This window comes from Astyanax mexicanus, chromosome 18, assembly GCF_023375975.1.
Source record: "Astyanax mexicanus isolate ESR-SI-001 chromosome 18, AstMex3_surface, whole genome shotgun sequence".
NCBI classification, from domain to species: Eukaryota; Metazoa; Chordata; class Actinopteri; order Characiformes; family Acestrorhamphidae; genus Astyanax; species Astyanax mexicanus.
Window position 1 is genome coordinate 20,324,005 of NC_064425.1, and position 120,032 is coordinate 20,444,036.

General features: G+C 37.4%; 3 protein-coding genes across 12 annotated transcripts; all 3 read left to right on the plus strand.

The window, feature by feature from the left end:
* Positions 1 to 19,758: 19,758 nt before the first annotated feature.
* On the plus strand, positions 19,759 to 29,653 carry eif4h (eukaryotic translation initiation factor 4h). 5 transcript variants are annotated; one of them, XM_007236735.4, is made up of 8 exons: positions 19,759 to 19,893; positions 24,812 to 24,999; positions 25,104 to 25,168; positions 25,267 to 25,366; positions 25,942 to 26,013; positions 26,477 to 26,635; positions 27,216 to 27,331; positions 28,551 to 29,653. In XM_007236735.4, the coding sequence occupies exons 1-8, from the start codon at positions 19,829 to 19,831 to the stop codon at positions 28,554 to 28,556; spliced, it is 771 nt and encodes a 256-aa protein (XP_007236797.2). In that variant the 5' UTR covers positions 19,759 to 19,828; the 3' UTR covers positions 28,557 to 29,653. The 5 variants fall into 5 exon arrangements, with proteins under 5 accessions (XP_007236797.2, XP_007236798.2, XP_015457797.2 ...); XM_007236736.4 differs by having other exon boundaries at positions 25,267 to 25,357; XM_015602311.3 differs by lacking the exon at positions 25,942 to 26,013.
* A 3,530-nt stretch (positions 29,654 to 33,183) lies between these two features.
* rffl (ring finger and FYVE-like domain containing E3 ubiquitin protein ligase) lies at positions 33,184 to 50,895 on the plus strand. 5 transcript variants are annotated; one of them, XM_022675439.2, is made up of 9 exons: positions 33,185 to 33,464; positions 34,172 to 34,292; positions 39,423 to 39,468; positions 41,388 to 41,585; positions 41,978 to 42,385; positions 43,559 to 43,630; positions 48,221 to 48,431; positions 49,115 to 49,138; positions 50,684 to 50,895. In XM_022675439.2, exons 4-9 carry the CDS (start codon positions 41,400 to 41,402, stop codon positions 50,863 to 50,865), a joined length of 1,083 nt encoding a protein of 360 aa, XP_022531160.2. In that variant the 5' UTR covers positions 33,185 to 33,464; positions 34,172 to 34,292; positions 39,423 to 39,468; positions 41,388 to 41,399; the 3' UTR covers positions 50,866 to 50,895. The 5 variants fall into 5 exon arrangements, with proteins under 5 accessions (XP_007236807.2, XP_022531160.2, XP_007236802.2 ...); XM_007236740.4 differs by having other exon boundaries at positions 34,202 to 34,292; XM_007236743.4 differs by lacking the exon at positions 33,185 to 33,464 and adding an exon at positions 33,512 to 33,536 and having other exon boundaries at positions 34,202 to 34,292.
* Positions 50,896 to 62,270: 11,375 nt separating this feature from the next.
* Positions 62,271 to 118,193, plus strand: tfdp2 (transcription factor Dp-2). Of its 2 annotated transcripts, XM_007236747.4 has the most exons (14): positions 62,271 to 62,427; positions 81,492 to 81,574; positions 83,357 to 83,420; positions 93,720 to 93,808; positions 97,095 to 97,225; positions 98,446 to 98,493; positions 100,359 to 100,391; positions 108,815 to 108,974; positions 111,147 to 111,293; positions 112,452 to 112,520; positions 114,442 to 114,593; positions 114,928 to 115,094; positions 116,832 to 116,874; positions 117,097 to 118,193. In XM_007236747.4, the coding sequence occupies exons 2-14, from the start codon at positions 81,551 to 81,553 to the stop codon at positions 117,224 to 117,226; spliced, it is 1,257 nt and encodes a 418-aa protein (XP_007236809.3). In that variant the 5' UTR covers positions 62,271 to 62,427; positions 81,492 to 81,550; the 3' UTR covers positions 117,227 to 118,193. The 2 variants fall into 2 exon arrangements, with proteins under 2 accessions (XP_007236809.3, XP_007236810.3); XM_007236748.4 differs by lacking the exons at positions 62,271 to 62,427; positions 81,492 to 81,574; positions 83,357 to 83,420 and adding an exon at positions 87,681 to 87,804.
* Positions 118,194 to 120,032: the final 1,839 nt, after the last annotated feature.

A 120,032-nucleotide genomic window follows, 5' to 3' on the forward strand; every position in this document is an offset into this window, starting at 1 on the left:
AAATAACCATACTTTCCCACTGTCACTACAGCTCTGGAAAAAAAAATAAGAGACCACTTAAAAATGATGAGTTTCTTTTTTTTACCAAATTAAAAACCTTTGAAATATAATCAAGATGAAGATGGAGGATCACAAGCCATCAAACCAAGCTGAACTGCTTGAATTGTTGCACCAGGACTGGCATAAAGTTATCCAAAAGCAGTGTGTAAGACTGGTGGAGGAGAACATGCCAAGATGCATGAAAACCAAATATTGATTTGCATTATTTGAGGTCTAAGTTCTGCATCTTTTTGGTTATTTCAGCCATTTCTCATTTTCTGCAAAAAATGCTCTGAATTACAATATTTTATTTGGAATTTGGGGAAAATGCTGTACGTTGTTCATAGAATAAAACAACAATGCTCATTTTACTCAAACATATACCTATAAATAGCAAAATCAGAGAAACTGATTCAGGGACTGAATTTTTTCCAGAGCTGTATATTGATTTACTGCCAAAGCATTTGATTTATACTGCTGTTGTCAATAGCTGTGACCTCATCAACACCATAAGGTCAAGGTGGTGAATTTTACCTTAGTAGTGGTCTTTGACCCTGTTGTGTTCGCATTCCAGAAACTGGGCCTCATTCACTGATACTGTATCTTCCTAAGAATTTTCTTAAAATTCTAACAAAAGGTCTACATTAGGTTTATAATGTGTTATTTTTTACAGCTATGCTTGTATTATGATTAACTGAATTGTCCTCATAATTTAAATGTATCCCCAATATAAAAAAATGAAGAAATGTCAGGATGTGTTTAAAAAAAAAAGATTTTAGAAATTGCCATTGGCCATTGGCCACTGGAGCCCTGAGGGAGCACAATTGGCCTTGCTCTCTCTGGGTGGTTACAATAGATGGCGCTCTTTCCCCTCATCATTCCAAAGGGTGATGTTGATCAGCACAAGGCATCTGTGAGCCAATGTATAGGAACCGAGTCGCTGCGCTTTCCTCTGAGCACACTGTGATGCTACTCAGCAGAGTCCTAATGAGTTGGCTGGGTAATTGGCCATGTAAATTAGGGAGAAGAAATTTAAAATAAAATAAAACAATTGACAATATTCTCCTGTCATCTATTAGGGGTATTATGTGGTCTGTCAGGTCTACCATTTGCTATTTCTGACCTCTGCATTGTGTTTTTCTTTTTAAAAATGTAGCAGTAAATGTTGTGCCACTGACCGGTTCGTTTATTTCCCTGATTGATTTATTCTGTTTTCCCGGCCTCACGAGGCTCCGCTCTACTGGCACTGACATTTCTTTGGTCTTCATGTTGAAAGACAATGGTAACAGACTCCAGATGCAAATGCCACATCTAAATTCAATTCCAGACCTTTTGTTAGCTGTCTTGTAGATGAATTAATGATACAGTGACACATAGCTGGCCAAGAATCAACAGAGCAGCCAACTGTCTACTTTACTGAGGTCCCCTGAAATGGGCCTCAGGTTGTGTTTACAAATTGATGCAATCCCTGAATGTCCTCATATTAAATATGTCATCATGTACTTTAACTCCATAACTGCTGTTTGATTACAAATCCAATAGACTGGAGAACAGATACAGACTGCAAAACAACTGATGTGGCAAGAATACACTATTAATAAAAAAAAATGGAAAAACTTTTTACCAGTGCATCCAAGAAATGCCAGAGAAATATTATTATTTAATTATTATTTCTTTTTTTATCCATGTCAAATTCTATGATGCTTCTATGATGAAAAGCTTGGAAACATGAAAAAAATATTTCATGATTGTTACAAGTCAAAGAACCCTATTTTGTGAAAATGATATAACTTTGTAATGGTTGTGGAATAAGGCTTTAAAAATGAAAGGGGAAAATGGCGGGAAATGCAAACACAGGACATGCCACATGGCATGGCTCAAACGTTTTTTTGTGTGTGATCTTTTAAGATCTCTGTGCTTTCCTTTGTGAGCCTTTTGCTTTCTTTTGAGATATTTTATGTCTTCTCTCTTTTCTCATTTCTCTGTTACTCACTATTACCGGCCACCCCTCTACAAAGGTGCAACAGAGAACTGAGCTCTGACTGTTTATTTTTATTTTATTTTTTTTGTGTCTCAAAGCTGAATTTGGTCAGTGCTGATTACCATTGGGGGTTCTGGGACTCATCATATTAATGTTTGCATTGAGATGCAATGCAATGAGACGCAATTTTTAAACATTTAATTATGAATGGAACAACATAAAGGGCTTTGTAGAAATTACTTGCTTACATCATATTAAGTAATATGCAGGCGATTTGAGTTTAATACAAATATATTAATACTAAACTTTTTTGCTACTTTAGTGTCATACAGTACCTCAAGTAGAAAACTAAGTATATAAACTTTGGACAGCAAACATGTTGTGGATTATTAATTTAGGAAATTTAATTGGCAAATATGATTGTATCAAAAGGGTTTCTGTTTACTTACAGTAAGCTTAGATTTCCAATATTTTGTCTAAGAGTAAATTTTTAGTGAAGATTCTTCAGCACTAAGGCTGGGTGCAGCAGCATTAGCATTAGCCGCTAACCGCACAACTAGCAGTACATAAATGACACCTGATAGCGATAGTGTTTTGGTATCCTAGGGCGCTATTAGCTAGTGGTTTGTCCCACGTAGCTTGTTTTAACATGGTAAACACACAGACTACAGACCAATATACTACCCTCTGAACTGCGAATGATCTAGCGCTGTTTTTAGCGGCTAAAGCTAATGCTGCTGCACCCAGCCTTAGTGCTGGAGAAACTTCACTGAACACTCACCCTTATAACACTGAACTTCAGTGGAGTGGCTTTACTGCTCCTTAATATCAGACTGGTAGAATTTATACATGTGGCGCTCCAGATTATAAGGCTGTCGATTTTTGGGAAAATTAAAGGATTTTAAGTGTGCCTTATAGTCAAAATTGTTTTATATATACCAGTTATCCGTATATCCAGCATATAAACAGATAAACAAAAATGGGATAAAATGAAGAGTGCCAGCTAGAGATATAGAAAGGCCTGTGAGACAGAATGAACGAGGCAGTCTCCTGGAGAAAAATGGTGCCAGCACAAATGGTTGAATCTGTGCAGGACAATAATTTCATATGCCTCAATAGCATGGGTCATTAGTTCCTCTAGTTCTGCTGAGAGTAATGGTATATATTGGACAGTTAGCTTCTGTGCTATTTCAACAGAGGAAGGACAGTTTGAAACGGGCGCTTAGCTCCAGGAAATCCAACACAAGAAAGTGCTAACAAGATTTTGACGTCAGTTTGGTTCATTAAAACACAAATCTAAGGCAAAACCTTGCTAATACCTGACAGTTTCTGATTCAACATCAGAACCTGGAAATATAATTATTTGTGGTTTACTGCAAGACTTTCCAACACTACACCCCTGGACTTGTATATTGTAGAGCAAAAGGTATTGCAGGATGCAACAATTTCATTTATTTTTTTATCAAGTATTTGGTAATATATATATTATGTAGGTTACTGTACAACATAAATTTAATGGGATTAAAACTAGCTTCCTTAACAAATGCTAACCAAGCTAGCACACATTTTGCTGAGTGGTCGTTAATTTTTAATCTCAGTAAACACTAAGTTGAGGTTGTGTTTAAGAGGAGGTTAACCTTTCTAATACAGCTTTGGAAAAAAAATGAGAGACTGAAACACTACAGTTTCTGAATCAGTTTCTCTGATTTTGCTATTTATAGGTATATATTTGAGTAAAATGAACATTGTTTTTTAATTCTATAAACTACAGACAACATTTCTCCCAAGTTTCAAATTAAAATACTGTAATTTAGTGCATTTATTTGCACTAAATGCAAAGAAAACATGCAAAGAAAGGTTATATTCAGAAATCAATATTTGATGAAATAACCCTGTTTTAATCACAGTTTTCATGCATCTCGGCATGTTCTCCTCCACCACTCTTACACACTGCTTTTGGATAATTTTATGCCACTCAGGTCAACTTGGTTTGATGGCTTGTGCTCATCCAACTTCCTCTTGTTTATATTCCAGATGTTTTCAATTTGGTAAAATCAAAGAATCTCATAATTTTTAAGTGACCTCTTATTTTTCTCCAGATGTTAAATATTTGTTAAATTGTTTGATTTCCAGCCCACTATAAAAATCTATTAGAATATTATAGAATTAGTTACCGATTAAAACAGTACAAAGTAAAAATGAGTTTTAAATAGTGTATAAACACTATTTGCTGGTTTTGCATGGAAATGGACATATCAAATGGAACATGGATTAAATTGTTTTTGTTTTGTTGGGGAAATTATATTGGTTTCCACAATATATCTATCAGCCCTGCTAAAGGAAAACACTTGTGTGTGGTATATTATCTGCACACACAGGCCAGCTTCTTTCATAAATAATAGCACAATCATGCCAAAAAAAAAGCACAGAGGGAAACATCCATCGGCACAAACATGCGAAGCTGTTACTTGTAAAATGTATGACCACACAGGAGATAGGAAGGCGTAGGTAGAAAGTATCCTGACGCACAGAGCCTACACAAATGACAAAAAGAATGACAAAAAAGTAATTACAGTGACGGATGGCCAGAGTGTACAGAATGTCTGCTACATTTTTATCCCAAGTGCAGCTGACAACTACATGAGTCACATCTTAATGGGAGCTCTTATCCAATGACTTTATCATCCTGATATACCCTTCACGAAAGGTCTTCGAGAGAGGAACTTAACAAAAGGTCACGAAAAAGTTATCATGCCAAAGTTTGGTCTGACCACAAAGTTTGATGAGAGGCTGAGAGATATGTCATGTTATCATGCCAGTATCTCATGATAACCGCACTCCGAAAGCATCTCTGTATGTATCAGTCTGCCTTACTCTGCCACAAGTAATGAGCCAAACCTGACAATAAACAAATACCAACGACAAATACTGCAAAAGGCAATGCCAAAGACAAATACTCCCATAACAATGAAGGGTTGTCTCTACGATGTGCTCTCTACAGCTGTACCTACAAAGTGCCAGTTTGGATGGTCTACCCATATGTTTGATGCGTTACATAAATGTGCCTTAAAGGGGACATATTTTGCAAAACTCTCTTTTTGTGTTTTTTGTATTTCCAATTAGTTCTCTACTGCTCCTATAAACACTCCAAGATAAAAAAATAATAAAAAAAAAACATCCATTTGTTGTCTGTGAATCAGTTAACAGAGTTTGGTAACAAAAATCATATACATCAATGAGTTGTGGCCAGCAACAGCATAAACAATCTTATTTGCAAAAAAGTAACTAGTGGCCTTAAAGTGGCAGTGCATGGTATTTTGTTTCTAAACTGAAAGCAGAAGCATTCCTGTGCGGAGAAGGGACACCAGTGTGCTGGAATGAACATCCCTGCCCCACATCCCTGCTATTATATTCATTCTAAAAACTTGGGTGTGGGTTGTTTTTTTTTCGAGGGAGTTCATCTGGCCACGTCACGCGTCTTTATGTACTTACGTCACACGTACAGCATCTAAAAGAGGATCCGGCTCGGTTTTACTGAATACAAGGCTGGTGGAGCAATGGAGACTTCAGAAGGGGAAACTTAGACCTCAGTAGCTCATTTACCCATAGTAAAACCAAAGAAATGAATAAGTGAAGTAAGTCGGGCAAAAATTTAATTTCTACTTTGCAACCAGGCAATAATCTCAGAAAATGTGACGTGCCCTTCAACCTTCCTGCCAAAACTTTTTGTAAAGAAATGGTAGAGAAGTTTTTTTAGAATGATCAGGTGTTGTTTTTGTGCATGTGCAGACTGTGTAAAACACAGAAAGAAATCAGAGTAACTGTAAAGCAAAATCCAGAAAAAATATTTCCTAATAAAATTAGGCCTTAATTCAATTTAACAAATCAGAGTATGCACCAAGCTCAACTTAAACAATCAGATAGATGCAGAAATATAATTATGATCAGATTATTGAGTGCATGTAAATGCAATCGGAGAACTCACTTAGAATAGAATATCTCTTACTCCCAATAGAAATGGATAGTTATACGAAAATAAAAGTCCCAGAATCCCCAGCGATAATCAGCACAGACCAGACTCCCCAAAAACCCCAGTCAGACCTCAGTTCACTGTCGCACCTTTGTAGAGGGGTAACCGGTAACAGTGGGTAACAGAGCAAGAGAAAAACAGAAGAGAGCTCTTAAAAGAAAACCAAAAAAGAAAATATCTCAAGATATCCTAAACTTTTATATCTTTTTTTTTTACTGTAAATCTGTAGTTTCAGAGCTGTACACTCTCAAACATTATATGAAAGTCAAGCTTTAATCAATATTGGACCATAAACGCAGAGTGCCACAGACCAGCACACCAATATCCCATCGTATAGCAAGGCTTCTAGTGTATTACTACATTAGGGAGATCTGGTAGAGCTTAAGGATGTGATTAGAAAGCAGGACCATGAACCAGCATGAGAGGACTTAGTCTGCCATCTTCAGAACAGATTATTCAAATAGAGGAGGATCTATTCAAGGAGCCTTTTGAGAAAGTGAAGACTCAGCATATTGCATGAAGTGTGCAAAAGCTGAACTGTTCCAGGCAATAACATGATTGATGTCGCTCTCAACTTTCTCACTTACAGAGAGCACTACGAGTTTCATGATGCCTCTCATTCCCTGAAAGTCAAAAAATGAAGATTACCTTGGAAGCGGCAGAGCACTGCAGAGTTTAAAGTGATTATATGCTACAATTTCTTCTATTTTATCATTTTCTTTGAGGCCCGCTCTGCATGCTGGCTCGGTATTTTTGTACCAAGACATTTAGAATTCATGTTTATACACTTATTTATACGGTCAAAGATATGCACCAAGAAACTTAAAACTATATGTGTATATCTAATGATGATACAGCTCTGGAAAAAAGTAAGAGACCACTTTCTGAATCAGTTTCTCTGATTCTGATATTGTATATGTTTGTGTAAAAAGAGCATAATTGTTTTATTCTTTTTTTATAATTTTATTTCTAAAATGGCCAATTACCCAACCCACTTATTAGGACTCCCCCTATCACTAGTGATGCCCCAACACACCAGGAGGGCAAAGACTAACACATGCTTCCTCCGATACATGTGAAGTCAACCACCGCTTCTTTTCGAGCTGCTGTTAATGCAGCATTGCCAAGTAGCCAGCACTAAATATTGTTATTTAGAGCATTTATTTGCAGAAAATGAGACATGACTGAAATAACAAAAAAGATATAAAGAAAACAAGTTCATATTCATAAAGTTTTTAAGAGATCAGAATCCAATATTTGGTGGAATAACCCTGGATTTTAATTACAGTTTTCATGCATCTTGGCATGTTCTCCTCCACCAGTCTTACACACTGCTTTTGGACAACTTTATGCCACTCCTGCTGCAAACATTCAAGTAGTTCAGCTTGGTGTGGCTTGTGATCATCCTTCTTCCTCTTGATTATATTCCAAAATCAAAGAATATATCAAAACATATCATTTTTTTAGGTGGTCTCTTTTTTTTTCAGAGCTGTATATGTAACTGATATTGTAACAATGTTACAATACTATGAGGCTCTTATCACTACTAGGGGTGACTGACTGTTATATGCGATGGCTTCACAGATCTTCACACCAGCAGCTGGAGAAGGCAGGCCTTCATGCTTGTACCAGAGGATCATCAGATCCAATAGAGAACCTGGATTAACTGTTAAACACAATACAATTTCAGTCTCCAGTAATCCAGGCTTCTTATTGGTGACTCTACTGCAAACAAAGGCAATAGTTTCTGGTTTTCTGTCAACTGGGCAAAATGTCTTCATCATAGCAACACAGAAGCATGTTTTGCAGTCATTGATCTCTTACCAACATTGGCGCAGGAACCTGGGGGGATGTCAGAAATAGATAGAAAAGGTTACCGCAGAAAAAGCAGAAATTGTTTTAAAATAAACTTTTATTTTAAAAGCGTGCCGAAGTCTGCACCCCCGCCATTAAAAGCACCCCTTCTCAGAAGCACGTTTCTAATAAAAGTTAGCTAAAGCAGTTTTCTCCGCTTTTATCAAGAAGATGTGGGTGTGCCCTCCCGAGAGGTGGTGCTTTTCCTGGCGGGGGTGCAGATTTTGGCACAACACCGGCTTTACACACGAGGTCAGTAATGAGAGCAATGAATTGCAACAGTAACAAGGAGAGTTTGGGTTATCTAACTTTTAAATTAACTGCTGCCAAAAATCTCTATAAAATGTAAAGTTACATTCTTTTAAGAAAAGGACACCATCATAAGAAGAGTTTTCAGTAAAAAAAATAAAAATAAAAAACACAAAATAGTCCCTGAGAGCATTTGTATAGTAATGTGCATAAGCCTGCTCTTTTATTACTGTGCCTTTAACACTGATTAATGTTAATGATCTCCTTTGTGATTGGATGGTGTGTAGGGATTGAACCCTGCAGTCTGACCTCCACAACCTTACTGATTAAATCCCACTAAAAGCCTGTTACAGTGAAATGGGACGGCGGTGTTCACCGGCATGTTTGCACTAATAGGTGAGTGTGAATGACAAGGTGCCAAAAAGACATTTCTTTCAGCATTCATTACCTTCAAACTGTGACCTTACATAAAGCATTCACTCTACTTACCATTCATAAGAATGCATTTTCCCTCAAACACTACACACGTCAATTATCGCATGTGGATGAATAAATGAATAATAATAGGCTGTGGGATACCATCTCCCCACTCTTAACCAATGAAGGTGAATTTAAATTAAATGTCACATGTCTACTTATGCTATAAATAGAATGATATAATGCTAAGATTAATTGGAAATAACACTGACAGTGAAGTACAGTATTTTAATACCTTAAGTATATTTTTTAAAGTATACTTAACATGGAAAAGTACATACTAAAAACAAAATATGTACTTAAATACATACTAAATGTATTATTTTGGAACAACTTATGGCAAATTAAGTATATTTTAATTGGGTAACACTTTATAATAACTTTCATTAATATACCATTAACAAATGATTAATAACTGTTATTTTTCACATAAGAAAAATCCTCACGTTTGTAAATACTAATGAATGCATTGGCAACATGAAATGCAATTAATAAAAATTTGCCTGGTTTAAAATTCATATTTACTAGCGATTTATTAATGTTCAAATTCTGATAAGCTAATGATTTGCTAACATTTTTAATATGAATATCCATGCTGATAAATAAGTGTCATGTGTGAGCATTGTTTAATATTCAAATTCTGATGAACTACTGCTTTGTTCACATCTACTGATCATTAAAAATATATTAATGAAAGTTATTATAAAGTGTTACCTTTAATTGTAATTAAGCTATATTTAAACACAACATAAAAGCATTAAATTGTGCTTTTGAGTGCTTTTTCGTACAACGTCTGCAAATTTAGATAGATTTAAGTATGTGTTATTTAAACACCTTTTTTAATACACTTTAAAAAATATATTGTACTACTTTGTGTATTTATGCACATATTGTGTACGCCTTAATACTACTGGAAAAAAATACATTAAGTGCACTTTAAGCAGTATTTAATGCCACTATGTATATTCTCTATTAATCCTTGTGTGGTGTTCATATTTTTGTTACTCGTTTACTTTGTTACTTGTATTTAATTCAGCAAAATTAAGCAATTTTACATTAAAATGCTTTACACATGCTTGCTTCACCTAAATTGCAAGCAATATAAACAGCTTACATGGTTAATATTTGCCCTTTACCTTTCTTATGTTACATTTCTTTCAAAAAGTGCTACTCTGTTTTTCATTAGTTTTTTAATAAAATGTAAAAGAAAATGAATTTAACTCAAGATATGAGTAGAAAATTGGTTTAGTTTCAAATTTACAAATGAAGCAATGTTTATTAGCCCTTGGCCAAACATACTGTATGTAATATAAATGTGTAGGGGGGGGGGGGGGGGGGTGTACAGTGTGTGTTTATCGAAAATGTGTTTTGATATATGTTTTTCACAAAAAATGAGCCAATGCCAATGAGTTTGAGTTAAAATATTTTTTTAGTGTCATTTGATGAAAAATGAAAACGGGTCCCACAGACCCGAACACCACACAAGTGTTAACACAATGTGTAATTTAAAGCATACTGCTTAAAAATACATTTTATGGGAATACAGAGAAAATATATTTATTGTGTATTTTAAGTATTAAGTATATGAATTGAAAATGCACTTTTAGTATTCTTTACCTAATTTGAATATTCTTTTAATGCTCCTAAGTACACTTCCTGTTCACAAGGGATATCATGGTTTGCTTTACAGACACAAATGCAAATGAATGAATACTTGTAAATATGTAGGGTTATTGTTTTATTGTTTTTTGTGCAGGTAAATGAAGAATGTTTGGAGAAAATGGTCAAAATCTCTCAAATGTATAAGACTATTCATTTTATTTTTCATGATAACATGGATGGGGGCATCTTTGGCTTCTTTTGCACTGCAGGGCTGAACAGTTCTGAGCAGTGGGGGTAACGGTTCCAGTGGCTTTTCCACATGAGCACAGGCTGATGCTGAGCCTGCTTTTCTCAGCATGATTAGCTAACCATAGCTGGGACCACAGAATTGTTGGGTGGGAGAGCTTAATGCTATATCAGACATTAGAGATTTACTGGCTCCATATTAGCATCAACTCTGTGCAGCTCAACTGTAGTTCTGGGGTCTTTTTATTTAGTGAATAATCGGGAAACCTCTAGTTTGGCCCTGCAGCAGAAAAGAGGGCTTACTTACTTTGTGTCAGAACCTACAGTGTAACAGCAGAACATGTTGGTATAGATTACACCCACAGTGACAGTGAATAAACATACCAAATGAGTATGAGTGTCATATCTTGAATAAGTGAGTGCCATAATTACTCAACAACAGTTCATCCAAGAGACTCCAGAGGCAAGCACAGGGAAGAAGAACTTTTAATATAGACAAAGGGTCCTATTTTAGCAATCTATAGGTGATCTGTCAACTGCGCACTGTGCAGCTTGATTTAAGGCATGTCAGTGCATCTTTGCTGTCAAAATGACGGGAAAAGTGTTCCTTGCACGGCTCAAAATGCGCAAAAGCCATGTACTAATTCTTTTAATTAACCATCCTCACTTGCTGTTCCCTTTAAGAATCGCACGTAGAAGTATAAATTGGGCTTTAGACTATGCTGGAACTCTGCTGTGAGGATCTGATTGCATTCAGCCACAGCAGTATTAGTGAGGTCAAGTCCTGAAGTTGGACGATTAGTCCTGGATCACAAACATCTCCCTAACTCATCTTAAAGGTATCAATTGGATGAAGCACCATCAGGCCAGAGAAAGCAGCTCTACAGCTCCACAAGTCAGTGCTGGTGTGCTTTACTCTATTTCAGCTTAGCTTTGCATAGTAATCTTAGGCTCATGTGCAGATGTTTTTTTACTCAGGTAAAAACTCTCTTGTAGAAACGTGTTAAACACTGTCCTATTTAGCCACAACAAGGGTTTTAGTAATATGTAACCTCATCATCAGAATATAATGTAGTTTCAACCAGAAAAAAGCAACCAACAGAAATAAAACTTGGTGGGTAGAATTCTCAGACAGCAGGCGACTCCAATCCGGATCCGTTATACCTATGGCACATCCACATTACAGTCACGTCCGATTAGTGCATGTGGCCCGGATACAGTCCGAATCCGATTTGTGATAAGATTCCAATAATTTATCTTTAAATTGTTTATTCATAATATTAATAATTTTAGGAGATGCAGATCCAGGCCAGTGGGCATATGGATGCAGGCTGGAGGAAATACAGATCTGGGCCATTCTGGATATGAGTTGTACGCCTCTGGTCCGGAACTGATCCAGATGTGAAATGAGGCTCTGGATGTGGGCTGTATTTGGACCATATGAGTAAAGAAATCGCTGAGATCAGAACATTTGGATGTTTTGCGCCGGATGCGGACCAGATAATTTTTGCTATCTGTTTTTTTTTCATTCCAGACACTTTCACAACCCAACCAGTGGCCCTACCTTTTCTAAGTGCACACTCCAGTGCACCATTTCAACAGGACAATGTTCTTCCACATACAGCTGCTCTAGCATTACACACTACTTCTATAAATGCAGCTCAATAAATATAATTGCTTTGCAATGTGACACTTGCTTCTAGGTACAACTATTTTTGCTGCCATTTCTTTGATGATGAGTGTACTTGTATTTTGTATTGACTTACTGCTATATATTTAGACAACACTGATATGTACCCCTTATAATTACTTCTAACTACACTCAAATCTACAGATCAGGGTTTGGTAAATAGTGGTAATTTATACAGAGCTCTGATGGATATTGCACTCAAGCTTGAAAATGAAAATGAGCGCCATCTGCATAACATCTCCATCTCTGTCTCCATCTCAATTTATATCCCCCTTTCAGTGTGAGTTCAGTCCCACCTAGCCAATCACATACAATACCCAAGGTTATCGATGAAAAGACGTATTGGAGCGCGCTCCGAAACAACAGAACGGCCTCCTTCCCGAGACTCCTTTCATTGCTTTGTGCCATTAAAAATTCCCCTCATCAATCATGGAAATTCAAATGATGTGAAAGCCTCTCAGCGCTGTCCTGTGCCTGCTCCAGCAGAAATCAATCAGATAGCCTCAGTGCATGCTAATGAGGCGCCCTGGGCTTGAGAGGACTGATTCAGGCTGTTCTGGCATCCGCTGTCACAGAGGCTGCATGTGCCTAAAGCATGAAACACTATATTCTAGGCTTCGATAATCAAAAAGCTCTCATCTCGGTTTAGCACGCATCTTAAAAAAGGTTTGACTCATCCAATTTCAGCATATGTTCAGCAAAATCTTACTGGCAGAAAGCCAATCTTACAATAAGCTCTTCAGGTTGAGAACACTGCTGCCTCCTTTCGCTGTAATATAATTTAAACAGGATTTAATCTGTTAGACATGGGTGTTATGCAAGTGGAGGAGGAAACGTCAGCCCCATTGCCATATCACAATATCTTCCATTTGCTAAGACCTTATTACCCATAGGCCATGTTTAAATAAATGTTCAATTAAACAATGAAATATCAGGAGCAAGCTTTGCCTTGTTTACTTTAAGTAACAGTAGGGTATTCTTAAAGGAGAAATGGACTTGAGGTGTAGTAAAAAACATGATAACGAGTACAAACTTTTGTCGAATTGACCACCTCTGTTCACCCTCAGCATTCTAAAATACAGCACTTTTAGCTAATGCTCCTAACAGGCATAGCTAGTGATAGGGGTATAGTGTTGCCCATGGAGAGAAATTAGTATCCTACCTGTTCGTACCTGCTTGTTCGATGACATATTGGGATATAATTTCAAGATGCCAGCACCCAGAGAACTACCTGAAAGAACTGTGTGTATAAACTGGATATCTTTTTTAATAAACTAAAATCTCTGCACTTTTAAAGTTCTCAGTGCCTCGTTTTAAATGTCAGAGCTTTCGGAATTCTACCATTCAAGTGTGGAGCTACTTTAAGGTTGTTAATGGTGTCAAAAAAAAAAGCTATTTCTTGCAAAGGCCACTTAAATGGTAAACTTTTAGTGTGCAAAACAGAAGCCCTATGTTAAAATCATGTCCAGAAGCTACATTTGGCTCGATGGCTTATGGGATGGACTTCCTGAGATTTCACAGCTCTGTTTCTGCAGGCAGTAATCTCACCTGAAAATGTGCCTAGATAATAGGCCTGTCTCACAATATGGCAACCACTAATGAACGGAAAATCAAACTGTTTAAAATGCAGTCGTGCAAACATACAGCATATTTTTATGATACTTAAGTCCTGTCCGGAAGGAATTCGTTTCTCAGGGGGTCATGGGGAAATTTTCTCTTTTATTGGGGTCCTCTGTGTGACATCACACTTAATTAAATAGCTTTTTGTGTGCACTGCCACGCACCGTAATTACACAACAGCGAGTGGAAATGGAGGAGCTACTGAACGCAATGTCATGTGACCGAGAAAGCTAAAACTCACGGGCTCTTCTGTTTTTTCAATTGCAGTCCGGATGCAAGAGTCCCCCTGAGAAACTAGTCCCGTCCAGCATGGCTTGTGCAGACTTTTGATAAGTTTTTGGTTAAAAAGCTTGATTAAAATGATCATTCAAACTTTGAATGTTGAATTTCCATACTTTAACAGTGTCATGAGCACATGGCAAAAGTCATCGGACATGATACTAGTCCCTATATCCCATGACTTTTGGCGTGCCAGTGTTTTTCTGTATAGCATTGTCCAAAAATTCTTCTTTCTCCAATGTTATTTTTCTGTGGCTGGCTGCAGATAACCCTCCAGTTAACTCAAAAGCTGTGTTCAGTTAGAACTGGGTACAATTCCAGAGCTCCATAGTAGAAATAATGTGCGTTATTAAAGCTGAGGAAGAGATCAAAGGCACACCTTCCATAATACTGCAGCACAGGAAATGGTATCAAATTTGAATAAATATTCTTCTGGTGACAATGTGCTTCTTTCTATTCTGTCTGGGCTTTACAAGTGACATTTATCAGTAATGTGCTATCGCCCCCTGGTGGAAACTGCATTGTATGTTTCTGTGTCACTGAAATGTGCAGTCATGTATAAAACTTTAGCCACCAACACTGGTCAAATTATATTACTGAATTTACTGAATTTAAATGGAAATATACACAAATTCTACAGAGATCACATTTTAATGGACATTTTAATGCATAATTACTGGGTGTAAAAATAAAAAAGCAACAAATTCATGGTAAGCTCACTGTCCATTTTTGATTTAGAAACTGATCTGATATGTAGCTCTGGAAAAAAAGACACCCTTTAGAAATTATGAGTTTCTTTGATTTTACCAAATTGAAAACCTCTGGAATATAATCAAGAGGAAAATGGATGATCACAAGCCATCAAAGCAAGTTAAACTGCTTGAAATTTACACACAGGGTTTCTAGAAAGGTGCTATACTAGTGCAACTTCATTCATTCATTCATACAGGCCCCACATGGGTATGTTATCTAGGATAATTGCATTTTCATGTGTTGCAAATGCAAACCAGAAAATAAACGAACAAAACTCATAGGCTCCTCCCAGGATCCACCTACTCACACCACTTTTACATACCTGCAGGCTGTTTTGGGCCCATTAGCGCCCATATATAACCTTCTGTGTTGCAATGTCATGTTGTGAAGAGGTGTGTTTGCACAACTTCTGTACTGGATTCCTATTGTTCCTATTGTTTGTTGACACTTTTTGAAATTGCTGCCTGATTTGACTGTGATGTATTTGACTGATTTGACGGTTTGTATTTTAATTCCGAACTGCCTTGATTAGGTGTATATACAATAAAGACATGCTGTCTTTTTCCTCATATTTATCAGAAATATGCATTATTTTTTAATTGTAAATAATTTATAGGCACGTAATTTGGGATATTTCCATTATTTTATTCATTAAAACTATAAACTGCACCTTTAGAACCAGGTAAAATTCCAGAGCTCCAAAGAAGAAATAATGTGCGTTATTAAAGCTGAGGAAGAGATCAAAGGCACACCTTTCATAATACTTTCTCTAAGCCCACATATTTATCAGAAATATGCATTATTTTTTTTAATTGTACATAATTCATATGCACCTAATTTTGGGATATTTTATTATTTTATTCATTAAAACTATAAACTGCACCTTTAAATCATTCATTTTTATATATAACACAGACTCCTATAATAAACCCTACACTGCATATAATGAACATACAGTATAGTTGAGTGTGGATAGTTAAGTCTCAGACAGAGTAAAGGGGAGTAACAAATACCATAAGCAGTAACGAACAGTAATATGACAATATCTGCTGCTGTTGTCTTGGACAGGTATGAGTAAAGCCTCAGTAATGAATGTGCTTGTTTTTACCACCTGCTGCAGTGGCTTGGGGTGGCAGGAGTGCTGCAGGGCAGACTGTGATGCAGGTGGTCAGTTTGTTCTCCACACAAGTAGCATTGTCCTCTGCCTCCTTACAAAGTCTACATGAAAAAAAATACTGAATTTACTTCAACATGTCATTCATATTTTCACATGACAACATCACAACAGTATAAGAGTATTAAGGTAATTATATAGTTGTATACTTTATAATACTATACAGTACCCTGGTAGCAAATAATATGGAATAAATATTGAGTTTTGGTCACATCTTTTACTACTGATGGTGAAAAAACAACCTTTATATAAAATTCATTACATAATTCAGTACAAGCTATACACATAAAAAAAACTCTTAAAAATTATGAGTTTCTTTGATTTTACCAAATTGAAAACCTCTGGAATATAATGAAGATGAAAATGGATGATCACAAGCCATCAAACCAAGCCGAACTGCTTGAATTTTTGCACCAGGAGCGATCCAAAAGCAGTGTGTAAGGCTGGTGGAGGTGAACATGTATATTTTGTATATATTTAATGTAACTAAAGTTTAATACAAAAAACACATACTAAATAATGTTGAATCAACCTAAGATCAATGTGCATAAATTAATGTCAGAGATCTGACATTACTGAATTTCACTGAATTAACTAAATGAATACTTTTGCTGTCTGAGTACTATTTAAATACTTTAGTACTTTTTAAAGTGTCTTTAATTTAAAGACATGATTCTACTGAAAATGTAGTTATTTGTAAGTGGATGTGAACATGATTGGTGTAATAATGTTTCTGTATTGTTAGAATTAATCTAATGGCTGAGTTGTTCAGATAATCTAGCTATTTAGCTAGCGAGTCAATACAAACATAAAATTGTCTTCTTTAAACCCACTTCGAAGATATTCTTTATCCACTATGGATTTCTGCAATTTACAGAACCAACTAGAATCCAGGAACCAGAACATAGAGTTTAATTTTCAGATATTGCTTAATGTATTTTCCTGGCATAAAAATCAGGTACATAAACTGTTAGAAATTCAGATTTTTGACCAGATATTGATGTTCACAGACTATCGGTTATTTGTTAAAGGCCACAGTGGATGAAAAACTGTTGCTAAAAAGTGCCTCACCAGTAAACTAAATATGATACAGTGCTCTAAAAGGATTTTCTTAATGTGTGAAGAAGCCCTTTTAGTGGAGAAAAAGTGATGTGATGCCCTATAGGTGCTATTACAAGCTTTCTTTATAGTTGTGAAGACTATGCTTAGTCTAATAGAGTAATGTTGGAATGATGAGGAATATTTCATGCTGCTTCATAGCTTGTAGAGAGCTGGCAGGGCCCCATGTTGTGGGGTAGGTGCCCTTTTCATTTTTTTGACCCTGCCCTTCAAACAGTCTGAGTCTGCTGCTGATCCCTGGCTGTTTTGGCAAACTCACAGTCTCGTTTTTGCTGTGCCTCACTATCTATTGGCGGTACTTTATTTATTAGGAGCATACAGGCAATACAGTATGTGTGTATATGTGGAATTGTAACACCAGTGTCAGTAACAATTGCACCTTATATACATGATTAAATGCTATGGCTCACTATTTACACTCCAGTCCTGTCAGTGATTGGAGGGCACTGCTGAGCCTCCTTTCTTAAGTTACTCATCTCACACATCTAACACTGACAGAGCTAGTTCTGCACATACATCATGCTGTAAAGAAGCTCATTTCACTAAGCTCTCCTTATTTGTAATCAGAGCACAACAACTGCTGTATCATCTACATAAGTGATGGTGGAATTTAAATTATGCTGGACAGCAGTGTGTGTGTGTGTGTGTGTGTGTGTGTGTGTGTGTGTTGTGTGTGTGTGAGAGAGAGGGAGAGAGACACAGTAAGTAGGGTGAACAGCGGTGGGCTAAGGACACTGCCCTGCGGGGCTCCGGTGTTCAGAGTATGTGTAGAGGAAGTGGACTCATCTAGTTTGACAGTTTGGGGTCTGCCAGTCAAGAAGTCCAGACTGCAGGTGGGAATAGTGTTGTTTAGGCAGAGTGTACTTTAAGGACTTTCCAGGCTCTTAAACTATTCAACTACTCAATGTCCACAAGAGCAAAATACATATGCAGGCTGGTTCCAGTATTATTTTTTGTCACTGTCCATCTGTTCCTGCATTTCAGGCTTGCAACAAGTTACAAAAAAGTTTTACCAGTAATGCTGACATTGCTTCTCACAATGCAGACTTCCCAAGTCTCCCGGAAGTTGCGGGAGTATAATATCAGCATGATATGCGGCATATTAATATCGGCTCCGTGACACAGAATTTTTCCCTCCAATTGTGTGTGGGAAAGAGAGGGAGAGGGGGAGAAATGTGCTCCCCTTGTGTGCATATTCATGAAGCGCATGCAAAACAGAGAGGGTTCAAATTGGCCTGTTCACTGCAAAGAGTCTGTGAGTCAGCCAATCGGCTTTTAGTGTGGGTGAGCAGCGTTTTTTTGCCTCCTGGATAGGATGCGTTCGGAAGCATCATGGCCCCCATCAAAACTTATCTCACCTCTGAATTCTCTAAAGTATGTCTGGTAAAAGTAAAAAACAATGAAAGTCTTGCCCACTGTAGAGTTTGTAGTAGTGAATTAGTATTGCCCACGGATAATTTTCTCAGCAATGACTTTATTACTGCACTTCACCTGTCAGACGTCTTCCTGTAGTAGTTTTCTTCTGTTTCCAAAAGGCTTTTGAATGTGTAGTACTCACCTCTCTCTGGCTTTATCTGTAATTCCTCTAAAGAAAAGAATATATTTACTTTTAATAGTTAATAGTTCTCTGTGATTCTGTGTCTTTTTTTCTAGTTATTATGATGAAAGTATGGATGTGTTGTGTCTATGTGTGTAAATGCTGTAGTGGAGAGTGCAGTGAGTGCAGATTTACTGCTTTACTGCTAACTTTTTTTTCAGGTTAATTACTGGATTGGAGAAGCTTAAAACATAAACCTGGGGTGTTCTAAAACTTTTGACTGGTACTGTACACATAATAATGCACAAAATAAAAATAGCACAGGGGTGTTCAGCTTTACATTTAAAAATACATTACTTGTGACCATTGTTTACGTTTCTTTTTTTAATCTTATTTGACAGTAAAATCATTACAGTGCACAACTGTGTTATTTTAAATAAAGAGCAGCAAAAGACAGAAATCACAGTGAGATATTTTAACTGTTTTATACTGTGTTACAGTTATTACACTAAATTAAACTCAGCGTTAAATAATAAATATTAACTGTTCTGTAGATTTATGTATTTATATATTTTGGATACAATGTTTCAGAAAGGGGGAACAGCCCTGTTCCTACATGATCTGGTGTAATCTGCCCCATTTAATAAGGTTTATACACCCCTGCTGTATGTATTGGTCTAAACAGATAGATACAAGCTAGCTGTTAGGACTAATTTTCCAGGAGCCACATCCTACTGATAATGCTGTAGCACAGCGAGGAAGTGGAGGAAGAGTCTAAGCACTTTGAAAGCATGTGTGTAATAAATAACTCCAGTATAAAATGAATGTTGAAATGAGTATGAAATGTATCGTGGTGTTTAGAAGAGTATTATTATTATTTTATTATTATTTTATTATTTATTTGCTAGCCTGGTTTTGCATTGCTAACGCTTTCTCAGATAGGTTAGTTGCCCTTATAGCTCATTTTAACACCCTGAAAAAAATATTTTATAGCCGTTAATACTTCGCATGTGTAATCGTAAACATAAGCTCACTGTGTGTGTGTGTTTTCTGAGCCGGTTTGTTTGCAGTTTTGTCTCTGGTCTCTGTTCAGGCACTGCTGAGGCAGCTAAAGCAGCAGCAGTAATATTGAAGGTCCCTCGTTCAGACTCCGCTTTCTGTGGACGGAGAACGCGGCCATGGCGGATTACGATGCTTACGACGACCGAGACCGGGCTTACGGGAGCTTTGGTGGCGGCAGAGGGTAAGTAAACACTGAGGGGAATCTTGGTTTCTTTGTGAAAGAAAGCAGGGTTTTTTTGCACAGCGTGGTAGGCGCGGAAACGGGAGACAAGGCCCAGGCGACGGGAGCGGGCTGTGGAGGCTTCGCGGCCCGCTGGGATGAATGGGCTGGCGGGCGGCGGCACTGGGCGAGTCCGGGGACTCGCTGTGTATCCAGATGTGGCCGGGGAGCTGGGGTTGTGCGTTTAGCACCGCTTCTGTTTTATTAACCAGCAAACGAGGGTGAAAGCTGCATGTTTTGGGTCAGTTGTTGGGCAGTTTCTGTTTAGCTGGGCTGTTTGGCGCCAGGTTTAGTCACGATGGAAAAAAACACAACAGTCCACATGGGCTAAGCATAGCAGAGTCATCGTTTTCCTGCACGTCTGTTGTTTAGCTAGCTGGGTAAGTTAGCTCCATTTATGTATTCTAGCTAGCTACAATGTTTTCCCACAGCTTTGTTGACAGCAGAAGCAGCCCTATAGGCGTTTGTGATCTAACCGAATCATCTAGCTACGTGCTGGTGGCTAATTGTAGCCAGTTAGCACCCAGTCAGTCAGTCTGGAGCAGCAGGTCTGCAGTCTGAAGCAGGGTGCAGTGGGCCTGGCCCCGCATTACTCACCACGTCTTTCACGCAGACAACCAGCTAGCTTTCCAGCCCACCTAGCTCTTTTTTTAACTGCGCAATGAAGGCACTGGTGTGTGTATATAACGCTTCAGATTTAAAGCCAGTCATGTTTTTCATACTGCAGTACTACACTAAGACAGTGCTGTGGATCATAACCAGAAAGCAGCACATTTATCTACGTGACGGGCTTCTGAACACGTGATTGGCGCCCAGCGCACATCAAGGTTTGCAACGATTTTGAAACATAGTTGAACGAGATCTGAGAAGATGTGCATTCTTTCCTTCATTGGTTTGCAAAACAGTAAACACACATGATGTATGTATGTTTATATTACTTGCATATGAGAACATTTATGTTTTCAGGATCACCAATATAACGTGCTCATGGGAAGTCTTTTAAACAAGCCTGTTTCAATAATTGCGTTATTATAAAATATATTGTACAAATAGCAAGTTAATTTAAAAAACAAAGATATTATTATTTGAATATGTAAACCTCAGCCATCTCTTTCACCCTTTATGTTTACATTGTTAAAAGATCCAGTTTCATGAATAAATTGGTATTTCTAGTTTGTTTAAGAACAGTGTTTTTTCATGTATTAAGTTTTTGTTTTCAAATATTCTTAACTGAAAGATTGTTTTTACTGTTTATGGTTGTAATCAGTTAGGGGTGGGCAATATGGAACTAAACTAACCACTATTTCAGTATTATTGCAGTAAAAGTATTATTGGCTAACAATATTCTAAAATATAATTTTCTGCAATGTGGCACACTCCTAAATTAACATATGTCATTTATTGTAGTTATTTTGGTGACAACATATAAGATTTCTTGGAAATCGTTTCATGATCAGTTTGAAGTAAAAGATAAGAACAAGTGTTGCAAGGGAAGTAAATGCATGGTTAGCAGTGGAGGGTAATGAAATGAAGGGCAAATGTTATTCAACATAATTTTATTTTTTTTGAGGTTGGTGGTATGGCCAACAGACCCTAAAGTATCAAGGTACAACAATACAGTTCTTTGGGAGTGTTCCCTTAATGTAATAAATAATTTTCTGACCATTTAATATATCGAGGCAACATTTTAAATCTAAATTCTTTTTCTATCTTGATACATAATGAGCTCTTTATAAAATTGTATCAGGGTACTTGAAGACTCTTCAGTAATGCACATTATGTTGCATCATTAACTGTTTTTTTTGCAGTTTGGTGAGCACACACAATGGAGCAAACTCAATTTATTTTTATATAAATGCATTTTTCTTTAGTTATTCTGCCTATTTACCATTTGCTCTGTTTGTACGTAGTGAGGACATCCAGAGCAAGCACAGAAAAGCATATAGTGAACTAATTTATCATTGTAAATAATTCGTTGTCATATTGTCCAATGTGTAAGGGGATTGTGGAGGTGGTTGTGGTGTTCAACATACACATACACACGCACTGCATATGTACATTTTCCTGTAGGAAAGACCCAGGTGTCACTCTATCTGTTCATGTCAGGTACTTGGGTGTCTGCAGAGATTCATTTACTCTGACACCAGTGGAATGTCTTTGGTATGTTGGGCACCCTCAGCTTCTCCCTATGTCTTCGTTTGCCAACATATCACTGGTTGCACCAACCCTGTGACAGAAACCATTCAGACCTTTAGATATGACTGTAGATATCTGTGCACAGGCTGCTCCTTTTGTAAGATCTGGATGCAGTAAAGTTTTTAATCTTCAGCTTTCATCTTTCTCTTTTTTGAAATTGTTACAGCTCTGTATGACTGCATACCCCAGCAGAGTGCAGAACCTCAGTGTGCTGAGAGCGGTTTCTTTCAAATCTTAAGTACATGGAGGTGATTGCTCTCTTTGTAGGACACCAGAGACTGACTATAAGAAAGAAAAATCACTGCAGAACCCTCAAAGAGAACATCAAAATCAGGTTATTTGTGTATCTTAGCCATGCCTTGGCTATTTATTATTTTAAGTTATAATGGGTATAACTCTTTGGTGAGTTATACCCATTGCATTACAATGCTACATTTATTAGAAAGTTGATTTATTAGATGTTTTATTGATTATTGAAACAGCAACAATCCTCAGTAATATCATAGTAATAAGATTGTTTGTGTTTGTGCTTTAATTAAATGTAATCATATATCAAGGAGATATATTTATTTGGAGTGATGTTAATTGCAGAAAGAGAAAGATGTAATTATTAAGGGTTTTGTCCACATGACTGCATACACAGATATTCCAAATGTTGCGGGATAGAAGTATATAAATTTGTTAATTAAGTTTTACCTCCGGTGATGACTTGGAAACACTCACATCTGTATAAGTAATGAGGTGTTGTCTGTATACAAAAATACCCTTATAACTATTATTACAGATTGATGATCTTTAAAATAATGGTACTACTGTGTCCCAATATTTTGTGTATGTATACAAGTTTTATAAGACTCGCAGAAATCGCATCCATGTTCAAAAAAGGAGATCCCACACACATGTACCACAGGTCAGAGCAGTGTTCGCTTTCATGGGTAATGGCTGGTTACAGGTTCCTGTCCCAGGACTTGGCATGTCTTTTGTTGATTCATGTTTTCAACATGCTACAGATTTGCCTGTGAGAGAACGTTTGAATTAAATTTGAAATGCCATTTCACCCAGAAGAGGCTCTTTAAATGATAGCCATGACAAGGCAGTTTAAAAGGTACAGTAGCAGAAGCAGCATGTTTATTTCTGAAAGCTAAAGAGTTTAGAGATGGAAATGTAAAAATGAATTGTAGCAGTTTTTGAAATCTGAATCGTAAGTTGAGCATTAAAATGGGGAGTAGTGACTGTTTGAAAATGCAGGTGCAGTAAGAATCCCACCAATTTCAAATATGAGGTGCATGTTTGCACAAAAGTGAACTATGGGTTGTGAGTTTCAACCATAGTTTCTCTTTGGAGCTAATGGCCAACATAAGTAGTTTTTATCTTACCGTTTGTTAACCTGTCTAGTAGGCCTTTTGCTATGAACAATATTAGTAATTAAGACCATCGATACAATGATGATGGCATAATAATTGAATTACAACTTTTTTTAGAGCACTAGATTGTTAATTATTAAGGCATTTTAGACAGATCAACATACTATTAACTTAATATTGGATACAATAAGATCCTTGCTAAGAAACCAATAATGGGCAATAACAAGGGTCACCAACAATATTTAGGTCATGTGCATATGTTCTCTAATAAGATGATAATGGAATTATTATTATTATTATTATTAAAGATTTTTTTTCTTTTTGCACAAAATGAGAATGATGAAATTATGTTAATTGTTTACCTAGCTCACCTAAATGTTATGAGTGAAAGAATACCCATACACACAATGTTTATTCTCCTCATTTTGAGAAGCTTATTAAAATGGAGGATTTTTTTTTTTGCTGTTGACAGGCTAAGTTAAGGAGCTTTCAAGTGTCCGTATACATGGTATGTTCATTAAGTAGGAAGATCTTTAACAAACGTAAATGACTGTATTAACAAGCACTTTTCAAACATAAAGTCAAAGTTGAAATCTGTTAAGTAAGAATGTTAGGGGTTTGTGTTCATGTAATTGGTGCTCAGCTCAAATGCATGCATACCAGTATTCCTCTTTGTTGTTATAAATGCATGTCTGTATTTATTTTACCAACATTTGAGGAGAAGGTTTGACCTCTGCTGCTTGTATGTGTTTGTCCACAAGAGGGTGTTTTCTCTTTGCTGCATCCTTTAGTTCTGACATCAATAACGCAGCAAAACATGGAACTGAGCAGAGAGGGACAAAAGTCTGAGTGAAATGTATCATTAAGTAGAACCTATATTGATCTATGTATTTAACCTATAAATATTGATTTAGTTCATTAATGTGATGACTAAGTGTGCTTTAGTGCATTATTTTGGTCTGGGTATAAATCCTGTATTGTCAGTTACTGTTTCAAGGCTTCTTTAAATGTTTGTTAATGCTTTTTGAAGTGATGTTTTTTAATGGCCCTTGCTACCCTCTGTAACTATGAGCATGTTATCTTGCTCATATCTTGCATATTTATATTTATTTATATTTATTTAAACACAATTTTTTTAATGGTGGCTTGTTTATTACTTGTATAAGTACAAAGCTTGTATTACATGCATGTATTAATTTGTTTAGCAAATAGAATAGAATGATCTTTTTGAAGTGTGTTTTTTTTTTTTGTTTTGTTTTTTTTTTTTTTTTTTTTACATCCTGGAAATGCCTTTGATTTCTTTTGTCGTGGTTTTTAAGACCCCGAGGTGGAGGTGGCCCAGGTGGACCCCGCAAGCAGAAGGAACTGCCTACAGAACCCCCCTACACAGCCTATGTGGGAAACCTGCCCTTCAACACAGTACAAGGAGACATAGATGCCATTTTCAAAGACCTCAGTGTTAGGAGTGTGCGACTAGTAAGAGACAAAGAAACAGACAAATTCAAAGGTGAGTAACTGAAAGATGATTTAATGAATAGTTTAAAAATGTAAATCAAGAAATATGCATTGATTCTAAAGCCTAGTTTTTATTTTTTCCTGTCATTTCTTAAGGTTTTTGTTATGTAGAGTTTGACGATTTGGAATCTCTTAAAGAAGCTTTGACGTACGATGGTGCTGTGAGTAGCCTACGTTTCACAAATCTTTGCTTTCAGGATGTCCAGTATCACTGTAGTGAGTTTTAGAACGCTGTACAAGGTGTAGTTGTCTTCAACAGCTCCTTGGAGATCGATCTTTGAGGGTGGACATTGCAGAAGGCCGGAAGCAAGAGCGAGGTGGAGGGTTCGGCTTCCGAAAGGACGACAGAGGTACTGATTGTGGGTGAAATATACAAAATACTATCTATCAGTGAGCTTGATCTTTCATCCAATGACTACCTGCTCAAATCCAAGTGATTTAAAAAAACATGGTGATTTAAAAGTGACTGGTCATCATGTATTTGAGAGAAACAATTTTACACGTTCCTTCTTTTTCATATTTTCAGCTTTAACTTTTTTATGTTATATAAAAATAAATTAAGATTAATCAGTAATTGTTAAACACTAAACTAACTTGGATCTGAGCTAGTGGCTGCTTATTTCTGTATTCATTTTCTGCTCATTCTTCATTCTTCTCAACTCCGCTGTCCTTTTCCACTGCTCTCTCTTAATTTCTAAAATAAACTACAGCATGAGCTTTTTTGCTCTGTCTTTCTGGTTCATACTAACAGAGACTGTCCCTTCTAGGCTGCTTTGACTGTCAAGCTAGTTCTTCCTTTTAGCAGTGCAACTAACCAAGACATGGCAGGAGGTCTGGTCATTTTACCAGAACCAGTGAGTGGGTGGCTCTCTTCACCCCCACTCCCTGCCTTAGAATGAAGCTTGTTTTAAACAGAGCCCCCTGTCCATTTCAGGCCGCGGTGGCTCAAGAGGGGCCAGAGGAGGGGGACGCGAGTCTAGAGACGACTTCGACCACTCTGGAGGAGGTGCGATGAGCGGGAACAAAGTCAGAAAGGCATTTGTGCAGAAAAACCCACTTTTAGGGGTGATTTATAGTCCTAGCAAGTAGCTTTAGGTTGCACTCAGCACTTGTTGCTTATTCACACAGACATGAAGACCTTGGGCTATAAGTTCTGTTGTTGTAGTAACACTGTCACTTTTTCCCTTGACCTTCCCATAGTTTGGATTTTTGTCATTCATGACCTTACAGGAACTCCACATTTCATTGCCATCGTTCATATTGTTGAGTCTCTCTGTTGGGTTTGGGAATAAACACCTCATTGTGTACGAATACTGATCTGAGATGAGACTCCTTGAGGATTCATTTCCATGTCTTAGTTGTTATAAAGTTTACTCGGAAGATCAGATCAGTATTTTGGAACAGCCTGTAGTGATTAAGGAGAACCGCTTGTAGAGTTGCTAACATGCTTTTATTTATAAAAACTTCAGGCTATAGAGATGATGACTTCATGGGCGGGCGGAGTCGAGGTGGCGGCGGCGGTGGTGCCGGTGCCAGTCGTCCTGGTGACCGACGGATGGGTGGCGGAATGGGTCGCTTCAGGGATGGACCTCCACGCGGCCCGTCGGATTTCAGAGAACCCTCTGATGGTGTCATTTTTTTTTCTTATCTAACTTTTGCAACTTTTTATAAATGGGGCCCTATGATAACTGTTTGTTTGTTTTTTAGGTTTTTTTTTCTCTCATTATTTTTGGTTTCCTTTTTTCCATTCAGAGATGTAGGTGTTAATGCATCTTTCCTTAAAAGGAGAAAAAAATCTTACTTAGTCATACAAACATTATATGCCAATACAAGCAAAATGGTGCTGTAATTATTGCAATTAATTTGTTTGGTTAGTAAAATATAACTAAACATACATCTGTATGTTGGTATTTTCTCCAAAAACAGGGCTCCCATAGCTTTGACATGCACTGTGATGTGTGAAACACACACGGGACTGTGTTCAAAACTATAAAACGCATGTCACTGTGCAATGCCGAATGGTAATATTCCTTGCTAAGTGTATATTTAATTGCAATATTGGTTGATGCTGTAGCCCTGAATTAATTTATTTTTCTATATGTATATATATTATATTATATATTATATTAGTGGCTCCTTTGTTTGGTTTTAATCATTATCTGATCTTACAAGTTTTCTTTTTGTTTTTTGTATTTTTCCCCTTTTCAGAGGAAAGAGCGCAGAGACCAAGGCTACAGTTGAAGCCCCGCACAGTCTCCGAACCCCTAAACCAAGTGGCCAATCCAAACTCGGCCATCTTTGGGGGTGCCAAGCCCAGGGAGGAGGTAATATCCAAAGAAAAACACTAAGAGACTGCAGCCTCCCTCAGTGCGCTGAAACGGACAGAGGGAGGGAAGGGATGGGAGGGGAGAGGCAAAAAGAGGAGTGTGTGGGACTGGGACGACACAAAAACAAAAAAGAATGGAGAAAGAAAACCCGTATCATGCCAATGGGAATAAGATAAGGCTCTGTCATCATTCCTACTAGTTAGAGATGAGCGGAGTTGCTCCTTTGGAATTCAATTTGAGTGAACATATTTATTCAAGAGGGAAGGAAAAACATTTATAAAAATAAGATCACACCACCATGACACACTTGCACATACACACGCATAAACAAAACGAGCAGCTCGTGAATGCATGTCAAACTGATAAATCGTTTTTACGTCCACCTCTGCTTTCCTGTAAGTACTGTAGTGCCTGCTCTGTGATGTAGTGTTTGTCGGGGGAAGGCTCGTTTACAGTCTTTGTAACACAAAAAGGGTTTTATTAGAGCTGCACACTTAAATGGATTCCAAAGTATGTTTGAGTATACAAATACTACTCAAATTATGCCCTGTTAATGTGTGATGGAATTAATGCAGGTTTGGATATGGATTTAATTTTTGGCACAGCTTCTTTTCTTATGAGAGGTTATGTACATGTTACTCTGTGCTTGTTATTAAATCCATGTTCATTTTTGTGATTTGTGAGACAGGTTATAGTGTCCGTGAATATCTCCTTTCCATACCCCCAATCTTTTTAGTTTTTTAAGGTTACCCCCATGAGCAAAAGCATAGTTTTTATGTTGTCAGTGAAGTCACACAAACAGTATCAAATTCAGTGTGGTCGTTTCACCAGCCCTCATCTGGTTATGGGTGGTCTCTCCTTCTATATGGAAGCAGATAAAAATATTTGAATGCACACTGGGGTATACACACACGGTGCTTTCCTAGCCCCGAATGTGTGTGTTAGTGAATTGACACGGTAAAGCAGCAGTGGCAGAAGTGTACAGACAGCGTTCAGTTTTGGGGACGTGTGAATGTACCATGCACCATTTATAATTAGTAGAAATGACAGAGCTCATTTTATTAGTATATTGCAATCTCTTGTTCACATGGGACTGAGTTTATATTGTTTTTTGTTTTTTTGTTCATATGTAGAAAAAGTGTTACATTTGAGCCTCTGTGAAACAGGCCTGTGTCTAATCATCATATTCTTGTTTTTGTTTTCCCCGTTCTCTAAGAATTGAGATAGCAGTGTGGCTGCATTATTCTGGAAGGCTAGACTGGATCTACGGGCTTTGTCCACGAAAAATCTTTCAAAGACACCTCTCAAAGGCATGTGAGCAGAGAGTGAGAGGTGCTGAGTTCTTCCCCTTTTCAGTAACCCAAAACAAGGCCTCGTGTGATTGGTTAAAGAGAAGCTGGATTCGGGGCCTATGGAAAAGAGCACGGAATAGGCTTATTATCTACCCGTGTCTTGTCATCTATATGTGAACCTCCCACACCTAATCAAGACTCAAAAGGACAGTGGCTTCAGTTTGGTTCTGTTGCCTTTGGGTAAGGACCTAACCACATGTGTATTGTTTTTCTCTCCCTTTCCCAAGGCACTCTTTTTGTTAACCCCTTTTGAAATTCTAGACACACAGGAGTAATTGCAGACCTGCTGTGTCTTTTTATGCTTCATAAATTGATGCTCCATTATTGATATAACGTTTTGGGCTTTCAGCATCCACTGTCTTAAACATTAAATGGATAAATGGCAAGAGAATCTGAATGTTTGTTTCTGTTTCATATATATATAATTCTGGCAATCCTTTTTGAAAGATTTTTTTGACCAAGTCTGTTTAATCCAGGTAAGCGATGTTTTCTGCAATAGTGCAAGAAGAGTTTGTTTAGAGAAGTGTGTGATTTAAAAAAAAAAAGTGCTAGATATTGAACATGGATATCAGCTACAGTCTCAGTCAGGCAACTGTCAACTTCCACAGCGTGATAGCAGTGTATTTCATCAAAAACAAGTTAACTATTGATCACTCTTTAACACGGTCAGTAAAACTGCCTTGACATAGGAAGCTTTTTGAACAAACAAAAAAAAAAAAAAGAAGAAAAATCACCTGCACATTTCAGTTAAGGTGATGCCAGGCACTAGTCTTGTCTATTAGATCAAGTATAGATTTCTCTTTGGGTATCCATGTGTTGCAACATTTTTATTTTACATTTTACTGGACATGAAATGGAAGAAGTAGAGCCTTTTCTTACTGTACTATAGAACGATTGGCTGTTTTTATTCTTTTTTTTTTTTTTCATTTTCCTACACTGTTTATGGCAATAAAAATATCATCTTAAAGTGTTTCAAATTAATGTGTTTAAATGGGAGTATGAATTATTGAGTATACAAAGAATGATTTACAGAATACACCATTAAAATGCACATTGCAACTATACTGGAAAACTGTCTGGTATGGTTTAAAGCGGTCTAGAGTTACACTCAGTGTTTAATTATCCTGATTACCAATATCTGTAACCTTTTTTTACTATCTTGTTTGGAAGCTGATTGCTTACCTGAAGTGAAAACTTGCTGTTCTAATATTCTTGCGTGCACCTCTGGTACATTTGGTGTAAATTGAATTGAAAAGTTAAGACATTTTCTTTACAAAGTCAGATGCCTTAATTGAATTACATTTGATTTAGAAAACAAACCATAAGCACAGTGTTCTTCTATCCACAAAGGGCACACAGAATTCATTCAATGCACTGGAACTGCTCTGTTGCTTTAACATTATTGCAATGTGTCTTACTGTTACTATGAAGCATAAAGTAACTATTGTGTACAACATTTTTTTTACATGGCTTTTTCTATGTTTTGAGTAGCACTAAAGGGCCTCTCCAACTTCAGTCATTAATCGTATAACTAAGTGCGGAAAATTAAAAAAAATATTTACTCTGCGCAATGGAGTGCTTCTTCTGTTTAAGAACAAAATATAAATAACCTATTAGTTACACAATTTTAAATCACTGTAAGACTGCAATGGTACTCATTTGACAGTACAACCTGAGAGCAGTGTTCTGATAATTGGACTGCACAACTTTTTACTAACTGTTTATGATTATTTTTGGTGTCTACTGCAATTTTTTAAACAAACGATTAAGTTATGTTAGGTTTTAGATTTTAATAACTATAATTAGTATAGTGGCTGCTTGTAAGGTTGCAGGCTGCTGTTAAACTTTAGATATCTACAAGTGAATGTAGAATACAGAAATATGGAGTGTATGTGTGCTCAGAAGATTGTTTGTTTGAAGAGTATTTATGCATAAAATGTATAAAATACGCTAAGACAACGCTAAATCTACGTCAAGATCATAATTTATGAAAGTGAAACCTGATGTGACAAGGTGTTTACTGTGGTGAAGAAATATTTAATATGATAGAATGGAAACGACTGGCCACTAATGGAGGGGAGAGGTACTGCAGAATGCGCCTTATGCTCAATTTATTATTCTGACAAAAATAAATAAATAAAAATAAAAAACTCAGTCACCAATCGCTAAAATAAGCACCACGTGTTGGCTACTGTAAGCTTATTAAGAACGATGAATGTGCATTTTAATAGTTTTTATGCAGACATTTTAGTGACTTTCTATCATTTATAGTTCTCTTTCTTACCCTTTTTCAGTAAGTATGTTGATTTCTTTTTTGCGTCTAGTGCGTGATTTAAAAAAAAAATGTATATATATATATATATATATATATATATATATATATATATATATATATATATATATATGCAGCTTTTCTTTTCTTTTTTGCTTTTTTTTTGTCAAAGACAGTGAAAAGTTCGGCCTATATGGTATTAATTACCCTATACTACTATAATCGAACTTAGTAGAGTGAAGAAGAAATGGGTTTTCATACAGTTTTATTTATCCAAATTTTCATTTCAACCTTTTGCAAACAGATTTTCTGGAAAAATGAAAAGGTGAATTTTCTCTTGGTTTGCAGTAGCTTGACCAACTGCACTGGAAAAACAGCTGTAGTACGCCATGGCATCAATTTATCCAGGAATTAAATGTAAGGACTTATTTATATATATATATATATATATATATATATATATATATATATATATATATATATATATATATATATATATATATATATATATATATATAATCTAATTTAAAACACTATTTTATCAAGCTAATTTCATGGTTTAATCATGGTTTGTGAAGTAAAAAGGTTACTTTCAGTTATAAAAGTAACCATGTTTAACACAGGCTTCCAATGCAATGGACATACAAAAATGTTTTGTGTCGATTACAATCACTTGGAAATAATTCAGGTCCAAGCCCCGCCCACAACAGTGTCCTATTGGCAGATGCTTAATTTTGACGCGCTGCCATGTGCTCAGATTTGCTGGTGTTTACTGTCCATTAACACATCACTCCCACTGAACTCAGCGGTTCGCCACGGGTAACTTTGCTTTCCTAACGGTTTATTTATTATGTACATTTCAGTAATGTGGTGATTTAAGAAGACGTGCTCAAGTGTTGTTTGTTTTTCCTCAAAAAAAAAAAAAAAGCTTTTTAACGCAGATTTTATATAAGTTTAGAATTTTCCTCCCTGAGCTAATTGCTTTATCTCTACATTTCATTCTACATTTAACAATTTTAATCTCCGTTAAAAAAATCAACTCTACCCTGTTTTCATCAAATGCTAATTTTCACTGCAAAGGGAAAACGCGTGCATGGTAGGAAAAAAAGTGATCAAGCTTAAAATATAAAAAAAATCGTGTAGTTTTATTATGTTATTTATTTACATACAACCTTTTTCAGCTAAGAACAACATTAAGTAAACCTTACGTTTTCGGTTGCATTACATCTTTTATTGTTGATTATGGTAAAACAAACTTTAAACGTCCTTTATTCATCATTGTCTAACGATTAGTGTTGACACTAACATTAAAGGGAGCTTGAGATCATTTTCACACATGGATTGTTCACCAGAGTCCAGACCTTAACCTCATCGGGAATCTTTGGGATGTGCTGGAGAAGACTTTGTGCAGCAGTCAGACTCTCTCTACCCTTGAAAATGCAAGATCTTGGTGAAAAATGAATGCAACACTGAATGGAAATAAATCTTGACATTGCACAAGCTTAAACAAACAAAGCTAAAGGCGGTCCAACGAAATATTAGAGTGTGTGTTTTTGACCAGGCAGTGTATACAAATAGTACAAATGCTAATATAAGTTTTTGCTCTTTGTAATTATATACAGCTCAGGAAAAAAGAGACCACTTAAAAATGATGAGTTTCTTTGATTTTAGCAAATTGAAAACCTCTGAAATAAAATCAGGAGGAAAATGGATGATCATCAAAGCAAGCTAAACTGCTTGCATTTTTACGCCAGGAGTGGCATAAAGTTATCCAAAAGCAGTGTGTAAGACTGGTGGAGGAGAACATGCCAAGATGCATGAAAGCCAGGGTTATGCCACCAAATATTGATTTCTGAACTCATAAACTTGTTTTCTCATAAACAGCTAAATCAGACAAACTGATTCAGAAACTGAAGTGGTCTCCTAATTTATTCCAGAGCTGCATATATATGATATGTTAAATATCTTTATTATTAATCCAGACTCTCTGTGTCGCTCTTATTTGCACTGGTTTTTCATAGCGACCTTCTCAATATTTTTAGTTTATGTGTTCTTTAGTGCCTTTTTAATATAAATAAACATTAGGAATAATGTTGAGGATAATATGTCCAGAATATTCGGGAAATGCCGCTGTGTTCTCCTATAGCGGGCAGGGGGCGCTGTTTCGCAAGGTTTATTTCATGGCCTTTTGCGACGTGCGCGTTCCACGCATCGTGACGTTTACAAAACGTTCACGCGCACGCACAAACAATAACGGCTGGACCGTTGAACTTCGAAGTGGAAGTGGAAAGACTGGACGGAGAAGTTATATATTATTCAGTATCTGCTGCTAAAACCAGAAAACCTGGATATCTCAGCCCGTTCTGGGCTCAGGAACTCTCTACACTGGATTAGGACTTGTGTATTTTGTGTGTGACAGACTACTGACAACTTTTAAACGCTCAACAAGTTTGGAGAGACGGAGATAAACTACCTAAAGTAACTTAGCTGGAGTGAACGCGGAGAGGTGAGTGAAGACCCGGAGACAGGGCGACATGGCTTTAGACCCAGAAACTGGAGTCAGGGGTGGGAGTTGCGGGTAATAAACTGTTTACTGTTAGTTCTCTGCCAGTTCATGTATACTAGCCAACTTATCTCTGTCTCTCTCTTTGTCTCTATCTCTATCTCTCTCTCTCTTTCTGTGTCTCTCTCTTTCTGTGTATCTCTGTTTTTTTCTTCTGTCTGTCTCTTTTTGTGTCTCCCTGTCTTTCCTTCGGTCTCTCTCTGTCTTTCTTTGTGTGTGTCTCTTTCTCTTTTGTGGGAGTTCCTCATTGAACAGCTCGAGTTCAGTCTGTTAGCTACATTAGTTAATGGCTAACTATAAGCTAGTTAGTCAACCTAAGTTAAGTAGGTTAGCTGGCTGGATTAGTTAGTTAAGAATAGTTTTCGTTTTTACATTATTATTTAAAGGTTTAACGAGCAACTGTCGTGCTATTGCAGCCCTAGTTTTGTTTATATGCTCATTATTAGGTTACAAACAACATAATTCATGTTACTAAACATTTACCTTCCCTAGAAACTGAAGACGTGGTTTCATGGTGTCTCTAGTGGTTCTACTTAGCTGTGTAAGATGATATGTTGAATAGTATACGGTATCAAGTTTCATTATAAATGAGTGTAATTGTGTGTGTGTGTGTGTGTGTGTGTCATGGAATTTTTGATCACCTGTTGCAGTAAATGCACCCACCATTTCTCATGTCGCAGTGTTGCTTGCCCACCATGCTGCTGATATGCTTCATCTGAGCACTTTTCTAAAGAAGGATCATTACAAGACCATCACTGGATCCTAGTCAAGGTAAGGACACTAAAAAACTGCTCAGTTAGGCTGTTGATCATATTTTAGGCAATTTCTTCTTCTTGTTGTGTATTTACAGTACCAGTACAAATTGGACACACATCTTTTCATTCAATGCGTATTCTTTCTTTTATGTAAAGATTAAATTTACATAATAAATTTAACATTGACTATGTTAAAATTATGCAAGTACACATGTGGAATTATTTTGTTTAGAAAAAAAGCTTGAAGCAAACTATAGTATGTTTTATAACTTTAGATTCTTCTAAGTAGCCACATTTAGCATTAAGGACAGATCTGCACACTTTTAGTATTTTAATCTCAGTGTCTTTGTGAGGTACAGTCACCTGGAATATTTTTCTTAGAGTCTTGAAGGAGTTCCTGGAGGTGCTGAACAATAGTTGATGCTTTTCCTTCAAGCCGTGCTCCAGCTAATCCAAAATCACCATCTCAGTTAGGTTTAGGTCAGGGAAGTGTGGAGGCCAAACCCTTTTTTTGTTTACTACATAATTCCATGTGTCCCTTACTTGTTTCAGTATCTTTAATATTAATCTACAGTGTAGAAAATAAAGAAGTAAAGAGAAACTTTGAATGAGAAGGTTTTGACTGGTAATGTAGCTTTAGTTTACAATTGTTTGAGTTGGGTAATCTGTTGGTGTAAAGTTAAACAGGCTGTTTTTCCTCATGAGGAAAAACCTTTTTGCTGTTTGTTTCCCGTATTGAGCCAACATGCTTTTTTATAAACCTCCTACCAAGCTATTTTGCATGTTCAAACAACAAAAATCCAAGTATTGAATATTAGTAAAGGAGTAGTGCTTATTGTGATATTCTCTAATAAAAAATCCTTGCATATTGAAATCATTCTCATGCAGAGGTCATGCGTCTTTTTGGATTGCAACGTAAGTGAATCTTCATGATCAGTCACTCGGATCAGATATGAAACATTAAGTAACTATGCACATATGAGGCGTTTTGGAATTTTGGTTCTATGAACACATCCAGTATTCTGCATGTTTTAGCTGCAATATGATATATTATAGTTATTGTACTAATCATCTCTACGTTTTACTTCATGTCTCTAGATAAAACGACCTCAGAAACTTTGGAAGCCATATTCCTTGTCACTACAATACACTTGTGACTCATGGGCTACTCCCTTTTTAAAAATGTTTAGCAAACCAACAAAGTTCATCCCCTTTTTCGTATGTTTTAAAGTCTAATTGTGTTTTATGCAAAATTGTTGGAATTCAAACTGGGCTAAAAAATGAACAGTTTAAACCTGATATTAAAAGCCTAGGACTACTGGATAGTGTGTACAAGTAAGAATTGCAGAAGGATGTAAGTTTCAGATGTGAGCTGTTGTAATGGATGCTGGGTTTCAGTCAATAACATCCTGTTCTGCGAGCTGTCTTGCCAAAGCAGAGCCATTGTTAGTTTGGGCCTCTGCTGTGGGACTGTACAGAAACATTAACAATAGTGCATCATTTGTAGAGCTGGCATTGTGGGAGTGCCTTTGTTGCCTTGTTGAACTTTGTACAGCCTGCTACGTTTGCTGACACCAGCTAATGTGAGTGAGAGAGAGAAACACTGCAGATATCAACCTAATATTTGTTCAAGAATGTTTTTTCTTTGTAGTGAGCACATGTTGCTTCAGGTTACTTCTTGTAGTTATTTCTTTTTGGAAATTTTCTGCACTAACCGCAGTAGAAAAGGGTTTGAAATGGTTTCCATTTCCCTTTTGCTTCCATTCTGATTGCATCCTGTTGTGTAGAGTAGTTTATTGGCTGCTTCCTCATCATGCTATATGTCCAAAGGTTTATAGATATGTGCTTCAATTAATGTGTCTTATGAAATTAAAGCTGTGAATAGTGAGTTTATGCTGCCATTGCTTCAGTAATGGCTTCTATTTTTGGGAAGACTTTACACTGATTGTTGGGCAATTTTACTGTGAGGGTTTAGCTTCTTAAACCCTGGTCATTTTTACATGTGACTATTGTCTGGATTATATCCTGAGGCGGGTTTAGTGATGTGCATTGACGGCGACAGTCAAATGCGTCTCTATTTAATGCTCTGTGAGGAGTGGAATATGTAAATTTAGTTATCTGGCAGTTCCAACTGATGTTTTAGTTAAACTGGGAGAAGTATTTGCTGTTGAGTGTGTTTTGGAGAGATGGATGTGTTTATACTTCTATAGCATGTGACCGACATACGTCTCAGACCACTTCTTAAGTAGTGTGACTGAATTTGTATGTTTTAAATGTGTTTTAGGTTAATTTACACTTGCATTACTATGTAGTGGCTTTATCCAGATATAATCCTGATACTTAAACCACAAGCTGGACCAGTGTACGGGCTCTTAGTGAGATCAGATGAGCTGATATGTAATGATTAGTTCTTGACCACAATCACCCATTTTCTTAAACTCCTCTTAAAGATATTGGATTGAGCTCAGGAACTCAGCACACAGAATGCAGTTCAACTGCTTCACAGAACCATTGCTTGAGAGCTTTTCTGTTGGCACAGCTGCTATAGAGATTCTAAATACTTTTGCTTATGTGCCTTTTTATGATGAGATTATATTTGAGTGTGTCTTTAATGCTGGACTTAATTTATGCTATTGTATGCCTTTAAAAAGGGGCTAGATGGGACAGCAATTATTTATTATTATTGTACAACCCTTAATAACTTTGAGAAATAATTTATTTTTCCTTTTCACCCTAAATGATGCAACATCTGCTGTCTGTTGCACCATTTACCTAGCTACTTAGTCACGCTAGTAGCATATTGTTTATGCTTCTGAGGAAAATGGTCATAAAACATTTTAACTACACAATAAAGTATTGTAATATAGTGTTTATCATATTTTTTAGTCACTTGTACCTCAGTCTTGCCAGTGATTTATTATAGCCCTCCGTTTGAAGGGCCACCCTCAAAAATTCACTCTATCAACAAGTTGCGAAGCCCTACCCCTAGGCATGAGAAGACAGAAAAGTGAAATGAGACTGGACCTTCATTTTAAATATCATTTTTCTGTCTGAGACTATTTGTATTGTCCAAACAAAAACAGTTATTGTTGCAAGCCGACACTTCGGTCACTTATCCTACTGCTGTTCCCTCTCCCTCTTTGTAAGGTTTCGCTACATTGCCAGGTGAATCTGTCTCCATGGAAGCAGGTGTGTGTCTTTGTAAGTGACTTGGGTTACCACTGCTGGCTATTAATAGAGAACCATTGAGGGACAGGCTTGCCCTGCTCTCGTTCTGCTTCCTTGTTATTTGAAACCTCAGTTTGTTTTCGCATTGTCTTTAGTGTTTTGCCTAAACATGTGATCTGTGACCAAGCTGCAGACACATGGGCTTTCCATTGAGGATTTCTCAAGGAGAAAATGCTAACGTCACCTTGGCCTCACCATTGTTTGTAAGCTTACATAATCGGTGTTTACATTATCCACAATAGTGTGGATCTTTGTTGATGTTCTCGTATGTCGTAGTTCTTTTCACAGAAAGGCACAATAGGTTAATCTTTAGGTAACATTCACTTTTTATATTCAGAATGGGAAATAAAATGTGATCTCAGCAACCAGTGTGTTAGTTGGTTTAGTATTTCAAGAACTGTTAATCTCCTGGGATTTTCAGCACTTCAGTCTTTAGAGTTTTCTCATATTGTGCTCTAAAGTAAAACATCCATTCAGCAGCAGTTCTGCAGTCAGAATGTCTTGTTGATAAAAACTGGCTGGAGTTGACAATTTTTATGGGAACTCTGAGAGATTGATTTAGTCTGTAAAACTCTGGTGATCTGAAAAGCATCTAAGAATGTGCAGCACACCCAACCTTGAGGCAATTGGGCAACAAAGGTAGACGTCCTCTTCATGTTCCCCTGCTGTCAGCCAAGAACAGAAAGCTGAGGCTGCTGTGTGCACAAATTCTCTACATCTAGGGCTGCAACTAATGAGTATTTTGGTGTTTGACTAATCTGGCGATTATTTTTCGGATTAGGTGATTAGTCAATGATTAGTTTGCCATACCCTCCAATCTGCTTGCTGTGGTTATGGCTCCTCTTTCTAGCTTTCTCTATCGCTTGAAAAAATAGAAACAGCTGAATTTGGGATTTTAATACCCTGCAAATGTCCAAAATATTGCCCTTGGAAAATGTCTGGAAAGTGCTAGTATTTAGTGAGGAAATATGTAAACTGTTGTGTTCGGGCATGCTCAATTCATGCTAATCACACAGTGTGGCACAGCTTTGTGCCTACTGCATGAATTAATGCATGCCTTGTGTCAGTAGATGATGCTGGTGGAGGTGGTGTAATGGTATGGTTAATATTTTCTTGACTCACTCTGAACTTGTTCATTTCACATACTGATTATGCATTATGTTTTAAAGCAGAAGTCAATTCAGACTAGTTTCATTATAATGACAGTGAGTTCAGTGTTCTTTACTGATGTTCCCAAACACCAGATCTGTTTCCACCTTTGGGATGTGGTCAAAATGGAACATTGGTAATTTATAAGGTCATGTGGAATCCATGATGCAAAGAATTGAAGCTGATTCCAGTTATAATGTGTATAATAATAAGTGTATATAAGTGTTCTTCTGAGTGTATCATTTTGTTGGTATGTTTACTGTTCATCATTTCTGTTAATCTCCAGGCAGCAAGAAACATATTGAATCTTTTTAGCATATTGTTACATACAGCTAATTATTTACTTGTACTTACTTGATTTCTAAATATCTTTGTTTGTTGTTTGTTTGTTTGTAGTTTGTTAGGTGAACTCTAAGTATACATTGTTTTCTGTATTTGAAAATGACAAGGCACAATTTGGAGTTTTTTCAAATTCATGTGTTCCTCATACAGTGAATAGCCTGACAAATGATTGTAATAAACTGTATATTATAAAACGGAGCTGTATAGAGATTACCTGTGCTTTTGTACACATTGTGTACAGTGCTTGTGTAGTTTGAGCATAATAGCAACAAATGTATAAGCCAAATAGTATTCAAATGTAAAATAAAAACAATTTAATTTTAAAGGATTTTAATATAAGTTTTAGAAAAAGAGAAAAAGTAATATTGTGCAGTCTGGACTTTCTGTCATCTAAAATGTCATCAGACTGTGTGGTAATTTTTTCCAGCTGCATAGAGGACAGCATTTTCCAGTTTCCCCTAAACTTCCAAGAGGTACAGTAATAACAATTCAGATGCTTACACTGTAAATAAAAAGCAAAAAATCAGTCATAATATTAACACCCCTTCTTTGTTTCTATAGTCCTTGTACTTGTAATTCTTTTTCTTTATCATCTCCATTTAGCATATATTCTGTAGTTGTGTACTTTACAGATTGTAGTCCTTCTGTTTCTCTGCATGGTTTTTGATCCTTTTCACAGGAAAACCACAAAGTAGGTTTTATATGGGTGGTGGGTCATTCTCAGCACTGCAGTGATACTGACTGTGATTGTGTGTTGTGCTGGTGTGGGTGGTAGAACAGAGTTGTATAGTCTATGGAGTTGGTGAAATGGACAGTCAGTTTAGAAGCAATGTGGTGTTAATGTTATGGCTGATTGATTGGTGTATGTGCTGTATTTGTACAGTCAGATTGTTATGCATATGTATTCACTGCTGTAGTGTTGGGCCTGTCACAATAACTATTTTTTACCGGATAATATGTGTTACAAAATAACGGCGATAAACCATATTATTGTCGTTTTAAGACCAGTTTGTTGCACTGACGTAATGATGATAAATTAGCATAACAAAGCAATCATTTATTGTGTCATTTATTGTGACAGGCCTACTTAGTATCTAATAGAAATGTAATGATTCATAATATTCCTTTTTGATTTTGGTAATACTACTGCATCTCAAGTCGCTACATTTTGGTGTACAGCAAAACTAAGAATGGCTTTAATTTGTATTAAAAACCAAAATCTACCCTAAAGCATTAGTCATGAGCTAAAATGCAAGTCCTTTTACAGCAATTCAGAAAACTACAATACTATACATATTATTTTACAATCCCCAAATTCTGACTACATTAGACTCCTTAGACTTTATTTCTTGGGATATGAATAAATTAGCAGTTTCCCAGACAGTTATTATTTAAATGATTTTTTTATTCTATGACTAGGCTCAATCCCTGTCCCCCAAACAGTTTTAAGGTCTGGGATTATTGTTTGCCTGTTCTCTCCAGTATTTGTAACTGTAGTAATTGTAGTCTCTTCTGTGTATTAAACAGGGTGAAGAGCCTTGCAGAATATTGTATAGATGTAGATGAAGGTGTTAAAATGTGGAGAAAAATTGCTTTGCTTTTTATCTGCAGTTCAGAATGATTGTCATCCTAGTAGGAGGAGAGTTGCAGGGCTCCTGTATCTCAGCCTGCACACAGTCTCTGAATAAATGATAGGAGTCCTACTTCAGCAGCCAAGCGCCAAACTGCACACTGCTCTGCAGACAGCCTAAAGGCAAACCAGCCAGTCCTGACCTGTGCTTCTCAGACTCCTTATGAGTATGCTTCCTTATGAGGCAGTGATGCAAGTTAAATTTGAAGTTTTCTGTATAAGGTTAATTATTTAAATATGTTCAAATATATGTCTTAAATTATTAAGACAAGTTTTACAAGTGTTCTCTTTTTTGAAAACATGAGCTCATAAGGCAGCAGCTAATGGTTGATGTCTAATGAAGACATTTATTAAAAAGGACAGAAGCGTTAAAATTGGATTTTATGTAAATTCTTGTATCATTATTGACTTACTGAACAGCATATGGCCATGACCATAATTTCACCATGACCATTTTTGTGTACATATTGTGATTAGTAAGTAGTGGGATATGAGTGGCTTTGTAGTTTGGAGTGCATGGAAAAACGTATTGATCTCCATCACAGTAAACTGTTGTCCTCCGGGTGGACATGCATTTTTTTGTATTGCATGTATTGGAAAGGCTGGTCATTTTAATGGCAGTGTTCTTGCCTAGTTTTGATCGGTGGTTTTTGAAATTGCAGCCAGTAGCATATAAAAATATATAAAATATTAAACTGCTGCACTAATAAAAAAAAAATTACATTAAACTTGATTTCACTTTCTCTCCTTTTTCCTTTCCAGTAAGCGTGGAGTATGTGGGCCAGTTGTTGTAACTGGTTCTGCTTGGACTCATCCACCGTGGAAGAAAACAATACAATTAGAACCAACTCACGTAACCAGGCGTACACCAACTCTGGCTACAGTAGCTATCCATCTCCACCACCCCCAGACCACACATGCAAGGCCTGTGGAGGAACCTTTGATAATCGTGCCAGGAAGGTAATGAAAATCAGTAGAATCCTACAGGGCATAGTGTCTGCCAGTCCAGGGTTGAGAGAGTTACAGAGTATTTGTTTATTCCACAAAATACTTTGACCATTGTAAAATTTAACTTTGTACAATAGAATGGTTGGACATATTTCTCAATCATGTGACCACACAATAGCCTCTAATAAGTGCTGGGCGATTTTTACGATTTTATTTGTTTGTTGTATTAAACCATTTCAGGCTATTATCGCCCATCACTACCTTTTAATAATGTTCCATTTAATTCCATTTGTTAAATGAGCTTACACTTTAGAAACAGTTCTATTTCTGTTATTCTATAGTGCTTTATATTAACAGCTCACAAAACTAAACAATATTACTTCTACTACTTTTACTCGTCACAGCATATATGTGTGGACTGCAAGAAGAGTTTTTGTGGCCACTGTTCTGCACAAAGGGAGGCCCATCCACGAATGTGCCATACCTGTCATCGCTTCCATGGCACGATGTTTGAGCGGGCGGAGTTAATGAAGCTAAAAGTAAAGGACTTGCGGGACTATTTGCACTTACATGAAGTTCCTACACAAATGTGCAGAGAGAAGGAGGAACTTGTTGACCTGGTTCTTGGCCAGCACACACCTACCTCTGACACCTCCACACCAACCCCATTGAACGATCTCACCCCCTCATCTGAACAGGAAGCCCCCTCTGTACCAACCCCAGCAACAACGCAACCGCAACACCAACCCCGCACAGGGAGCAGTGCTACGACCGAAGTGCCTTCACAGTCACAGGCAACAGGGGATGAGCAGGTAAGCAGAAAAAGAAACCTGACATTACTGCTGACATCCTACATTCTAGGCAAAAACATTTTTTGAACTTTTTTTTTTTTCAATAAGCATGTAGTGATTAAAAGTAAAAGTGTATGATTTACCCCTGTGAGGAATGGAACTTTTGAATTTGTCCCAGTCTCACTTAACTAGGGTCAGTGAACAAGAGAAATGCTTTTATTTTCTACACAACAGCAGTAGACGAGCACACACATGCTCAATCCCCAAGGAACCCCTGGGCAGTTTTTGCTTCTGCCTGATTTAAAATAAACCCATCAATACTGTCAGCAAACTCGCGTTTACAATGTTAGAGGAAAGGTCGTTAACCAGCAGCTCTGAGAGATCATAGCCCCGGTCATTTCTAAATTTGTTTTTAAGTAATATGAATGGATCTCTACATGTTTTCTTCAATATTTTCTTTCATGAAGAGTCAAAACACACATTAACAGTTTCTCTTATGATGTTAGTGTTAGCCTAGATCTTTGTGTATTTAAATTCAGTTGATCAGCCGAGGTATGTTTGTTTGACTTGTTTAAACCCTATTCAGATGTTCAGCTAATTCACACAGACAAAATTAGTGTGGTTTACAATGCAGTATGGCCTATATCTCTAAAAGCAAAATAAAAAGCTAGATATTGTATTGGCCTCAGAGTAGTACGGTAATATTCAGCAAAACACTGACTACCTGATAACCCCTGTGAAGAGCTTGTGGCATAGGGAACAGCAACCTAGCTGTTAGTTGTCAGATCTTCTTGTTTGGATTAAGTTTTGCTGATCTGACCATAAACAGCCACAGCAACATAGCTGTTAGGTGTCTGGTCATCATATTTGGGTTAAATGTTGCTGAGTGGATCATAAACAGCTTCAGCAAGTTAGCTGTTTTAGTTTTGACTTAAATGAAAGTCTATCTAGTCTATCCTATTGCACTATTTTTTTCTGTATTGTTTGTGTAGTTTTTTGGTATATACAGTATTTGCAACAACAAAAAAGAATTACAAATATGAGATTGCTAACAGTAAAAGTGTCCCATTGTAAACTGAAATGCTTTAGCTGATCAACTGGTGTATGTGATATATATCCTTTAATGGTCATGCATTGCAAATAATAGAGAATGGCTGCATGGATGACTCTGGCTGTGTGACTTTTGACCTTTAGAGCCCATCAGTGGCAGAGGAACCAGCTCATATTGAGGTGGAGACAGAGCTTCAGGGGGAGCAGGAGTCTCAGGTAGACTTAAAGTAGACTTAAGCCGGTGCTCTCATCTTCTTTTCACTGCGATTCAGCTAGGAAGTTAATATGAAGAAGAGGATGCTGGATTGGAAAACAAAACTATGCAGTGTAAAGTGCAATTGGAACAAGATTAAGCTGGTGAACATTTTTGAGATCTTGACGTCCTCTCCTTCAGTTAGTTCCTAGCTAGCCTTTGTAACTGGACTGAATCATGATTTGCTTTTTGGTTCCTCTTCAACCTGTTCACTTTAATCATGGCCTCAAACCTGCTGTTAAACCTGCTGTTTAAATGCCCTCTGAATTGGAACCTTGCTCTTTCTCAGCTATTAATACTATACCTATAACAGGTCATTGTATCTAATAAGCAGAGTGGCTTCACATGCTTATTAGCAAGAAAACCAGTTTCCTGAAATAAATAGATGCATGTAATAATTTTAAGGACTTGAAAGGCATGTTTTAAAAAGGAGCGTAAGAGAGGAGTTTTCACATTTAATAATAGTAACTGATATTCCTGTACATTCATTTATTATTGCATCTGCTGCTTCAGAATTGTATGAGATGTAAAGAAATCACATTTACAAAATTCTGCAGAGGTCTTTTCATTTTAAACGAAAATGGAGATACATGCAGGGGTTTCATGAGCACTGTTTGATTTGTCAGCCCAATACAACGCACCATGCAGCATTTTGAGAGTACCATATAATGAAGCCGTATCAAGACTACAAAAAGCCACAGTTGATCACATGTGACTAAAAATTTACGGATGAAGGCAGCCCGTCTTCTTGTAAACAAACAGATGCTAAGGCTACGTTACCTTAGCTAACATTAAGGTTGTCACCCTGTACAGCTTGTATCTGTCAGCTATCTGAATCAACTGATACTAAGTGTGATAATAATGCTGAATGATTAATTTATATGTAATTTAATATTTTTAATTTATATTTAGATGTTAGTAGCATAAAAATGATGATCCAATGAGTCCAATGAAAAACATACATCTCTGAAACAGCAACTTTAAAAGAGAGAGAGAAAACCTTCATAACTGTCGATGGAAGTAAAAAACAAAACAAAAAAAAAATAAATCGGGTAATTTAGTAGAATTTCTATTGGTCCATTAATCAAGAAATTTTGACAGAATGAAAGGGATGGTTAGTGTTTTCAAATTATGTAGTAAACTAAAAATCAACAAAAATTAAGATAATTGTTTCCACTTCTACTGAAAAAAAATCCTCAAGGAAACACTGTCCACTCTCTGTTGGCTAAATATAAAGATTTATTTATTGTAAATATTTTACTCAGTTTTCTTATAATAGTTGACAGATTGTTTGATGGTGCTTTCATGATTTCTCTTTCTCTTATCACAGCAGAATCTACATTGCATACAAGCTTACTGGGTATCCTGTGGTATCTGTGGTCTCTTTAGGGGAATTTTCAGCTTTGTTTCAGACACGTACTTGAACAGAAGGATCTCTCTGTATACGTCTTGTATGCAAATAATAGCTGTTTATCTGTGATTGTTTAGTTGTTACTTGAGTCAGAGGTTTTGAGTTTAGTGAAAGATCATCTTAGTTTGGGTTAGTCATCACCTTGGCTTGAAGGTCCTAATATCCCGTGATGGTCTGACTTAATCAAATTGTGAAGCCAGTAGATTTCTGCATGGTATTTACACTACTTTTCTCGACTCTCTTTTTGGTACCAGGTAATCGCTTTCCACTACCGCAGCTTCCCCCACTGCCCCACAATCACAATCATGAATTTTATCTTCATCTTCGTCTGCCAACAGTCCAAAGAACATTTGTCAGATAAAGAACATGAGTCAGAGTAAAGCAAATGTGATTGGTACTGTAGGTTGAAGATGCTACAAATAGATTTCAGAGGTTCTGTTGTATCTGGCCAATCAGTTCTCTATAAGGTTTAAACATTATGTTTTAGACCCTACTAAACTCACTTGGTACCAAAATTGCCTAATAGAAAAGCAAAAATCTGATTAGATTTATATTGAGTGGTGCGAGGTTTGCACCTCATGTTTTAGATGTGGCCCGCAAGCATGCAACATCTGGCCTATGAGGTTGTTTGAACTATAATGAACGATAATTAAAGAAAAACAAAACACAATGCTTCTCTGGCAAGCTTTTATTTACGTTCCTCTCCTGTTTCTCTGTTGTGCTTGGCGTGACTTTAGTTTCCACCCGTTCTTGTTTTTCTCCTTATAAGGGCGTTTTTTTCCCAGCCATGTTTCAGTTCACTATCCGGGGCAGCAGTAGTATATTGGATATCAACCCTGATTACACGGGTTTGATCCAGCATGAGGAGCGATTTGTTCATTTATTTATTTATTTATTTATTTTTATTTTTTGGGGGGGTTTACCTGCTTTGATATCAACTGTTCTGCAATTGGGTTCAACAACCCTCTGGGCTGGAGAGCTACTAGTCTGTAGCACTCCATCTCATTACACTTCATTTTACAAAGCAGAATATTTTTTTGTGGCCCACCACGTAATGGCTTGGAAAATATCAAATGTATTGCCGACCCCTGTTTTAGTCCATATTTATCTCTCTTGGGACACTGAGTGAACAACTGCTAAAAAGTACCTGGTTCCCAGATACTTAGTACAAAACTTGCCTAATGTAAAAGCAAATTGAACTAGAGTTGAGTCAAGCGGTGTTAGTACCATGCAATGGAAAAGTGCCCAAACTGCCTTTACTGACTGCCAGTAATATAAAACTGAGCACAAAGGCATGCCCAGAGATCTAATCAAGTTACAATTATTTTCGTTTGCATGTGCATGCATCTATTGCAACAATTAACATGCCTTTGCCTCTCATTCAGTCAGAAATGTTGACATTGAATGTTGTTGGTCACATGCTATTCATGTAGTGTTTATCATGGGACCAAGCCTGTCATCAGAATGTCACACCAAATAACACAAGGCTGGACTTTCTGGATTTTCTACTTCTGCTGCTTCTTCTTTTTTCTACTCTGTCGTGTGCAGATTCCCTTTTGAATGGTTGCAGTGCAGCTGATTAGCTGTCTAGGGATTTGCCTCTCTCTCATTGAAAACAAACAACAAGCTTATGGCTGACAAAAACAGCTCTGTTTAGCATTTAAATTATGGAGTTTTTATAAAGTAACCACCTTTCAATTTTGTCAAAGGATAGGCAAATATTTGTTTAATAAATAAACTGTTTCTAGAGTCAAGAAAAGCATCAGGTTTATAGCAAATAACTGTGTTTGGATTGGATTTTATTTGTGCAACCAGTTATACTTGTTAAGACATGAACCTAAACTTGAAACCCAATCTGAAAAAATAAAAGCTGTATAAAAGTCACAACTCTGCAGATTTTCATGAGACACAACTGAATATAAGCTTTTGGCTTTGGTTAAGTGGGACACTTTGACAGTTTAACAGGCAGACCTTATTATAAACGGTTCTAATTTCCTGTTTCACGTGCTATGTCACAGATGAGATGATATTTGCATCCAGAGCCTGGGGCCTAATGGTGTAGAATTCGCATTATTCTAGACTATGATATCAGCACTATTTTGCGTAGATGCACCCTTACTGAACTACCCTAAAAATGTTGAAGTACTATTAGTTTATTACTTAAAGGATAATTAAAAAGTTCCACAGATATGTTAATTCACTTGTTATAATTTATGTTCTTGGTTGTTTTTAAATATTTTTTATGTGACTTTTATACAAATGTAATTCTGGTACGCATAAAATTACTAGGTGTTTTATATTCTGCATTTCCATACATATTCTGAAAATACATGAAGGAATGCAGGCTATAATAAATGATTGAGCTATGAAATATCTTCAACCAAGTTTCGAGTAAGAATGAACTCAACTAATTACTAATTCAGCATTAACAAATTACATTCTTTAATGTTAAGGCATAACCTTCAGCCTGTGTGTCTGCAAAGGAGGCAAAAGCCCCAAATATTTTACATCATTTATTCTTAAGCAGATTCTTAGTTACCTCCAGGATGTTAAGAGAGAATGTGATGTTTTTTATCACACCAAGTTTTATAGACTGAGCAAATTGTCATACTACTAATTGGTAATAGTTAAATGGTGTTAACATTACTTCTTTCAAAGGCTTGTCTCAAAAAAATATTTTAGAAAGCCTTACACGTTGGATCTCTTGTTCCTATCACCGTTAATGTGATAAGTTTGTAATTTTTATATAAATATATGTCAGTTGGACTGATCAGAATAATCACTGAAAATCTTTAAATAGATGTGTGCAAAGAAGAGCAAAGCAGTGAACAGCATTCTGCCACATTAGTGAGCAACAAGTAACAAGAAATATGGTTGCCTGCATTTTGCAAGTGGTGTGTTGTGGTTTCAGTTTTGCTTGGAGGAAGTGGTGAACTAGATTGCGATAACCGTAACAGCCTCCCCAAGTGAAAGTCTGTTGCTGAGTTTAATGTTTTGTTATGTTTAAAACGTAAAATTAGAGTTTCTCCACAAACAACTTGCTCTTAGATTCATACCGGTTGAAGGGTGCATTAAACTAATATGATAAATGCGATGCAGGCAAAAGAAAGAGCTTGATTTAATTTAAACCTCTTTTCCTCAGTCTTCAGACTCTGAGGAGGTTTTGCCTCCTGGACGTCGGGCGTCGCTGTCAGACCTGAATTCAGTGGAGGACATTGAGGCTCTGAGTGTGCGCCAATTAAAGGAAATCCTAGCTAGGAATTTTGTCAACTACAAAGGCTGCTGTGAAAAGTGGGAACTGATGGAGCGAGTCACACGTCTCTACCACGACCAGAAGGATCTGCAGAACTTGGGTGAGGAAATTACCTCAGCAATAAGCAGTTCTTTTTTTCAAACTAATTGTTTGTAAAATAATACAACTTGCTATGATCAATGATACTAAAGCTATAAACAATGAGGAGCTTACATACAGATTGACATGCATTCATGCTGATGTTCACACACACTCGTTAATGAGTAACCTTAACCAAACAACTTGGATAAAGGAGAGGGGGTGTAAAGTAATTGGGGGAGTGTCATCAAATACGCATTTAGGTTCAGTTTGAATATTGCTGGACTCTTACCTTCTAACACATTTCTGCCTCAAATCTCAAATTCTGTTTGTAATGTGTGTTTTTTTTTTTTTGCTCCATATTATATGATTTTAATAGATGCTGTGTCGAGGAATTATATGTTGTTGCAGTTATTTTTAGTCAGTAAAGTTTAAAAAAAGGTAGATCTGGCCCGATTTTTAATTTCTGGGGAACAACAAATAGCAGTGACACTAAATATGTCAGTTTATGGCAGTACTTCCTCAGTTTTTCACATGACCAAAAACCATGACCAAAACTTGTTCAGCAACTACTAGACAAAGATTAGCCAATCCTTGTGGTTATGTGTTATACTAATTACTGGAACAAAGAGTTAAAGCAGTTTGTGGTTTAATAGGATACTTTTTATTTTCATTTTCCTAATGCATTGTTCATTTCTTTTGCAGTTTCCAATACCAGTGATGGAACGGGTAAGTTTTATATGGGATACGTTGAATTATCATAATAATACCACAGTTAGTTCTGACCCTGCAATGTGATTGGCTGAAAGGCACTCTATTAGTGCCATTATCAGCTGGTATCAGCTCCCTATGTATTACTCCGCCACATACAGGCAACCTAGCAATGATGCAGCGTTTACAAGCCAAACAGTGCAGCAGCTACACACAGAGCAACAATGAAACTATTTTAACTTGCGCATAATTTTATAACCAAACGGATCGTATTTTCTCATCCTCTTTAACTCAAAACTCGAAATCTTTCAATAAACATCAATAATGGAACTGTGATATAACTGCAATAATATACTCTAGATTTGTTATAGCACTCCCTCTCATGTATTATTGCTTAAATGCATTAGAAGCCTCATGGCTTTATGAAAGACTAGTTTGAACGGACATTGGTTCATCATTTAAAGCCCCGATCAGATCAAGCATTTTCTGTTAATAAAGTAAGAGGAGTTGAGGTGCAAACACAAGCCAACAAATCCTTGTAAAGCTGACATACCTATCATTTGACAGGTGCTGTAGCACTGTACCTGAGCAACTGAGTAATCTTGACTTTGTGTGTTAAATCATATGTCTGTGGATAGTACCTCATCTTCTAGCTTACACCTAGCAATTGCCAATTTCCTTGACTATGTGAAAAGGACTTTAGAGGACTTATCAAAACAAAGATCTCATCTCTTGCCTTCAGGTTCCCAAGAAATACAGTAAAGAGCTATTATTGACGCTAGCATGGCATGTCCTGCTTGTATCCTGGATGGTTATTTATTTTCCATATATATGGGCAGTAGTGTTGTCCATTATGTTGCAGTTCTACCCGACTACTCAAATCTGTAGATAAACAGTACTGACAAAGGAATCTGTTCCCACCTCACTCTATATAAAAAAAAACACAACGTTTTGTTTGGTGAAGCAATACTAAGGCTGAATAAACAGGCTATTTAATAGCTACAACAGCCCCCTGTCATTAGTTGGAGGAGGCCATCGGGGGAGGAATCCTGCACAGCAGTGTGTGATTCCTGCTTAAGCACACCGGATTCAATCCACCCCTCAAAATTCCAGGTTTAGTAGGAATGTGATGCAGCAGGATGTTAATGAAGGAGTGAAGCCGGTTTAAACTCAGCAGCTTTCTGCAGTGATTTAACTCACCATGGGTAATATAAAAGAACAAGTTCAAATTGTGCACCGTTTCTCTCGCACCATCACACTTTAACGACACGACGACTTTTAATTTTTAATAGTCAACGTTGTTGATTACTCCGACTAATCGTTGCAGCTCTAGTGGTAATTATCATGGCTTGTGGTGTTTGGCTAGTTTAGTCCATGGCAGAAATCACATCCACATTCAGTGCAGTCGCTTGCATACATCACAGATCAGTGCAATGTTCTTTAGCTTCCATGGGACATGATAAATGTCATGGGATACAGATTACTTTTGACATGTCAGTGTAGTATGTTGCATGTTAATGCAATTAAGAATATTAAGAATCTCCTCTACTGTGCTTCTTTCAGACACCACAGTTGGACAGAGCGGTGAAGAAAACCTGTGCAAGATTTGCATGGACTCACCAATCGACTGCGTGCTCCTGGAATGTGGACATATGGTCACCTGCACAAAGTGCGGCAAGCGCATGAACGAATGCCCCATCTGCAGACAGTACGTGGTTCGGGCCGTGCACGTTTTCCGATCCTGAACCAGCTCTTGAACAGAAAGCTAAAATAATTTTTAAAAAAAAATCTCGTCTAACATATAAACACAGCTTTTTGAAGACCAGATGTTTGTCACTTACTTGGCTCTCCTGCTCCAACTCGCAACTCGGTGGTCTAGAAGTGGTACACTTCCCAGCAGATGTTTAGTTGAAGTGTTAATAATGACTGCTGGCAATCCTAGCATTTACATAGTTTTTGTAGAGTTGTACATTTTGCTGCCGGGTGATAGAGGATTTTTACAGCGTGATGCTTTAAACTGCTGCTGCACCTTTCGAAGTGTGGAAGGAGATGCTGCTGCTCATGTTAACTGGAAGATATATATATATATATATATATATAAAAACATGGTGAAACAGATCTGCTAACAATTCCAGTTCTAATATGTTAGAAGTCATCTGTTCAAAGTAAAAGTGCCTGCTAGTAGATGCACTGTTTTTGGCTTGAATGAAAGAAAAAGTAAAGGTAAGAAATGTTGGGTGTGTGCGTGTGCATATGTTTGTGTCACTGCTGCTGCTTTGTGCTACAGCAGTGTACTTAAAGACATCCATTTATACTGTAAACATTCAACACCGAACAAAAATGTGAGGCCTTTATACTGAATCCAAGCTGAGCTGATTACTTATTAATTGCCTTAAATCTACACTGAAATAAAGGGAAATGGACTGAAGTTCTGGAAGGGATTTTTTCTCTGTGGTGTCGTATAAAATCTGATTGATGCTGTATTGGAAATTATTGCTTTTGCAGAAAAATTGTCTCTGTTCTGTGAATAAGTGAATAAATTCTGCCATTTACTTTAGATTTTAACTAGAAGAAATAATCTTTCCATAAAATTAAAAGAGCATCTGATTGTACGGCAAGTTTCTCTTTACACATTTGTTATACTTTAGATGCTTGATGCACTTCTGGTGGATTAAACTTGTGGAATCTCTAAAACAAAACTAATTCTTTACCTTTGTTTTGTTTTTAGTGTATTAAAATAAGGCATTTTTAAGGTTGCTTAATTCAGTTATGGTCTTATTTGCCATAAATATATATAAAAAAAAAAATATATATATATATATATATTTATTTTTCAAAATATGGTTCAAGCTAAGCTTTGTCAGGCAAAATAGTAGTGATTACAAATTCTTATCGGTTTATATTTCTACTATGCATCCTTCCACACAGATCCTTGTAGATCCCAGATAAGAGCAGATCCTTTTAGTCCTGTAAGTAGTTGTGCTTTCAACACAAGACATCAGCTTCAGGAATGGACTGTTGTTCACTTGCTGTCTAGTATATCCACTTCTTGACAGATGCCATTATTATAGAGTACTATAATTCACTTCACCTGTGTGTTAATGGCTGATTTAATTTAATAGCTGTTTACATATATTGGAAATTCAATCAATGGAGTTTCAATGACGTGAGTGGAATTTCCCTTTACTATACTATGCCCCAGACTGTTGTCATCTGAAGCTGCCGAGCATGTGATTTGTGCTTTGGCATTTGTTTGTGATTTTCATAATAACTAGCTAGGTTGAATAGTTTGCCTGTTTGGAGACATTAGCCTGTCTTGGATGTAATGGCGATGATTGATTGAGATCCACAAATAAAAAATAATTTCTGTGTCTGTGCTGGACAGAACATGGGCTCACTTACATTGATTATAGATTTATATAATGGAATATTGCATAAATCCAAGATTTTTCCAGTAACCAAAGGCCTAATGTGTATTTACACTCTTGTATCTACACACCCTCCACTAAGGAAGTAAGTAAAATATTAGTTCCACCTTGGGATTGTGGGAGGTCCAGATAGAGGAGTGTGCCAAAACAAGATTATCTCAGCTGTGCGAGGTACACGTGATGGCTAAATGATCATTAATTCCTAGAAAACTTGGAAATGAATCCCAGTGGAGGTGGATGGGCAGAGTTCTAAGCTGCTCATGCTGGCTAGAAAGACTTTGGGGAGGAGAGCACAGTGAAAGAAACGTGCCTTTACTTGTTGCACATAAGGACTTAAATATTTTTTAGTTGACTCCATGGATGGGTTGAACTTAGACTGTGTTTAATAGGCTGTCTTCATACACTGTCATATGTCAGGATGTCTTTAGTAGGTTTATGATGCAAAAAAAAAAGAAGAGTGGTGATCAGTCCTGAATTTAAGAACTCAGATCTGTTTCCTTTATATGCATCAATGAATTATAATAATGAAAAAAAGAACTAGCCCTACACATTTGACACCTCTCAAAAATGTTTGTGGACAATCTGTAGATGCACAACGTTACAACCTTAAAAGCTTGAATTTAAGGCTCAATTCAATACAATCCTGTCTGTTAGTGTAGCAAATAGGGAAGAAAATCCCCTCTAATTTATGCAACTGATTTCAGATGAAAACTCAGATCTGGATAAGCAAGGGTCTACAAACATCTTCTTTTACATATGATATAGCAGGGATTGATTATTGATGCACAAATAATTGGCACCTTAAATTATGAAAGATACTCTGTATTTTCAAATACAAAGGTGATGAGTGGATGGTTGTAAATGGCTGTAGAGGTACCACATTCTTGTAGGGCTATGCATTGTTTTCTAAAGATGTTTTGTTAAACTGGAATAAATCCTACTGGTAGTCCTTCCTCAGGCCTAGAAAGTCTGCTCTAAACTGGTCAGCTGGAAGCCTCGGGACTTTACTCTGAAAATAAGCACTTTTCCAAAGTCTGCTAATCTGGGTTGGAGGGTAAAACTGCAGACTGCTATGGGGACCTGCACAGTTCTCAGACAGACGGTTTGTAAAATAATGCCTTAATCTTGCTTTTTCTGTATCTGTTCTCCAGAAACAGACTGGGTTTTGTATGGAAATCATTTTAAGGAGGGTGGGTTAGGCTTTAAAAAAGCTTTGGTTCAAAGCATGTTGTGGTCTGGGTTTTTGTATTTAACAAAGACGACATGTTTGTTTTTGTTTTTTTGTAAATGTGTGATTTGACTAGTTCCGGTTAGGTGTTAATTTTCTTGATTTAGATCTGGTGTAACATTTTTTATTTTAAAATCTATAATTGAGATTTCCTGTGTGTTCATATTTGGCAAATTTTGTATTAAAATATATTTCTTGGACTTGGGAGTTGACTTGTTTTTCTACCTCTGAAAGAAGCTGTGCTATATACAAACTGAAAGTAGAGCCTGTTTGACCAGTGTCAGGAATTTACTGGTTAGATGAGCACACATACATGCATGATTTGTTTTTGTTTACTGAGTGTTTTGTTAAGCTCAGTGGACACATGTATCATAGGATCATGAGAAAATGCCACTCTAATATATTGAGCTGGCTCAAAAAAGTGTTGACTGTATTTGAACTGGGTGGAGTATGCTACGTTTTATCAGGTTACAGGTTATTGTTGACGTGTTCAGTAAGTACAGTGATTCATCTTCTCCAGGTAAATAACCTCTGATGGGGAAATGAGTGAAAGCACTGCTCGACAAAATAGAGACCTGTGGAATGGGCCTAACCTGTTCACAGATAACATTACAACTAGTCACTGTGAGGTTGTCAGGTGCTAAAAAATGAAGAATGTTTGTTAAATCTAGATTTTGCAAGCCTTGTCTATAGGTTGTGCATCTCTAAAATTAGTCAATTATGAAATATTTACTTTTTATCTAGCTATTTATTATACAACTGAGTCATTTATCTACTATTTGTCTTGTTTTACTTTTTATACTTTACTTTTATGCTTCTGCTACCTGGTTAAATTAAAGCTTAAAGTTATAAAAAAAGGAGCAAGGACTGAACCCACAAACCCAGGGCTTTAAAATTGTGCTACACTTGGATTTACCCAGATTTACTCACATTACTAAATTAACATACGGACACAGTTTTGTAATATACAGCTCTATAAATAACTAAGAGACCACTTCAGTTTCTGAATCGTTTTTTCTGATTTTGCCATTTATAGGTATAAATTTGAGGAAAACTACTGAAAACGTTTCTCCCAAATTCCAAATAAAAATATTGCCATGTGGAGCAAGTTTTAAGAGTTCAGAAATTAATATTTTGTGGAATAACCCTGGTTTTAATCACACTTTTCATGCATCTTGGCATGTTCTCCTCCACCAGTCTTACACACTGCTTTTTGGATAACTCCTGTGGTACAAATTCAAGCAGTTCAGCTTGGTTTGATGGCTTGTGATCATGTCTTGACTATATTCCAGAGGTTTTCAACTTGGTAAAATCAAAGAGAGAGAGCTGTATGATTGAAAAATTTTGAAACTCCCTCAGAGTTGTAGAGTAAATAGGGAGGTAGTTCAAGCCTTTTTTCTTAGACAACAGTGACGCCTGGTGGACTAAAGGTGAGTTACAACATGAGTGACTACAGCAATGCGCCAGTTAATTCAAGTTTTAAAGTTGCATTAAATTGAGTCTGTTTTGTGGATCGTCTGGTTTCCTCCACGACGTCACGTTTTATATTTTTTGCGTAAATATGATATTTTTAAAACTTGATTTTTGATATCTTTAACGGTCAGACTAGATCCAGCCTTAAAACATGCTCATCCGGGGCACACATGAGTGAATTCCCTGGTTTCCAGTTGGGCTGTGCCACTGGGCTTATTATCTGGGAGGGTTTTCCCACAGTGGGAGACTAGTATTCTACCGATGATATAAAACCTTTCAGGTCCAACTTCAATTTACTGTATGTATGATACGCACAAAATCTAATACCAAAATGTACCAACAACATTAAACCTACAGTCTTTAATATAGCAGTTCAGTGATCAGCCACAAGGGGCGCTGCTACTCTCAACAGCCTATGGCTATTCTGGCACAATCAATATTACAGACATGTGTTCCCATTTCCATAACAAAATCTGGTTTATATTTAACAATGATTGTTAAATATAATTTATTATATATTTATAATTAAAACCATATACAGCCCTGAAAAAAAAAATAAAGACCACTTCAGTTTCTGAGATTTTGCTATTTAAAGGTATATGTTTGAGTAAAATGAACATTGTTGATATATTCTATAAACTACGAACAACATTACTCCCAAATTCCAAATAAAAATATTGTCATTTAGAGCATTTATTAGCAAAAAATGAGAAATAACAATCAATAATTGGTGTAATAACCCTGTTTTTTGATCACAGGTTTCATGCATCTTGGCATGTTCTCTTCCACCTGGAGCAAAAAATCAAGCAGTTCAGTTTGGTTTGATGGCTTGTGATCATCCATCTTTCTCTTGATTACATTCCAGAGGTTTGCAATTTAATAAAATCAAAGAAACTCATCAGCCAAAAATGTTCTTAAATGTGAAGGCAATACAATGTATAATGTAAGTTTATTCCAAGTCATTTCAGAGCATTTCTCATTGACAATAAATCAAGAATTATCATCTAGAATAATACAGTGGATAGGTATGGCATCACATCAACCTTATAAGTCGGCGTAAAAACACCAGGTGAAAAAAATTAACCAGCATGTTTTAACATTTTGCGTGTGCAAATTAACTTTTCGCGATCGCAAATGTTTAGCTTGCAAGCAAAAAATGAGAGGGATCTGGAAATCTTGTGCGCTCTGAACAAAATATATCTCTCGAGATTAATTTTCCCCCTCTCGGGTGTTTTTTTCCCTCTGCAATTCGCTGCTCTCATTGCGCCATGCGAAGTAACTGCGGCTGTTGTTTTTGCTCCAGTTTTTTGAGCTTGAGGTGGAAAGGGGTGGTTTTGACAGTTTGGGGGCGGGGTCAGGGTCACCTCGGTGCATGCTTTTGGCTGATATCTCCAGGCTTTGTCATGGACCGTCTCAGGGGTCAGACAGCGCCAGAGAGCGGGTTGTTTAGATTTTAACATAGCTAGTTAGCTAACCCTCCTGCTGTCCTTCTTTCTCCGCCCTCCTCTGTTGTTAGTAGGAGAGCCAGGTTAGTAGGCGGTCCGTCACAAACTCTGGAGATATCAGCCAATAGTATTCGCTGAGGAAGGCGATCCTGACCCTGACCCCGCCCCCAAGCTGTTAAAACCACCCATTTAAACCCGAGCAAAAACAATAATTCGCACAGCCCGTGAGGAGAGCTGTGAATTCGAGAGGGGAAAAACACCCGAGAGTAGGAAAATGAAGCTTGAGAGCGATATTTTGTTCAGCGCGCACACTATTCCTTTTTTGGCTTGCAAGCTTTACCTTTGCACTCTCGAGAAGTTAATGCACACACACAAAATACGTTGGTTAATTTTTTTCACCTGGCATTTTTGCGCCCCCGACTTTTGACATTTACATTTACATTTAAGGTATTTAGCAGACGCCCTTATCCAGAGCGACGATGTTCGATGTTACATCAGATATCCAAAGCTAGGATCAAGAGATACACACTGATGTGACAGAGCAGCTACAGGGTGCACATAGAGTAAAGGAAATAATTATTTGATCCCTTGCATATTTTTTGCCCACTGGCAAAAACATGAAAAGTCTATAACTTTAAGGCTAACTTTGTTTTAACAGATAGAATGTAAAAAATAAAATCCAGACAATCACATTGAATAAATTACATACGAGTTAATTAAGAGCATATAACTTGTCTGTAGGAGCCAGAACTCTTATTTCTCTCTGCAAAATGTAAATAAATGTGTAGAAATTATATATTTTTTACTTAAACTTCTAGACTGTTCTTTACTTTGTCAGTGGACAAATTTAGAAAATTAGCAATGGATCAAATATTTATTTAATTTTCTGTAATGATGAAAATTAAAAAGAGACAAAAAAATAGAGATGCAAGTTTTTAATTGAACAACAGCAATATGTGATGTGACTCTTAGCCCTTTTCATAGTCTACGCACAAACAGGAATGTTCCTTGGATGAAGCACCAGTTCTATTACAGGGTGCCACATGCAACCATTCTTTAACACTTTCAAATCTGGAGTTACAAAAAGTTAAGTTATAAGAAGACCAATGCTGTGCACAGATGGAATTTAGCTTCCACATCTATGCAGAAAAAAAAAACACCTGTGTTTCCAACATGTTCATTAATTTGTTAATTTATTTTACAGGTAACATTACACTCCGCCCCCAATAATGACAGTGTCACGACCAGAACTCCCTTTCCCGCTAAGAAAACCAGCATAGCCAGCTCACACTGGACAAGCTTGGTGCTTTAACTGGTCTATATGCATGGGCTGACCAAACTTTACCATGCTAGTTGACCAATGTGACCAACAAATTTGTCCACATCAGCACTCCCCATTTTTTGCTGGTTCAGCAATGATATTGATAAGTACAAAAAACAGTGCTTGTACTTGTTTTTTCTACAGCTTGGCCTCCTGAAACACTTCCCTGTTGGCAGTATCTGGCTCACTCACTCAGTACATAAGATGGACACCAGGCCATTTTGACAATCTGGGGGTGTTATTAGTGCAACTATAGAGGAAGGTGAGTTGCAGGGATCCACCCACCACATCAGCTAGTAGCTGTAGACCAGGAATGCCCAGCCTGGGTCCTGATGATCTACCACCCTGAGGAATTTAATACTGAAACATACCATTATGCTGTTGCTCTAGAGACCTTTATTACACTGTAGGACAGGTGTAACATTAGGGCTGAAACTAAAGTTTACAAGCTCCAGAATACGTGGGTCAATCTACATGTGAGGCAAAGGTTTGGTTACACTTTTGTTTATAGGAAAGCTCATATCTGTTTAAGAATTGATCCCAGAAATAACACACCTAATACGCTGACATGCCAAAAAGTCATGGGGCAACTGTATGTAATATAATAATAAAGCGTTACCTCAGCAGACATCTTGTGAAAATCCATGCTTGTGTAAGTTGTAAGGTGTTATATTGTGTGCAGTCAGCATGCTTATGGCATATGCTTGAGCAATGTCTGATAGAGGGTGCCAGCTGAATTGGATACAAACTTTTATGAAATTGAATGGACATTTAACATTTTTTGATATATTGTGTCACGTGTGCAGGGAATGATGGTCATAACCTCTATTGAACATGATAGTAGTTCTTGTCCTATGTCTTTTGGCATATCAATGTAGTAATACTATGTTAAATATGTGAAAAATTTCCTTTGTTCTTGAATGTGATAAATATCATCACTGTCCAAAGAAAATGATGTATCTTCATTTTTGTGGGTTTTTTTCCACATAATTTGAGCACATAAGCTACTATTAATATCGTGTGACAATTTGATTATGAATAAATAATTGTTTTTACATTGACATCTATTAACAGTTAAGAAGTTTTTGTCCTTCTCTTGTAAATGACTATTTTGAATATATTTTTCTTTGAACCATGACGATATGTGCCCCATATCTTTTCCTGGTGAAGCATGAGCCTCACCTGCATGCTTGTTTGACCCTCCTGATAAGATTGTTTGCTTTGTTTGACTGTCATACAGACTTCAGTAACCAGCCCTTGATCACTTCTCTTTTGAGGGCTATATAAACATGGTTCTGTTCTTCAACTAAAACTACACATCTTTTACACTCTACACCTGTCTCACATTGTTTCTTATCTATTTACAATAACCGATACCACCATATCGTCATCATGGTTTAGTGTTGCATTCTTGTTAAATAACCTTTGAGATACTTCCATCATCAGTTATTTATATCAGGTAATATATTCAATAGTAAATCCAAGTACATTTTAAATGATTATTTCCATTTACTAATTCACTAGTTTTGGTGTCTGGTGCTACAATAAGTTGGGTTCCCCTTTTAAAAACTTGGTTCCTCTCAAGGTTTCTTCCCGTCTCTCTGAGGAAGTTCAGCCTTGCCTCTGTCACCTGTGGCCTACTCACTAAAGGCTCAGATCCAGATCTCTGTAAACATGATGGCAGTTGGTAAAACTGCTGTACATTTTTTACTTGACCTGAGTTGACATACATTTATTGATGTTTTTGTCTGATTTGCAAAGGCCCTGTGGTTGAAAGTCATGAGCAAAGAGAAGCGTTTACCCTCACACTAACACACATATAAAGAGCAGGTGTGCCCTGAGGTAGCAATAACTCCCTGTGGGTTTTCTTCCGAAGTGCTTATCGATCTGCCAATCTGCACCCACACAGTCCTGAATATTTAGTATTCTGTCAAATGTGCAATTGCCATTTTCACTAACATTCAGAGGGCCATAAAACCATGAATGACTCATATGTTCATGCTTTTCAAGAAAAGAGTGTTATTCAGTGTCTTCTTTATATCAGCTATACCCTTCTGTTACAGCTAACCAAGGTTTACTAGCATAACATTTGTAGTCTCCAGTAGTTTTAAATGCAAATTCAAAATAATTTTACAATACACACAAAAACGATAATGTAGGTAAGTGATGTCTAAGAAGAATCGTGTGGACCACGTTATGAACATTTTATGTCTTAACAACATTCAGTTGGTGTAAAGATTCTTTACCAACTGAAAAGTTTCTCACAATCAAACATCATTGTTATAGATGGATAGATAGATAGATAGATAGATAGATAGATAGATAGATAGATAGATAGATACTTTATTGATCCCGAAGGAAATTTAGCATAAACAAGGTTCTTGTTTAAATTGCTTAATTTTTACCTTTGTACCTTCCTGTTGCCTTTTCCCAACAGCCCTGCTAACAGGGAACATTAAAAGAACGTTCAGCAAAGATTTAAAGAGGTTCCTAAATGGTGAGCCTGTAACGTTACAGAAATAATGTTTTCAGGAACGTTCTGAAAACATAATAATAATGTTCTGCATCACAACGTTTTAGAATGTTTCTCACATAACGTTCCCAGCTAGATAAATACTAACTTTATGAAAATGTTAAAAGAAACGTTCTCAAAACAAAAAATGAAAACACTGACACAACTGATGTTGCAGCGACTTTACCAGAAGGTTTAAAAATGCTAAATAAAAACATTAAAAATTTGAGAAAATGTTCTGCGAACCAAAACGTGTTAGCTGAGAGAGTAAAAGAAAACCCTGCTGAATAAACAGCAGAATCAGCTCAAGCTGGTTAAACTGGCCAGACAGTTTAGTGCTTGGTTAACCAGCCGAGCTCTATTTTTGTTTGTTTGATAATGAGCTGGTCAACAAGCATAACCAACCAGCTACCAACAAAACTAAGCTAACTGAGCTGTTTTACCAGCATGAGTATAATCACCCCCATCAATCATGATGGGCAACAGCTGCTTAACCAGTTAGCCTAGTTAGCTATGTTAAAACCAGCTGAATTCTTTTCAGAGAAACACAACAAAATATCTTTATAAAAGCGATCTGTAGAGATTTATTGTTCAATCCACCTCCTCCTCCTTCTTCTCCCTCGAAATGAAATGTCTCTTGCACGCTGAAATATTAAAGCTGTATTTAAATGCCCTCCCTCCTCAGGTCGGTTTGCCATATGTTACAGTAAAATCATCTCGGCCAGCCCAAATACAGCAGCAGGCCTCACTCCCCGCTGTCTTCCTCTTACCTCCACTTCGCTAATTTTTAATTAGGTCGCATTATTATTATTTTTTTTTTTGTTGTCAACTTAATTAACTTACATTTTAAAAAGAAAATTAAAATAACAAATTAAATAAATAATGAGTTAAATTAATAATAAATACATATTTTATATCATGCATTTATTCTTTATTACCTTAAAAATAAAGTTACTTTTTTGTATTATTATTTTTCGAAATTAATTTATTTGCTTTCTTCCACGCAACACTTTTTTTGTTTGTTGTATAAGTGGAAGACAATACATGTTGCACCCATAATTGCAGCATTTAAAATAACATTAAAATATGAAAGAATAACATTTAAGCTACAGAACATAAAAAAATAGTAATAAATTACGATAAACACAGATTGGGTAAGAAAAAAGCAACAATAAATTAATATTTGAAAGCTAAATTAAGTTACACCTGTTTACTTTTCAAGATAATATATTAAAAATATTGTTATTGGTGTTATTTTTGACTAAATATGTGAATTTAGAGTAAACTTAATCTCAGCAATAATAAGTGTATGATAATTAAAAGCAGTTTTGTCACACAAAAATTATTAATTATTATTAATTATTAAAAACATGCTTAATGTTTGGTTTTCAGGAAGAAAATATATATTAATAAAAAATAAAAATATAAGAAATATATAAAATCCTCAGACGAAGAAAAAATCTTATTCAAGAAATGTATGTGGTATAGTTTGCCTTATATAAAATATTATTAATAACACTATTCCATTCAGAAACATCTATAGAAACTTTATTGTGCAGCAGTTCTTCTACATATTTATTCTTTACGCGACGCCTTTGTGCTTTCAGACAGTTTTCACGTTTTTACGTCTCGTTGCGGAAGCGGCCAATCAGCTCTGGGCTGCAACGTTGCGTCACGGTAGGTCTCAGCCAATCAGAGCGGAGAGCTGCCTGCCACCGCCAAGCTTGTGTGCGGAGTTGGGCTCTCAGGAAGTGGAGCGGAGGGCCGAGAGAGGCAGCAGCAGGCAGCAGGCAGCAGGCAGGCGCAGTGCGAGGAGCTCTTCTGCTGAAAAGTTGCTTCTTTGTGCTTCTGGGCTCCGTTTTCTGCAGTAACCGGGTGGAGAGCACGGACTGGACCTCAGGTAGAGTACTGGCGGGGCTGTGGTGCGGGGATAGAAGTATTTGGAGCCCAGGTGAAGTTGAGGCTGTGGGTTTAAAGCGCTGCTCGGACGGATAGAGCTAGCAGCGGCTCTTGAATGCGGCCATGGCACACAAACTTGGAGTGTGAAAGTGAGTTTAAACGACTGTAGAAACTGATGGTGAAGTTCAAGAGAAAGGACAGTTTAATCTGGAGTTTCCAAAATATCAGCTTAGTCTACAATAATAATATTTAGAGAGCCACGGTTTTACTCAAACAACAATAACAACAGTAGGATAGTTAGCTTTGCATTCGTTAAAGTGGCAGTGCTTAAATGTTATTTTAACTTAACGTAGTATACATATAGTATTGGGTGTAGAGGGGATATTATATAAATATAGTTAAATATATAGCATAGTTAAGTATGCTTCTGCAACCAAACCTGCAAAGCCAAATATAGTTAGTTATCTTAGCTATTAAATCTAAAAACAGAGTGAGTGGTCTGATATGTAGGGGTGTGCCATATCGTATCGTATGCAGTAATATCGCCAACAATTTTTAATATCATGGACGATATTATATCCTGAATATCGTGCCACATCGCCCACCCCTATTTATCACATCAGGGTACTAAATTTTTTGCTGTCTTTAGTTAATGTAAAACTCACACTGTTCTCATTTCCCATTATATATATACTAGATACAGATTATATCTGTCCAGTATCATTTATGGATATTTGAAGATAGTTGGAGTGCATTATTAGTATCATGACATTCTGCATCATTGACTTCTGTTACAAATGTGATAAACTTCTTGTATTTTTTAATATCTCAGTTATGGCTGTGCCAAATCATATCATATGCAATAATCAAATTTTATTTTCATTTTGTTGCAATAGTGTATTCTTGATATAATATTTTTTTTATGTATTTTTAAAATTCAGTTTTCGCTCATATCGCCAAGAGTATCCTTATCGCAAAAATACCATGAAATATTTGTCTTACTGTCTTACTTTTTATGCTGGTTACCTTGAGCATCTTTGGCACTGCTAATGTAGGTTGAATGAGAAAAGATAGGAAAACTACAACAGCGAACATGGAAATATCAGAACAGCAAATTTGTGTCTTCGTTTGTATTCATCTGCTCATTAATGCAGCAATAAACCAAAGAAATGTAGCGTTAATATTAGAATTGAACTAACATATCCACTCATCATCTTTGAAAGAAGAACACACCACAATGTAGCTACATTTTAAAAGTAACTTGCTACCTTTCTGGAAGCTTATAGCCAATTACCCATTCTTACCTGAGTAACCTTTAAAAAAATTAGACTGTCATTTTAACTTGGACTGTCTGCACTTGATGTCTGTTAACTAGCGTTAGATATCAGACTGCAGAACTATGATTAATATCTATGGTTTATTTATTTCATGTGTCTATTTTTTTGATAAAATGCTAGCTAGTGACTTACTTATTGTTCTTGAAAGCAAGAGAAAAAAGAAACACGTTTTTAAAGTACGTTTAACGCTATAACATTAGCTCATATGTGTATAAACAACTCGCAGGTAGCTAAGCTAACTATTACTAACGTTAAAGTCATTAAAGCCACGCTAAAGTCTTGATATTTAGGCGTGTATTGTTTTACTTCAGACCCACAACAGTGTTTATGAAGCGCTTGAGTGTGTGTAAACCTGTTAGCTAGTTAGCTTAGCTATAGGTTAACTAGCTGCCAGTGTGGGTACTGTGTGTCTGGTTCCTGTATAAGAGAAGCAGAGCAGGCTGATCTGCTGTTGCTGCGAGCCGGGCGTTGCTCTGTCAGCTTGCAGTTTGCACATTTCCGCTCGTTTTGTAGTTTTGTAGGGACCGTGTGGACATGACTTGGCCTATTGTTGACTAGATCAAAGGCGAATTTGCATATCTCTCTTTTGCCTTTCTAAATGGTAAAGATGGGTGGCTTCAGTTGTATATATTTACACATGTTGTGGTGGTGGTTGTGGTAGTTCAGGACTACAGCTTATGGTTATTTTGGTTATGGACTAGGTTAGTTAAGCTGTTAATCAATGGTTAGTCAATTTAATCATCGATTATTTGTGCCATTCTTCAGTCTGTGCTTCCTTTGGGCACAGCTCCTGTTCCAATGCATGCTTTACCTCACCTGCTTAAGTCTGCACACCTGTGAAAATCACCCTGCTGTCCAGCCCAGCCTCTGTCTTAGCATCACATCTCACTGTGTGATTTATTAAACATGAATGAGAAAATTAAGTAAATAAATTAGTTAGTTAAATGATGCACACTTAAAATAATTAGAAAATACTAGGGCTGTTAACATTAACACGTTAACTTGTGCAGTAAATCTGAAATACTATTTAGTGATACAAGCTATATAAATGCTTACTGTTAAGTTTAGAAGGTTGATTTTTTTTGTTTATGCTGAATTTTAAGCTCTCTCTCTCTCTCTCTCTCGCACACATTTGCATGTTGTTTAAGGTTAAACTCAGTAACTCAGCACATTATAATATTATAGTTAAAAAAAACATAAGATTATAATACAGTAAAGGAGGATCTGCTCTGCCAGGTGTTAATCACACTGCACCATTCTTTTGAATAAGAATTAGTGAACAATATATTGTCCCTAGAAATATTGCAATGAACTATTATTCTTATTGTAAGACCAGTAAATTCCATTGACATAATGATAATAGATTAATCATATCACATGAGGTAGTATGCAGGTTTATAGGTTATCTTTGTAGTCTAGTTAACGTTTCCTTGAATGAACAACTCTTGAAAGTGGGATATAACGATGCTTTTTTCTATTAAAACAATATTGTGATGTACTTTTGCTAAGGTCTCAAAACCTGTATCTTGAGCCATAGAGTAGTGTGTGGTAATAATGTCAGACATGGTCTAGTCAGTGGTGAAGCATCACTGTAAAAAACTATGTACCAGGGCTACCAGCAGTGAGGTGTTAGCTGTCCTATTTTTGCACAAATAGTGCTTCATATAGAGATATGGTACATATGTATATGGTACATCAGCAAGATGTGGTAGCACAGTACCCTGTGGTACTTACCCTGTGGTAAGTAGTGTGTGTGTGTGTGTATGTGTTGTGTAAATACCTGGAGTTATTTAAATGCTCTTAGGACGCTAAACAGGAATACTGGTATTCCCACCAGATTTACCATAAACAAAAAACATTAAGACAAATTAGCAAAACTAAAATCCTGGTTTAAGAATGCAACAGTAGGCACTGGCCATTTTTATATATTTTAGCTTTCTGTAGGACACTACTGCTACTTTTCTAAGTTAATATAAGTGTAACTGTGTATAAGTTGTTCCTTTGAGTTTTAGGGAGTTTTGAAGACCACAGCAGCACTTTTTACCCTAACTGATAAAGTAATTAATGCAAATTGTTCAAGTCTTCAAATGTAATTCTTACACTAAACATTACTTATGTTTACATTGTCTTAAAAGCCAAAAAAAAGAAGTTACTTTGGTTCTAGAATATCATAAACTATAAGTTTAAAGTAACCCATGGCCATTTTAGATCTAATCATAGATCAAGCTTGTATAAAAATGAAATATTGCAGAGTTAAAAGCGTACACCACATTTATCCAAAGTTCATTGCTCAAACATATCATGATACTAATACTAATACACTCTGTATATCTAATACTCAGATATAATTTTCTGTTTTTTTTGGCCAGATATAGTCTGTCTCTGGTGAATAAGTCATGGATTACTTAAAACAATAAAATTTTTAGTTGCATGATTGTGACTATACCACATTCATATATTGTGATGACAATGCTAAAACGATAAATCGTGCAGTCCTATTGCTTGAGACAGTATTATGTACTGTGTTAGTGATGAAAGATTATGATTATGCCTTGAGGCCAGCCTAATGTACTGAATGTGGAGGGCAGACTGTCAGATTTGAAGCAGACATCTGTTGGTTCTATACAAACAGCCAGCCGCCTGTACATTTAATCCCTTGTGTCGGGGGGAGGGGAAACAAGCCCCCCACCAGGAGCTCATGGAGTGACAGGTGTCTTCCCCCTCCCTGATACTTAGCACCTCGGGAACGTGTCTGTGTTTGTGTGTGGAGAGAAATGGCGGTAGAAGGGCAGATTTCACCAGTGCATACATAGCCTTGCGTCCTGCCAAACACTTAAGCATTGGCAGAGGAGGGTTAGGCATGACTTGACTGGGCTGTGCCCTTTTAAAACTAGAGTGACAAAATGGGTTCTTTGGGAGAGTGCCATAAGAGAACCTCATCAGTCTTAAATTGTTCAAAAACAGCCCATTAGGAATTTATTGCTTTTGTTATGTCACAGAAAAGCAACTAATTTAAGGGGCCAAATGTATTTGAACACTCTAGAATTTTCTGCATGGGTTTGTCACAAAATGTGATCTGATCTCTGATCTGATCAAGAATATTGAGAAATATAATGTGCCTAAAATAATAACGAGTAATATGATCATTCATGTACTACTAGAAAAAGTAAAAGTATGTGGACCTTTGTGTTAAGGACTTCAGAAAAGCTAATTAGAGTCAAGTGTTAGCATAAACTGGGTTATTGCTAGTTTGGAGGTGTGGACTAGAGCTAATTTAACTAATAATCACTTAAACTTTTGAGTTTTCTTTACACAAGAAGGATAAACATAAAAAAATGTAATGTATGGTGTAGGAAACATCATGATGAAGTCTATCAAAGTATTCTACAGGATAATGTTGGAGTGCCTATATTTCAGGTGAAACTCTGTAGAACTCTGTAAAAGAACATCCTTTGAAATTTGTTCTTTAAGGCTTCTTTGGTTAAAAAAAAAAAAAAAAGTAATTTCTGACAGAACCATGAAAATGAAAAGAATAATTTCAATACTTCAATGGTTCTAAAAGAAAACATATGGTTAATGGAGATGATTGAACCCTTTAAATTTGTACAGTAAGAAAACCATGTTTAGTATTAATATATTAATGTATGCTTAAAGCGTGTGCAGAAGTTCAGCCCCGCCCTGCCCATTCAGCCCAGTCTGCTGTTTGAACGAGGCACCATAACAAGGCAACCAATTGGAACAGAGCTCATTTACATATATACCATGTATCAGTCTTAAAGGCTCGGTAACAAATGCCATCTGTTGCGTTCTATGGGATATGTGCTTTAATTAAATAATTTTGCTTTATTGTGATTTGGTTGTCATGTGATATATAGCACAATAAATCAAGAGCGTGTTATACGTTGTGCGTTTATACGCAAGTGAGTGACAGTCTGCCAGAGGAAGACCATGTGTCCCTTTTGGCGCCATTTTCCAGCTGTCTTTCTCTGCACCATGCACTCTAGTGTCACCATGATGTTTCCCGTGGGACGTACAGGCGCTGCAAACGTTCGCTGTCATTTTTTTTCTCTTTTTCTTTTGTATATGTACAACTGCATATTCTAAACAACACAGAACATAGCCTTCATTCACACTGACTGCACCGTTACCTAGAACATGGTGGTGTTCTAGGAAGCAGCAGCTCCAGCAGCTCTGGCATTGAGTTTCCCGATTACTCAAGACCTGTTTGATCCAGTTACCCTGACCTAACCCTGTCATACAGTTACATCCCCTGGACATCTGCATCTTCAACTCATACTGACCCCAGAATACTGCCAAATAAAATTCTGGAGCTGAATTGTTGTTTGTAAAATGGCCTAATAAGGCCCCTGGGATGTTCCTTTGGGAGTTTTTAGACAGCCGTTTTCACAGTGTCTGTAGGCTTTCCTAATGACACTTGATGATGCAATGAAAAACATTAGGTTCAGATATTTGCAGGATATTGCAAGATGGACTTACTTAACCTGGGCCTGCTTTGCCTTATTTGACTCTTTTTGCAGCAGGTTACATAAATGTTGGCACACACTTGATGTGACTTGATGTAACTAAAAACAGAACTATTTGCTGTACACAACAACCATTGTACTATTAGCGTATATATACATATTTGTGTTTAAATTAGCTAAAACAAGCAAATTAAATATAATTTCAGGTTAATCACATTGAGAGTCCTTGGCCAAGTCTTCTAATACTACACTGGCCCATCTGTGTAATTGGAATAACCTTGTAAATTGCTCTGGATTAGAGCGTCAGCTAAATTACCTAAATGTAAACGTAAAACTCTTTCTTTTTGTAGTATGCTGGAAAATGTGATTTTGTTATATTACATATGTTATATTATCAGCACAATTAGATGTGTCCACATTTTAATGCCATTTTTTGCTCCCTGAAAATAGTTTTTCGAAAAAACTCTTTCAAGCCCTATCTTAACGGGATTAGTTTTTTCAGGGGGTCCTGGGGTAATAAAATCTGGTAATTTTAGTCCTGTCCGGACAGACATCTCTGAGTTTCGTCTCCTTGTGTTTAATAAAATAGCTAATTGTCTACTGCCACGCACTGTAATTACATTTTGAGCATGCATTTCCACAGAGTTCCACAGAGATCCACGTAAACCCAATAGTGAGTGGAAATGGAGGAGCTACTGAACGTGAAGTCATGACTGAGAAAGCCAAAAAAACTCACTGGTCCTCCTGTTTTTTCAGTTGCAGTCCGTATGCAAGAGTTTTATTAATGAGTAGAAGCGTGAAATATTTTGCACAGACGTCCCCCTGAGAAACGAATGCCATCCAGATAAGGTTTAGTGTGGGGATTTTCTTTTATTGTTTTTTTTTTGTAAGGGTGGGGAAAATGGCATGTCACATGTTTCTGACCGAATCTCAAAATACCTTGTTATCTTAGATTAGATCAGATATAGTGCTGGGAGATGTTTTCTATTACAAGTTATATATCACAATATATTTCCTAAATTCTGACAGTACAATAAGTCTAGGTCCGGATTGTATGTTTTCTTATAGTAAACATATAGGATGTTCAAGCGCCATTTGATATGACCTGACAACTGGATCTGATCACCTACAAAAGCACCAATAATTGGGGTGGGGGTACATCTGGTCAGCTGTGGTGGGTAACTGCTCACAGTGGTCCAAGGAGGAACCAATCTAATACTAGTGACAGGGTGGCTGTGCTTTCAAGGCTCCTTAATGTGTAAATGCAATGAAGGCTATCCCATCTAGTGGATATGGAAGAACCAACAAAAAGGCTACTGTGGAGCAAGTCTCTAATAAAATTTCTATTGATTGGTATGAAAGGAAACCTCTCAACACACAGTACATCGCACCCTGCTCTGAAGTTGTCTGTAGACCAGAGTAGTCAGAGTGCCCATGCTAACCCCTATCCACCATCATTCATGCCTACAATGGACATAAAAGCTTCTGCACTGGACCTTGGAGCATTGCTATAAACTTGTTAAATTTGTGGGTATGTGTCAGATCTTTGGTGGATCCACCGTGCAAGTGTTATATACGATCTGATGCTATCATTTTGGTTTCAGATCCGCACAACGCACATTTTATAGGTCTTGTAGGGTTTGGTCTGGTAGCTGGCAGATAACCATCAGCATTTTAGTCATAATGTTTGTTTCTTAATGTTTTGGCTCATCGCTCTATATTCTGCATGGATGATCCAGCATGTCAGTTTGGCTTTGTGTGGGACTTGACCTAATCCCAATGTCCTCCCCCTTCTGTCCTCTGTGTATCTCATGCTAATCAGCTGTCCTGTCGAAGCAAAGGGCTTCCTGGTCACTCACCATGACCTATTAATGGCTTATGAAGCCCATATAGCGTTTATAGCACTTACTAATGCATTTATGCTGGTGCAGTAAAAATCTCCCTCTTCCAGAGTCTGGTTAATTTTGTGTAATGTATGAAAACCACCTCTGTATGTTCATGCTCCTTATTGCCACGCCTTAGCACATAATACACTTTGCCCTGTACATCCCTGTCCTATGATAATGCAGGGTGACCCTGTTGCCATGGTGACAGACTGAGCGGTGCTAGTGACAGATGGAAGGGGTCACGGAGTGGAGAGAAAGAGACTGAGCAAGAGAGAGAGAGAGAGGGAGACAGAGAAAAGAGTGAAGGTCCATCTCAGAATGCTTGCGCCCCAACGTCGCCACCCTATCAAATTCACTATAACTTTCCCTATCCACCTCACCACTTGTAAAAGGAAAAGCTTTGCAGACATGGCCTGCTTTATCAGCTAGATGCTTTATAGGAGACACTCTATACACTCTACAGTATAAAACTCTGTATATTTAGAATTAATGTTACATTTAAGTTCTCATTGGAAAGTTTTAATACCATATGGTTCACTAGAATTTACAGATTTATTTAGAGGTGGGCATTATGATGACAGACAGTATGCTTAAGCATATTGAGTAAATTATAAGTGCTCAAGGGACACTGGCCCAAATGCATATTCCATTACATATATTGCACGGCTTTTAATCCAATTTTTGAAGAAAAAAGCTCATAGTACAAAATACACACTGTCATATTTTTAAAAATCAATCTAAAATAAACATTTTCCTCAATCAGAGAATTGGGATCTGTGTGGGCAGAGCTTAAACACAACACAAAATAAAGATTGTCTGACACCAATCTTATCATAAATTATATAAAAATTTGTTACTGTTTTTTTTTTTTTAATTGATACAGTATTGCAAAACTATATATTGAGATACAATATTGATATTGTCTTACACCTGGAGGTCGGGGGGCGATATTGCCCTAAAATATATCAGGGTATTTTTGCCATAACTATATTCTTGGAGGTATGACATATTTTTTACAAAAAAAAAAGAAATTAAGAATACACTACTGAAACCAAATTGATATTACATTATACTATTGTATACAGTTTGATATGACACACTCCTAATTGAGATTTTCACCAGATTGTAAAATAAGTAAATATCAACATGTCATGATACTTATAATATGCTCAATATGTACAAAATTTAAGTAAAATAAATGATACTGGACAGATATGATCTGTCTCTAGTATATATTTAATAAAAAACTGAGGACAGTGTGAATGTTGTACCCTGATGGCCCATATAGCCCTAAAATAATGTCGGCATATTTTAGGGTGTTTTTGCAATAACCATATTCAAAATGTTTGGCGGTTATTGCATGTGATACGATATGGCACACCCCTCTTTACGACCCCAACTGTGTATCGTAAAATGTTTTAAATTTCTTTAAATCTTTAAATATCACGGTATAATATTTCTACCATATAACCCAGCCTAAGTTTCACTTTGTTTTGCTGCTTGTTGAAGGTTATGCCCTATAAACATAGAGAATCCTAGGAGAATCTACCTATTTCTTCTTTATTATTTTGGAAAAACTTTGAGAGTCATCAAATGAATGATTTTTTTTAAGAGAGAGGGAGGGAGAAAGAGTGAAGATCTCCATAGAAAGCTTGCACCCCATTATTGCCAACCTCACAAATTCAGCATAACTCACCCCACCCCACCCCATCCTCCCTACCACAGAGGGTCCCAGCCTTTCAAAACTTACCCCTTCAGGCTAGTGGAGTATAATGGGATGTATTTAACCCCTTCCCTCCCTGTTGACCACAGTGCCTCTGTTTCTATAGCTTGTTCCCTGCAAAGCCTGTGACTTCCTCCATCATGTTGTTATTGTTGTCTTGTTGATGGCTTATCCACCTCTTTTGACTGCCAATAGAGAAAATGTGCTTATTTTAATGAATGGGTATTAGCTAAACTAAGCCTGATCCAGTCCTAAGCCAGATCTTTAGTTTTGTTCCTTTATTTTTATTTTTAAGGTTTGGTTAAAAAAAAGAAGGGCACTGTCTGCAGTGAGGCACCTTTTCTGGGTTTTTTAACAGTCAACAAGTGATTCACATGTTTGAGATGTGGAACTGCAGCAGCCGTGTTTTGGCTGCGTTTGAGCCAGCTGCCTTTCATCAAAACATGGTTACAGCAGCTATTTGTGAACCGAAAAGCGTTGCAGATGTGTGCTGCCTGAGTAGCTGTGCAGACCTGCTCCCAGGTTTAAAACAAAAAGCTAGACATTTAGAACTATTGCTTCATTCAAGTATACCAGCTGATTAACAAGGATGTGCAACTTCACTCTGTTTGGGTACTTGTCGGACATTACGCCCACTAAACATAGAGATTTGTAGGAGACTCGTCCTGCTTCTTCTCTGTTATTTGGGCGGAATATGCAATGCAATATCAAGCACAATGAATTAAATCAATGCTGCTGATTTTTGTTGCTATAACATGCTTAAAATGTTTCTTAAATTGCATAAGAAATGACTTTTGAGATCAGGATACTTTGCTGATCTATTAGACGTAAAAAAAAACTCTGCTTGCTAATTGAAATTAATTGATCAGTTTATAACTGAGATGTATAATGTACTGGACAGATGTTGAATGTTTTTTGGTTAGTTGCTAAGATGTTGGTAGGTGGTTGATAAGGTCTTGTTGATTGTTTGCTATGGTGTGGCTTGCTCAGGTGTGATGATGATAAAATTAAAGTTAGTTGGGAATAATAATGTTTTGCGTTGCTCAACACTCCAATCATCTACGTTTATTTACAAATATTCCTATTAGCAAATTTCCTAGTTTGCAACATTACAGTGCTCTTGTACCCTAAAATACAAGCTGTAGAGTGATGTCAATTGGGGTGTCTCTCATCGTCACACCGGGATTGTGCCCTGGCACTGCACTATGTAACTTTAGTGGAGCTGAATAAGACACTCACGAGACTGTGTAACCCTGCATAAACAGGGTCATATTTGTGTAAAATCCTGTAATATCACTTTACCAGTCAACATGCTCCTTTCACTTTGTGTCTCTCCACTTGTAAAATCCTCAAAGTGTACAAAGTGCAATTTGCATCTGAATTGAAAAAGCCTATTAATAGTTCATTACAAGTTCATTACATTCCCCACTTGTAGGGGTTACTCAGGACCAAAAATGACCAAGAAAATATCACTTCTGACATATAATTGCTGTAAAATAGTGGTCTAAAAGTAAACATGCATGTACAGGGAGCTGTATTGTTCCCATACTAAACATAAAATGAGTTTACTTGGAATATCTTACGTCAGTTGGGTTAAATTTATATCATTTTACTCAAAGTTTGCTTTGTGGATCTCTGTTGTCTATAAACAAACCTATAAATATAAGCTCAGACTTGATGTCTGCCAATTCTCAACTTTTTTTAAAGCACTCTGATTATATCAGAGCCACAGATTTATATTAGGATTGAGAATACTATTGTATACTGATTTCCAAAATCAATTAAAATTCTGAGGTCCCGGTTCAATATTGCTTCATATTTCAGATACAATAATAAGAAAAAAAGAATGTACAAATGTCACTCAACCTTTTATTATCATCAAAACATTGTGTTTATTTAGCGCATTAACCCATTATGACAGTTTAGCTTTTTTCCAAAATAGGCTAATTTTAGTTTAGGTTAAATGAATCGATTGAATCGTTCAAATGAAGATTGAATTATTTTTTTCCAAATCTCATAACATTTAAACATGTAGTGTTTGCCCTCAATCCTACAACCCTAACAGTGTTTTGCATCACCTTTTAAATGCCTTTGCCATTTTCCTGTTCTCCTGCCTAGGCTAACACAGAGTGACCCCCAGCAGTCCTCAGAGTAGCTTCAGCCAGTGTTTCTCACCGCCCCCCCTCGATGGCATTGTTCTTCTCTAGTGCTGCCAGACTACAGCTCTAGCAGAGTCACGTCTTCCAGGTCAGCAGCCTTGAGTCGTGCGGTAGGCAACAGTCCAAAACACAATGAGGAAAAGCGTGTGTGGTATAGTGCAGATTCTCTAAACTAATGCCTAAAGGAAAGAGAGAATTCATTCATCGATTAGAGTTCAGCTACAAAGCGCTGGAATGAGGATTTGGTTGTTTTCAGTGACAATAGTGTTAGCTAGGTCAGAGGGGTGGAATGATAACCATTCCACCCATACCCAAACCCCTATAGCCAGTAGATTCATATTTCTCTGCTCCAGTCCTATTCCATTGGCAGTACTTTTGGCAGGGACTAGGGATCTTTGTCAGCCATTGGAGCAACCTTAAAGGAGAACTCCGGTGTAAATTTGAATTTGGGTGTAGTAAAACATGATAAAGGATAATAACCTTTGTTGAATAGCACACCTCCGTTTTCCCGCAGCTTTCCAAGATCCATTTAAAACGAGGCATTAAGAACTTTAAAAGTGCATAAGAAGCTTTTTAAAAAACACTGTTTACAACCGGTAGCGTAACCTAATCTCCAGGCACCCCCATCTTAAGGTAACGTCATAATCAGTACAGTGATGACGGCGCTCGGAGATTAGGTTACGCTACGAGTTGTAAACAGTGTTTTTAATAAGGTTCTTGTGCACTTTTAAAGTTATTAATGCCCTGTTTTAAATGTCAGGGCTCTCCGGGTTCTACCAATCAGGTGTGGAGCTACTTTGAGCCTGCATAACGGTGTAAAAAAAGTGATTTAACTGCAGGGGCAAGTTGATGCCCCAAAGCACTTGTTGTAAAGAGGCTGGGCAAAAAGCACAAAATTACTGGATTTTGGAAAGCTGTGGGAGAGCGGAGGTGTGCTATTCAACAGAGGTTAGTACTCTTTCATGTTTTACTACACCAAACATCAATTTTACACTGGAGTTCTCCTTTAAGGAGCTAAATGCCTTGAAGATATGTGATAAAGATCAGGTGCTGCAACTCTAAAGAATGCTTTGTTGTATTGATGCAAAAGTTAAAACATGTCAGCGTCATGTTGGAAGGGTTTAAAGAATTTAGATAAGCACTCATAAAATTCTTGTGGTTATGTAAATGGCTTTGACTGGTTTGACTGCCCAGCCACATTTACATTTACATCTGTACATCTAAAATCTACTTCTAACGTTATTTACTATCTTGTCGTTCTGAAACTGAGCAAGGAACACCACATCTTGGTACAGGATTGGCCCAGAAGTGTCATCTGGAATGAGTACACCTGGGGATATCAACATTTGACACTTCTCCTTGGTGACAGACTACTTGTGCCTTAAATAAAATATCACTCCTGAGTAACTCCTGAGCTTTTGTGGAAACTTTGCAGCGCCTGAGTATAACATTCAGACAGTAATCAGACCTTGACATAAAGTAAAAAGACTCCTATTAAATGTTTGTGCTATTGCTGTGTGAATCATCGGTTACATCGTTTTATTTATTCAGTATCATATGTGAGTTGGGAGATAGATTTGAATAACTATAAAGCAGAGTAAAAACACCATTTTACAGGTAAAGGAAATGAAATGCAGTAAATGAAGCACAGAATCAGTAGTTTAGTAAAAACAAATAAATGAAGGAGTGAAGTTTCTAACTAAGCACCCTCTCTCTCTCTATGGAATCGGATTCATCCGCTCTGACAGGAGACCGCATCACACCCGCCCAGTTTAAAATAATTCTTTCACATGCTAGTGCAATTACCCATTCTCACCAGAGAGGGCCCTAAATCCCAAATCTTATGGAGTTGGAGTTGTCTATAAAATATAGAGCCTTGATGGACAGTTTTTGAGCTGTTGTTTGTTCAGTGTCTGACCATGCTGAAATTGTATTGTTGGTCCAGTATCGAATATACTGTATTTTATTGCTGTGTGATATGACTATAAATATCGTCCTTATCGTTTCTACTGTAATTTTAAGAAGAATAACTGAAAACATCTCAAATGTGGCATATCACGATATACCGGTACCATGATATAAAAAATTCCGTATCGTGATATTTGATTTTTCCGATATCGCCCAGCACTTCTGTGTTTGATTATCTAGGAAGTAAAGGCCTCCAAGGTTTTTAGGGAGTGGGTTGACCGGTGTCATAAAGAAAAGAGAGTTGAGTTTTGGAGGTATTTAGTGGAAGAAACAGGTTGTTTTAAATGGAAGACTCTCAAATGTTGTGGGCCAGTTTTATTATGATATCAGTAATAATTCTGATGACCAGTAAATGCAGTAGCTTGACACTTTACTGAAGCAACTGATCAGATTGTGGACTTAAAAAAAAGAAAAAAAAGGAGATATTACATCTTTTACATTGACTTTCATTGAAAGTGTGGGAGAAGGGGGGGGGGGGAACTGACAATGTGTGACACTTTTTCTTCAGTATTGCTATTAATTATGATCTACTTATCAAAATTGAACATGGTTTTCTGCTAATACATAATCTAACTCTTGTGGCACTTGGAACTCAAGGTTCAGTGTGGTGCACTTGATTGCAGCTGCAATATAATGTTCACCATTAAAGCAAACAAAGACCTTCTGTAGTGGCGTGCTGATTTAAATGCTGAAACGTCCCCATGAAGCTGCTTGGAGTGATTAGCGTAAGACGAGGGTTGGGGTAAGATGTCAGAATGTCTAGCAAAGCAAAAAAAAAAAAAAAAAGTGTTGTTAGCGCTGCTTATCAAAATATAGTTTTAGGCCGAGCTGCTTAGCGCTACAGCTGCTGCCACTTCTTAGTCAGCAACAAGTTGTCTCTGGTGTCATGTCTTTGATGCTCTGCACTTAACCCATTGTGTCCAGTGCTCCATTGTGTGCGGGGGGTGGACTCATTCTTATTCAGGAAAAGCGAGAGAGGGAGAATGATAAAGAAAGGGAAGATATTGAGAAAAGGGGAGACCTCCAGCCACTTTGAAGGGCTTCGAGGTTCCTCTGTTCGGCCTCTCCCCGGCAGGACAAAAGGCCTTTATGTGTGTCTCAGGCGGGGGGCTGTAGGGATATGGGTGGGGGCCGCTGGGCAGCAGGGCCTTTTCATCTACTCGCTGCATTTTCCCTCTCCCCCTCTGACACAGCCAGGCTCACCAGCTGTCGGCTTTATGCCTCTCCCATGCTTCTCCTCACCCAAACCGGCCGTGGAGAAGTGCACACACACACATTTGGCTGGAGTATTAAAAGCAAGGGAGAATCTGATTGGTTGTTGTAGACCACTTGATATATCGCTTGGCGTTTACCTGTCTAATAAATCTTTGGGGCAGTCAGATTCCAAAGAGAGATACTTCTGTCCCGCTGTGGGGTTGAATGTGATGAAGCACTAAATCTTGTTCAAATCCAATATAATGATGTTGCAGATTTCATCCCAACACTTGTTTGAGGCTCCTCTGCTTCCGTTTCCTTTCTGGGTGATTTAGTCTTTGAAATAAAACAACAAATAAGCAGCAACGATAAAGCATGTTTATGATCTGCATCAAAGTCCTGCTGCATTCCAGCTCCAGGCTAATTGGTACTTCATGGAACATAATTACTAGGACTGTAAGAGTACACAAACTCACAGCTTGATTCATACAGATTTTTGGAACTGTGGAAGTTTAGAATAACAGGAAATAAGCAACTAAACATTTTGTATTAGATTGGATTAGCCATTCAAACTGGTTTCATGTAGCGTTGTAAAACAGAGCAGATAAACTATCCTAGAAATAATTTTTGTATCGCCAGTTATTTAACTTCCAAAGGCACAGTGAGTGATTAAAAAAAAAATGTCATACTAATAAAGCCACCACAGGTCACACTTTACCGTGCAAATGCAAACTTTTTGAAATTTTCTGAACGTAATGCAGCATCAAATAAATACACATACTGTTAGACCGCTAATTAATACAGTCATCATTTTTCTTCTATTAGAAAGTTAGTGTTCCCCTGCAAGCATGTTCAACTGTACACTGAAATCCACTAGACAAGATTGGGAGAGAACGCTGAGGACATCATGTGATTAGGAGTTTCATTGCTAGTGGGTGAGAATTAGAAATGTCAAAAATCTAAAAATGAATGAAGACAACTGAATCTTGAACCCAGTATTCTATCCTATATCTAACGTGACCTTATCTGTGTAGGTAAATTAGGTTAAATTCTGTTTTTGCTTTACATACAGTACTGACCTTCTAAAGAAACCTACTATCAGATGACTCCTCTCAATCTAAGTCTTTCACACTAATACAAACTCAAAACACCAAACCTTCTGAACAACTCAAGCAGCTGCTTTATAGACTAATGATTTTAATCCTTAAAATGTGATTGTGAAAAACATGATGTTGATTTAAGTTCTTATCGCTCAACACTACTAGAATCATAAATCAAGGCTAAGTATAGTAATGCTGTTACAGTAAAGCTGCAAACATGTTAAAAATATTCATTTAAAGTCCAGTTCACTACCTGAGCTTGGGTCAGTTGTGTCTCTCAGTTCGTTGACCATGTTTTCTGTACATTTCAACTTTCAGCTCCAGCAAGACAACTGCTTTTGCTTTACACTACCATTACTTTTCTTTTGTCAACATGCTTCTTGTTGTCAACGTCTTTTTTCATTCTAAATGAAAGCAGCCTGATTCATTAGGGTCTAATAGTATTATTTTATGTGAAAGGCCGTGTCTTGGCTGAATGGAAGTGATGATTATTCATCAGACATCGCTCCTCTGAGGCCTAAAGCAGCTGTGCAGCCACAATCACAAACAGGCAGCAGGTGCATAAAAGAAGTGCAAACAGAGTGACTTAAGTGGAACAAACCCTTTATAACTTTTGCCTTCTGCAGGTGGTGAATTTGCATCATGTGTGGGAAATGTATTCTGTCCGTTAGAGCTATGTTTAAGTTTAAAAGTCTGATTAAAAATATTCAGAACTTAGGCTTAAATTGGGCATGTGGACAGGGACAGTGTAAACTTTTTGCTTAACCTCCACGAACTCTTGCTTGGCATGCATTTTTTTTATTTCTCTTTATAGGGTAGTTGGCATCTAATTAGTGTAAAACAAAGAACTTTTTACATTATGTAGTTTTTGAGAAAAACGATGTCCACATATGAGGACTTTAGTTTTATACAAGGAAGTCACAAATAGTAAAAATGTGCAAAACATTTATTCTGGGCCTGAACTTAGCAGCATTTTTTTGCCTGAGCATAAAACAGAAGTCAAAACAACAATTGTGCCCATTTTTAGCAATACAGCTCATTTGAAGTGCTTCAACATGAAAACATAAAGTAAAAAACGTAAACATGTACTCTATTTAAGTGTCATTTAAACTTCTGAACAAAATCGAAACTGTAACGTGTTAAACTCCTCTGCCACCAGTAGGTGACAGAATAATGGCCTCATAAGAGGACACCAGGGTAATGAAGAGCAAAATTTTGCATTGTAGGCTAGACAACCCAAAATGTGATGTCCATACATGTGGACGCCAGGTCCTAGGAGATTAAGCTCAAAAAAGAAAGAAAAAGAATCACAAGAGCAGAACGTAATTGCATGCATTTCACTTTTCTAAGAAAGAGGAAGCAAATGAAGGCCATTACTGGCTATTTGGTCACAAACTACCCTATCTGTTGTAATGTAACTGCTAGTATATTTTTATATTTACTTTAGTTGCTAGTTAGCAGGCTAATGGCTAAACAGCTAACAACAGTAAAAATAACATTTGAAATACTGTAAACAGATTTGAAAATCTAGACACAGCTCATGATCTTTAGATATAATTAAAGCTTGAGCTTAAAAAGAAAGTTTCAATAACTAGCTAATTAGCACACTGATGCTAACAGTGAAAAAAGTTGCCATCTGCTATGCATGGCCACTTGTGTTTTGTAGATATACTTATAAGTGATTAGTCAATGTTGTTAAGAGCATGTTTAAACCATGTTAAAATTTAGCTAATGCTAATATTAGAGCTGTCAGGTTTTGTCTCCTCTGGTATTTTTTTAGGACAAAACTAGAAAGTATTTTTTGTTTGTTGCAATTAATGCCAGCTAGAGTTGTGGAAATGTTTTGATTCCTGCGGGTGTCAGTAGATTCAGATGTAGAAACAGTAGAGCCTAGAGAGCTTCGTGTAATGGGTTTCCATGACTGAGCAGATGCATGCAAGCCTGACATCACCAAACTCAAGGCAGTCGAGCGGATACTTTTGCCATCATTTTTGTTTTGATTTAAGAAACAGGGTTTAGGCAGGCTTACTAAGTTCAGCTCTTGATCAGCATAGGATATGTTTTGTTGGAATTTGATATTTGACCTGGTCTACAAGCATCAGCAACCTTACCAAGCTAGACAATCAGTCTGACTAGTCTGGCCATTCTAGTTGATCCTCATGACATATTTGACAGTCATGGCAAAGCTGGTCAACCAACATATTTAACGTTATAAACCTGGTCAACCAGTATGGCCAGAAGTACCATTTTGGTTTACCAAAATCAAATACAACATATATAGTATGCTGGCAAGTGCTATTTAACCAGCTATCTTACCAGTATAAAGTATGTTTTTTTCTGGATGACCAGATTTTCAATGACCTTAACTAGGGCAGGTTGATATGGCCTAACTTTATATCATGATATACTTCCTCATTTCGGTCTGTCATACAATTTGATGAAACGAATAGTCAGCCACTGCCCTAGTTGTATGTATTCACATGCTGATTGTGCTGAGTGATAAAATATCACAATATTTTAAAAGCCTTTTCACAATACACAGTTTTTGTCAGGTCTTGACAAGCATACAGTAAAATGTCGATATATTACCTAGCTCTAACATAACCATCTGAAATTAGTTACCAGCAAAAGTTGGTCTTGAGCTGCATTTTTCAGCTATGTTTATTGAGCAGTGACAAAAAAAACTATTTTGATTACATAAAAAAACACTTTTGAGTACTATATGTACAGCTCGTATAGTTACTTTTTGGATTAGAGTGGCTCAGACATGACAATGCCATACCAGTAGCTAACATTCAGGCTCACAGTGCTTGTGAAAAAGCACTCTACAGGTGAACAACCTGTGGAGTACAATACCACCCCCTCACATATTTACACACTCATTCATTCATTCATACATTCTTGCGCACACTGTGGGGGTGGAAAGAGAGAGAGAAAGGACAAGGCAGAGGCGGCCCCGGGGTGGGGGACACACCCTCGTCCTCTGTCTTTCCTCCAATTATCCTCCGTCGCCTCCTGCATTGTGTTGGATTGATGTAACTTTCCTTTTCTTCAACTTGCAGTGCTTCCACTTGAGCACTCTCCTGTAATACTGTTCTTTCACTGTAAGATCCATTGTCCTGTCAATAATTGTCAACTTGATTGCCACAAACAATGACTGTGCTACAGATTTCACAAGTATTTATCTTAAGTGTTTGCATTCTTCTGTTTGTAGGAGGCTGGAACGTTCTGAGGGTTTATAGAGGTGGTGATTAGAAGAATAAGCTTTGTCATATGTCTTATATGATGGCCAACACGGTAAGCATTATTTATTAATATATAAAATAAACATATTGTTTTTTTGATTAAAGATTTACCAAAAGTTGAAGTACAATGTTCGCAATGTGTTCTTTGTGTGTGTTTAGTTTTTAGATGTAATTTAGAATGCCTTTTAAGACTCTTCCGGAGAGTAGGGTTGGGTGATATGTCACAAAAATACTATCCTAATTTCAGGTGTTTTTTTTTTTTTTTTTTTTGCGATAATGATATTGACAAAGCTGACAAAATATTTTAATTTTAAGACATACATCAAACATCAAAATAAATGTTAAATATTTATTTATTATAAATTTAGCTGTTTCAGACATTCGGTAGAAAATTAAATAAAACAAATAAAAATGTTAATATCTGTTTGATTTTGTGTACAATAATAAGAGAACATTTATATAAATCACAAACATAAGCAACAGCATATAAAATGGCAAAACAAACATAAAATAGAATGCATTTGCTATTATTATGATATGGCTTTTTTGTATTGTTTAAAAAATGATGCAGATATTATTGTGAATGCTGCAATATGGAGAAACCCTGATTCCCAGCCTGTCTGTTGGCCTACTTTTTGTGCATCACTTCTTGCCCTCTTGTGTTCTCTTCCCCCCAGTCATTAAGGCCTGTTCCATTTTCTTTCATTTTCATTCTTTTGTTTGTTCCGCTCACTTTTACTTTTAGTTTACCTTCTGAGTGTGGGTTCACTGTTGGCTCATCCTGACGTCCTCCTAGGGCTCTGTGTCTTTGTCCCTCGTCAGTCTGCATTGTGTCAGATTGATGTAACTCTGACCTCTGCGACCTTCCAGTTTAATGAATGAATGGATGTCTCCGTAAACTCTTCTGACATCTGTAGACCTTTTTTCTGTTTGCTGACGGAGTGGAACTAAGTTGTGCATTTTGCTAATGGGATGGAGAACGCAGGATTGGGTGGAAAAGATTTAAATAAAGAAAATATATATGTCCAGCGGCAAGAAGGTCTGTTAAGTGTTGTGGCACAAACACAAGCAAAAGTAATATTCTGACAAACTCAGTGCTGTTGTAGAGTGAATTTCCCAATGTTAACAGAAGCAATTTAAAATCAGGGTAATTAGTGTTATAAGCCAAGTAATTAATGTAGAGAGAGAAGTTTGCAATCAGTTTTTAGGGAGTACAAATATATACAGCTCTGACTCAGTTTCTGAATCAGTTTCTCTGATTTTGCTATTTAAGGGATATGTTTCAGTAAAATGACCATTGTTTTATTCTATAAATTACAGAGAACATTTTTCCCAAATTCCAAATAAAAATATTGTCATTTAGAGCATTTATTTGCAGAAAATGGAAATGGCTGAAATAAGAAAAAAAGATGCAGATCTTTCAGACCTCAAATAATGCAAAGAAAACAATTTCATATTCATAAAGTTTTAAGAGTTCAGAAATCAATATTTAAATAACTTAAAAACTGTTTTCATGCATCTTGACATGTTATCCTGGACCAGTCTTACACACTGCTTTTGGATAACTTTATACCACTCCTGGTGAAAGTTCAGTTTGGTTTGATGGCTTGTAATCATTTATCTTCCTTTGATTCCTCAGAGGTTTTCAATTTGGTAAAGTCAAAGAAACATCAATTGTTTTCCAGCTATATATATATATATATATATATATATATATATATATATATATATATATATATATATATATATATATATATATATATATTGTTTAGAGTGTAGTATGTCTAACTAATCATCACTTATTCAAATTGCTTTTTTTTTTTTTTTTTTTAAGGTTGGCGCTACACCTCTGTGCGCTGATTTGAAGGCATTTCTGAGTACACAGAACCTACCAAAAGGTAAAAATGATTCCCCTCTAATTTCTCTAGTAGAATTTAGCTTTAATGGTACTTCCAATGTGGCTACTTTGGATAGATTTCTTAGCATAACATTACTCTGAAGTAATAACATAAAGAGAAGCAGCCACAACATTCCAGTTGCATAGCTAGTTTAAATGTAAGGTGCGTATATTAATTTACTTTTCTCCTTGTTAATGGTCCTTGACCTCTAAATGCTCAACTTTTGGTTTAGTATTTTCTCTTTGGTAAAGCATTTTTACAAACTGCCTGAAACATTATTTATTGTTTTGAGATGGAGTAATATAATAATTTAAGAATATAGATGTCCAACAATAATGTAACTGCTTTTTTATATTTTAATTTTGGAACATCAGCAAGCCAGCATTCAACCATAGAACACATTTTGTCATATATTCTGTCAGGCATTCAGTGAATAAACACAATGTACAAATGTCTCCTTTTAATATATGCATTTAGCTACAGTATTTAATGTTACAACCGCTTACACAGCTTGTCTATTCCTTGTGGAAAAGTATTGCCATTCCCATAGCATAGAGTCTCTGGAGTAGATACCGTGAACATGAACCTATTGGCACCATGCCTATTGCCAGTTGTTTGCTAGAGGGGTATTAGAAGGAGGAGAGGTGCGGTGATCAACAACCAACGCTCTTGTTGCTGAACGCAATTAAACCCTCAAAGCAATTTGACTCTTTGGACATTCGAGTCAGCTATCATAGACCAAAAAAAAGCAGATATAAACCTTATTAATACCCTGATTTGGGAAGAAACCATGTATGTGAACAGACAAGTGTTCTAAAACATTGTCTACATAATTGTCTACAATATTATTCTAATATTGTAAATTCAGCAAAATATAGGTCACTATATCAAAATAGTATAGGTTCCACACTAACGTCTCAGTTGTGTGATGTCATTGCGAATATTATGAAAGTGTTATGTCCAGTACCTATAAATATTGTGATAAATGTCAAGACAGGTTTGATAAATCCACTGCTGCATCTTTTCTGTGCTCAGATGCTTTTGTCTAGACGCAGTTGTTCAACTGTAGGTCTACTGTAAGGTGGTGTTTGGGGTTCCGCTCAGAGGCACAGAGGAAGTCTGTTCCAGTCCTGTTTGCTTTGCTGATAAAATCGGGTAGAAGCTGAGCAAGCTCAGGTCTGTAACATAGGGGTGCTGTGAAGGCTGCTGCACTCTTCAAGGGTTCCTTAGCAAAGGCAGTGGATCTGTGTAAAACCAGTGTTTGTAGTGTTTTTCACATTGTTTCTTCTCATCCTTCTGTTGGCTGATCTATGGAGACCATTTTTGATAAAAAAAATAAAATGAAATAAGGGTTTATATAGCAAATGTATTGTTACAAGTCAAATAGAACAATTTAAAGTACTTTTGAATTTTTGTTTTCCTGTATGCAGGAAACGTCCTGTGTCTACATCCTTGTTTTCTGTGTGCGTGTCTGTGTGCGAAGGAAGCAGGATCATGCTTGAGCCCTTATTTTGATTAGGCCTGATCTAAGGCAGTCTGTGTGTGTTTTGGGGGTGTTCACAGCTTTTGCCCTGAGGTCTGTTGTGCATGTCATGATGTGTTTAGTCGTTAGGATTTCTGGAGTTTTCCGCTGTTCCTGTCAGGCCAGACCAAGTGATTACCCATCTCACTCTACATAGCCATGTGTCTGTTGGTGTGGGGTGAGTGGAGGGGTGGATGTACTGAGCAGGCTGTTGAGCTTCCTGTGAATGGATAGAAGTGAATGTGTGTGAGCTTGCAGGCTGGTGGACTTGTTCTGTGCTCGCCGGCAATGTCTCCCTGGCTTCTCAAGTTTCTTCTGAATGGTAACAAAAGGGGGAAAGAGTGAGAGAAAGCAAGCGAGCGTGAGAGAGGAGGTCCTAAGCCCCTGCCTGGAAGCCCTGGTAGAACCTTTTAGAACCATGTGCTCCACTTCTCTCTGCTTTCTTTCCCCATTGTGTCTCCGCTTCCTCTGTTGCTATTTAAATACTTCTCCAAAGATCGATTAGTCTCCAGTTGTGACAAGTAACAGATGTGGGGGCGAAGAGGACAAACTCAAGCCTCTCTGTTTTGCTGAATGATTCATCTCTCCTTATTCTGTGGGAGTTTTAAAAGGGGGGATTATGTGGGCATAACTGCAAAATGTTGAAGCTTGTGAAGATCTTTAACACAGATATTCGAGGGCCTGCTTTTGTTTAATGAGCCACAAGAGCTTTCTTCTTACTGTAGCCTCACCTAATTAAGAATGCATAGCCCTTAAACAAAGCCGTTTAAGATTGGTGCTGGTGCCCTAATCAAGCCAGGCAGTAACTATAGACATCTGAACTGAGGCAGTCAGTTGTGCTGTCAGAGCTAAAGGGTTCATTAATGTATTAGAAATTGTTATTTCAGTCATAGAAATAATCAGCAGAGTTTTGTTGCTAGATTGAACTTTAAAATTGGAGCCGTTTATCAGATAAATGATCAATGCAAGCACTCAGATGATTCTTGTAGCTGTCGTAAATGTAGATATTTAATTTTCTAGTTGACTAGCTATCTGTCTGACTTTCTATGTAGAGATATGTCTCCAAATCAGTCTCCCTATTTATCTGTCTACCAATTAATCTAGCTAGCTATATGTCTAGCTCTCTAGATTTCTACCCGTCTAGCTATCTGTCTGGCAACCTACCAGTCTAGTGCCCCACCCATGTAGCTTCCTATCTGTCTATCCTTTTTTTCTTTCCTTTTAGCTACCTGTCTAGCTTTTTTTCTAATTACCTGTCTACCTGTCCAACTATCTAAGGTTGCATTCACATTACGAGCCACATTTTTCAAATCCGTTTTTTTGCTCGGATCAAATTTGATGCTCAGATCTTGTGGGTTTACATTCACAAATCTAAATGACCTGTATCTGTGTGTAACATATGAACTTAACTTGACCTAAATCTGATTTGAAAAAATTGTATTTGGCATGGTCACACAGCCATGAAAAAATCAGATCTGAGCCACATTCAGCAAAAAATAAATTTTAAGTCACTTCAACCTGGTAACGTGAACGTTGCCTACTTTTCCATGTTGTGTTCAGGTAGCTATCTAACTACAAGACTACATGTCCAGCTGTCTATGGACAGACAGAAAGACAGGCAGCTGGACAGCTAGCTGCATAAGTACAAATCTAGAAGGTATGAAGCTAAATGGGTAGATAGACAACTGGACATGTAGTCTAACTGTCTAACAGTTAGATAGCTAGTAAGATAAGTAAATCCATCCTTCTATCTAGCTTTTTTTCCTAACTATCAAGCTTCCTATCAGTCTAGTTAGCCATCTATTCATCTGTATGTCTAGCTAGCTTCCTGGCTGACTATCTAACCACCTATTGTTTCTACCTCTCTAGGTAGCTTGCTTCTTACCTAGCTAGCTTCCTACCTGTCAAGCTAGCTAGTTAGCTACTTGGCTATCTGTCCATTTGTCTAGCTACCTATCTCCCTAGATGCCTGGCTACCTATCCACCTAGCTTTGATCCTATTTAGCTTTATAGGTAATTAGCATGCTTGACTGTCTGTCCACCTATCTAGTTACTTACCTGTCTAGCTAGCTAGTTAGCTATGTAGCTATCTTTCCATATGTGTAGCTGGGTGGCTATCTACCCACCTAGCTGTGTTCCTATCTAGCATTTTATGTATTTAGCATGCCTTGCTATCTGTCTACCTACCTAGCTTCTTACCTGTCTAGCTAGCTGGTTGGCTGCTAAGCTGTCTGTTACTACGTATCTAACTGTTTACCTGTCTAGCTAGCTAGCTAACCTCCTAGCTCCCTATATGGCTACATATTAGTCTAGCTAGCTAGCTAATTACCTATCTATCTCTTACCTTTTGAGCTTCCTGTCAGTCCCTAGCGATTAATCCAGCTAGCTGTCTGTTTAGCTATAGATATGTAGCTAGTTAACTGTGTGTCCATGACAAAAACATTTCCTTAAGTATTTAAAATGTTTATTACAGACACACTCTCATTAGAGCCAGTTGTAAAAGCTTTTTTTTCCCGTGCCCCACTCTGTTTATACATCTGCTCAGTTTGTATTGCCATCATTAAAAAATGTCACTTCAGCAGAAGAATGATTTTACTCATGAGAGCTAGTAAAATCTGTGTAAGCACAAGCTCCTTCCGGTATCCTAATTTGTTCTCCCCACCATTACTCTGTAGTTCCTCTGTAGCAACAAGCTCAGGGGGAGGGGAGGAGTGGTCTGCCCTCTGTGTGTGTGTATGTGTGTGTGTGTGTTGGGGGGCCTGGACTTGAAGATTGAGTGGTAGACTTATGAAAGAGTTGTAGACAGAGGGAGAAAGGTGGAAAGTATGGAAGTGCTGCTCGTTCCTCTTCAGAAACAAGCAGGTAAATAAATAGCTTGCACTTACTTGCAAACTTGTAATGTCTGTTTGGGTTCACCTAAGATGTTGTTGTAACTGCTTGACGTGTGTGTGTGTGTGAGTACGTTTATTTTCAGGTTAGACCTCCTCTGAATATGTTTGAGATGATTTGAGCAGTCTTAAATAGCTCCTGTCCTTTTTGAGGGTTTGTTTTGCTAGCTGTCTGAGAGGGGGAATATGGTGACTGTATGAAGTATAGCTAGTGAATGCAGATATCAGACTTGGGTCGAACCTTAATTTAGGCTTTGGTTGAGTGTGTGTGCGCGTATGGGAGTGCACATGGGTGCATGCTGGCCTGAAGCTCAGCTGTATTCTAATGAAGCGGTGCTCATTGTTACTCTATAGAATGACGCACTGACGCATTCCTCTGCTGAGGCCCATCCCGCTGCAGCCGTGTCTAACTAACGCACACAGGTCCAGCCGCCGGCCCGGCATTGCAGAAAAAATTCTTAATGATAAATCTCTGCAGTTTGCTCATCTTCCAAAATCATAAGCACTGAATATATTGATAAGCAATGAGAGTCTTAGGTTAGTTCGACCCAGTATAACTTTGTTGCATTTGTTTGCTTTTTAATACAAAATTGTCAGTTTATACCTTTTATAACCTACATAAGTGTGACTGTATTCAAATGCAAATTCAAATACACTGAAGGCTCTGCATATGAATAATTAGCAACACTTTGTTTCTAGGATCTGTAGTTAGAGATGCAGATGGTGATGCAGTTTCTTGGACTGCTACTTTTGTTGCTTCTAATAATGCTGATGATGGCGAGGACTACAGATTAAGCCTCATTCACTGTTGGACTCATTCAAAATGGTCTGTTTAAGTTATACACTTTATATATTGGAAAAAATCTTGTGAGCAGCTAATCAATTAGTCTGATTGGTTTGGAGTTGGAACTCCTTTCAGTTTCAGTTTGTAAGGTTTGGAGACAGACTTGCTAGATAGCTAGATGAACACATGACTGTTCCTGCTGCAGTCATGTTCAGGAGGGTCTTATGATTGCTAGGGCTGTGTTTTGACAAGATCCTGGTGATAAGATACACCTCATGATGCAGAAATTACAATTCAATTGCAATATACAGCTCTGGAAAAAAAATAAGAGACCACTTAAAAATTATAAGTTTCTTTGATTTAACCAAATTGAAATCCTCTGGAATATAAACAAGAGGAAGATGGATGATCACAAGCCATCAAACCAACCTGAACTGCTTGAAGTTTTGCTCCAGGAGTGGCATAAAGTTATCCAAAAGCAGTGTGTAAGACTGGTGGAGGAGAACATGTCCATGTGCATAATTTCTAAACTTCTATAACATTATGAATATGAACTTTTTTTTTTTTTGCATTATTTGAGGGCTCTGCATCTTTTTTTTATTTCAGCCATTTTTCATGCTCTAAGTGACAATATATTTATTTGGAATTCGGGAGAAATGTTGTCTGTAGTTTATAGAATAAAACAACAATGTTTATTTTACTCAAGCAAATATCTATAAATAGCAAAATCAGAGAAACTTATTCAGAAACTAAAGGGGTGTTTTATTTTTTTCCAGAGCTGTATAACAATATTGTAAGCCAGGTGATTTTATGTAGTATTTATGTCTTTCAGACATTTTTTTTTTTAGGAAAATTGTAATAGTAATAAAAGAACGCACAATCCCTCGCTTAAACTTATTATCTTTGTGCATCCTGAGACTGTATTTTTGAGACCCCTACTGTTTAGCTTTTTGATTTAAAAGAACTGTCATTGGACCTTGCTTGTTGCAGTGGTATTCCACAAGGTCACTGTGGTGCTGCTATGATATCTTAGGTGGTTGCTGTTATGTTGCATGCTTGCAGGGTTTAAGCCACAGTGTAATAATGTTTGTACAGTGGTATTTCAGGCGGTTACTAGGGTGCAGCTATATCATTGTTGGGCAGTAGCTGTGTCATCTCAGGTGGATGTGAAGTAATTCTTGTTGTACCCTGTGTGGTTGATTGGGTGTTTATAGTATATATCATTGTAACATTTGTAGGATTAAAAAAAATGTTTGAACCCAATTTATTTCTAGAAGAAATAAAATCTGTTTCTATGCATAAGTACGGTGGCCGAGAAAGCCCAACGCAGTGCAAATAGAAAAGCGCTGCAAAAGCACAAAACACATCCATCAAAATTACAACACAGGCACAGCAAATATAAAAACGCGCTGCAAATAGAAAAACGCGCTGCAAATACAACCACAACACAACGGAATTTTCCCGGGGGACCTTAAAAGATGCTGTACCAGCTAAGCTGCGTCTTCAGTAACGTCTCGGACTTCACTATGTGTACAAAGGACAATAAGTGGCAAACAAGGCGTTTTGTGAAGCAGAACTTTTAATAATATGCACACAACCGTGGTAATCACAGGTAATAAACATAACTTACTTTTCAGAAGCTTGTTTGCCACTTATTGTCCTTTGTATACAGCTGGTACAGCATCTTTTAAGGTCCCCCGGAAAAATTCCGTTGTGTTGTGACTCACTTCCATTGTGTTGTGGTTGTATTTGCAGCACGTTTTTCTTTTTGCAGCGCGTTTTTCTATTTGCTGCGCCTGTGTTGTAATTTTGATGGATGTGTTTTGTGCATTTGCAGCGCTTTTAAATTTGCAATGCGCTGGGCTTTCTCGGCCACCGTACATAAGACATGCATCCAATCAAAAGCTTTACACAAGCCAAAATTTCACAATTGCATCAAACATTCTGAAGTTAAAATCCTTATCTCTCATCTCTGGTAGATTTTAGGAGGACATTGACATTCATATTTGGTATTTCTGGTATTTATGTTTCTGACGATCACATACAGTACGATGATTGTACATGACCTTCAGGATAATTTAGTAATGTGCTGAACATTTAGACATGATATATGGGAGACATTGAAATTTCATTGTAGACAGTAGAGATGGTGATTGATGGCCTTCTACAGTAGAACAGCATCTGTTAATGAATTGAATAAGATTACTTCATTAAACTGACATGCTTAAGTGAAGTTGAAGAAACTGCGTGAAGACTTAACCGAGAACTAAGTCCCTGATGATGGACCATGATGTTCTTTGTACAAGGCCAGTCCTATAAATATTCATTAATTCTGAGCAACATTAGCCTTTCTGGGCATTGACTTGATCTATCAGAGTGCGTGGTGTGTGGGTGTGTGTAATGTTTGATGCCATAAGCGCACAGTGTATTGCGTTCACTGGTTCGGGTGTTCATGTTGTAAGGCCCGTTTGTGTTTTGGTTTGCATTCATATTCAGCAGTCTAGAAGGAATTTGCATCTCCATTCAAACAAAGAGACCCCAAGGAAATGACCTCTCTTTGGCATTTGGGTACTGTACGTCACATCCACGTGTTGTGTGTCTGATACTGAACCACACTTTTCAAGTCATTTCAGCTTAATTGCGACATAGCCTCCCACACGCTATGAACTGTCTGTCAGTGTAAAAGTCCTTTTAAAACCTTGTTTTCTAAAATTTTATTTGCAAAACTGTTCTCAGGGGTGTAAGACATTATCAGTATATCAAGGTATCTATACAATATATACAGTGCCCTCCATAATTATTGGCACCCCTGGTTAAGATGTGTTCTTTAGCTTCTCATAAATTGAGTTTTGTTCAAAATAATATAGGACCACGATGGAAAAAAAGAGTAAAATACAACCTTTAACTCAAGTGAATTTATTCAGTAGGAAAAAAATCCCACATTAAGAAATAATTATTTAACATCAAATCATGTGTGCCACAATTATTAGCACCCCTGATGTTAATACTTTGTACAACCCCCTTTCGCCAACAAAACAGCACCTAATCTTCTCCTGTAATGTTTCACAAGATGGGAGAATACAGAAAGAGGGATCTTTGACCATTCCTCTTTGCACATTCTCTCTAAATCATCCAACGACCTGGGTCCTCTCCTCTGCACTCTCCTCTTCAGCTCACCCCACAGGTTTTCAATGGGGTTGAGGTCTGGGGACTGAGATGGCCATGGGAGGAGCTTGATTCTGTGTGCGGTGAACCATTTCTGTGTAGATTTGGCCACATGTTTAGGGTCATTATCTTGCTGAAAGACCCAGTGACGACCCATCTTCAGCTTTCGGGCAGAAGCCACCAGATTTTGTTTTAAAATGTCCTGGTATTTTAGAGCATTCATGATGCCATGCACCCTAACAAGGTTCCCAGGGCCTTTAGAACAGAAACAGGCCCACAGCATCACTGATCCCCCGCCGTATTTCACAGTGGGCATGAGGTGCTTTTCTGCATACTCAGCTCTTGTGTTATGCCAGACCCACTTAGAGCATTTGTTGCCAAAAAGCTCTATCTTTGTTTCATCTGACCAAAGCACACGGTCCCAGTTGAAGTCCCAGTACCGCTTAGCAAACTCCAAACGTTTGCGTTTATGATTGTGAGTGAGAAATGGTTTCTTCCGTGCATGCCTCCCAAACAGCTTGTTGGCATGTAGATAGCGCCTGATGGTTGTTTTGGAGACTTTGTGACCCCAAGAAGCTACCATTTGTTGCAATTCTGTAACAGTGAGCTTTGGAGAACTTTTTATTTCTCTTATCATCCTCCTCACTGTGCGTGGTGGCAAAATAAACTTGCGTCCTCGTCCAGGCTTGTTTACCACTGTTCCAGTTGTTTTAAACTTCTTAATAATTCCTCTGACAGTAGATATGGACAGGTGTAGGCGAGTAGCGATTTTCTTGTAGCCATTGCCTGACTTGTGAAGGTCAACACACATCTGCCTCACTTGAATGGTATGTTCCTTTGTCTTTCCCATGTTGAAGATAAATGGCCTCTGTGTCACGTCATATTTATACCCCAGGGAAACAGGAAGTTGTGAATTACTAATTAAATGTTCCTACATACTCTGATCAACTTCGTAAACTACTGTAGAAGTGACAGAAATACTTTTATTAAATTTATTTTCTAAGAATTGTTAGGGGTGCCAATAATTGTGGAACAGGTGATTTTATGAAGAATAATTCTTCTTCTTAGTCAGGGATTTTATTTCCCCCTTAAAATTTACTTGAGTTAAAGGTTGGACTTTCCTTTTTTTTCCCCATCGTGGTCCTATATTATTTTGAACAAAACTCAATTGCCAAGGGGTGCCAATAATTATGGAGGGCACTGTATATTGTATTAATTCTCAAAAACACAGTATTGAGATTTAATTAATGTTGTTTTTTTTTATAATCCATAACAGGTTTCCAAAAACTTAATGAAATATGCAACACTGCTCTGAAAAAAAAAATAAACATTTAAAAATGATGAGTTTCTTTGATTTGATCAAATTGAAAACCTCTGAAATGTAATCAAGAAGAAGATTGATGATCACAACCATCAAACCAAGCTAAACCGCTTGAATTTTTTGCACTAGGAGTGGCATAAAGTTATCTAAAAGCAGTGTGTAAGACTGGTGGAGGAGAACATGCCAAGATGCATGAAAACTGATAATTATTATTGTTGATTTCTAAATTCTTAAAACTTTATGAATATGATCTTGTTTTCCTTGCATTATTTGAGGTCTGAAAGATCTGCTTCTTTTTTATTTTTATTTTAGCCATTTCTTTTTTCTTCGAATAAATGCTCTAAATGACAATATTTTTATTTGGAATTTGGGAGAAATGTTGTCTGTAGTTTATTTGCATATAGCATCACAATATTTTACAGTGCATCAAATTGTAAATCCAGTATCCTATGTATTGTTTCGCAAGGTTCTTGCTCATACAAAGCCCTAGCTAGTATCTACCATTGTCTTAGAGGAACTCTCAAAGTTCTCACACAATAATTAGCTTATTTCTTTTTTTTCCCTCCTTCTAATGATAACAATGATTTGTAAATTTTCTTGTGTTTTTTCTGTTTTACAGGTAGTATTTCCCTTGTAACGCCGTCCAACTACAGTCCTGCCACCAAGATTACTTTAGGAGCAGTAAATTCCAATGTGGGAGCACAGACGGTGAGCTTTCTACCTACCACAGTCTGTCATGCACACACAGTAGAAGTTTAAAGGGGACATAATGCATTGCATAGTTTTTTTTATTTATACTTGGGTCTCGACTGCACCTGTACACACTCCAAGCACGAATAATTCATCCATCCATTTTCTGTGAGTTAATTAAAAGAGTCTGGTGTTGCATGCTTCTTTAAGCCATTTGAATGGCTCCCTTATTGCAAAGTCATAATAAGGAAACATACAAAGAACCACATTGGCACCACCCCTTTCTAGTCAACCCCCACCAGAGACCACCAACTACATCAGATGAGTATTTGACCATTCTGGTCAATTTGGTTCAGACAGTACACAGCAGAATTGCCCGGCAGACTTTGTCTGAGGGAGGGATCTGTGGCAAGTCATGGTGGGTCTGTGGAAATTCAACAGATGAAGGAAATGTAAGAGAACACATGGAAAAAGCCAGGTGTATGTGAACATGTAAAGAATATGATGACGGAACAATGCAGGCATGGGTCTTAGTAGCGTCACAGATATACTGCTGCTACTCTGTTTCTTAATTTGATATTTGATATATATTGGGCCTTTAGCCAAATCTAAACATTTAGCCAGTTATTCACTTCACTGTATAATTGCTGTGAATAAATACAGGAGGAAGGCTTGGATTGAGATGGTTCCATAACCACCTTATGACCACCTTCTTGTTTCTACACCCATTTGTTGTAGTTAGTTCTTGTGATCTGTTCTTCCAGTGCACTCCTGCCTCCTGCATTGCACTGTATGACCAGAAGGTGGCAGTCACACATTATGGTTTCTGATGCTGCACTGCCTGCACTCCAAGCCCAGCTTCCTTCTTAATACAGGCTGTGCGTGTGTGCGATGCTGAGTTGAGTCACTGAATTATGCATGTGTGCTCTCAGTGGAAGATGAGAGCAGGGAGTGCTGGGTAAGCAGGAGGAGAAAGGTGAGTGAACAGCAGAGGTCAGTGGGGTTCTCCGGGATGAGCGAAGCGATGGAGAAGCGGCAGGATGGAAATGTGGAGTGGGGAGAGGAGGTCAGGAAGGACATCCAGAACAAGAGGTGTAAAGGAGGTGGCTGAGCTCTGAAAACGGGGGTACTTGGGATTGGAGGAGGAGGAGGAGGAGGTGGTGGAGAAGAAGAGAACCCCTCGAGCCCTGGTTAATGGAGAACAGAGAGCACTGTGTGTCTCTCACTCCATTAATGAGCTCGTTAGTGAGTTTGCAAGGACATGCGTGACTTCCCATTCACAAATCTGTGCAACGTAGAGCCTTCCCAGCAGCACGGCCCTCACACATCGGCCTACTGTACACAAATATGCAAATAGATGCGGGGAGGGGCAGTGAAAGATGAAACAGGCCCAGAACATTGCAGTACATGGCAGGATGGAGGAACACAGCAGTGAAAGGGAGCAAGGGCAGAGGGAGGAAGGTAGGGAGAGAGGGAGGGAGGGAGAGAGAGAGAGGGAGGGAGGAGGGGGAAGGCACGCAGTATAAAAATGATTGATGACCTGGTTTACCTTAGCTTGTCATTGGTAGGCCAGTGACCCTGGAGGCTAGTGTATTAAATCATGAGTGATATATCCAGTACATAAAGAGACAATGACTGACGATACTGGTGTACTAAGGTGTTTATATGTGTGTGTATGCATTCATATCTTCTCAATTTTTGTAATTCAGTTCAAAATATGAAACTCATATTATATAGATGTATTATATATAATACTGTGTACCAACACCAGCAGATGACATGGCTCTCCAAACCATCACTGACCATTAGTAAATTTTACAATTAATTTGGAAATCAAGGGACCAGAGTACATCAAGTCCAAAGTCAATGGAGTGTTTTTCCACTATATCTTTCAGCACTTTATACTTCCCTCTGCTGGTAACTTTTATAGAGATGCAGATTTCATTTTCCAGCAGGACTTGGCACACTGCCAAAACTACTAATTGGTCTTATTTAATATTCAAATTTTCTGAGACACTGATTTTGGGGTTTTCGTAGCCATAATCATAAACAATAAAATAAACGCTTAATATAAACTGTGTGTAATACATCTATATAATATGAGTTTCACATTTTAAACTGAATGACTGAAATAAAATAACTGTATATACAGTATATACAGAAAAATTAAAAGACCACTTCAGTTTCTGAATCCGTTTGTCCGTTTTTTGCTATTTATAGGTGTATTTTATTTATAGGTATATGTTTGATTGAACATTGTTGTTTTATTCTGTAAACTACCGACAGCAGATCTCACGAATTCCAAATAAAAATTTGCAGAAATGAGAAATGGCTGAAATAAAAAAGATGCAGAGCTTTCAGAACTCAAATAATGCAAAGAAAAGTTCAGAAATCAATATTTGGTGGAATAACCCTGGGTTTTAATCACAGTTTTCATTCATCTTGGCATGTTTTTCTCCACCAGTCTTACACACTGCTTCTGGATACTTTTATACCACTCCTTGTGCCAAAAATCAAGCAGTTCATTCATCGTTATCCATCTTCATCTTGATTATATTCCAGAGGTTTTCAATTTGGTAAAATCAAAGAAACTCATAATTTCTAAGTGATCTCTTATTTTTTTCAAAAGCTGTATATGTATACATAGTATACTAATATACTTTTATACTTAGCTACTTACGTAGATACATGCGTAGCTACTTATTATGCACACTGTTAACATTACCAACATATGTGACCAAAACTTAAAACCTGAAGAATGCTGGAATCTACTATAGTAGTAATATCGTTATTGTAATAGAAGATTAGCAGCCACCTGTTCATTACATGTACAGTGTGTATATAATCTACAGGCTTCACTACACCATGACTAGTCCACAGACTTAAAAGACCTGAGTTATATGTGCCACCATTAACTAACCTAAATGCCTCTTCCAGTGCCCCCATACCTGTAATAAACAGTCTTAACTTCCTCGCATGCCTAAAAAATGGGATAAGTTGCATACATTGCTGGCACAGATATGCAAATACACACACACAACTTGACTAGTCCTTGTTGTCAATACAATAGGACTCTCTGGAGCAGGTAAACATGAACCTGTTGACACCATGCCCAGTATGCAAAATACCAGGCGTGGGCTAAAGAGGCATACAGCCCACCAGCATTGCTCTGGAATCAGGCTGCTTCATCCTTTTACCTTTGTCCTTATAAGTTACAGTATGTTATGGTATGTATGGGTTAAAAGGCCCCAGTTGCTATTTTTAACGTGAGATGTTCTCATCCTCCTCTTCTCTCTGCTTGTAGATTATAAGCACGCCTCAGAGAGTGGCTCATCCAGGAAGCATCCTCATCAGCAGCCCCTTCACACCACACACTACACCTGCTACTATGGTAACACAAGGACGCCCACCAGAAGGCAACGAATGGACACCAGGGTGAGTGCGGCCCCTTCCCCCACTTTGACAAGGCCACTGGTGGAATTCCCAGTGGTATGCGATGAAGGTCACAGTGGTATTTCTAATGGAATAGTTGATGGAGAATGCTGAGAAATGATGCCTCGCGGAATCTGACCTCAGATCACCTGTTCATAGCAATTCTGCAATCACTTCAGTATTGCAATCCAGTTTGTGTTGACAGCAACACTTTCTATAAATGTTATGTCTATGTAAGACTCCAAAACCTTCTTAACAAATTTACAAAAAAAAATTAAAATGCATCATAAACAGGGCTATCAATATATTTATTTATAATAATTCAGTAAACACTGTGCTGATAAAATGTTGTTAATCAAAATCATAATTATGCGGGCACAAAAAAAATCTGCTCAAGTCATCCTTTAAGTACTTTTATCCACTCATGAATTATAATTATTGTGAATGTTGTAATAGCATATGGTCATTTATTATGTATTCTAGCATGTTTTTGTTTGCTCCAAGTAAAGTGAGAGACTTTCACAGTGTGACAAGATTATTAATGATAGAGACGGTACCAGTTGAAGTTTGGACACCATAAATTCAGTGGTTTTCGTTATTTTAAAATGTGTTGGGTTGTAGATTAATACTAACTATGGAGAAATCCTTGAGTAAACAAAAAAATACATCTCTGGAAAAAAAAACAGACCACTTCAGTTTCTGAATCAGTTTCTTTAGAGCATTTCTTTGCAGAAAATGAGAAATGGCTGAAATAACAAAAAAGGCGCAGAGCTTTTAGACCTCAAATAATGTAAAGAAAACAAGTTCATATTCATTAAGTTTTTAGAGTTCAGAAATCAATATTTGGTGGAATAACCCTGTTTTTTAATCACAGTTTTCATGCATCCTGGCATATTCTCCTCCACTAAGTAAAGAAAAATAACTTGTGAAAAAGCGCAGTCTTTTCCCTCAAGTGCAGTTGCAAAAACTATCAAAAATGGTATAATGAAACTGGCTCTCATCAGGAGCACCACAGAAAAGGAAGAACTAGAGTTACCTCTGTTGCACACGAATGTCTCATGAATGCATTCTTCTCAGCCACACACAGTGTTTCCTGTTGTTAGGTGGTTCTGGATATTGATGAAAGAGAAGTGCTCCACTCTGAATCTAATTGAAGAGGCTTGAATGTTTTTTCTCGCTTGTTTGTTTAATACTTGGTTTCTCAATCTCTCTATCTTTTCTAGAAACAAGAAAAGGACACATGACTTTATAGACTCCTATTACTCTGATCGGTAAGTGGAAGCTCATATCCACCCACTGAGACCACGACTAGATTTTTAGACTCTTATAGACTCCAAGTCGCTGAAGGCCTGTGGTTTTACAGGCCCAGTCAAGCTTCTCAGCAACCACAGGTTTATTAAACATTTAAAAGAAAGTGCTTAGTACTGTCATGGAAGGCTCTGCATGTGGTGGGCTAAGAGCAGTGACGCCAGATTTAGTACCCATACTTTAAGGGAGAAATATATATATAAGTATAAACATTTGGCTTTTAGGAAATGTCTAAAGTTTTATTTGTGAGCAGAATGTGAGTAGCAATCTCTGCTGTTTAGTTTATGCAACTTGTAAGTTATCCTAAGAATGTAAATAAATCTGTGGTGCTGACTGTATAGTAAGCATATTGTGTACATTAGTTCATATGAAATAATAAAAATACTTAATTTGCTATGATTAGCTTGTGTTTCATACAATCATACCAGCTGCATTCTAAAGCTTTGGTTGGAACTAAGGTTGTTCTTGTAAAGAACTTTTGGTACATAGACTAGAAATGCAGCCTATATTCAAAGTAATTGGGGGCACAACACATCACTCTTAGCCCCAGTTACCCACAAAAATATATTTTCATAATTGTTATATTAATTTCGGTGACATGAAAAAGCAAGATGCACAATGCAGTGGGCTGCATGTTTACCTACTAGTTCCCCTACATGGGATGAAGCGCTAGCTAATATCACCCTGGCTTACTGGAGCACTCAGGGTTCCTTGTTGTAGTGCTGTTGGGTGGTATTAGCTGCTAATCGCTAGCGGTTAGCCGCTTATGCTCCAGCCGCTAATGCTCCAGCCGTAGTGCTGGAGAAATTTGGGAATCTAAGCTTTACTGTAAATAAACAGAAGGGTGTTACTAACCCAATAAATAGCTTTCAGGAGAGAAATCTGTTTAGATTAACATATATATAACATATGGTATTACAGGATCTGGGAGTAACATAAGCGGTGCAGATAGCACAAACGTTCTTGTGTTGATGTGGCTTTTGTGCCCTCTCACCCAGCATTTGTTTTAAAAAACAAAATTCAGTTTGCTTATACCAGGGGTGTCCAAACTTTTTTTGTTGGGGGCCAGAAGGAGAAATATATTTGAAGTCACGGGCCACACTCTGTAATAAAACAAATAATGAAATATACCACTTTAAATAATACTTTTTACTGATTATTTCATTTACACACCATTTTACTTGACTTACTATCTTTATCTTTGACAGTGTTGTGTAAACTAAGATTTTTCAAATTGATGTTTAATTTCATGATGTCTCTTAATATTAAACTCTTTAATTAAGGCAACTTTTAGACTCTTTGCCCCGTTTTTCTGCGCTAGAAATGCGCACCCTCTCCACTTTTAGACTCTTTGGCCCGTTTCTATGCGCTAGAAATGCGCACCCTCTCCTCTTTTAGACTTTTTTGCCCCGTTTTTCTGCGCTAGAAATGCACACCCTCTCTGCTTTTAGACTCTTTTCCCGTTTCTGACACCTAGCGTTCAAACTTTGAATCTCACATTATAAAACCCGGCTTAACAGCGGGCCAACTTTCATTCTATTTCTAAAATACCTCGCGGGTGGCTCCACAAAAGAAAACGGGCCGCAAATGGCCCGCGGGCCGTAATTTGGACACTGCTGGCTAATAGTGTTATAGATATTTTCAGTACTATATATGACCTTAAATTGAAAAAATAAATCAAGAACATTTCTCTACTGATCCTACGTCTTTGTGTTGCTTCAAAACTGCTTCAAATGTGAACACCAGTAATCCGCAATATTCTTCTTATCATTAAACTCTCATAAACCCCGACTCCCTGCTAATAAGTGTGTGCTTATTTGTGTTGCAGGGATGGACTGTGTTCGAGTGACTCCTCTTCAAGGTACATAAACTCTCTCCATGCTCTGCTCTTTACTGGCTGTATTGATCTGTACTCTTCTGCACAATGCTGCATGGTAGGATGTAAGTGCTAAAGGAAAAGGAGAAAAAAGCAAATCATTTCTTGGTTTTAGAGAGGAGACAAAGAGAACACAGACACCCATGAGAGAGTGACCATTTACTAATGAAAGTGAGTGACTGAGCCTGTGTGCGTATATGTGTCACTTCTATACCCAGTAGGATTTATGATGCTCAGCTGCTTTGTAGGATTGCTGAGGAGCACAGCTGCAGAGCCATTTGGCTTTTCCTTTTTTCTTTTTTTTTTAACTGCTGTCTCAGTGCAGTCTTCCTTCCCACACATCCAAACCACACCACGCAGTGACTCATTATATATCTCATGAAAAAAGGAAAGCAATTTGTGCTAAAATATACACTACATGTATATATTTGTGCGCTAATTCAGGTTGGATATTTTTGACATGGCTATTGTAGCTAATATTTAATATTCATTTGCTTGTGGAATCAATTTTATTAGAGCAGAAATGAGCATTATTATTTTTTAGGGACTATATTTGACTTAAATATTAATTATCTTAAATATTTTTACATTACTTACATCTATTTTTATTTATTATATTACCATATTTTTGTAATAGACTCAATGTCTATCAATTAATTTTAAGGCACAGATAGTTGTCTTATTTACTTGTGCACGATTCAAATACATGACACAGTGCCTAATCATGGGTCCAATTAAATTGGATAAGGTGCTATGCTGTAATTTAAGCTTTTTTGGTTGAAATCTTGTCTACAATAATCATGGAATTGTATTAGAATTTTGAATTATAGTCCAACAGCCATTTTTAATAAGACTAAGTTGTGTCTCAAGTCACAACGAGTTAATGCTAGTCTGAGTCAAGTCTAGAATCTCTAAATCGCTAAATCTAATGGTCTCAGAAAGGCTGAGTTGAGTATTGCATCTCTTGATGCAAGGCTGAGTTGGGTCTTTAGTCTCCAGCTGAAAGTTTGAGTCAAGTCTTAAGTCTCTGATTGCTAGTTTGAGCCGAGTAGTAAATCTCTAGCTGCTAATTCAGGTCAGGTCTTGAAGTCTCAGGGTGCTAGCCTGAGGTAAATTTTGAGTCTATTGGTGAAAGTCAAACGTTGGATCTTTAGGTGCTGGTTCGAGTCAATTGGTGAATCTGTAGCAGCTAGTTTGAGTCAGATCTTGTATTTCTAGGTGCTAGTCTGGGTCAAGTCTTGTGTCTCGGGGTGTGAGGCTGAGTTGAGTTGCCAATCTATAGCTGCCATGAGTCATGAGTGTCTAGGTGCTAGTTTGAGTCAAATGGTGAATCTGTAGTGGCTAGTTTGAGTCAGATTTTGTGTTTCTAGGTGCTAATCTGGGTTGAGTCTTAAGTCTAACGGTGCAAGTCTGAGTTGAGTCTCAAGTTTCTAGGTGTTAGTCTGAACCTAGTCTTGCATCTCTGAGTGTGAAGGGGAGTTGAGTCATTAATCTCTAGCTGCTAGTCTTAGTCATGTCATGAGTGTCTGGGTGCTAGGTTTGAGTTGAATGTACACTTCTAGATTCAAAGTTGTCAGTTCTTGTGTTTTTAGCTGTTAGTACAAGTTGAGTCTTGAATCTCGAGGTGCTAGTTTCAGTCGGTTATTGTGTTTTTAGGTGTTAATCCAAGTCGAGTCTTGAATCTCTAGCTGCTAGTTTGCATTAGTTCTTGTGTTTTTAGGTGTTAGTCCAAGTCGAGTCTTGAATCTCTAGGTGCTAGTTTCAGTTGTTTTTTGTGTTTTTAGGTGCTAATCCAAGTCGAGTCTTGAATCTCTAGCTGCTAGTTTGCGTTAGTTCTTGTGTTTTTAGGTGTTAGTCCAAGTCGAGTCTTGAGTCTCTAGGTGCTAGTTTGAGATGAGTCTTGAGCTGTTAGACTGAGTCAAGTCACCACTATCTAGGGGTAAATCCGTGTTGAGTCTGTGGGTGCAAGTCTAAGTTCAGTCTTGAATCTCTAGGTACTAGTCTGAGTAAAGTCTTGAGTCAAGCCTCTAGATGCTTGCTCAGGTTGAGTCCTTAGTAATTGGGTGCTAGTTTGATTTGAGTCTTGAGTATCTATATAGATGTCTGAATCGATTCTTGAGTGCAAGTCTAAGCCTTGAGTCGTTAACAATGGGAAATTGAGAAAAAGATAAGATGTCATCTTAACAAAATGTAAAGCATGTACCCCAAATTCTTTTAGTTTTACATTTATTCTGTCCCAGTAAATCTGAATAGCAAGCTTCTGCACTTTTCCCCCATATACTAATGAAGTTCTGAGAATATAAGCTGTTAAAGAGTAGTTACTATAGTATACTGTATAATGCTTTAGAAACGGGGTTCATCCAAATATCCCCAAAAAAATATGGAGAGCCTCTGAGGTTGGTCAGCGTTCAATGAGACATTTAATGAGTGATTTAACTAATTTGAATATTGCAGACCTCAGTGAAGTTGGTGATGTATAGGCCAGTGTCTCCATTAGACTGTGTGGCGTTAGTGTTGGTTTGTAGTTTGTGCAGCCAGTGACACTTCCTGATGAATGTGTGCCCTGCTGACGTCTTGCAGAGGTGTGCTGATTTATAGAGTAGTGGGGAGGCGGAATGGTGGAGTGCATGGTGTGGAGCATGAGGCGTTTTGTGGATAGTAAATTTTTAAAGATTCTATTTCTGCAGGCCATCCTCAGCATCCTGTGAATTATTTACTGCATAGTAAGAGTGAGCAGAAACTGACCCTATTTACCCCATCTACACACTTACAAATACATACACACACACAACCATAAACTTGCATTCATTTTCTCACACACACACATACACTCACCGAAGTGCTGTGTTGCTGAAGCTGCAGGTCTCTTCCTCATGCACACACTCAGCTTTATACTGCAGTGCTGAGCTTTCGAGTGAGCTTCCTTCTCGTAAGGATGGGCAGCATGAAGACAGGTTATTTATTTTGTGGTAGATAATAGCATGTTCTGCTTTTGTTAAGAGTATGATTGGTATCATCAGTATGTCTAGAGCAGTAAACGACTGAGTGTGTCATAAGGTAAAGGCAAAAGCAGAGCCTGAACACACCCATTACTGTGTAGTACCTGAATAAACTGCATAATAACAGGTAGCTTAATGAAAGGCGCTTATATTAAGCAATGACATTCTATGCAAATACTGGATAAATAAAATGCACAATTTTATAGCTTTTTGCAATGTTTTGCAGAAACAAAAATTCACTATAGTTTAATATCATGGGTTCAAGATTGAGTTGAGTTTAGAGTTTCTAGGTGAAGTTCAAGTCAAGTTGAGTGTTGAGCCTTTGGATGCTAAAGTGAGTCCAAACCAAGGCTTGACTACGGGTTTAGTCTTGAGTCTCTGGTTGTTAGAACTGCAACGATTAGTCAATATAATCGACAATGTTGATTATTTAAATTTGTCGACGGCAAATTTCGGCAAATTGTTGAATAATCGTTAATTTGTAACAGTACCGCATTACGCAAAGTGTTGGGGACAAACACAATGGGATATGGGTAAATGCCTCACTTACAAAGGTTACGCTTAACTTAGTCTGAGTCTCCAAAAGTGCCCAAACACAAAAAATTACACATTTAATCACTAAATATTAGAACTTTCCACGTTTAAACAACATCCAGACATTTAAATGCCTTTTAATTCTCATGTTCAACTGTTTCTATAATTTTTAGAGATGGAGGATATGGCAGAAATAATTGTTGACTAATCGAAAAAATAATCATCAGATGAGTCGACTACCAAAATAATTATTAGTATGCAAATCTGGAGAGAACTGAGTCTTGAGACTCGGAGACTAGTCCAAGCTTAATCTTGAGATTCTTAAACTGGAGGGGTAGGGGGAAGGAATTCTCCATGATAAGCATTAAAAAAAAACTTGTAGTTTGTCTCAGTAGCTCGTTAACTTTCCTATTCCACCTTAAATGTTGCAACAGACGGCAGGGGCTGCAGGCGGAACAGAAAAATAAAATAAAATGAAAGCTAATGAAAGCTAATTTCAACTCCCCATCACAGAGGAATTACGGAATGGACAATAATAATTCATTTCTGCACCATCTCCCCCCTTTCTGAAGACATACAATAAAGCCCTAAAGTTAACTAGTTAAACAGCAGCCAGCTAGTTTACAGTTTTAGCTGCTCCTGATGTCGTATCGGGTGCTTGAATGGTTCTCCCAATTCTTAGGGTGGAGGATTTCACCCCTTCCCCTCGTAAATCTGTTCCAAGGGAAAGGGTTACTCTCATAAAGAAGGGGTAGGGGTAAGTAGTTGGGCCAAGGGGTGAAATGAGATTGGGCTGAACTGCTAATCTGCGCCAAGCCTCAAGTCTTGGTTGGTGCTACTAGTGTTTTCTGCATCTTGAGCTTCTAAGTGCACTCAAAAAATAAGTATTACCGCTTCCTTTTTTTTTCGTTCCAATTTGTTTTGTGTCTTACTGACATCAGAAGCCTAATTTGTTATACATCATGTCGTGGGAACTTGTCTAAGTGCTGTGATGTAATACCTTCGCCATGCTGCCTGTCACACACACTCGCACACACTCGCACACACTCAAACACACACATGCTCTGCTTCCTTTCTTTCCACCTTTTTGCTGCACACTGAAAGACTTTCTTTCTTCCCCCTCCCCCCTCTCTGAGACTGCAGTTCTCTTCACTTCTTTACAGGAGGAGAGAGAGAGAGAGAGTGTGTGTTTGAGTGAGAGAGCATGAGAGAGAGATTCAGTACTGTTGCTACGGAGAAATGTGTGCTTGTGTGCACTCATACATTCTCTCTCTCTCTCTCTCTCTCTCTCTCACACGCACTCACGTTTGAGAGTGCGCACACAACTCCCCTCCCTCTCTTCCTCTGTCTCTTCTCTTCTCTTCTGTTTCTGATCACACTTTAAATGCCCTTCCTCTTGCACTACCTCATACATGGCTGCCATTTACTTCTTCTCATTATGGCCAATACTCTGCTCTCGGCATCTGGAACTAATCTGCGCTGACAATTGGAACCCCAAGCTGCCACTGTGAAACACCCCCAACCCCCACCCTCCACTCCTCCATTCAGCACACTGAGCACCACTATTATAATTAACTGCTCACTGCAGTGCTGCGTTTTAGATTTACACTACCCTAACGTGAGAGAGAGACAGAGAGAGAATGAGAGAGAGAGAGTGTGATGAGATGAATATGAATGGATTTGCCCTCTCATATATATGTATATGTATCTTTTACATCTCAAACTCTGCTTGTTTTGAGCAGAAACAGTTCATAAAGCTTTGTTGTCAAGCATTATGTTCATTTTAGAAACTCTATAGCCTAAATTATTTGTCTCAACAGGTAAAATAATTACATTTTTGGAAATTGCTGCCATAAATACAAGTGGTTCACTGATATTGTATTTGAAAGTGAATTCAGCCTGAAGTAACTACTCCTATGAACAAACATAACATTCCAACAGGCAATTTAATATAATTCATAGCATAGCTAACCTGCTTTCAAACACAATACACAATACAATGAGTGTTATTAAACACCATATAACTTCCATCGATGACAGAAGCCTGTGGACTGAGACTAATATTAGAGTACTATTACATAATATAACACAAATATGGCTTAGGTTATTCAGCATAATGCAGTTCCAGCAAGAGAGCTAGTGGAACTACACCAATGTTCCATAGTGCATTAGTAGCGGAACTCCGACTTGGGAGTGACATATAACAATAAGCATATGGCATAACCCTTAACAATATAAGTAGGTTTGATTATCAATACCAATATAAGTTGTAGCAGTGTAAGTAGAATCAATCATCATGTTTCCCTGTCATTGGAATATTAAAATGTTTTTAAAAGTTAGCACTAGTGCTGAGTTATTATGGCCTAAAAAAATCTTAGATTTTTTTATTGATTTTAATAGATTTCCCCTCTTCTAAAAATCAGAGCCGGTTAGGTAAGACAGACAAACACTTTAGAAATAAGGATATTTTAGGTTAAAAAGATAAAATGTCTGTATGTAAAATTATGATTACTCCATTTTAAAACTCACATTAAAACTGTAATTCAAATTAATCTAATTAATTGTGAACATCTTCCAGCACTAGTCTGCACTATACCTTAAGCATCATATTGCTGTATTATGAAGCATGGGTTGCATTTGCTTTGCCTTTTAAATTGCGTATTTGTGGAGAATTATCTTGATTTATTTATATCCTTGATTATCCTGTGTTGAAAGCCCACTGAGCTTATTTTAGACTCCTGAAGATGGCTAGCGCCGTAGCTAAACTGGGCATCAGGGGAAAACAGACTCAAAAGAGAATGTCTAAGAAACGTCACTGAAGAGGAAGAAGCTATAGTTAGAAAATGAGCACATCTATGTGCACAGAAAAGCCTGCCTCAGGTAGAAAATAGCATCTCCCCCTCCTCCCATTTAATGTGTGCTAACATTCACAACCAGTGGATATAATAATTTTTTTCAGGCAGGTTCTTGTGAAGTGATATATTCTGTAATCCGTGACTACCCGTGTGTATAAGCACAGACTATTGCTTTCCTCCTCTGTCAGACCTCCGTTTTCCTCCTACCTGTGTTCTCTCTGTGCCGTTTGTTGGCTTTCTCTGCAGGATATGTGCCTAGAACACAATCACCCACAGCACGTGTAGCAGTATGCTGTGGGTCAGCAGCAGTGGAGCTAAAAGAAACAGACTAAACTTGACTAGTAGGGTGAATTTTCAGGGTTTCAGGGAGGGTAGTCTTTGTTTAGTCTTTGTTCACTATTCAGTATACTCCAAAATATGTGTTTGAGAGAGTGAGTGTGAGTATGTGCGTTGTGAAAGTATCTGCATTTTCTGAATATTCATGAAGGTCAGCATTTTGTGTTTTCAGACACATAGCCCTTGAAACAAGGTGTGAAATTGTATTTGTGATGAATTTTAATTTCCCTTTTTATTCAGCATACCAAACTGGTATATACAGGTGGAGCAAGAATTTATGTGAGCCATATTCATATTCGTATAAGTAGGGTTGAACGCAGGGTATAATAGGGTAGGGTTTATTTGAAATCGCGATTTGAATGGATGTGATTTTTTTTTATCACAGGAGCTGTGATTTAAATTAACCAATAGCCTGCAAGTGTGTGTGAAGACCAGCCTGTTTTTTTATGTGTGCTGTGATGTCACTGCGTTTGTAGTCCGTAGAGCGCTGGGGATTGTAGTCTTTGAGCTCACAGTCACTCACATGCTTAGCAGGAATTGTTTTTTTTCCTTGAAATGAAAAATAAATACATAAAAAAAAAAAAATATATATATATATATATATATATATATATATATATATATATATATATATATATATATATATATATATGTGTGTGTATGTGTGAATATATTTAAATATATATATTTATATATATTTTATATTTAAATACATTTTATAAATTGTATTATTTTATAAATAAATAAATGTAATAGAATAGCAGGATTTTTTTCCTTGAAATGAAAAATAAATACATTTAATAATACATTTTATATATATTTTATGTTTAAATACATTTTATAAATTTTATTATATAATAAATAAAATAAATTTGATAGAATAGCAGGATTTTTTTTCCTTGAAATGAAAAAAAATACATGTAATAATACATTTTATATATTTTTTATGTTTAAATACATGTTATAAATTTTAAGTTAAAAAATTTAATGGCTTAAAAATAATCACAATTTAAATGGCAAATGCAATATTCTGTGGAAAATTCGCAATTAGGTATTTTGCCCAAATCATGCAGCCCTACATATGAGTGCCACACCCTGTGCCACACCCTATTTGTGGGTGGTGGACCATTTCTCTACACAAAAGTAAACCAACAAAGTTGTAGTTCTTGGTCAGTGGTGGGCCTTTGTGTTCCTTTTCCAGTGAAAGATTGAGTAGAGGGTAGCTGACGAATTTTACAGCATCAGATGGGCTACATACTTTAATATGTGTAATATTCAATTCAAGGAGATTTTATTGTCATTCGCATCACATGTGGTACATGAGGTGGAACGAAATTGTGATCTCACAAGCCAGTTTACACCCAAGAGCTGTTGTTAAAATAGATAATGTAGATAAAATAGATAACAAAATAAAGAACACAATAAAAAGAGAATAGAACAAAAATAGATAAAGATAAATACACAAAAAAATAAAAAGGGAGAGTAGGCAGGTAGCAGCAACATGAAGTCCAGCGTGCAAGTTTGCTATAGCAGCATGATAATGTGAATACACGGTCTCACACTCCTAGCCAACTACAAGGTGGAAATGTGAGACTCTAACAAGTAACTGTCTACAATAAACAAATCCAGCAGCTTAATATAATGTATATATCTGTTTCCTATCTCTTTCTTTCTCTCTCTGCAGTAAAAGGATGAAGAAAACTGATAAGAATGGGAAGGGTCTCAGGCACTTTTCTATGAAGGTGTGTGAGAAGGTGCAGAAGAAAGGCACTACATCGTACAACGAGGTGGCAGACGAACTGGTGGCCGAGTTTGCCCATGCCAACCTGATGCACACAAATTCAGTGAGTAGCACTTTCACAAAAAGAGGGCAGTGAATTGGTGAAGGCCTTGCATATATTGGTGTGTAAGTTTTGAGGTGCTATCTTGTGAGTGAGGCTCTGTACACTAGCAAGTATTCAGCGAGACCTGGTTGTGGGCCATTCCATTTTCATTTAACAATCCTGTGTGTAAACATCATAGAAAGCATTACCACCATAGTGGACAGCACAGTGGGTGGCAATGATTGTGATAGGCAGCATATGGTTAGAATCGTCTTTGCAAACAGACCACTGCAGTAAATCTGGCAAATATCTAACCCACCTTCATTGCCGAAGACCCCATACGCATGTCCTACGTGATGGGACACAATACTGTGACATGATTTGGCATGTTGCTGTAAGTAAGCAAGTACATAACCCTTTCAGTGAAAACTGCACTCATCCTGTCTATTCACACATAATTAAAACATACAAACCTAAAAAACCCAAAGCGACTAGCATCACATTTTAGATTTACACTTTAGTACAAGTCTAAACTGAAACCTAAATATGGGCTTGAACATTGTAGATGTCAAAATGAATAAACACTGATCTGCCAATCTGAACGTCTGCGGTCTGTTAGATATGCAAGGTATTTGTTTACCGCTTGTAGCTTTATTACAGCCAATCACATTTTCTCTATCAGTGCCAGCTGTAATTGGAGCCATGTGGTTAACTTCAGAGTGTTGAGCCTTTTCCAGAAGTGGGAAACACTTAGCCATGTGTGGACCATGGTGTACGCATGTACACAGCAGCTACATCTGATTACTACTACTGGTTACTATCTGTGAAATACAGCGGTTCCAGCATTCCACAGCTCATCTTAATGCTTATTAAGTCATTTTGTCTCCCATTTTGATTCACACAGCTGGTTAAAGTGGCCCAGATCTGACTTTCTCACCAAATCCAATTTTATTTTATGCTGCTTACACAGTCTTTCTTTAATATGACTCATATCTGACATTTGTGTAATCAGTTCACACTGTGCTCGTAAGAGCATTGATTCACGTGAAGTTTCGGTTTCATCTTTTTTAGCATCACACAAGCTCATCACTAAGAACTCACTTGAGCTTGCTGTAAAAAAGTGCACGTTATTCAGCAACAGACAGATGGTTCTTTCTATAAACAATTTTTTTGCTTTTTATGTTAGTTTGAAGCTGCAGTTGCAGAATTTTGCTTAATTTGGCCATTTCATTTGGGAAACGGAGTGATTGTGAAACCAATCTTTACATTGTTGTAACAGAAAAATCAGTTTAATTAGTTGAGCTCTGTTACCTCTTTTTTTCAACAATGAAACCATTATTTATAGCTTTTTTCACATCTACTCATTCATTTTCCTTATTTTCTCTTATATCCTTTTTTATCCTCCTTCTTGACATAAAAGTCACATTAATTGCAACCCGTTTCCCAGTCGCATACCGCAAATTTGATAAATATCAGATTTCTGTACCACATGCTTCATTAGAAAAAAATTGGAAATAAAAATGTCAGATTCAGTGTGAATAAAGCCTATAAGAAACCTGTAAATTAGGCTCTTTGTATCTCTCTTTTACGAGGAGAAACACTATTTAGCAAACAGTTTTTTAGTGCTGTCGGTAGCCTTATCTGCTTGCACAGAACTTAACATCCCAAAGGTACTTCAAAGTACTTGACCCTCAAAAACTGTACACACACTGTACACCCCCACCTAATGGTCCTCTGGCTGTTTAGTCCAATTTCAGGTCCATCTTGTACTACGAACCTCAAGCACATCCCATGTTCTGGCTCAACCTCTTAGTATACAGAAGGCTGAGCTATTTTAGTTGCTGGTTTCAAAACAGTTGTACTTCTTTTGTGGTGAAGGTCCCTTGGGTTTGGTGAGGGTCACAGGTCCAGGGTCAGCACAAAGTAAATACTTTCCAGTATTAGTTCTGACAGGATACCCGATGTCTGCTAGGCTGGGGTTTAATCTTCTTACCTCTTGTGGAATGTTAAAAGTATAATTAAAAAAGGTTTAACAGCTGGTACAGGGAGCTGGTCTGGCCTTACGGGGGGCAGAACGCTTTACAGGATGGGGGGCCCACAGAGAAAAACTAGGTAATGCTGTCATAGTTTAGGAACAGTACTGATCTGTGTTAACTTTGTGTGTGTTTTGCTTGTGTGTGTTTGTGTAAGCAGCAGGTGTATGACCAGAAGAACATCCGCAGACGTGTTTATGACGCATTGAATGTATTGATGGCCATGAACATTATCTCTAAAGAGAAGAAGGAGATTCGCTGGATCGGTCTGCCCACCAACTCGGCACAGGAATTTCGCAACCTGGAGGTGGGTTCAACTGAGAGATGGGCTTGGGGACCACTGGGTTAAATATTGGTCAGTGTCTCACAAAAGAACAAGAGTACAGACCCAGATCTGTTTCTTGAGTTTATCTTAAAAGTCTACTTTATACTGTAGGTGCTTGCAGTGCTCTCTTTACTCATTTATTAAAACTGATGTCCGTAAGTTTTGGGATTTAGGGGCCCTCTCTGGTGAGAATGGGTAATTGCACCGAGCATGCAGAAGAATCTTTTTAAACTGGGCGTGTGTGATGCGGTCTCCTTTTACAGCAGTTAAGTGTGATTCCAGGTTATGTTCAGTCAAAGAGAGAGAGAGTGCGCTCTGTCAGAAACTTCACTCCTTTGTTTTTTTATTTTACTATGGGTGAATGAGCCCTTCTGAAGTCTCCATTGCTCCACCAGTTGCTCGAAAAACCTGGATTTTTTGCTAATGAAAATACGATTTCAGTCTGTTGCAATCCAGATTTCTGACATTATTGCAGGCAAAAGTGAAAGTGACTGGCTGGCTAACTGATGGCCTAGAAAGCAGGTAGATCTTAGGCAATGATGCACCCAGACTCTTAAAGTCTGCCAAATCTGGGCAGAATGTCTTCAAGTGTGTTGCAGAGGCATGTCTACCAGTGAACAATCTGTCACCAGGAAGTACACTACCCAAAGGAAACCAGAGAGCCTGCATTGCACAATGTGGGTGCTTTATATTTTGTCAATGGGTGCATAATGCTAACTGGCACTATTAAGTGCTTAATTTTTTTTCCTACTGTATGATAGCTGATATATCAAAAATATACAGATACAGGTTGAAAATCCAGTGAGGTGGATGTTTTCTGGCCTTAGCCTGCCCGTGTTCTGCTGCAGCAGGATGTGACTGGGGAATAAGACCCTGCATGCATGCAGCAGAATAGACCAGTTTTATATGTTTGCCCTTAGGTCCATTGTTTACGCTTCCAGGTGGATAACTGTTAGCAGGTGTGAGTGGCTCAGAGCACGAAACATTGGGACACATTCATGACAGCTGTTTTTTTGCCCATGTATCTTGTATTTTGCACATGTATCTATAAAGTGCATAATTAGCTTGCATGCCCAGTCTTATCTTCTGTTCTCTCTCTCTCTCTCTTTCTCTCTCTCTCTCTCTCTGTATATTTTTCAGTTGGAAAAGCAGAAACGGTTGGAAAGAATCAGACAAAAAAGAAGCCAGCTGGAGGAGCTTATACTACAGGTTTGTGTTGTACCAGGACCTGTGCTGTGCATGGGCTATATGCAGTAGGCTTGTCCATTAACCTGTGAAATGACTGCTGTTGCCATTAGCATAAGATTAGCATGCAATACAGACCATTGTCCTAGTTAGGATGGGAAGAGCTGAGTGAACAATCAATGGCATTTAAGAAAGGTCATATCACAGCACTGCTTACTTGACCTATCCATTCTCTGCCCAGAAAAGTGGTCTTTCATAGCAGGTGGACAAGCTTTACAGAAAAGTAGCAAAAATCTGCCAGCATTCTGTAATGTTTAATCATGAAGAGAAACTTTGTTATAAATTTAGAGTGTGTTGGTTAATGAAAATTGTATTTCCCTTCTGTTTGCATGTGACTGGCAACTGTAGTTTGTCATGTAGTTAAGCTACCCTTAGAACGGTGACAAATTCTGTCTGAGATTTCAATATGTCTAGTTTTAACACATAAAAGTTTTAACACAAATAGTTGCGGAAGAGACATTCTAAAGGAACTATTTAATCAGGCAAAGGACCACATACTGACATGCCACATATCATGGAACAAAAGCCAGTGTTGTGCTGACCACTTAAAAATTTGGTTTCTTTGATTTTAGCTAATTGAAAACCACTGGAATATAATCAAGAGGAAGATGGATGATCACAAGCCATCAAACCAAACTGAACTGCTTGAATTTTTGCTCCAGGAGTGGCATAAAGTTATTCAAAAGCAGTGCGTAAGACTGAACCCTTAAAACTGTATGAATATAAACTTGTTTTCTTTGCATTGTTTGAGGTCTGAAAGCTTTGCATCCTTTTTGTTTGTTCAGCCATTTGGGAGAAATGTTGTCCGTAGTTTATAGAATATAACATCAATGTTTATTTTACTCAAATATATACCTATAAATAGCAAAATCAGAGAAACTGATTCAGAAACTAAAGTGGTCTCTTAATTTTTTCCAGAGCTGTATATATGTCTAAATGTTTATGTACACCTCATTTAATAAATGCATTCACCTACTTTAAGCTGCACCTGTTTCTGACAGGGATGTGCAAATCCACACTCAGCTTGTCCAGTCCCTATAAAGACATATTAAAAAAATAAATGAAAAAAAAGCAGGTGACCCAGCACTTTTATGCATATATTGTTTTTAGTGTATTTATTACCTGTTCTGCTTTATTAATGCAACCCTAATTACCCTATCTATCTTATTTTCCTATCTTATAATGATGTGTATTAGGGCATTATTTAGACTAGAGGTAATGTTTACTGATTTTAGTCATCCAGTAATCATAATTAGCATATTTTGGCCAAGGCTGAGTTGCTCACCACAGTTACTCAGTTTCATTGAGAGGGTTTTTTTTTTGCCACGCTTTTGTGAAGCTGGTCCCACCTTATAGTAATTGCTCTGAAAGAGTATTTGTGGGCGGGAATATAGCTAAGTCAGTTCTGTGAACAACTGCTCTCTCTCTTTATTAATTGTTTTAGCAATGGAGAGCTGCCAGTGTCCACTGAAACTGAATACTGTTCCAAAATGCACCCACACCCACAGTCAGGCTCCTCACTCTCTCACACACACACTGCACGTGTTGGCAAGTAAATCATTACAGCCTGTTCAGCTTGCTACTATATTTACTACTACAGTCAACCACCCAGTCACAAATCGGTAGCACTTAGCATGCATTAGCACATTAGCCTTCTGTATGAGAGATGAATGGAGGTCCTGTCTGAGGGAATGTTGCAGGCGCTTTATCATTCACACAGCGCCTCTTGAACTGACGGTTAGGCTGGAAGGCCGCTGTCAGTCCAAATTGGTTTGGGCTCATTCGGTTCAATGAACTCCTGTTTCTGTAGATTGACAATGAGGCCTGTGTGTGGGAGAGATTACTTAATACACTGACCTCTGCTTCCTTCTCTTGCCTTGAGCAGCAGATAGCCTTTAAGAACCTGGTGCGGAGGAACCAGGCCAACGAAGCATCGTCAAAATCGCCACCTCCACCCGGGTCTGTCATTCAGCTGCCCTTCATCATTCTTAATACAGACGTACGCACAGTCATCGACTGCTCCATCTCCAGTGACAAGTATGACACCTCACACTTTGTCTCTCTTTCTCAGTCAATTAAAAATGTATATATTTATTACTTATCACAAACACCTGAGCAACCACATTTAGCAACACCATTGCAACCAGCACAAAAACCATAGCAACACCTTAGAAATCACCTAGCACCACCTTAGCAACCACTTAGCAACACCATAGCAACCACCACAGATACCATAGCAACCGACCACGAATCATCACTGCACTTACAGTTTCTGCAGGAACTGCAATCTAGTTATTACTCATTACTCTATTCACTCAATTATATCTGCCTTTTGTCTAACTTTGATTAATTTGTTTATTCTTCATTGCAGATGTGAATATCTCTTTAACTTTGACAATATGTTCGAGATTCACGATGACATCGAGGTTCTGAAGCGCATGGGCATGTCTCTGGGACTGGAGAACGGGAAATGCACCCAAGAAAACCTCAGTGTTGCCAAATCTCTTGTGCCTAAATCCTTGGAGACATATGTCACAGGTACGTTAATCCTAATTTTAGATGGTGTTTTTGACTCTGTTTACACCTGTTAGTCACCTCATGTGACTAGTATCTGGTTTGTATCCTGATAAGGTTTTAGTCACATGCATTTACTCTACTAAGTAGTGAAATGCGTCTTGAGTCTTTAAGACAGACTAAAATATGCTTTCTGTGTGGGGCAGAATATGCAAATTGGTCATTACACCACAACCACTTGTTAAGCTATTTAGCCACTTCCTGTGCTGTGCTAAAAATTGGTGCAACCCTGAAATCCGTAATTTCATTTTCATGCCATTGTGCATTTGTCAAATTTGGGGGAAGCCAACAGCTGCTGCAGTCTGTGCTGACAAGAAAATGACTGGTTTATACTTCATCAAGTCAACGCATTGCCAACGGTGTAGTCTGTGCGAGTGCCCTACACTGCTATTTGCGTTCATACTTCTGGGTTCATGTGTTGCTGCATTTCTGCATCGCTCTGCAGTTTAAAGCGTGAAGGTGAGAATGTGTGGGTGGGAACATGAGACTCAGTGTGCAAATCGCAACCGCTGCTGTCTGCATTGTGTAGTTACATTTCTGGTAAGGTGCACATCAGGCTACTTGCATATGGTACACTGTAGGTTTTGCTCAGGAGTATACATTGGCATTAAATCTGCAGTGATGTACTACTCAGGGAAGGAGTTTTGTTTTTCCTGAAAGAGATGTTTTTGGTTTTCCCTGGGAGAAGTTTTGGTTTCCCCTGGGCGAGATGTTTTTGTTTTCCCTGGGAAATAGATGTTTTGGTTTTCCCTGGAAGAAAAAAGTTTTTTTGGTTTTCCCTGGGAGAAAGATGTTTTGTTTTTTCCTGGGAGAGATGTTTTAGTTTTCACTGGGAGATGTTTTTTTTTTTTTTTCACTGGGAAAAGTTTTTTGGTTTTCCCTGGGATTTTGTTTTGTGTTCCCTGCTAAGGTTTTTATTTTCCCTAGGAGAATTTTTGGTTTTCGCTGCAAAAAGTTTAATTTTCCCTGTGAGAAATGTTGTTTTTACCTGGGAGAGATGTTTTGTTATCGTGGGAGAAGAAGTTTGGGATTATACTGTTTTTTTGTAGATAATGCTGATGTGTTTACACTGTTAAAACATGTTGGCCAAATGTGTCTCAGACCACCGCCCAAAGTGGTTTAAGTGATAAAAAAAAAAAAAAAAAAATGTTTTACTTGTTTTGTGCTTTACACGATATAATCCTGACATTCAAAACTGACCAGGTGGAATCTAAATATCTTATTTGAATGACCTCAATGTTTGAATTCTGGCTGACTGAATTCAATGAACAAATATAAAACCTTATTTTTAATTAATCTGCTGAGAAAATCATGTACTTACTTGCTGTCATTAGAGCCTTTAAAGAAGGAAAATCTTTAAAAGTCTTTATGTCTGTGGAACAGTAGTTTCATGTAGGACTTAATTTAAAAAATGGTCATGAAGATAAAAGAGGCTGTGATGAGCACAATTGCTGCAGTTTTGATGAACAGCTTCTCTAAAGGTTAACTGTCAACTTGTCACCAGAATTGTATGGAGCAAGTGTCTGTAGTGCGTTATGACTAATATATTAACAAACAGCCATTGTTTCAATGATATAACACAGTGCAAATTTGTTTATTGATTGTGGCCATCCCATGGACATCCCATGTTTCTTATTGCTTTGTTTTGTGAAACATCATGAAATTCTTTTTCTGTGTTTAATATTTGTATTATTTTTTCAGGAATGGCCAGAGGCACCAACAGAACACCTCCCAGCCACACAAGGTATTTTTCCATCTTTTGACCTAAATACGGTGATATTTGCCCAACAAGAACAAACGTGCATGCATAAATTCATTGTGCTGGCTCAGCAGATTGGCCAGCCTATGCCTGGTCCTAGATATGTGAAAGCATTACATGTAGGATTTAAATTAAAAAAAGCATACTGTTAGAATTAAAGGATGCTACAGAAAAGCATTTATATACGATTTTCACCTCCTTCCACAGCCACAGTAGCTCTGTACCCTCACATACTCCAGAATCTCGGGGCCAGACACCGAGTTCCTTTAATGAAGAAGATGATGATGACGAAGATGAGGACGACGAAGACGACGACGAGCCATCCTCTCCGGAATGATCTCAAAGCACCAACTCGTTGGGCTGTCTCCTTGCTCTTCTCTGGGACTGGGCTTCCAACCCACCTTTCGACTGTCTGCCAAGTTACTGGTGGGACGCTACACAGGAAATAAGCTTCCACTTGCTCACAATGCGATTTTCCTTGACTCTCCTTCTACCTGTCTTACTTGCTCTCTGTCACTCATGCCAATGGCGACTAGGAGAACTGGTCAAGTTTTGCTCCAGTGGTGCTTTTCTACTCAAAGGTCAGGCAGTAGAAGAGGGAGAACGAGGATACTAGCAGAAATTTCACATTGGCAGGCTTGTGTAGTTTGTCGTACTGCCTCAAAACATCTTTTCATAAAAAAATGTCAATGTATTTATTGCTTTCATATTCTAATATGAAATAATTATCTTTGTAGTCCATTGTGTGTGTTGACAAGAGCTAAAGCCCAAATGTTCTTTTGTTTCTCGCCCCCAACGTGATGTAAAAAAAAAAAAAAAAAATCAATGCATTGATTTGTACCTGTTTCTCTGTTTGTTGACTGAAAGGATCTTGTGTGGTTTTCTCAAAAGGAAAAATCTTTCATATAAGAGTTATGTTATTTTTTTCCCTTAACAACTTTGTTGTGCATTATCTAGTTTGTGTTATTGCCATTTACTGCAATAGAATGAGTTGGGGGACAAAAAAAAATGAAATAACTGATGACCATATTTTTCTGGGTACATACGGCTTGAAGAGATGCATGCTGGGGAGTGAAGTGATTTTGTAAAGTGTGCTGTGTAGAGTAGCATCGTCTGCCAATGTCTAATTTTGCTAGAACTTTGTAAAGGATCTGAAAAGGCCTATATCCCACGGACACTGTGACCACCTCAGGTCAGTGTTTTAAACATGGAGTCTCATTTGAAAAACCAGCAGAATAATGAATACTACTTGTACTCTGATGGTTCCTATTTTTGGTTTGAAAATGTAACTATAATTTTGATTACCTCTCTGTGTTTCTATCTGTTTCTTTATTATGTACAACTAGACAAGCCATATTTATTTGTGTTGAGGGAAAAAAAATCCTCTTACCTGTTATACCTATTACACAAGGAAGCCTATACTTTGACACCACCATGTCGAAACTTAACACACTTCACAATTTCATTTCACATTCAGTTTGCTTTTCTATTAGATTTTTTTTCTGTTGTGGAGCTGTAAAATTGAGGAGTCTTATTGGTAAGTGTTTGCTTTAGATGGTTATGCAAAAAGCACAAATTTCATACCCAAAATATGGACCCATTTCAATTAGAACAAATGTATTACGATCATTGTACTAGTAACAACTAGTGATATTCAATGATATAAAATAAATACAGGCCCGTAGCCAGGGGGGATCGAAGGGTTCGTTCGATCCCCCCCATCCCGCCCTCAGCCACCCCAACTCCCCTCCTGCCCCCAGAGTAGTGACGAGTAAGAAAAATGGTTAATGTTTCTCTTTACACATTTTGTTCAGACTGTTTTACACCAATCCAGTAGGTGGCGGCAATTCCCCCGTTTCTGTTCTTAGCTTGTGGAAAGAATAAGAATCAGGGGAAAGTTACTTGACAAAATGGGTAAAAAAGAAGACAAGGAGCGAAAACGGAAGAAAACGGCGGTAACATTGTCCCAAAATATTGGTGACTTGTTCAAAAAAAGGCCCAAAATCGGTAAGCTGCTGAGTGCAGGGCTTCTATTTCTTTACAACTCCCCTGCGTTAAAAGTGCCGGGCTCGGCTAAGCCCAATAGTATATTGTACATGTAACACCGGGTTATTACTGTTATTATTGTGATAACTCTAAAGTCTGGATTTTAGTTGAATTTTAAGAAATGTAGGTTAAGTGACAATAACATTCAGTCACTCACTTTGCAATGCTGACGATCAAGCTAGGGTGTATTTTACTCTCAACATGCCTGTGGCTCCTAAGGCCATATATAAAATACAGTATAGAGGTGTAAAAAGGGGGTTAACCTCTTAACACGCCCTGGCCCGCCGGCGGGCCAGAAAAATATAATATTTAATATCTGGCTGTGTTTATAAATACTTATAGGTTCAATAGACACCCAATATGCCATTTTAAAGCTTTTCAGTTATCTAGCCTATTTAACCGTATCTCCTTTCAGAAAATAAACATTTAGGGCGAAATATGCCTAGTTATGAAATATTATTTTCATATTTGCGTTTTTCGTACGTCCATATTTGATCGAATGCGGACATGTTATACACCATTCTAACCGTCTGCCTCTCCGGATTACGGAACTGTGTTTAGAAGTTAAATCTGCTTGTGTTTCGCTTTGTGTTTAACGTTAAGTTAAGTTAACGAAGTCCCAGCACAGTTGTAGGAAGATTTGAATAAGACAGAACACTTCAATTTATATTATTATTAATTCATGTTTAAGTTTTAATGACAATACCGATAGTGAAGTAATTCTTATCTATTTATGTCAATAGTAGAGAGATAGACAATAAAGGACAGCAACATCAGAGACAAACAATGGAGGGCAGCAACAGAGACAATGGAACAAAGCAACAGACAACTGAGGTGAACAACAGAGACAGACAATGAAGTCTAGGTTCATAAGGACAGCAACAACAGATTCACAACAAACTTATAATAAATAAAATATGTCTAAATTAAAAGGTTTGAAGTGTGCTCGTGTATTTAGGGGGCATTGGAGTAGAGAGCCAAATGAAGTCCACTTTTGGGGGAAAAAGATCCCCCCCATAACAATGCTGGCTACGGGCCTGAAATAGTAATCAGCTAGGTTAGGCTTTTATGTCAAAATGCCAAAACACTCCATCTAT

What these genes read in the sequence shown, in the direction of transcription:
- eif4h (XM_049467335.1), top strand. Translation starts at nt 19,829, where the DNA reads ATGGCGGATTACGATGCTTACGACGACCGAGACCGGGCTTACGGGAGC. An exon ending in AGCTTTGGTGGCGGCAGAGG is followed by an intron (nt 19,894 to 24,811) that starts GTAAGTAAACAC and finishes GTGGTTTTTAAG; the next exon opens with ACCCCGAGGTGGAGGTGGCC. An exon ending in CTTTGACGTACGATGGTGCT is followed by an intron (nt 25,169 to 25,266) that starts GTGAGTAGCCTA and finishes TGTCTTCAACAG; the next exon opens with CTCCTTGGAGATCGATCTTT.
- rffl (XM_007236745.4), top strand. Translation starts at nt 41,400, where the DNA reads ATGTGGGCCAGTTGTTGTAACTGGTTCTGCTTGGACTCATCCACCGTG. An exon ending in TTGATAATCGTGCCAGGAAG is followed by an intron (nt 41,586 to 41,977) that starts GTAATGAAAATC and finishes TACTCGTCACAG; the next exon opens with CATATATGTGTGGACTGCAA. An exon ending in CAATACCAGTGATGGAACGG is followed by an intron (nt 49,139 to 50,683) that starts GTAAGTTTTATA and finishes TGCTTCTTTCAG; the next exon opens with ACACCACAGTTGGACAGAGC.
- tfdp2 (XM_007236747.4), top strand. Translation starts at nt 81,551, where the DNA reads ATGTCTTATATGATGGCCAACACG. An exon ending in CTTATATGATGGCCAACACG is followed by an intron (nt 81,575 to 83,356) that starts GTAAGCATTATT and finishes TTTTTTTTTAAG; the next exon opens with GTTGGCGCTACACCTCTGTG. An exon ending in TGCTCCATCTCCAGTGACAA is followed by an intron (nt 114,594 to 114,927) that starts GTATGACACCTC and finishes TCTTCATTGCAG; the next exon opens with ATGTGAATATCTCTTTAACT.